The sequence below is a fragment of the Engystomops pustulosus genome, chromosome 4 (genome assembly GCF_040894005.1).
Source record: "Engystomops pustulosus chromosome 4, aEngPut4.maternal, whole genome shotgun sequence".
NCBI lineage: Eukaryota > Metazoa > Chordata > Amphibia > Anura > Leptodactylidae > Engystomops > Engystomops pustulosus.
In genome coordinates, this window is record NC_092414.1 from 109,958,125 (window position 1) to 110,074,934 (window position 116,810).

General features: G+C 41.9%; 3 protein-coding genes across 8 annotated transcripts; 2 read left to right on the forward strand and 1 right to left on the reverse strand.

Annotated features, from left to right (window-relative positions):
* Positions 1-15,152: 15,152 nt before the first annotated feature.
* HDAC10 (histone deacetylase 10) lies at positions 15,153-51,234 on the forward strand. 4 transcript variants are annotated; one of them, XM_072147057.1, is made up of 21 exons: positions 15,153-15,333; positions 16,090-16,156; positions 16,268-16,402; positions 17,722-17,818; positions 18,468-18,565; positions 19,809-19,913; positions 25,695-25,763; positions 26,432-26,558; positions 30,346-30,411; positions 30,559-30,618; positions 30,730-30,819; positions 31,788-31,894; positions 32,848-32,915; positions 41,251-41,485; positions 42,017-42,104; positions 45,259-45,344; positions 46,043-46,099; positions 46,204-46,288; positions 47,764-47,952; positions 48,348-48,507; positions 50,051-51,233. In XM_072147057.1, exons 2-21 carry the CDS (start codon positions 16,092-16,094, stop codon positions 50,056-50,058), a joined length of 1,995 nt encoding a protein of 664 aa, XP_072003158.1. In that variant the 5' UTR covers positions 15,153-15,333; positions 16,090-16,091; the 3' UTR covers positions 50,059-51,233. The 4 variants fall into 4 exon arrangements, with proteins under 4 accessions (XP_072003158.1, XP_072003160.1, XP_072003161.1 ...); XM_072147059.1 differs by lacking the exon at positions 15,153-15,333 and adding an exon at positions 15,393-15,414 and having other exon boundaries at positions 50,051-51,234; XM_072147060.1 differs by lacking the exon at positions 15,153-15,333 and adding an exon at positions 15,861-15,883 and having other exon boundaries at positions 50,051-51,234.
* Positions 51,235-51,828: 594 nt separating this feature from the next.
* On the forward strand, positions 51,829-86,306 carry TUBGCP6 (tubulin gamma complex component 6). Of its 3 annotated transcripts, none has more exons than XM_072147055.1 (26): positions 51,829-51,897; positions 55,755-56,578; positions 58,178-58,341; positions 59,152-59,362; positions 60,286-60,459; positions 61,165-61,286; positions 61,972-62,047; positions 62,851-62,960; positions 63,252-63,343; positions 63,439-63,578; positions 63,970-64,119; positions 65,444-65,525; positions 65,625-65,713; positions 65,898-66,013; positions 69,093-69,231; positions 69,326-69,430; positions 70,459-71,596; positions 72,388-72,449; positions 72,979-73,153; positions 73,616-73,784; positions 74,260-74,401; positions 75,638-75,832; positions 78,670-78,802; positions 83,778-83,991; positions 84,597-84,796; positions 84,990-86,306. In XM_072147055.1, exons 2-26 carry the CDS (start codon positions 55,832-55,834, stop codon positions 85,079-85,081), a joined length of 5,037 nt encoding a protein of 1,678 aa, XP_072003156.1. In that variant the 5' UTR covers positions 51,829-51,897; positions 55,755-55,831; the 3' UTR covers positions 85,082-86,306. The 3 variants fall into 3 exon arrangements, with proteins under 3 accessions (XP_072003156.1, XP_072003154.1, XP_072003155.1); XM_072147053.1 differs by having other exon boundaries at positions 51,892-51,976; XM_072147054.1 differs by having other exon boundaries at positions 51,895-51,948.
* A 3,674-nt stretch (positions 86,307-89,980) lies between these two features.
* Positions 89,981-104,435, reverse strand: SELENOO (selenoprotein O). Its single transcript, XM_072147056.1, has 9 exons — positions 103,774-104,435; positions 102,708-102,911; positions 102,443-102,623; positions 99,508-99,638; positions 97,951-98,231; positions 96,839-96,983; positions 95,537-95,722; positions 94,920-95,073; positions 89,981-93,165 (listed from the first exon to the last, which is right to left on the reverse strand). The coding sequence occupies exons 1-9, from the start codon at positions 104,328-104,330 to the stop codon at positions 92,968-92,970; spliced, it is 2,037 nt and encodes a 678-aa protein (XP_072003157.1). The 5' UTR covers positions 104,331-104,435; the 3' UTR covers positions 89,981-92,967.
* Between the last annotated feature and the right edge of the window lie 12,375 nt (positions 104,436-116,810).

Below are 116,810 nucleotides of genomic sequence, written 5' to 3' on the forward strand. Positions count from 1 at the left end.
AGTCCCCGCCTAAGAGACACATTAGTCTGACTATAGATTTGTTGTCTGTCACAAAGTGAACTCAACAAATTGAGCAGATTTCTGTCAATACTTGGCACCGTAGAACTGGAATTGACCTCATGCTAATGGAGGCACCAGCTCCAGACATGGGAAGGAATAGAGCAAGACCTCACTCAGTCTGCTTTACCTGTCTGCAGATTAATGAGGTGATGCAGAATTCAAGTGCTTGAGTCGGTGGACAGATATTATTTATTAACATGACAATAGACTTTTCACAGAGCACTGCAACTCTCGTATGGCCTTTCTGAACAAAGTTAGTCCTGCAAATTTCCAGCTAAACAGCTGTCATAACAATATTTACAAAAGATGCTTTGGGTTAATTATATGATAAATGCTGAGATTTTGTTTCTAGCATGGGATTGCTTGTTAAAGTTTAAAATGGAAATGTGAGCAACTGCTTACCGGGGTTTAAGATGGATATACTGGATATAGAGTATATATATTTGGATCAGAAGTGAAAACATCGACAGTATCTATTGTATTCCAAGACCATCATTTAGGAACCAAGCCATCATCATAATTAATATCAGGGATGTAAACACAGGGATGGAGAGGTTACTCACAGAACCTGAAATGAACCCAAAACTTGTCTTTGCAGTATGAAGGAGGTTCTGTAACATATTTGCAACCAGGGCCAATAAGCATTAAAGGGAACCAGTCAGCAGATTTTAACTAATAAGCATAATGACATGTTCCCATAGATTTATGCTAACTTCGACCCTCTCATGAGGTGAGAGATACATTGCCACACATGAATGACATGTGGGACTAGCTTCTCCTTCTGGCAGGGTGCATGGTAGGCTTACTCTCTGAGGAAGTTTATTCTCTGAGGATAGGAACTATGCCTGTTTTTAGCCAAGTTAGTATAGTGATATGGCATACCTCCCAATTCTCGTATCAGAGAAACAAAGCAGAGGGACAAAAGATATGGCATAGTATACTTACCACAGATTTTTTTTTTGCCTTTTGCTACCCCCTTTAGACAACCCCTTTATTGCCCTCCATCTCCCTCATCACAATGTGTCCCCAGTTCCCTGTTACATTGTAACCCCTCTGATATTGAGCCCCCAGCTCCCCCTCATATTAAATACCCCTCTTTTTGTAGCCCCCACAGTTCTTCCTCTTTTTGTGACCTCTCCCATCAGCGCCCCCTCTAATTTACTCCCAACCCCCCAAAAGCTCCCTCTTATTCTGTCCCCCACAGTAAAATAATAAACACAGACGCTCATATTTGGCTGTTCCCCCATAGAAGCTCCTCTTTTCTCCTTCTACTGTATGTAGCATTGAAGTCATGTGACATCCGTGCCTGCTGGCTCTGCTACATTCAGTAGTAGGAGAGAAAGCCCAGTGGTGGCGTAAAGATCCCATAGCTCCAGGTGACTTGTTTGTGTTACTTACTCTTCAGATCTTATCTTGGGGGCCAAAATCTGAGGAGTGAGCAGCACAGACAATTCACCTGTTGTTTTTAGAAATGCATCCAAACCGAAGCCCAGCCCCTGTGACTACCCCAGGATTTTGTCAGGGTGCAAGAGTAAGTTATATCACACAATATATTGTAATGCAAGTGCTTATAAAAAGCACAGAGGCATTTTTGCACTGCAGGTGTGACTGGCTTCTCGAACCTGTCTTATGTTTATGTAATATCCCCAAAATATACTCCTACTAGACTAGACTACTATTTGTTTTATACTGTATATTGGGGATATTTATACATTAGGCACCATGTAAATTAAACCATATTATGAATTTCTCTTTCAATCCATTTTGTTAGTATGTATTGTATTTGTATGTATATGTGCTTTGCAAAGTAAAATAATAAAATGGATACATTTTTATTATAAAGTGATGTTTTTGTTTTTCTGTGTTCTGTTCATTACATGTATTTTGCAGGTCCCTAAAGTAGTTGGAAAAGTCAAGCTGGTATTTGCAGCCAGAGGGCTTGGTTGTTATTTTTTTCGGGTCCCCCAAATACATATCTTCATACTGAATAACAGACAAAGAAGTAAATTGCTCCATTCTCTTCCATTGCTTTAAAGTGAATTGGTGCCATACAAAAATGTTAGTAACTGGTATCCAGTTATTACTAACAACAAAACATCACTTTTAGCTCATCTTTCATATATCATCAGACTTGTGGTAAGGATGATGTTTGCAGAGGACTCAGGAGCTGAGCTCAATTCTAACGTGCTGGGTGTTTTCTGCATTATGCAGCAAACATCCACTGTATCATCCGCAATTGGTGCTGACCCCCTTAAAAACATACAGGTCCCAATCTTGGTTGGGATTGTCACCCCATGTGAGGTCATCTGAGATTCCTTTCCATGACATCCTGGATGGGAAAAATATCATAAACATGTTAGGTATCACCATGTCCAGTATCACCATGTTCGAAAATGCCCAATCTATCAAAATAAAAATGAGATTATTCCCATTGGTGAAGCCTGTAAAGAAAAACAGACAAATGCCACATTTTAACCATTTCACTACACATAAAAATTTGAATACCAAAATGGTAGCAATGAAAACATCATTGACATGACAGTGGAGACACCAGAAGTGGAGTCTAGTGGGGGGATAGAGAAGCAATGGGTGTTGTGGTATTATGAAAGGAACCCCATATCCAGTTATTTATGTAGTAAAACTCTTATTATCCTGGAAAATAGTAAATATCTTTTTTCCTCGAATAAAGAAAATTAATAGCCAAAACAGAAAGCTAATAAAAATAGACATATATCCTGTGAAAGGGTGTGAAAATATTACAGCAGTAACTATAGTAACTTAATTGGATGTTCAATCAACTAAGATAACAAGAAAACATACCAGTACCAGTGTGAAAAGAGACAATATAGGCAACAAGAACATTATTATTGCTATACAAACGGAGGAACACTTCTCAAACTATATTTAAAATGAAATAGCCCTTTTTGGTTAGGAAATACTCTTCTGGCTAGGGATTACTATAGAAGCATTAAGGACAGGTGGGTTGCCAGCGTGGTAAAAGATCCAGGGCACGAGCCCCAATGCATATGTATCACACTCAGTAATGCCCACTCTTGTACATAATCCCCCTCACATTTGGTTGTGCTGATAACAACTATACATATATACAGCTACAGAAATCTCTACTCGTTACTTCCAGTGAGTGTAGACGGTGTGGTTATTATCTTCTCCATTAGGCCCAGCATTACCGTGTTCTGTCCATGTTTGTGTGAATTTCCACTGGGTCCTCCACTTTCCTCCCACACTCCAAAACATACTGGTAAGTTAATTATATTATGAGCCCCATGGGGGACAGGGACTGATTAAGCCGTGTAATCGCTATGGAGTTTACCACACAGACATCATATGTTTTTTATTGTCCATACATCTTGATCCCTGACAGTGTTATCCTGCTGCTACCCTTAACACTCTCCCCAAAATACTGTAAGGCTGTTCATACTTTCCCTGCATATAATCAATACAAGACACCAGGTGCTCGTTACCGATCGCACGGAAAAGCATATGTGATAGGGCCGAGGTCCATCCCTGGGTGCTAGGATTGCATTTGTAAATGCAACGCTCTTGCCACGTGTAAACGCGCCCTAAGAAATTTTCCCACATCCCCACTAATGGCCCCCCACAAGGGTGGGGGGGAACTGCTCCTTTCCAGCTCCTCCCAAAAGGCAACTGCCTAGTCACACAGCAGATGCTAATGAAAGGTACAATATAACATATCTTTTTTTCTGTAAAACCAATTTTTTATACAAAAACACTTTGGCAGTGTATGTACTATGCTCTGTGGGGACTGGGGGTGTGCCAAAAATGGGTGTCCTGGTGACAGGTTCCCTTTAAGCCATAAAAGGTATGTCAATTCAGTAAAGGGTCCTATATAAAATAGGTTGTATTGTTGTGGCAGGTGGGCTCTCACATTTAATCAAAAAGTTAAAGAGTTTGTACCAAGTTTTTAAGATATCCCCAATCCACAGCTGCTTGATTGCTGGGACCCTCAACAATCAGGAGAACAAGACCCTTGGTACATTCAATAGTTGGGGAATGTCGAAAAGTGCTGTTATGAAACAGTGAATAGCAGCGCCCTAGGTAGCCCAGTCCTGTGCATTATCATCCTGCCACTCCACCCATTTATGAGAATGGGGCTCCCATTCTCAGGATTGCTGAGGGACCCATTCTCGTGATCAGTGGGGGTCTCAGCAGTCAGGCACTCACTGATTGGGGTGGTTTATCAAAAGTGTTGCACATTACACCAGCGTTAGATTAGACAGTCTTCTGCTGTGTTAGATTTATCACAGTTTGTCTGATGCCGGATGATAAAGTTGCCATGGTCTGAGACTGTCTAGTCGTACTTAGCATTGTCTGTTCGTTGATCTGCACCAAAATGTTGTCGCATTTGCCTAAATTTTGCTGTATATATTTTTTCCCCCATGTAACCACACCTGCTTTTTTTGTCGTTCTATTCGGAAAAGTGCCAAAAAATGGTCTAAAACCCTTAATAAATGTGGTGCTACATATTTAATACAGTTTTTTGGTGCACATGTTGACAGATTTATCACAGGCAGTGTGATAACACTCCTCCAATATGTATTTTAAAAAAGAATGGTGAATGGACTGAGATCCTGCTATACTTTCCATAAACGTCAATAATGTTTTTAACCCCTTAACGCTCTGCGCCGTAGCACTACGGCGCAGAGGTATAGGGAATGTATGAAGAGGGCTCACAGGCTGAGTCCTCTTCATACAGAGGTGGGGGTTGTTGCATATTGCAGCAAACCCCCACCCAGAGGTCGCATTAACGCCTCACCACGCGTCATAGACGCGTGATGAGGCACCATTACCCCCCAAAATAATTGCCATGCGTAAAAGAACGCATGGCAATTATTCCCTGTAGCGCGCAGGCTGAGCGGCCCGGCGCGCGCTGCAAATGATGTACACGGCAGAAGCGTGATCGCAGCACGGGCTGGGCCGCTCAGCAGGACACGTGACACAGTGTCAGGGGCGCGCCAGAGAGACACGAAGTGAGTGCACCGGCCCCAGGGGAGACTTGTGGGCTGCAAAGATGATGCTCTACGTCCTGCTCTACCTGCCCGCAGCTGCCTGCATTTATGTGATCGACGGGACCTAAGAGCAGTGCCGGGTGAGTGTGTGCAGTGTTGTGTGAGTGCAACATTGTGTGTGTTGTGGTTGTGTGTGGTGAGTGTGCAGTGTATGCTGTGTTGTGAGTGGTGAGTGTGTGCTGTGTGGTGAGTGTGTGCAGTGTTGTGAGTGTGTGCAGTGTGTGCTATGTGGTGAGTGTGTGCTGAGTTGTGAGTGTGTGCTGAGTTGTGAGTCCGCCGTGTGTGCCGAGTTGTGAGTCCGCCGTGTGTGCCGTGTTGTGAGTCCGCCGTGTGTGCTGTGTTGTGAGTCCGCCATGTGTGCTGTGTTGTGAGTCCGCCGTGTGTGCAGTGTTGTGAGTCCGCAGTGTGTGCAGTGTTGTGAGTCCGCAGTGTGTGCAGTGTTGTGAGTGAGTGTGTGCAGTGTTGTGAGTTGTGTTGTGAGTCCGCAGTGTGTGCAGTGTTGTGAGTGAGTGTGTGCAGTGTGGTAGGAACGATCTGACTATCTAGATGGTCTAAGACAGTGATGGCGAACCTTTTAGATACAGAGTGCCCAAACTACAACCAAAAACCACTTTTATGTCGCAAAGTGCCAACATGACAATTTGAGCAGTAACCCATTAATCTCTGCAATCACAAGTTTCAATTGTATTGGTGTCCTGAGGACACCAATACAATAGAAAGCAGGAGAAATTTGGATTGTAGCTTCCCTCCAGGGGACCCTAAAGAGGAAGAATCAGGGCACCCAAAGCAGGAGCTCCAATGATAATCTCTGTCCACACCTTCTCTCTCCTCCTGTAGTCCTGGCAGCCAAGTAGGTGTCACTTTAAAATAGCACTGAGCATGGCATGTCCTGGGTTGTCTTGGACTGCAGGAGGAAGCCTTGGTAAATTCTGTGCTGGGTGCCCATAGAAAGGGCTCCAAGTGCCACCTCTGGCACCCGTGCCATAGGTTCGCCACCACTGGTCTAAGATATAGTGAAAAAAAAAAGTTTAAAAAATAAACAAATTAATAAAATATAAAAAATTCTATTCACCCCCCTTTTGCAGACACATTAGGTATCGCCGGTTCCCAAAATGCCCGATCTATCAAAATATAAAAACGGTTACGGCCAGCGGTGACCTCCAAGACGGGAAATGGCGCCCAAATGTCCGAAATGCGACGTTTACACCTTTTTACATCACATAAAAAATTGAATAAAAAATTATCAAAATGTCGCACAGACTTCAAAATGGTAGCAATTAAAACGTTGGCTCATTTCGCAAAAAATGACACCTCAAAAAACTCTGTGCGCCAAAGTATGAAAAAGTTATTAGCTTCAGAATTCGTTTAATTTTTGAAAATGTATTAAAATACAATAAAACCTGTATAAATTTGGTATCACCGCGATTGCACCGAACCAAAGAATAAAGCTGAGGTGTTATTTGGAGCGCACAGTCAAAGTCGTAAAAACTGAGCCCACAAGAACGTGACGCACATGCCGTTTTTTTTTTCAATTTTTCCACATTTTTCAGCTTCGCAGTACATGGTATGTTAAAGTAAATAACATTACGGGAAAGTAAAATTTGTTACGCACAAAATAAGCCCTCAAACAGGTCTGTACACGTAAAAATGAAAAAGTTATGGATTTTTGAAGGTGGAGAGGGAGAAATGAGCGAAAAAACCCTGCGTCCTTAAGGGGTTAAGACATGCGAGGAGAAGGGAGGAGGAATATAGAAAAAAGCAAGTATACATACTACCCCATATAATTTCCCATACAAAAAGATATATCTTCCATCAGGGTCGGTTTCAAATGAGAACAGAATAAAATCCACAGACTGGAACACAAATACATTAACCCCACGGGAGTAAGTTGAAAAAGTAGAATGTAATTCAATAGTGGACCATCTTCTATTAACCAAGTTAAGGAGTCTCCAAAAGACAAACTATGGCAGGTAGATGACGCTGTACAAGGTCGATTACAACACATCTTTTTCCCCTCTCTTCTAGTATAGCAGCATATACCAGCATATCACGTTATAGTCCTTTTGATTCTACACTCTTGATCCTGCTATACTTTCATGAAGTTGCACATGAAAGGGATCCCGATAGCAGATATACTGTATTGTGTTTCTAGATCATTTGTATTCTTTAGCCATTAATGATAGATTATGGATAAGTCATTTAAGATACTATAGGATAATTGCTAAAAATATTCAGCATGATGGTGTATTCACATTTTTATGTTAGTTAATTCACTAACAGAAAAACACCCAAACATCATAATTCAGATGTCAGCATTTGTTGATTACATTTTCAAAGCCTTTCACATTTGCCCTATTAGACTGACAAAAGTTTGATACTGTAGATGAAGAAAGTGCAGGCAATAGCCCCTCCTAGTGGCTGTTAAAATGTATGACCAGACAGTGATTAACACTATTATAACATTTTTTAAATGTAAAGTATCAAATCAAAAACTTCTTCTTTAGCCACAATATTACAGAGACACATCATTCATCTTATCTCTGTTTGTTTTGGCTAGTTTTTCTGTCTGCTTCTTTGGTAATTTATCAATCTCACTTTTTCCTTGTGTTAAAAGTTTTTTTTTTCCAGATAATCTCTTTTTGAGACATTTGTGACAAATGTCGCACAAACGTCTCAAGTAATTGTCATTTGCGACATTTAGCACATCTGGAATAGAAGATAAATTTGTTTTACTGACAAAACACAAATGTCCGCCAGACATTTCAAAGTGTCCCCCAAAAATGGCAAAAATTGCAATTCGCCATAAAAGGTCAGAAAAAAGAGGAAGAAAAATAAAGATAAATGACCCCCCAAAGTGTCAGGAATCAGTGTCAGCTTTTACCTATAGCACACCGGAGGCTTGTAACGTATATACATATGCCCCAAGCCAGAAATTTCCACTGGATCAGGATCCTGCATGTGCTATGTTGTGCCTATCCTCAAAACCTTAAAGTCCAGCCGGCTTAGTAACCGAAGCCAGAGGCAACAAGAAGTTGGCTGCACGCATAGGAATCCCCAAAATATGCCTATAATAGAGTTGTGCCTTAAATATGTGCACAACCATACCTGGTAAGTGGTGTATATATCTATCTATCTCACGGAGTGTGGCAGCACTCAAGATACGGCTGAGAACAACTCAGGTGCACATCCCAGGACCTAGACCAGGGTCCTTCCACATACAAAACCACGAAAAAAATCAGCACTCCGAGATTCAAAATGTGGCAATAAACGTACTCACACATTTGTCAAGGCTACGTTTCGGCTCCTTACACCTGGAGCCTTTCTCAAGCTTTCTCAAGTACGTTTTTTGCCACATTTTGAATCTCGGAGTGCTGCCATTTTTTTGTGATTATATATATTTATTATACAGAGCTTGTTCATCTACCGTATTTTTCGGCCAATAAGGCACACCAGACTATAAGGCGCACCTCTAATAAATGCCTGCTAAGACATCTAGGTTCATATATAAGGCGCACTGGAGTATAAGCCACGCTGAGTGGGTAGCACTTCTGCCTTGCAGCACTGGAGTCCTGGGTTCGAATCCCACCCAGGTCAACATCTGCAAAGAGTTTATATGTTCTCTCCGTGTTTGCGTGGGTTTCCTCCGGGTATTCCGGTTTCCTCCCACACTCCAAAACATACTGTTAGGTTGTTTAGATTGTGAGCCCCATTGGGGACAGTGACCAATTTGACATGCTTTGTGCAGCGCTGCGTAATCTGTGTGCGCTATATAAATAAAGAATTATTATTATTATTATTATAAGGCGCAGGATCAAATGCAGTACCTAAAAATGTGCACAGTTCAAGCCAGCTACACTTCCCGGGAAACTAGTCTTCAGCGTGTCAGAGAGCTCCGATCTCAGAGGTATGGGCTGCTGGGGGTTAATGCAGGGTGATGCAGCAGGGGTTAAGCGGTCTCCCTCTGCCCCTTCTCCTTCCCTCCTCAGCCAGGGTGTTATTCCTGTGGGTTTCCCTGTGGCTCCTTCTCTTTCCCCTGTTACAGGGCTGTCAGGTATGGGGGATTTCTTACTGATGATGATGAGGATTATCTCGTGGTCGGCACTATGGCAGCTCCGGTCTCTCCGTGCTAGGGGAGGGCAGGATGGGCACAATGTTAGTTGTGGTGGCAGGGCACTCCAGGAGCTAGGGACCCTGTGTACTGTGTGGGAAGGTGCAGGAAATTTCTGGGGATGGAGCTATTAAACACTGGTAAATGTACAGTACATCTTGTCTGTAGTACATTTCTGTATAAGTTCATATATAAGGCGCACCGGCCTATAAGGCGCACCTTTGATTTCTGAGACAATTAAAGGATTTTTGGTGCGCCTTATAGGCCGAAAAATACGGTGCTTTTTTACCCTATGAGCGCTCCATTTCTCCCCATTGGTTCTGCTACTTTCCTATAAAACATAAGAAAAATTTTCCAATGCTGGGAAAAGAACACTTATTTGCGATTTTGTCAACCATTAAAATATTTTGTACTATGGAAAAGTCAGTTTATCTGGCCAGTTTGTCTGGCCATATGGTGAAATATGAAAAAGCTTCTGTTGAATAGTATTATAAAGATTTTTTTCAAGGGTTTTATTTTTCATATTTTATAGGTATGCACATAACAAAATGATATAAATTTGGTATCTCTGTGATTGTGCTGATCAAAAGTATAAAGTGGACGTCCCTGTGAAAGCTATAAAAACAAATCAAGCCAGGAAAATATTTCCACTTTTTTTATGTTTTCTAGTACATTGCACAGAATATTATATGGTGCAACTGGAAATACAATTCATCCTTCAAGGGAAAAATTAAAAAGTTATTGCTTTTAGAAGGCAGCAAGAAAAAAAAACTCAAACATGTCACTTATATGGTTCACCAAGTGATCATAAAACATGGGAGACACAATGACTCGTACATCCCCAGGTTCTTACTTGGCAAGCAGACAGGTACATTTAATAACTTTTATTTTCTACTTAAAAGGGTTTTCCCATGAAATAAAATTCTCAAATTTCAATCCCCTAGTGATGTTAACACAATAAAGATAATTTTTAACCCCTTACTTCACAATTTTACTTAGTTTTATTGCTGTTTTAGCTACTATCACTCCCTAGACTGGCCAGGGCAATATTCCAGGGTCTGGAAGGGACTCTCTAAGCAGACACATTATGATCCATCTAGTTCTGTGAGCCGAAAAGGTGGTTAGATTATCAGGGTACAAGGTTTATATACACTTTAATTTAGCATCTGAACATTGTACTGGTATCTGACACATAGAAAAGAGATGAGACAGATGATGAGATCTATGAGAAGCATATTACACACAATGATACAGCACTCCTACATCTCTGCTATCCCACAACACACTTCTGGATCTGCTCTGCCTCCCAAAATAAAGAACTTATCTGTCAGTACCTTGTACTTCTTGTCACACTGCTGCCATCAGAAACTCAGTGTCTGTGCATCACAGCAGGAACTCAGTGTGTCTGTGCTTGTGAGCTCCATCCTGGAATGAGGGGGGGGGGGGAGAGCTACAGTGCAGGGAGCAAAGAGACAGACAAAAATCTCAGCTCCAGGGCCGTCACACAGAAATCCAAGATGGCTTTCCCAAAGCCAAGTCAGAAGTTACAGGGTCGTGTCTAAGGGCAACTGAAATTGTGTACACCAGGATTGATAGAGACAGGTTGGACTTATAGCTGTGGAATGCTGTATTTTTATTAATGCCAATTAATTAGAGAATGTGTTATTTTGTTATCCTAAGTACACTTAAAGAGGACCCGTCACCTGTAAAAACAGCACTAGGAGCTGCTTACTTTAATGCTACAACAGGTGCCGCAGTGTTACACTTCTAGCGTTATCGGAAACCAACTATAATGCTAGCACAATAGAAAACGCGCAAGGCGCTGCTTCATCCCCGGACTGCCCCTCCTACTCCATCAGCCGGCATCCACCGCCCCTAATCCCACCACCTCATGAGTACGCCCGAACGCTTACAGAACAGTCCGGCGTTTGCTATTGTACAGCACAGCAATGTCTGCTAGCGTTATCGGAGGTTTCCAATAACACTAGCAGCGTAACACTGCAGCATCTGTTGTAACACTAGGAGCAGCTTACTTTAGCAGTAAGCAGTATTAGGTCTCAGCATTTCTGATCGGCGTTTGCCTCTCCACTCTTTCTTTGTAGGTTCAGTGTTTCCCATCTGTGTTTGCCGCTCCACTATCTGTGAGCAAGGCTTTGTCTCTGGTGAGGGAAATCGAGGCCTCGGCTGTAGGCAAATGCATATGCACTGTTGATACTGTGTTGGTCCGCTGGAAACAGTAGGTCGAATTACTCCAGTTATTCACCCTTCCACATGGAGGTTTGTATGGAAGGTAGTCGATATCCTAAATGGGAGGACCTTCCTATATTGTTTGAGCGTTGTTTTAAGATAATAGCTTTAGAACAAAGTCTTGCATAATAACTTAATAAAATAAATAAAGTTATAAATAACCAGCATAGACTTGCATATAATGAATGTATGTAAAAGCTGAATGCGTTTCCAAACTCCCGTTCCATCCTCAGCAGCATATTTTTAGCAAGGTATAGTTCCATTTATATACTCCTAGATGGTAATTTGGAAAATCTGGGTCTCTGGATGTTTGGAAAGTCTGGACTGACCTACATCATATTATGGGTCAAGCAAAAGTCACTACAGACGTTTTTTTTTTTTTTTTTAGAAAACAGACGTTTTTTTTTTCCAAAGAGCATCTGTCACCCTCAAAAACAGCACTAGGAGCCGTTTACTAATGTAAGCAGCTCCTAGTGCTAAAACAGACACAGCAGTGTTACATTCCGATAACAAACACTGCTGCACTGTACACTACAAATGGCGGACTGCTCTCAACTCGGTCAGGCGTATTCATGAGGGGGCGGGTTTAGGGTCGGTGACTGCCGCAAGACGGTCACCGCTGGCCTATGGAGTGAGCGGGTGAGCTTTGAGAGCGGTCCGGCGTTTCCAGTGTACAGCGCAGCACAGTTTGTTAGCGTTATTGGGGGTTTCAGTTCCTCTTTAAACATATCTACACTCACCGGCCACTTTATTAGGTACACCTGTCCAACTGCTCGTTAACACTTAATTTAAGGCATGTAGACATGGTCAAGACAATCTCCTGCAGTTCAAACCGAGCATCAGTACAGGGAGGAAAGGTGTTTTGAGTGCCTTTGAACGTGGCATGGTTGTTGGTGCCAGAAGGGCTGGTCTGAGTATTTCAGAAACTGCTGATCTACTGGGATTTTCACGCACAACCATCTCTAGGGTTTACAAAGAATGATCCGAAAAAGAAAAAACATCCAGTGAGCGGCAGTTCTGTGGGCGGAAATGCCTTGTTGATGCCAGAGGTCAGAGGAGAATGGGCAGACTGGTTCGAGCTGATAGAAAGGCAACAGTGACTCAAATCGCCACCCGTTACAACCAAGGTAGGCAGAAGAGCATCTCTGAACGCACAGTACATCGAACTTTGAGGCAGATGGGCTACAGCAGCAGAAGACCACACCGGGTGCCACTCCTTTCAGCTAAGAACAGGAAACTGAGGCTACAATTTGCACAAGCTCATCGAAATTGGACAGTAGAAGATTGGAAAAACGTTGCCTGATCTGATGAGTCTCGATTTCTGCTGCGACATTCGGATGGTAGGGCCAGAATTTGGCGTCAACAACATGAAAGCATGGATCCATCCTGCCTTGTATCAACGGTTCAGGCAGGTGGTGGTGGTGGTGTCATGGTGTGGGGAATATTTTCTTGGCACTCTTTGGGCCCCTTGGTACCAATTGAGCATCGTTGCAACGTCACAGCCTACCTGAGTATTGTTGCTGACCATGTCCATCCCTTTATGACCACAATGTACCCTGTAACATCTGATGGCTACTTTCAGCAGGATAATGCACCATGTCATAAAGCTGGAATCATCTCAGACTGGTTTCTTGAACATGACAATAAGTTCACTGTACTCAAATGGCCTCCACAGTCACCAGATCTCAATCCAATAGAGCATCTTTGGGATGTGGTGGAACGGGAGATTCGCATCATGGATGTGCAGCCGACAAATCTGCGGCAACTGTGTGATGCCATCATGTCAATATGGACCAAAATCTCTGAGGAATGCTTCCAGCACCTTGTTGAATCTATGCCACGAAGAATTGAGGCAGTTCTGAAGGCAAAAGGGGATCCAACCCGTTACTAGCATGGTGTACCTAATAAAGTGGCCGGTGAATGTACATGCGACTTTTGTATATAGCAGTATATTACCTCTTACCTCAAAGAAATTCACTAGATAGAAGTTTACAGATACCTATCTAAGTCTTTCAATTATCAGAACACTATTGTGGTTTTTTATTGTTCTTTACAGCATGAATTATACATTTATATGCTATTACTTATGTGCAATTACATTGCGTGGGCCCACTTTAGAAATGTTATTTTAATTGTGTTTTGTATCTATTTTATTTATTTGCACTTTTATCAATAAATATATATATTGATTGCCTGAAAAAGGATACCTGGTGTTGCATGATATACTATTACATTTCTTCAAGATTTACCCCATGATACCAGGTTTTTATCATAACACCCATTTATCCTCCCATAATGGATTGGTGAGCATCACCACATATTTCCATATAACTTGTCTTCGTTGGAATACCACTTTAACAGTTCAGGGACTTTGATATGGAGAAAAACACATGTGTGCACACTGCTGCTGTACATACTGTGTGTAGGGGGAAATGGGGTTGGCCATTATGTCTTGACAGATGGTTATTTGTGGCAGAATCTGACTTTTACCCCTTGCCACACCATGATGTTCCCCTTAGTCCGGCAGCGAGTGTGTGAATAGGCTGAGCCTTATTCATATACACTGTGTGTTAGCTGCATAATGTAGCAAACACCCAACGCTAACACCTGTGATTGGTGCCAGCAGGTAAAGCCAAGGGTTATATGGGTGCCGTCATCTTAGGCCCCTGTGATTTTGATCATTGCCCCTGCTGTGACAGCAGGGAATCTGTGTGAGACTGCCAGGCATATCATTTGGCACAATCTATAAAAGGGCGACAAACAGTACAAATAATCCCCAGACTTCCTAAGGTTCATGTAGCCTACAGGGTCTAAAAATACAGTAGGACTTTTTTTTTTTTAAATAAAACAAAAAAAAATTATAAAAACCTAAAAACTCTAATCATCTCTTTCCTTACAACTGATAAAAAAATAAATTCATAAACATGTTAGGTATCGCTGTGTGCCAAAATGTTTGAACTTACAAAATATAAACACGGTTACTCCCAACGGTGAACCCCGTAAAGGGAAATAGCCCCAAATGTCCAAATCGCAACTTTTTTGCCATTTTGCAACACATTAATATTGTAAAAAAAAGTGTCAAAAGGTCAAAACAGTTATAAAAAAGATAATGGCCTCAGAATATGGCATGCTGCACACCCCCTCCCCCCCCCCTCCATAGAGGCGAGGTTAGAAAATAGAGTCGCAGGGCTGTTTTTACGGACAAGATAGATCTTATTACGGCCACGGCTCAGAACTGTGAGCACCAGTGCCTGGGTGCCATAGGTTTCTATGGGGGACGTATATCCAGCCACAATTTTGCCACTGTTTATACACGTGTCCCAAATAATAGTGTGATCGCAGCCTATAAGTATTTGACCCCGGCCCATTAAACCCCGCTTCTTATCCATTCCCATGTAAATACAGTACTCGTCACTTCAGCCCCGCTAACATACAGTCCCATGTAAGGTAAACCAAACCATATAAAGTCCATGTCTCTTGTTAGCCGCACAATACATGTGTTCCATGTAAAACACATCAGGCCTCTCCGTTCTGCCTTAGTCTACATTGTCAAGTAAAATACCCTACAAACAGTCCCATGTAAAACACAAGTCTCATTCCCCCCATCACCCAGTCCTGTTCTGCAGAACCTGTAACCTTCTCTCCTACATGTGCACAGAGACTACACTCCTGCTTCCTGTTACGTGCTAAGACATGTGATGTTGACAGCCACGCCCCTTCCCATGACGTCATCTTGGTCACGAGTGACTGCTGCTGCTGCTGGACAGTGAGCTTGGTGTCCACTGCTGAATAGTAAGGAGCCTCACAAGTAACAGCCGCCCAGACTGCTGATCAGTGTAACTCGTGGAGAAGCCTCTGTACTTACCTCAGGTGAACTTCTTAATAAAGTAACAGCAGCCATCACTGTGCTGATCAGTGTAACATGTGGAGAAGCCTCTGTACTTACATCAGGTGAACTTCTTAATAAAGTAACAGCAGCCATCACTGTGCTGATCAGTGTAACATGTGGAGAAGCCTCTAGTTACCTCAGGTGAAGCTCTTCACAAGTAACAGCAGCCATCACTGTGCTGATCAGTGTAACATGTGGAGAAGCCTCTAGTTACCTCAGGTGAAGCTCTTCACAAGTAACAGCAGCCATCACTGTGCTGATCAGTGTAACATGTGGAGAAGCCTCTAGTTACTTCAGGTGAACCTATTCACAAGTAACAGCAGCCATCACTGTGCTGATCAGTGTAACATGTGGAGAAGCCTCTAGTTACTTCAGGTGAACCTATTCACAAGTAACAGCAGCCATCACTGTGCTGATCAGTGTAACATGTGGAGAAGCCTCTAGTTACCTCAGGTGAAGCTCTTCACAAGTAACAGCAGCCATCACTGTGCTGATCAGTGTAACATGTGGAGAAGCCTCTAGTTACCTCAGGTGAAGCTCTTCACAAGTAACAGCAGCCATCACTGTGCTGATCAGTGTAACATGTGGAGAAGCCCCTGTACTTACCTCAGGTGAAGCTCTTCACAAGTGACAGCAGCACATAGTGAAAGCTCTTCCTCTTGTAGAAAGTTAGGCGACCCTTTGATGATAGTTATCCACATACCTGATAAACATTGTAATACTTTGTTATCTTCCAGCAATGGCCTCCGGGACAGCACTGGTGTATGATGAAGAAATGATGAGCTATCAGCTGCTTTGGGATGAGTAAGTGATCTGTGCTTTGGAATATGTTGGAGCTGTAGAAGCATTGAAAAATAATGGAACGGTCATCTAGGATTTCTGTCGCTATATCAATACAGTTGTGTTTTCTGTCAGCCCAGAGTGTGCCATAGAGGTGCCAGAGAGACTGTCTTCTTCCTACAAGAGGCTTCAGGATTATGGACTTGTAAACAGATGCGTGCAGTTACCGATCAGAGAGGCTACGGAGGATGAGATAACACTGGTCCACAGGTCTGTACAATGTATGAGGTTCTTCTATATGATGACCCTGGAACTTATCTAGAAGCCCAGTTCATACACCACAGATTTTTATAATAATATTTGTATTTGTTGTTCTTCTCCAGAGCAGCAGAGAAAGGTAGATGGTTGGATACAATTGACCTCAATTAATTTTAATGGGTACATCTCAAAATGCTGGAAACCGCTTGTATCAGATGAAAGCTGTGCAGAAAAGATATAGTCGCCCCTCTGTACAGCGTCCCTGATTCCAGCAGCATCTCTCCATTCCATGTGCATGTGACATCTGTCCCAATACCTACCATCAGCAGTCATGTGTGAGGCCAGGGATCGGTACAGACATTACATGTGCTTTCCATGTGGGACTGGAAGCACCACAAAACGGATGGTTACTACTTGAGTGGGGGAGCACACGTTTTTTTTTTTTTTTTTTTTTAAACAAATTAGACACATTCAGGGCTTCTCTGCAAGAGCAAGAGGTTCCCTGTTCTTCTGATCACTGGAAAAAAGTCAGAAGAAAGTCAGATACTCAGTCATCAGACATGTACCCCTGTTAGAACCTTAAAGGTCTCTAACATATACTATGTAGTGTAGCATAAGATGATGATTTTTTTTTTCAAAGTGGGTTATCTCCTACCACTGATCTCCTCATATTATCCCAGAAAAGAAAAACAGGAAAGTAGGGAGGAACATATCTGGGTATACATGGGCCAAATCAGTTGCAGTTCTTCCTACAGTGTGTGGAGGAGAATTTATGCCACAATCAGACTGAAACCAAGCAAGCAACAGTATCTTCTGATAGCAGATCTGTTCACAATGAACCACTTGTGATTGGGGACGAGGACCATGGGGCAGATTTATCAAGCGGTCAGAAAGTCCTTTAAAATATTCATGTGCACTGGTAAAATGAAAGCTGAGCTGTGATTGGTTGCCATGGGTAACTATAAATATTCAGAATTTCTGACAGCTTGATAAATCTGCCCCACGTGTTTTGCATTGTTTACAATAACAATAATTTAATTGAATCCCTGGAAGAAAGACTTGTTTTCTCAAAATATTAACACATAGGGGTTCTCCCATGTTTGAATGTCTTCTCTTATCCACATAATAAAGATTATCATTCTTATTGGAGGGGACCAGCTGCTTGGGTCCCCGATGACCAGGAGAACAGTGTGGAACTTGCTGTCTGCCACTGTATTCAATATCTATGGGACCAGTTGAAATGGCTGAGCAAAGCAGACCCCATTAGTATGGGATAACACCTTACATTTGTATGTAACCTCATTAATAATGGCTTCCCAATTTATTTTCAGTCCGGAATACCTCGAAGTAGTGAAAAAAACTCAGACTATGGATGTGGATGAATTGAAAGAAACATCTAAGAAGTTTATTGCTGCATACTTTCATCAGGTGGGATCTGTCTTCCAATGCTGCTATGATATTTCTGTGAATGGAAAATACTTGAGCCTTAAAAATTGAAAGTTCTTTAGAGCCACAGTACTTTACTACTTTCTACTTGTCAGAGGAAATTCTGTTAGTGGTAAAAAGAATTATCTTTAAGAGAAGATGGAGAGAGCAGTGACGGAAAATAGAAACAGCCGGTGGTTATATTATAACATAATTCCTTAATGAACATCTAACACCAAAATCAAGGATTGTAAACCAATCCTTCTGGCAAGATCTGCTCTTACTTTAGCTTCTTATGCCTTGTTTTTTACAAAAAAAGGCTTTCACAAATATGCAAATGAGCCTGAGGGGCTCTGGGCTCCATTGCTGTTAAAGCTGCCTGAAGCCCATACGGCTAATTTTCATAATCTTTAAAGCCTTTTATCCTAAGACAAAAGCATAAGAAGCTTAAAGAAGAGCATGTCCTGCCAAAGGGGGGCACACACCAGTATATCAGAGTTCTTGGTTTACAATCCTTCATCTTGGTTGAAGATGTCCTTTAAATTAAATACAACAATTTTAAAAACAATATTCTTCCGCCTATACACTTTTAACTGACCACATTGAGTTTGAGTTGCCTGTATAGTAAATATAACTTTTTTTTTTCCTCCAGAAATCTTACCGTTGTGCTAAGCTATCACTTGGTGGTACACTGCAGCTAGTTGATGCGGTGATGTCAGGAGATGTTCAGAATGGAATGGCTCTTATAAGGTAATGAAAGGCTACAAATGAGAGAATGATCTGACATATTTTCCGCCCTTTGGATAAGTAAGGACATTTCACCAAAAGAGAACCCCAGAACGTGTATAAGGAATATTTTCGTAGAAAAACTGCAGCTTTTTACAGTAGCTGTTAGGAATTCCAACCTACTCACTTACACACTGAAATTGTATCCCTGATTCTGTGACTTCTGGTATAGATAACACAAATGTAATGGTGATTTTTATTGTACTTAAAAAAAAAAAAAAAAAAAAGAAAAAAAATCAAACATAATCAACATAACTATGCTAATAATCATGAAGGCCTCTGGGGGGTATTTCCAGAGCCCGTCAGTGCTGTAGCTTCACAGCCAGTTACAAAGAGCAGAGAAGTTTGCCCCTGCCCTTCCTACTGTAGTTAAATTACACAGGCCGAGGGAGAAGCAAGAGAGTATGGGGGTTCGGTGAGACAAGTTCTGCTCATTGTAACAGCCTGTGAATCTACAACATTGAGGGGCTCTGGAAACAGCCCAGTAGCCCTTCTGGCTCATTAGCCTCATTTTTAAAGTTGATTTGAGGGAAGGAATCCATGGATAAGAAATATAAGAAGATTACTATATTCACGGTGCCTGGAACTACAAGTCAACACCCATGGTTTATCATGCTTGATTTTGATGGTAGATTTCCTTTAAAGGACATCCACTATCAGCATTTGGCCAATGCATTTTCTAGTATCAGGAACAGGTTTTCTAAACTCCAAGAATTGCAGGATGCGCATGAAAAAGAACATGTATAAATATGCTAATCAGACGGAAGCACCTACGCCTACGTCACTGTAGCGCCTCTTGGCTCTAAAGAGTAATTAAATACTCATGACCCTACTCTCTCAAGTTGAGCTTGGTCCCGCCCGCTGATCTGCACACAGCCAACGATGTAGGCTGGAGTGCCAGCGCCTCATTAGTATATTTTATATATGTTCTTTTTCAGGTGCATCCTGCAGTTCCTGGGGATTAGAAAACCTGTCCCTGCTGCTAGAAATTGAATTGTCCAAATAAGTCTGGGCAGTCTACCATCAGAAATTCTCATAGTTCTGTTTTCTACATAATTGTAATGCTGTGTGACCACTATAGAAATCAAGTGTCTTATAGCCCCTCTAAATTCTGTAAACCACTTCTTAATTTATATGCATATATGCTATCCTAATTTAAAAAGGTGTGTGTATATTCTGCCAATTTAAATTAATATTTGTCTTTCAGACCACCAGGGCATCATAGTCAGCGAAGTGAAAGTAATGGATTTTGTGTCTTTAATAATGTTGCTGTTGCTGCAGAATATGCCAAAAGCAAGTACAATGTTCAAAGGTTAGTGATCAAACATCAGTCATGTGTTTTGTTACATAAAGCTGCACCTTAAGGGACACCTATAATACAAAAGTATGCTGTAAACAAATTGGTGACCCTCAAATAAAAAGAAACTAATCGGACAATTTCATAAGAGAATATGATGTGAAATCTGAGCATTTACTGTTCTTTCCACTTCGTCCCCCATGACGGCCCACCTGGAGGAGGATGCCCCTTGACCTCTGTAGGGACAGGAAGAAGAGAGGTTAAATTCCCCTCCCGCATCCTCCCGCCAGTGTTCTTCCTGTCCCTACCGAGGCAGGTCAAAGAGAGGTGCCCTCTCTCCTCCAGGTGGGGGAGCGTTACTCACGGGTGATGCCGTCCACGGCGAAATCCCGGCGGCCCCGGCTCTCGGTCGATCCGTGGGTCCTCCTTGTAGCCGTCCAGGGGTCCGTTTGGCTGGCCGCCGCGCTGAAATATTGATTACACGCTTGCGCGGCCGAAGAAAGCTACACTTCCCAGCAGCCCGTGGTCTGGTGACGACTTCCGGCCGCGACCGGAAGTGACGCGGGAAACCCGCAAAGCATCACTGGGAGCCGAGGGATGCGGACCGCAGCCACTTCTAAGGGGGATGGGCTCCCCAGTAAGGTATTTAAAGCAGGTAGATCACTATGATCTGAGGTCTAGTTGCTCTGTGACGACGGCTCCAGTATCTGCGACCAAAATCTTCTACTGTCTACTATGACTGACGAAGTTAACCCTATCTTCCTGCACCCTCCAGTATCTGTAAGTGCGGTTAATTTGCAGGGGATATATTGCCACTGTGTATGCAATGTTAGTGGGTTACTAGTCTCCTGTATTTGCCTTTTAGGAAAAAGACCTGGGGTCTAGGGGGAAAGGCAAAGAGGAGAAGGGGGATAAGGCTAGCAGGCCTGAAAGACCCGAGAAATCGGATAAAACCAGAACCAAGAAATGTAACATGTGTAACCACTCTATGCCAGATTCGTATAAAAAGCCGATCTGTAAAGTGTGTATTGACAACTTTATGCGAGAGGAGAAAACATCCTTTCTGGACGAGCTTAAAGGTTTCATAGAAGAGAAAGTGGTCTCATCTATTGCTGCAGCTACATCTAGGGCTCCCCCATGTAAAAAGCCCAGATTAGAACCCGGGTCATCACCATCTGAGGCAGGAAGTGATTCGGAGACTCCTTCTTGTTCTATAATAGAGACAGAAGACTCCTTAAACCCTCAGGATTTTGTAAAATCTGGTGAATCCAGACATCTATTCCAAATAGATGAATTAGATAACTTACTGAAGGCCATCAGACAAACCTTAGAAATTGAGGACGTGGTTGTACCCCAGTCTAAAGAAGACGAGCTGTTTGGGGGGTTAAAAGCAAAGCGCCAGAGGGTGTTCCCCTTAAATGACACTCTCAAAGAATTAGTATCCGAAGAATGGAAGGAACCAGAAAAAAGGATCCTTATATCAAAAAACTTCAGGAAGAGATTAGTCTTTGAGCCTGAAGACTCTAAATTATGGGATTCCTGCCCTAAGGTGGACGTGCAGGTTACTAAAATAGTAAGGAAAACAGACCTGCCGTTTGAGGACGCAGCGCAGCTTAGAGACCCCATGGACAGAAAATCCGATTCTCTGCTAAAAAAAGCTTGGGAGACATCCATGTGGGGCTTAAAATCAAATTTAACAGCTACTTCAGTTGCGAGGAATCTTCTGTACTGGCTGAACGAGCTTGAATCTCATATTCAAGGAGGGAACTCCCAGAACAACAATCTTAAAAAATGTCCCCCTACTAAAATCAGCAAGGGCTTTCTTAGCAGACGCGGCAGCTGAAGGTGTACGTTTCTCTTCAAAAGAAGGGGCTCTGACAAATGCTTCAAGAAGGGCACTGTGGCTGAAGCAGTGGAGCGGGGATATCCGTTCAAAAACAAAGTTGTGCGGTCTTCCCTTTTCAGGAGAATTTGTCTTTGGCCCAGAACTTGATACCATCTTGGAAAGGGCATCAGATAAGAGAAAGGGTTTCCCGGAGAATAAGCCAGTACCCAGAAAACAGCCCTTTCGGGACTTTAAAGGCCAAAGGGAGGAATACAAAGATAAAGGAAAAAGGGGTCGCTGGAGCTACCCGAAAGGGGGAAAAGATAAAGGGTTTCTTTTCTCAGCATCATCTGATCCCAATAGAAACAAGAAGCAATGACGCCATAGTAGGAGGAAGATTATTGAAGTTCAGAGAGGAATGGCTAAAAATTACCTCAAATCCCTGGGTTCTAGACATCCTTCTTCAGGGATACAAGATAGATTTCAAAAAACTTCCTCCTACAAATTACCTATCACCCTCTCCCCATATGTCGGAAATGTCCCACTTTCTTATCTGGCAAGAAATATCCTCCTTATTGTCTTCCGGAGTTATTACCCAGGTTCCTTCTTGTAAAGAAGCCGAACGGATCGAACAGGCTGATAATCAACCTAAAGCGACTCAACGACTTCATCGTCTACAACAAGTTCAGGATGGAGTCGGTAAGGTCTGCCACCCACATTATCCACCAGAATGCTTTAATGTGCACCATAGACCTAAAGGACGCATATTATCACGTCCCCATTCACCCGTCTTCACAAAAGTTCCTAAGATTCTCTGTCCTATCTCCGGGGGGTTCCACGTTACATTTTCAGTTTTGTGCACTCCCCTTTGGCATATCTTCAGCCCCCAGAACCTTCACCAAGGTGATGATAGAGGTGGTGGCGTTTCTAAGACAGCAGGACATACTGATTGTACCATATGTAGACAACCTGCTGGTTATTGGACGGGACAAACAGAACCTAATTTCCTCAAGGGATATTACAATAGGAACTTTAGAAAGACTGGGCTGGATCATAAATTACCAAAAATCAGATTTATCACCAGCCACAGTAAAGAAATTCCTGGGAGTGAATTTAAACTCATGTCTGCAAATGTCATTCCTTCCACAGGAAAAGAGGGCTCACATCAGGGAGGAGTTAAGAAGATTCCGAAGAAGGTCTCTTATCTCCATCAGGGGCGCTATGAAGGTCCTAGGACTATTAACAGCCTGCATCTCCTCAGTGGCTTGGTGCCAAGCCCATACTCGAGCTCTCCAGAAATGGGTCCTAAGATCCTGGAACAGGAGTTCGGAAGGGCTGGACAAAAAAGTATCAATCCCCTCTTCAGTCAAGGAAGATCTCAAGTGGTGGCTGATAGACGCAAATCTAGACAGGGGAATCTTCTGGAGGAACAGTCCGTATATCACCATACAGACAGATGCAAGCAAGAGTGGTTGGGGAGCAGTGCTTCCTCAAAAATTGACGCAGGGTTCCTGGACAGAGGAGATCTCCAGAAGGTCGTCCAACTACCGGGAGCTGAGAGTGGTCTGGGAGGTACTCAGCTCAAACACTGCTCAACTAGCTCGGCACCACCTGTTGATACTGTCCGACAATACCACGACAGTATCCTACCTGAAGAGGCAAGGGGGAACCAGATCCCCATTATTGATGTCCCTAACACGACAAATATTTTTGTGGGCAGAGGACCATGTCCTATCAATCTCAGCTACCCATCTAAAGGGAACAGAGAACACAAGGGCGGATTTCCTCAGCCGAAGGAAAATACTTCCAAACGAGTGGTGCCTAAAAGAAGAGATATTCCAGTACCTGTCTTCTCTTTGGGGGAAACCTCAGATTTATTTGCAACAAGAGGAAACACCAAGTGTCAACACTTTTTTTCCTTGGAAAAAGGGGAGACCGGAAGTCATCTGGATGCATTCTCCCACTCTTGGAACACCACTCTCGCCTACGCCTCCCCCCCCCTATTCCTGATCGCCAGAGTACTAGAGAAAACTTTTCTAGAGAAGACGCAGACCATATTTGTGTGCCCAAATTGGCCCAAAAAGAGCTGGTACCCAATTCTGAAGCGAATGACCACTCAGGATCCAGTCATTCTACCAGTATCAGAAGATCTCCTGGTACAGGGTCCAATATCTCATCCAAATCCAGAAAAACTCCAGTTATCAGCGTGGATCCTGAATCGGATTATATGAAGTCCCAAGGACTCTCCTCTGCTGGTATAAACACCCTAAAGGCAAGTAGAAAACCTGTCACTTTTGCCATTTACCACAAGATTTGGAAAAAATTTTCTTCTTTTTGTGCAGATAAACCACCATGTCAATCTAACCCAAATATTTTGCAGGTTCTTGACTTTCTTCAAAAGGGTCTGGAGTTGGGACTTTCCACAAGTACTTTAAAAGTCCAGGTATCAGCCCTAAGTGCCTTCTTCGATCAACCCCTCATCGAGCACAGGTGGGGGAAAAGATTCATTCTAGCAGCCTCTAGATTAAAACCCCAGGTCCTTAAAAGGACTTCTTCATGGGATCTTTCTTTGGTCTTAAATGCTTTAATTAAGAAACCATTTGAACCAATTTCTTCCGCTAGTGTAAAAAAACCTGACACTAAAAACGGTATTCCTGATAGCAATCACCTCTGCAAGGAGACTGGGTGAACTTCAGGCAATTTCTATTAAGGAACCCTATATGAAGGTTCTTGATGATAGAATTATTCTTATGCTGGACCCAAATTTCATCCCAAAGGTGGTCTCAGAATTCCACAGAAGTCAGGAGATCATACTACCTTCTTTCTGCAAGAATCCGGCTTCCGAGAGAGAACGCGAATGGCACACTCTAGGCGTAAGACGTTCTGTTGTGAAATACTTGGAAATAACTGAATCCTGGCGTATCGATTCTAACCTCTTTCTCCAATTTCAGGGGAAAAATAAGGGGAGGAAGGCATCCAAGGCAACCATCGCTAGATGGCTAAGGATGGCGATATCTTCTTGTTATGACATCCAAGAGATCCCAGTACCATCAGGAATAAGGGCACATTCCACAAGAGCTGTATCTACCTCCTGGGCAGAGAAAAGAGGGGCCTCCCTAGAGCAAATCTGCAAAGCGGCAACTTGGACTTCCTCCTCTACTTTCTCTAAACACTATAGACTTGACTTGCCCTCCTCGAAGGATCTGTCCTTCGGGAGAAAGGTGCTTCAAGCAGTAATCCCTCCCTAAAAGACTACTTATATTGTAAGTCTCCAGGTGGGCCGTCATGGGGGACGAAGTGGAAAGAATGAATTAGTTACTCACCGGTAATTCTATTTCCATTAGTCCACCATGACACCCTATAGATTCCCTCCCTTGATTGTTTAAGATTACGTTGTATTCACAATGATAAAACTGTATGTGATCAAAACATATAAATAAATCATTGTTGCATCTTCCTCAGCGTGTTTATTTTGAAGTCACTGGCGGGAGGATGCGGGGAGGGGAATTTAACCTCTCTTCTTCCTGTCCCTACAGAGGTCAAGGGGCATCCTCCTCCAGGTGGGCCGTCATGGTGGACTAATGGAAATAGGATTACCGGTGAGTAACTAAATCATTCTTTATGCATTTTCCAAAAAATTAAAGTAGACATGTCATTTGGCGTGCACAGGGAAAACCGTAAAACCCAAGCCCACAAGAAAATGGCGCAAATGCATTTTTCTTCCCACTTCTCAGTACACTGCATGGAATATTAAACACTGTCTTCTTTAAAGTACAATTTGTTACGCCGAAAACGAGCCCACACACAGCTCTGGAAAAATGAAAGTTTTATAGATTTTTGAAACTGGGTAAAGAAAAGCGGAAAGCCATTATAAGGGATTAATGGATTACAATATATTTGACTTATAATTCCTCTTTTGTTTGTGGTTGTTTTTTTTTTGTCCTAATATGTCTTTTACAATTATGGTACAGAATACTAATTGTTGACTGGGATGTTCACCATGGGCAAGGAATACAGTACATCTTTGAAGATGATCCAAGGTTTGTACATTTAATTATTGGCATAAAGATGTATTATAGATTTGTATATATTTATATATTTTACTACGAGTCTGTCACCACGTATGTCATTTTTAGCTGGCGACAGGTTCAAATGGGTTATGTGGGTTTTAAAAATGCATATGTCAGCATTCTTAATCATTTCCGTACTTTGTAAAATTTTATTTCACATTATCTGGCACCCTGCTAGCAGTGTGTGGTGAGTCGCTTCAAGTGTGTGTATGTACATATATTTATAGAATTATTTTGGGACATTCTTGCTGATTACGTTAGGTGTCAATTAATAAAAATCTAAATAGAAATAGAATTCCACATTTTAAAGAGGGAATGAAGTATCACGACCTTGTAAATGTTGCGTCTTATTCCTCTTCTCTCTGTAGGAGTCTGGTACAGGTGCACATCAGCTAGGTGTCTGTAGGGTGCACGCCAGCTAAGGCTCTTTTCATGCCAGAATTACAGCATTTAGCAGATTTTGTTGAAGAAAGTTTAATTGGATAGTATTCACTATTCCCATTATCTCTGTATTTCCTTTTAAATATAACATGAGTATGTGTGTACGTGAATGAAGATGGCAACATAAAAGTAAATCAAAATCTATTTCTGTGCAGGAATGTCCTTTTTTAATTTGATTTATTTTTTTAACCTCCTAGTGTTTTGTATTTTTCCTGGCATCGCTATGAACATGGATCATTTTGGCCAAATCTAAGTGAATCAGACTATGATTCCATTGGAAAAGGCAGAGGAACTGGCTTCAACGTAAACTTACCCTGGAACCAGGTACATGAATATCTTGAGTACTAGGGTAATTTTTGGCTTACAATTTTCTAAGAACCTTTTTATATTTCTGTCAAAATTGAAAAATGAGCCTTTTTTGCAAGGCATGTTGCATACTGATTACATTTTAATCCGTTACATAAGGGTACCGGCAGTCTCCGACTTAAGGACACCCGACTTAGGCGAGCCCCAGTTATATACCGGGGGGAAGGATGCAGGCACTGGCTATGTACTGTGGGGTTACTGGGTTCATACTAGGGGGCAGGGGTTGGGTATTTACTGTGGGGCTGCTGGCTATATACTGGGGGAGGCTGTTTCCCACCCTCAGCTTATACTCGAGTTAATAGGTTTTTGGAGTTTTTTGTGTTAAATTTAGGGGCCTCAACTTCTGCCTCGGGTAGACTTATACTCTAGTATACAGACAGTCCCCGGGTTACGTAGAAGATTTGTTCTTAAGTTGAATTTGTATGCAAGTCGGAACTGTATATTTTATAATTGTAACCCCAGCCAGAATTTTTTTGGACTCTGTAACACTTGGATTTTAAAAATGTTGGGTTGTCATAAAAACCAGGATTAACAATAAAGCTTAATTGCAGACACCTATGATAACTGTTACCGCTTATCATTGAAGTCTAGGGCTAAAGAATAGTAAATTACCAACATCCAGTTGTCCGTTTGTAACTAGGGGTCGGGTGTTCTTAAGTAGGGGACCGCCTGTATATGGTAGTTTGCTCCAGAGCTCCCTCCATAGATATCTGTATTCCAGCTTGTATGGTTTGTACTTTGTTTGAATTTGTAGGAGGAACTGTATATTTTATTGTAACCCCAGCCAGAATTGTTTTGGTCTCTGTGACAATTGGATTTTAAAAATGCTAGGTTGTCATAAGAACCAGCATTAACTCCTTCACGCTATGAATGGTGTATGAAGAGAGCTCACGGGCTGAGCCTTCTTCATACAGAGATGGGCTTTGCTGCATATCCTAGCAAAGACCCATCGCTAACACCCGCGGTCGGTGATAACCTGTTCACGGGTGTTAACCTGTTGTTTGCCGCCGGCAAAGTCGCCAGCATCATGGGCGCCGCCATCTTACCTCCGATCGCTGTTCCCCAAAATGTCATCAAGCTCATCAAAATGTTGCACAGTCCTCAAAATGGTAGCGATGAAAACGTTGGCTCATTTCGCAAAAAATGACACCACCCACAGCTCCGTACACCAAAATATGAAAAAGTTATTAACATCTGAAGATGGCGAATTTTTTTTTTCTTTTTTTGTACACATTCGTTTAATTTTTGAAAATGTATGAAAACGCAATAAAACCTGTATAAATTTGGTATTACCGCGATGGTACTGAACCAAAGAATAAAGTAGAGGTGTTATTTGGAGCCAAGAGTGAAAGTCTTAAAAACTGAGCCCACAAGAACGTGACGCACATGCGTTTTTTTCAATTTTTCCACATTTGGAAATTTTTCTGGCTTCCCAGTACACGCCATGGAATAATAAATAACATCACGGGAAAGTAAAATTTGTTACGCACAAAATAAGCCCATACAAAGCTCTGTACACGGAGAAATGCAAAAGTTATGGATTTTTGAAGATGGAGAGCGAGAAATGAGTGAAAATACCCTGCGTCCTTGAGGGGTTAACAATAAATCTAATTACAGACTCCTGTGCTGACTTTTACAGCTGTTTATTGTAGCCTAAGGCTGGTGGCACACGTGCGGCTTTGCAAACGCAGACAAAGCGGCACGTCTGACATCACCCTTAGGCTAAATTACCAACATCTAGTAATGAAGACAGATTAGCACAACCAAAAAATAAATAAATGATAGTAAGAACAGCCTGTGCAAACAAACACATATACTAGTTCAAGCAAGGCAAAGGATTGCACAAAAGTGGCTCAGTTTGATTAATCCAAACAGGGTATGGGTCAGCGCTAAAGACCACTGTCCAGACACTGAGTGATGTCTGTAATCCTCCCTAAGGGTGAAGACACACATGGCGTTTTTGGGCCGTTTTTTTTTACAATGTGCAATACAATAATGAAAGCTGGGAAAACTTAAATAATCAATTATACAGGCTATGATGAACAAAGTGCAAGTGCCAAAAACGTGTAACAGGTACACATAAGTAGAAAAAGTGCTAAGTGCTAAATCATATGGCATTTTGTACCATATGATTTAGCACTTAGCACTTTTTCTACTTATGTGTACCTGTTACACGTTTTTGGCACTTGCACTTTGTTCATCATAGCCTGTATAATTGATTATTTAAGTTTTCCCAGCTTTCATTATTGTATTGCACATTGTACATATGGGGATAGGCAACATGGTCTAATTTTCTTTACTCAGGTCTACTTTGGAGATTTTGTATCTTTAGGGAGGATTACAGACATCACTCAGTGTCTGGACAGTGGTATTTAGCGCTGACCCATACACGGGTCTCCGCCTGAACGTTGATTGTATATACATTTTTAAATGTCCGTCTGATTTTTCTGGTTTGATGCCTAATAAAATGTACAATGTTTGGATTAACCTAATTGAGCCACATTTGTGCAATCCTTTGCCTTGCTTGAACTAAATTGCCAACATCCAGAGGTCTGTTTATAACTAGTGGTTGTCTGTAAGTCGGGGAACGCTTGTCATGTGTGTCCATGGAGCTGACTATGAGTACCAAAAAGAGAAATGTATACCAGCCAAATATCAATGTTTAAAAATACTTTGTTAGTCACATATTAAAGATCCATATATTTCTAAGCAAAACAAGAAAATCTCATCCAGGTGTACCCTGACACAGACACTGGTGGCAAGCAAGAGTAACTGCACATAAAATTGATCAGGTTAAAGTGCAATAATTCTTAATGTAAACACAGGCGAAACTGCATAATAAAAAAAATACAAGGATTCCAATGAACCTACAAATTCACAAATAATCAATACAAACTAGTACCATATATCAAAAGTGTAAATTGTATGTAGCCCTGACCCATGTATTCAGATCTGCCTGCCATCACATCTGATCTCCTGTTCATAACACCCTCCACCCCAACAATATTACAAATGGTATGCATGCCATCATGCCAGCACTCTGGTGTCCTCATTGTCATATGCATCTGACTTACTGAGGTCTATGGGGAGTTTTCTAGGCATGCTCTACTGATAGAAGGTGTAAATAGGCTGTTAAATCAGTTTTTTTTATTTAATTTTTTTTTTTTGTAATCCTGTCTGTGATCAAAATGAGATGACTGCTGCATAGAAAACAACTACAGAATTGTCTTATTTCCATCTTTTTAAAAATTGCAGGATAAAAAAAACTTGATGAGAAAAATTTTACTTTCTATAATTTAAAAATTTTCTGCCCTTGGTAGTTGACTTGCCTTTATTCTCGTTTGTAAAGTTACTGCATATGGTCCCTGGACCTCTTATCTGTTTTGTATCCCGAACTACCCAACTACCTCATTTTTACCCTATGTTAGGAAAGCTCTTGGTGTACATGCCCAATATGTGCATAGACTGATATCACTGTATGGATGGTTACATCACTCTGGACATATGCAGCAGCAAATCGCCACCTGCTACTGATGTGCGTTCCTCCTGCTTTCAGAGGGCAGGAGCTGAACTGCAGGTTGCATTGCGCTGTATTAACAAATACTGCTGCCCTTCATTGTAAAGAATCCTCCCAATGTATCATTACAATGGACATAAACGAGAAGTGAATATACCTTTACTGTACATCAGTTCTTTGTATGTGAACAAAATTCAAATAAATATATATTTTTATGTTTTCTTTTAGATTGGCATGGGTAATGCAGATTATGTTGCAGCTTTCTTTCATGTGCTCCTCCCTTTGGCCTTTGAGGTAACTGTTATGGGACTATCATTTTATGGTTTAGTACATGAAATGATACATTATGTTGCCTGTGTTTTGGTACTTTCATGTAATGGCTAGTATGCTGCTTTTTGTAAAATGAATTAGACTTTCTTTTACAGATTTTTCTATTTTCAGTTTAATCCTCAACTAGTTTTGGTCTCTGCTGGATATGATTCAGGAATTGGAGACCCTGAGGTACTAAACATTTTTATTTTCAAGCTTAACATTGTTGTGTTTAATCATTTCTGTTTTTTAAATTTTTAGTGTGCATTGGATGAGTAAAATTCTGCTTTAATCATTTTGTAGGGGCGTATGTGTGCTACCCCAGAGTGCTTCTCCCATCTCACACACATGCTTATGCATCTTGCTGGTGGCAGAATATGCATAATCCTTGAGGTAAATAATTCTGCTTTCTTAATTATTTTCTAGATCTGTTTAACACATAGGTGCTAATTTTTTTATACCACTTTACAGGTATACTTTGCCATCTATCTATCTATCATATGATACCACCTTCTTAGTAAACAACTCTTCACTTCATATATTAGCTCAGTGCAGTGTCAGACAGAATAGCAAGATGTCTGCCAATCTTAAAGATAAAGGGTCAGGTCCAGGGGCAACCAAAATTGTGTGCACCAGGACTGATAGAGACAGGATGTAATTATATCTGTGAAATGCTGTATTTTTGTTAATAACATTGAATTGGAGAAGGTGCTATTTCGTTATCCTGAGTACATATAAGAAAGAAACTTGTCTTCGTGGGACAACCCCTTTTTAAGCTTCATCTGACAAATTTCACACCCCACAAAATGGCTCCTGGTGAGATCTATCCATTTTCTAAAACTTTGTAAAACTATGTGTGTGCTGACATATACCTTTGATCGTGTTTGATATAAATGTTGATTCTATTAACCCATGTATGATAGACAGATGTTTTAAATAGTCACAGTAAAAGTTTTATTGATCTCTTTGCTTTATGAAATAGTTTGATACAAGAGATCCAATTGGTTGGCAGCTCAAATCACCTGGTACTTTTCTATTTTTATATGTATTAAAGATATTCAAATGATTACTGTTATACTCGAGTATATACAGTATATAAAGTTCTAAGTCGACCTGATTATAAGCCAAGGCCCCTAATTTTGCCAGAAATAACTGTGAAACCTTATTGAATAGAGTATAAGCCTGGGGTGGGAAATGCATTGCTTGAATTGGCTTTTCTTGGTTGTATATACAAAATGTAAAACTATTGATGTAGTTCAGCTTTAGACTTTATAATTTAGACAGAGGTGTCTTTTTAGAACATATTATATAAATACTAGTTTTATTAAAGATTTTGTAGTTACAAGCATTTCTATTAACAGGGTGGATACCACCTACGCTCTCTGTCAGAATCTGTTTCCATGACACTAAGAACATTGCTCAAAGATCCAATACCAAGATTATCTGGAGAAATGATACCATGTTACAGGTATACTTTGTCACCTATCTATCTTATGATACCACCTTCTTAAAGGGAACCTGTCACCAGAAGACCCATTTTTAGCACTCCCCAGTCCCCACGGAGCATAGTACATACACTGCCAACGTGTTTTTGTGTAAAAAATAGGTTTTAAATAAAAAAAAGATGTTAGATAGTACCTTTCAATGCCATGTGCTGTGTGTCTAGGCACTCTTCCTCTGGAAGTGGCTGGAAAGGAGCAGTTTCCACCGCGCCCCCGCTGCCCCCCCCCCTTGGTAAACAGCTTCTCCTTGTGTCCTTTTCATATAAATGAATAACTCCCATCACTCGGGATTGGCTGTAGAGGAGCAGGGGAGTTGCTAAGCAAAGTGATGGGTGTTTTCGTATATATTTGAAAAGGACACATGGAGAAGCAGTTTCTCCTGCTGCATTCACACGATTGCAAGCTTGCGGCCGTAAATGCGTTCCCCATATACCGCCAATGGCCGCACGGAGCGATACGGTGCCGCACGGGGAAAAGATGGGACATGTCCTATCTTTCCCCATCTAACAGCGCCGTGGATCGCTATGGAGAAGGGAGGGGTCACCCCTCCTCCTCTCCATTGCGGATGACGTATGCTCACCCATCATTGATTTAGCTGCATCATATAACAGCCACAATTGATGTCTATGGCACCGGGTCACGGTGCATTGTGCACTTTGTCTTAGCACAGTGTGACCTGGTGGGGCAATGGATTTTGACACGTCCAATCTTTCTTTTGCCGGATTGCAGACGCTCGTCTTTTTATGGGGAAGGACCTCTCCCACTCCACATTTCTGCACCCAGCCATGTCATTGCCCTGGGTACATCCCTGGCGAGCACACGGTTGTGTGCATGTAGCCTAAGATTGCAAAGCTGTCTGCCGTTTATGTATAAGTGAATAGTAATGTGTGTGTGTTTTTTTTTTTTTGTTTCTAAATAGTGCTTTAGAATCCATACAGAATGCAAGGCATGTACATGCCCCATACTGGAAGTGTTTATTATATGATGGTAATTATGTTTTTTTTTTTTATACTGGTTTTTGTTACTTTTATTTACCTGTTATATTTTATTCACCTCCCCCCCCTGCCCCCGATCAGTAGAATAATTATATTCATTTCCTCTCAAATTCAAGAATACCTGGACTAAGGCCCAGTTGACACCTGTATAACTCTCTCCATTTTAGAACGTTCACCTGCAATAACGCTCTGTTGCCTTCTTATATTCTTGTTAAACTGCAAAAAAAGCTAGTTTGTAAACCTAACCTTACATTGAAATGCATTGAAGGCAGAAAAAAACAGCTGCAGCCGTCCAACACAAAAGTTCTTAAAGGAAATCAAAATCAAGCATGATAAATCAGGAGCACTTGCTCCTGAGCCCTTCAGAGCCCTTCAGGCTTGTTAAAATAATTTTAAGTTGTTCCATGGATGACAAATATGGTTCAATAAGAGTTTATTGAGTAAAAACACAGTTGTGAAAAAAGTGACAGTAATATGAACAGTAAAAACAAAGTACAAGTGCCCAGAGACCTACATAGCGGTCTAAATATTCGGGACGCAGCCCCAAGGTGTAGCTTTGTATATTGACAAATAACGCAGGCGTAGGCACTTAAGGTACCTTATTACAAAAACAAGTAGTAAGAACAACTGGAGGAAAGGGAGATTAGGGGAGGATGTAAGGGGGAGGAAGGGAAGTTGGGGGAGGGGGGGTAAGGAAGCCCCCCTGGCTCAGCGGGGTCTTTGAAAGAGATATACGTGTATCAGGAGAGTGATGATATGGAAGATACTTCAACTATCAAGGGTTACCCGTAAGCCATGTGGCACATAAGTCTGAGTTCCTCCACTGTGTCCATTTCGACCAGGTGGAGAAGTAGGCCTCCATCCGGTTGCCGTCCGACGCGCGGAGTTGTTCCATGCGACAGATACGGTCTACTTCCTCAACCCACATCAAGCGGGTAGGGGGGATTGTAGATTTCCATAGTCTGGGGATCACTAACCTGAATGCCACCAAGAGATGCCTTAAGATACCTTTCTTAATGTCGCGTAGGCGACCTGGTAGCATTGAGAGTAGCGCCATTGCGGGTGAGAGATCCCCAGAGGCTCCACACATATCCTTATAAAGATCCCAAACGGCCGACCAGATGGAGGCCACAACCTTACAATCCCACCAAACGTGGCGCATAGTTCCCAGGGCGGAGAGGCAACGCCAGCAGGTTGGCGAGGCTGATGGGAACATGTTGTGGAGGCGAACTGGGGTCCTATACCAACGGGTAAGGATCTTGTAGTTTGTTTCTTGAATTTTACCAGACACAGACATTTTGTGGGTGAGAATAAGGGATTTCTCCCAAGATTCCTTGGCAAAATTCTCCCCCAGCTCCTTTTCCCAGGTCGACATGTAAGATAGGAGATGGTCCTCAGTATCAGATAAAAGCCTATATAGAAAAGACACACCATGGGGAGGTACAATTTGTTTAGAGCATAGGTTCTCGAACGTGGTTAGGTCCTGGATAAAACACTCTGTGGGGTTCAGGGAAGCTAAAAAGCTCCTCAATTGGAGGTAATGGAGCCAAGCCCCTGGGTAGCTTCCCTTTTCACCTAAAATGTCAGAGAGGGGACGAAGTCCTGTATCAGATAGAAGGTCAGCAATTTTTCGGGGTTTCCCGTCAATAGGTTCCAGGAGTGGGGAGGATAATAGCACCTGGGGTAGGCCTGGGAATTCCCTGGCAGGAGAAAGGGGGCCAGGGATGCTGGTTATATTAGAAGCGGGTGCGAATTTGCTCCATGATTTCAATACCCCTGACATTAGAGGAGAAACTTTGAAGATCTCCCAGTTGGTTTTGGGGGGTAGCCAGAATAGGCCAGGTAGGTTACTAGGGTTGGGGAAGGCACTCTCAATACTAACCCATAGTTTGTTTTTGTTCTGTGAAGCGATGTCAAGGACTATTTTACAAATGGATGCTCTGTAGTAGCGGGTAAAGTCCGGTAATCCTGCCCCCCCGTCCTCTTTATGTCTAGTCAGGAGGCTGTATTTTATTCTGGGGGAAGATTCCTTCCAGATGAATTTAGTGGCAATTTTACGTAAGCTTTGAAGAAAGGATCTCGGGAGGTCTAATGGGAGCGTCTGGAAGAAGTAGAGGATTTTAGGTAGCGAGTCCATTTTAAGAGAGTTTATTCTGCCAAACCAAGAGAGTGAGAGTGAGCTCCAGGATTTGAGGTCTGTCTCTAGAGATCTAAGAAGGGGAGCGTAGTTGAGGTCAAATAGTCGTCCAATGTCCGATGGGATCCGGACTCCTAAATATTTTATATGGCCATTAGCCCAAGAGAAGGGAAGGGAAGAGCGCAGTGAAGGGATCATCGATTCAGGTAGGGAGATGTTAAGGATGTCAGATTTTTGTATATTAACCTTAAAATTACTGACTTTACTGTATAGTTCGAATTCCTTCAAAATGTTGGGGAAACTGTTGACAGGGTCTGTGACATACATAAGTAGGTCGTCGGCGAAGAGTGATAGCTTGTGGTTTCTACCTCCTATCCTGACCCCCCCAATCGCCGGGTTTTTCCTCAGAGCGTGCGCCAGAGGTTCCATAACTAGAGTATATAGAAAGGGAGAGAGAGGACAGCCCTGACGGGTGCCATTACAGATGGGGAAAGGAGCTGACAGGGAGCCATTGACCCTAACCCTAGCAGATGGGCCTCTATATAGAGCCATGATCCTCTCTCTCATGCGGCAGCCCAGGCCCACCCCTCTGAGCGCAGCCTCGAGAAACCCCCAGTGGACCCTGTCGAAGGCCTTTTCGGCATCTACTGTCAATAAACAAAGGGGTATCCCCGAACGCCTCGCCCAGGAGGAAATGGCTAAAGTTTTTATCGTGTTGTCTCTCGCCTCACGTCCGGGAACAAAACCGACTTGGTCTGGGTGTATAAGATCGGGGATGAGAGGGGAGAGACGGGTCGCTATAATTTTGGCGTACATTTTGACATCGATATTAATTAACGAAATAGGCCTGTAGTTGCTACATATTTTGTGATCCTTATCGGGTTTCGGAATTACTGAAATATGAGCTCTTAGGGTTTGGGGTGAGAAGGGACAGCCGCGCGAGACAGAGTTGAAGAACTTGGTTAGGGTCGGGGTCAAGACCTCGCCGAAAACTTTATAAAACCTGGGGGTGAACCCGTCTGGTCCCGGACTCTTACCTATTTTAAGGTTTTTAATTGCGGACATAGTCTCATCTTCAGTGAAATCGCTGTCCAATGAGGAAGCCGAGTTCAAAGGGATCTTCTTAAGTGGGTGATTGTCTAGGTAAGACGAAATCTCCCTATTTGTCGTGATCTGGGATTCTGGGTCTGGGGTTGGGTTTAAGTCATAGAGAGATGCGTAGTAGTTCCTAAACTCCTGCAGGATCCCGGCTGGGGAGTTGATGGCTTCACCCTGGGGAGAGTTGAGGGAGAGGATTGGGGGTTGGGAGGATCGTGGGTGGAGCGCCTTGGCAAGGAGCTTTCCGCATTTGTCACCGTATTCATAATAATCTTTCTTGATTTTGTCCCTGAAGCAGAGACTTTTCTGATCTAGAATCTGGAGAATCTGGTGGCGAATAGCGGAAATCTCAGCCCGGGTGACATCTAGAGGGGAGGTTTTGTTCGAGGATTCTTTCGAACATAACTCTGAGAACAGGGAGAGCAGTTTGGCAGAATTGTCCCTCTTGAGACGAGCTCCGTGTGACATGAAGGTACCCCTAATGTTTCCTTTCAGAGTCTCCCATAAAACTGGAGGGGGCACCGGAGAGGAGGCGTGGTCAGACAGGAACTTAGCTATCGTATCTCTAACCTCCGTTGTACAGAGAGCATCGTTTAGGAGATTGTCGTTAAGTCGCCACGAGAATTCCCTCGAGCGTCTGCCTATGTTGCCCAACCAGCCGTACACAGGGGCGTGATCGGACCATAGGATATTGTCGATGGAGCTCTTAGGCCCTCTGTCTAACAGAGAGTGGGAAACAAATAAGTAGTCCAGTCGACCGTAGCTATTGTGTGCATAGGAGTGGTGGCTGTAGTCCCTAACACCAGGATGTAGTGTCCTCCACAGATCTATCAGTTTTAGTTGGAGCATGGTGTGTCTTAATCTACGAATTGCAGTGTGTGATACCGAGGACCTACCTGTGGATGAGTCGAGCGAGGGTTCAAACGGGATATTGAAGTCGCCACCCAGGATTATTGCTGATCCTTCAGCAAAGTCAGTTAACCTCTTCAAAATTCGTAAGCCAAAGTGGACCTGGCCCTGGTTTGGAAAATAAACATTAGCAAAGGTGAGAACATTACCAAGGAAATCAGTTTTAAGGAAAATAAATCTGCCCTCTGGGTCGACCTCTGAACTTAACACCTTGGGCTGGAAGGACTTGTGGAAAGCTATAGAAACTCCGCATATTTTTTGTGAGGGATGGGGGCCATGATACCAAGATGGATAAAATTTGCTAACACATCTCGGGATATTGTCAGCTTTAAAGTGGGTCTCTTGGAACATGGCCACCATGACTCTCTTCTTGTGAAGTCTATAGAGAATCTGGCTTCTCTTCTCGGGTTTGTTAAGACCTCTAGTGTTGTATGTACAAAACGTTAGGACTTTCATGAGGAGTCAAGTGTGGAGCTAGGTTTGAATAGTGACCCGTAAACCTGAGAGAGCCAGGAGGGGAGGGGAGGCATGGGAAGGAAAGGGAAGAAGGAGGGGGGGGAAAGGGGGGAGGGGAGGTGTGTAAGATATAACATAAGCAAAAACATAAACATACAAATATACATATACAGCCCGGGTGCCATGTGGTACCCGGTCAGACTAAATTGTGGCTATATGAGCCTTCTGTGGCGACTAGCACCACCGCCCTAGTTGTGGGGAACGCGGTAGGTGGGAGGACAGAGCCCCCGGCCTTGTTAACAACATGGTGACCTATGATAGGTCTCAATTGTAGGGCATCCAACGCGGAAAGTTTTAGCTAGAGGATAGCTAACATTTGTAAAACATAGAACAGTGCAACATATTACGAGATACTTATAGTAGACACGACAGTCCATCTAGTGGTCCGGCAGTCAGGTTTCGGAGGACCGGTCAGCAGGCTTGTTAGGACTTTTCCTGGTGGGTGTCACCCATTTCTCTCTTGGAGGGGGTACTGGAGCCGAGTTGACAGTTGGCCAGTCCGGAAGTGAAATTAGTGGGAGCTCAAAGGTACCCAGGAATTTGGGCAGGTCGCCCAGAGATCTAAATACGGCAGATTTACCGTTTTTCTTAGCTATGAGCTGGAAGGGGTAACCCCAACGATAAGGAATATCCTTTGCTTTCAATTCAGCCAAGAGAGGACGTAGAGCCTTACGGAGTTGGAGAGTTCTTCTGGCCAGGTCTGGGAGTACAATCACCTTGGAGCCCCGGAAAGAGATCTCGTTCAGGTCCCTCGCTCTGCGAAGGATAGTTTCTTTCTCCTTGTAGAAGTGGATTCGGCAGATGATGTCGCGGGAACGACTCGGGTCGGATGGTTTGGGCCCAAGGGTACGGTGAATGCGGTCAATTTCTAGTGGAGATGAGGACGGGTTGCCTGTTAGTTCTGAGAAGAACGCTTGAGCCCATTCTTCCAATTGAGAGGGTTCGACCGATTCACTTACTCCTCTTATTCTCAGATTGTTTCGGCGGTGCCGGTTCTCAATATCTTCTAAGTGAGATAGAATGTCAGTAATATGAGCAGCGTGTTCTTGTAGAACTTGTGAGTGAGAATCTAGCTGTTCCAGAATTTTCTCCTGGACTGTTTCAGATTCTGCCACCCTGTGGCCAATATGTAGAATTTCTTGCTTTAAGCCAGCAATGTCCCTCTTATGTGATTCTTCCAGCCTCAATAAAAGCCCATCCATTTCAAGCTTGGTGGGGATAGCTCTGATATGAGCTTTCCAGTCCCAGTCATCATCTGGTGCAGCACCCATGGGGGTAGGGGCATCTCGGGAGGCTTGTGGGGAGCTAGATGGAGCTCTGTATATGGAGGGAGGCCACGAGGTGGGGGAGCACATGGAGGAAGAGCCAGGGCCTATATCGGAGCCCCTGGAAGGTAAGGGGGGGAATGGCTCCGAAGTAGCAGATAACGGGGGCCCCCCTGATGATTTGGGGGGACTTACTGCTTTGGCCCGTTCCTGCTCTGCACCTGCGGCAGCCGCTGCGGGGGATGAGGTGGCCGGCGCCATCTTGGACGCCATGCGGTCCGGCGTGTCTGGGTCTTCAGCGGAGCGGAGGAAGCGCTGTATACCTCCCGGAGGCTGCTCGGGGACTGCAGGGGCTTTTCTGGCTCTCCTCTTGCTGACCATGCCAGGAGGGGATGGATGTGGATGCCCGCGGATGATGTTATATCGCGGTCAGCCGGGAGCTCTGGAGATGTGCGTCCTACTCCTCCATCGGCTGGCCACGCCCCCCCATGGATGACAAATATAAGAAGATTACCATAGTCACAGTGCCTGAATCTGAGTAATTGTCCCTGGTTTATCATGTTTGATTTTTATGGTAGATTTCATTTAAAGAAAATATCAATAGGGTTTGAAAAAGAGAGTACAAAATCTGCTTTCAATACTTGCTACAAACTTTGTTCCCCTAAAATTCTAACATAAACAAATGGCTTATAAATAAAGTATTTTACTATTTACACAGTGTTAGTCCACCTGCACATGACCAGGTGCCTTTCACGGGCATCAGGCAACGATCCCTTAGGCCAGTGGTGGCGAACCTATGGCACTGGTGCCAGAGGTGGCACTCAGAGCACTCTCTATGGGCACCCACGCCATCACCCGAGCACAGAGTTCGGCAGACAGGACTCAAGGCCTCTTGTAGTCCCAGGCAGCCCAGGAGCCTTGAAAGAGCTACAATGATAATTCAAAACGTCTTCTCCTTCTTTCTAATGTATTGGCGTCCTCAGGTGCTATTACAATTTAAACCTGTGACAGAGCAGGGAGTCATAAGTTACTGCTTGGGCAGGAACAGGACCTGCTCCATCATTTGCAGCCCGGGTAGTCAGCTCATCCTTATGGCTAGATAAACTACAGCCATGAGGATGATACCATTGAATGTAATGTGGTGTGTGAAAAAATAAACTGCTTCCAAAACCAATGGTCATATGCAGGTAGGCTTACACAGATTTAGAATTGCCCTGCTAAACACTGGCTGCCAATCAGCCTTTTCATTAAACTGCTGGAGCCAGAAGCAGATGAGCAGCGTCTTGTCATTGAAAACCAAAGGCAGACAAATCCAACCCATATCCTGGCAGTATGGTTATTAAAACGTCTCTTTTACAAGTACAGCTTGTGTGCACCAGGCGAGGAAAGTCATTTAAAAGCACAGTATGAACCCCACTGATGGGCATCACGGTATTCAATGTCAAATGGAAAATTATTTAGGAATTAGACGTGTAGAATTACAACTACTGTCACTCAAGGGTCAATGGGACAGCAAACTATTCAATGCTCAGATTGGCAAGTTTGCTGTTCCATTGACCCTTGAGTAGAAGTAGTTCCATGATCAGACCTATGAGGCCAGGGTAAGGAAAATAAAACACTTACTTACCTTGTTCTGGCTCATCCTGTCAATCCAGGACTTCTGATTTTGGTCTTTGCACCTGACCAGAGATTCTGGGGAGTAAGGTTACGGGACCTGCCTCATCCAATTAGAGGATTCCTTGTCCAAGGGTGATGCTTACATTTTCCAGGAGATTTCACTTCCTGTGTTGTCTTCTGGTTTAAAGGAAACCTACCACTGCTAATGGTAGGTATTAGCTGTAAACACCGGGCACCAGCTCAGGGTGAGCTGGTGCCGGAGCTTACCTTTGCTAGTGTTTTAAACCGCTATATCGCGGTTTAAATACATTTTGATGAACAGACCCGAAGCAGCTTCGGCGCTGCGAGCGTCCGTGCACGCGCACGCCTCCATAGGAAGTGCCAGAGGCGACACGCTCGCACGGCCGCGCGCAGCGCCGAAGCTACCTCGGGGCTGTTCATCAAAATGTGTTTAAACCGCGATATAGCGTTTTAATACACTATCAAAGGTAAGCTCCGGCACCAGCTCACCCTGAGCTGGTGCCCGGTGTTTACAGCTAATACCTACCATTAGCAGTGGTAGGTTTCCTTTAAGGAGGTTGGTCAATGGATGAAATGGGACATGGGAGTCTGGGCCGGGTAAATATGTGTGTTTTTATATATGTTCTTTAAATGTACTGTTGTCCTATGCTTCAACAAGTATAGTTTTAATATTTTTAGCAATATTAAGTAAGCTTAATTTTGTTGTTTGAACAAAAAATTAATAGGTTATTAATATGTTAGTTATTTTTATTTTCTATTTAAAGAAACAAGTTTGGTACAAGAAATAAGTACAAAGGGCTTGTCCACACCTGAGCCTATTGATGCAGATGCATTAGATGTGGATGACTTCTTGGAGAACCATATGAAAAAGATCCTGCACCCAACGCCTCCAGTAACAACCCTTGTTGTAGCCCCTGCAGAGAACAAGCTCAATCTGCCGGAAGGTGTGCAGTTACAAGAAGGTGCATTAACTTCTCAGAAAGCAATTGATGCAATCAGGTAGAATGTCTGAATGTTATTACTCTAAGCGTACTAAAATTTGGGGGTAACACTTATGCTTAAGAGAAGGCCATACAAAGTTTTCATGTTCACTTTTTCCAAATAAAGTCTGTGTGCAAATGAGGAAGAATAGCTGTTGCACCTTTTATTAGCTTTCTCTGGTTGATTCAAGAACATACTAAGGGTCATTTATATTTGCAACTTTTCTACTCATCTAGCAAAGCTCACTGCAGAGTTTGTCTTGCGGTGTATCTTTTAAAATCCAGATGTGGATGTATAAAAAAAAAAGTCACAATTTTGGTGCAAATTGTGGTAAAAACAAATAATCTACACTACTGAGCAGGCATAGGAAAAAGTTTAGAATGGGTTGTAGAAGTCCAATCTTGGCACAAATGTCTGGACTAAAGATAAATGACCCCTCCTTAAGTTTAGGTGCCTTGTTCATGTGAGAGCATATTTCTTTTTTCTGTTTAAATTCTCTTTCTATAGTTTTAGGAATGTTTGCTAAACTGTTTTGACTTTCATTTTCAGTGTATTCAATCAAGATGAGTTGAATGATAATCTTTTAAATTCTGTGGGTAAGATGCTGCTTTCCATAGAAAAACTTGTGAACAGAAAGGTGAGTTTCTATTGACTATACAGCGGGTAAATTAAGTTGCCAGCAAATCAGCAATAAAGCAAATTTCTAGGTGCTATTGACTTGAAATTATCACCAGATGTCAGAAACCATCCATCGAATCCACAGTGGTAGCAGCATCTAGTCCTATACAAAAATGTATATCGGCTCCTGGGAGGCTATGAAAACAAGCCAAGCCCGTTTACTAAGGCAGACATTCTCGTTCCTCCTCTGCCTCGTGCCTGATACAGGAGAAGGGTGGGGGGATATAAGGCCAGTGTCTCACTCATGACCCATTTGTTAATGGCATGACATCTATTTGACTTAACAGGGGCTTAACATAATAGTATGTCACGCGTTGGCTGTGGGTGAATGGAGAGGGCTCACAGGTGGAGCCCTCTCCATAGCCGCTAAGTATTTGCTGCATATTGCAGCAAACACTTACCAGTAACACCCACATCTGCTTTGCCGGCGGCTTCAAAAAGAAGGCGCCGCCAACTTGGTGAAAATCCTCGCTCCCTTTGACGTCGTCATGACAGCCTCGGGTCTTTGGGTCTCGTTTTAACACATTCATTACAATGTGCGAATTGCACATTGTAATGAATGAGGAGGAAAATCTCCATATATTGTTATACTGTAGTATGGCAGTATATGGTAGGATCAAAGTACCCTAGGGGGTCTGAAATTATAGCAAAAAAAAAAAATTATATTAAATAAAACTAAAAATTAAAATCGCCCCCATTTCCCAGGATATAATATAAAAATAAATAAACAGTAAAAATCCTAAACACATTAGATATCGCTGCATCCGAAAATACCCGATCTGTCAAAATATAATAACTGTTTCTCAATGCGTTTAACCCCCGTAACAGAAAATGGCACTTTTTTGCCATTTTGAAAAATAAAAAAAAGTTGTCAAAAGGCCTAACAGTTCTAAAACTAGAAGCATTGAAAACTTCATCAAAAGTCGCAAAAAATGACACCACCCACAGCTCCGTACACCGAATTATGAAATAGTTATTTGCGCCAAAAGATGGCAAATTTAGAATAAAGTAGACATGTAATTTGGGGAGCACCGTGAAAGCCGTAAAATCCAAGCCCACAAGAAAATGGTGCAAATGCGTTTTTTCACCAATGTCATGCATTTGGATTTTCTTTTCCGCTTCCCCGTACATGTCATGGAATATTCAATACCATCACTATGAAGAGCAATTTGTTACACAATTTTATCACCTTTTTAACTAGCTCTATGTGTTCCGAAAAAAACTGCAAAAAAACTTAAGGTAGCTTGTAAAAAAAATTATGGCCCTTAAACCGGCGGATACAAAAATTTGCTAAAAATTCCCGGTCACTAGAGCCTTTTTAGGCTGCGTCACTAAGGGGGACCCCCAACTCTTCTAGTTACACCTTTGTCTCCGGCTTTATATGATAATACCTAAAAGTGAAGCAAACCTGTCTTCTACATAACATCATACAATTGATTTTAGTGGCTTAGTAGTTGACAAATGTTTCTTAAAGAGGACCTGTCACCAAGAAATTCGGCACTAGGAGCTGCTTACTAAAGTGCTACTACAGTCATGGCCAAAAGTTTTAAGAATGATACAAATGTTAATTTTTACAAAGTCTACTTCATCAGTTGGCATCATTGTTTCTCTTCTGTCAACCATGGTTATCTCTAATGAAACACGTGCAGTCCTCATTGCACTGCACAAAACTGGCCTAACAGGGAAGAGTATCACAGTTAAGAAGATTGCACCTCAGTCAACAATCTATGGCATCATCAAGAAATTCAAGGAGAGAGATTCCATTGTTGCCAACAAGGCTCCAGGGTGCCCAAGAAGGACCAGCAAGCGCCCGGACCGTCTCTTAAGTGTTTCAGTTTCGGGCTACCAGCAGTGCAGAGCTTGCTCAGGAATGGCAGCAGGCAGGTGTGAGTGCATCTGCACGCACTGTGAGGCAGAGACTCTTGGAGCAAGGCCTGGTGTCAAGGAGGGCAGCAAAGAAGCCACTTCTCTCCAGAAAAAAACATGGACTGCTGAGGACTGGGGGTAAAGTAATTTTCTCTGAATCCCTTTTCCAATTGTTTGGAACATCTGGAAATCAGCTTGTTCGGAGAAGACAACGTGAGCCATACCACCAGTCTTGTCTCATGCCAACTGTAAAGCATCCTGCAACCATTCATGTGTGGGGTTGCTTCTCAGCCAAGGGATTCGCCTCTCTTACAGTCTTGCCTAAAAACACATCCATGAATAAAGAATGGGACCAGAATGTCCTCCAAGAGCAACTTCTCCCAACCGTCCAAGAGCAGTTTGGTGATCAACAATGCCTTTCCCAGCATGATGGAGCACTTGCCATAAAGCAAAGGTGATAAATAAATGGCTCAGGGAACTCCCCAGATCTTAATCCCATTGAGAACTTGTGGTCAATCATCAAGAGACGGGTGGACAAACAAAAACCAACAAATTGTGACAAAATGCAAGCATTGATTGTGTACGAATGGACTGCTATCAGTCAGGATTTGTTACAGAAGTTGATTTAGGGCGTGCCCTAGGGAGAATTGCAGAGGTCCTGAAGAAGGGTCAACACTGCAAATACTGACTGATTGCATTAACTCATTCTAACTGTCAATAAAAGCTTTTGTTTCTCATAATATTACACTTGTATTTCTGTATGTGATAAAAACATCTGACAAACACATATAAAAACCAGAGGGCAACAGATCATGTGAAAATATAATATTTGTGTCATTCTCAAAACTTTTGGCCATGACTGTAGTGCTAAAACAAACGCTGCAGTGTTAGAATGATAGCGCTCCGGTACAATGTAAATGCCAGACCGATCTCAAAGCTCGCTCCATAGGCCAGGGGTGACTTCCGAGCGTCATGTGCCAGACCGCTTTGAGAGCTGTCCGGCGATTACATTGTACTTCGCCGTAAGTTTCCAATAACACTATCATTCTAACACTGGCGAGGTTTGTTTTAGCACTAGGAGATGCTTACTTTAGTAATCAGCTCCTAGTGCCAAATTTCTGGGTGACAGGTCCTCTTTAAATATGCATTCATTCAATTTATTTTTACTAAGAGTGCAGTTAAGTAACTTTATAAGTACATGTTTCTTAGTAAAAGTTATAGCATTATTGGTTTTTATTTTTCTTTAGACAAGGAATTGTATTGCCTTATCTCCAAATGTTGCTCTTTCCGCTGCAGTTGCAATTAAAGAGGCTTCACTTTTGGGCTCAAAAAGGTACCCGAAAAAACATTCAGATTGCTTGATATGTTAGCTACGTATTTGGTGTCAAAGATGGAATTCATACCAGTGCCTGTGCTCCTTTTAAACGTTGCTATGAATCTTGCTATTGCTGTATTTATTATAAAATAGGATTAGGATTAAAGTACAGTATAGCTAAACTTTTAACAAAATTACCAAAAAAAACAAAGAGCAAATAATAACAGGAATCTTAATCTTGAATTAAGTATATTTGAAAGTTTGCCATGTTCTTCTTTTTGTTCTGCATTTTTTCCTTATTTTATCAGTGCGTGTAAATTGGATACCTCCCTTACACCGCTAACCACTGAGAGATAAAAAAAAGTGTTTGATAAAGTGTCTAATGACTTAACTCTTCACTGAACTGTGTAATATCCAGAGCTTAATGAAAATTTGCAGGCTGTGGCACAATAGTATGCCCGCATAGCTGCCCTGCCAAATACATCAGAATTCCAGAGCCTCTTGATGTAGCCAGAGGGCCAAGAACTTTATCATACACCTGTCCACAAGCTACCTACCAATGAGAGAGATGTTTGTAGGATATCCAAAACATTTGACCCAAGCCGTACAGTTTAAGAGCAATGGTACCAAAAAGTAATGAAATGTATGTTAGCTTTGCAGAAATTAATAAAAAGTGCCTTAAAAAGCCTTCATAGATATACTATCTGTATTTACAGGGTATTCTTTGTCACTGTTGGGAATATGGATATTGAACCTGAAATGACAAATGACGGGTAAGTGGGCATCTTTTGTAATGTGATAAGGATTTGATTGTGTTATGAAATGTTTAAAAATCTTCATTTAAATTAAATTTTGCTGAATTGCTTTACACTTGCAGGAAAACAATGTGCCTTACAATTTTCGGAGAGAAAGAAGTTGAGAGGACTCCTTCACAGTATCACACTTTTTTCAAGTGGAATGAAGTAAGTAAAAGTCATTGTCCACTTTAGAGATGTTAATGACCTATCCATAGCATTGGTGGGGTTTAGGTAAATTATTATGTTAAAGCGTAACTGTAAAGCTATAGTGATTTTCTGACAAAAATCTTTCTCACTAGAGGTGAGGTGGGCGGTGACTAAATATCTGCCAGTCTATGCCCTCAAGCTATTGCTAGATAGTTTGCCCACAGATCCCACGATGCCTTCTGTTCTCTCTCAAAGTAATTTAGCATTGAATCCATTTAGTTTCCCCACAAGCAAATCCACTGAACACTGCATAGTGCACATATAGGATGTATATGGTGACCAGCCTAGCAGCTTCCATCACATGGAGGAGCAAGGAACATGATATAAGTGGAAGAAATTATTAGTACACAAGTTACATGCAGTCTATAGCCTATAGCAAGGGTTAATAGCTGATACTGCTGATGACCAGGTGGGAGAAGGAAGCAGCGAGAAGAGCAGAGACAGACAGATACATTTCTGTAGAATCGCAGACTGGGATGGAAGGACTGATGGGGAATAGGGAGATGTTGGTCCTCACTGTGTACATCTGCATTCACTGTTCTGTACACTTACAGCCCTGCTACATTCACTGTCACATGACCTCCTACCCTCCCATGAATCTCACCAGAAGTGTAAACAAGATAGTCTCATAGGGCTTATCAGCATATGGAGAGAAAGCAGCCTTTGCAGCACTGAGATAATCTGAGGGGGATAGCAAAGAAACTACTGAATACAGGTACCAAAGATAATTTACATCCCAAGAGCTATTGATTTGTGGGGAAAAAAACGCCTTTACTCTTTAAAACATTAGCAGAGAAGCATGAGCAATGCCTAAAACTTTGTGCATGGAGGAGAGATGCCAGGGGACAGACTGGAGTATTGTCTGCCTACTGTTCTGAGTATGCAGAAGTCAGAAATGAGGCTGCCCGACGACTGTGTGTTTAGGGGGAGGGGAAGGACAAGTCTGACATAATTTACTTAAGATTGTTTGTTGAGAGGGGGAATAATATATGTACATGGACCTTAATTATAGGGGGCTGAAATAAGAGAACTGATGCACCGATTTGGCAAGCTCTGTGTGAGCTATATAAAGAAAGGAATTATTATTTATTATTATTATGTACAGTACATTGATCTGTGCCTTTTTGGTCCCAGACTACATGTAAAAAGCAAGGATCTACTTGTTATTATTTATTTATGTATTATGTATTTTATATTGGAGGAGAACTCATCCTCATATAACCCATTGACTTCTTCAGCAAGAAATAGCTTTTGGTTAATTTCAACACATAAGTATGGACCTTTAATAAAAAGTGTAGTACAGTAATGTTTTTTTTTAAATTATTATTACACCCAGTGCGACCATTGGTGTATATTTCTACTGGCTTGTTTTTTTTAAATATAATATAAGTATTGATGCATTTTATATTTTTTACTCTGCTTGTGTGTTACAGGGTCCAAGAGATTGTAGCAGCTTCTTCTATGCACTGCTTCGATTTCTACTTCCACTGGCTTATTCCTACCAACCTGACCTTATTATGATAGCTATTGGAAGCAAGAAAAGTATTGGTACAAAGGATATTGCTCTACTTACCAGTCTACTGCAGGGTCTAGCTGATGGAGCAGTACTTGCTATTGTGAAGGTAAGATGAGACCTAAATCTAGTTGTTGTGTGGGATTAAACAATAATTAAATAGGGGTCTGATTTATAACATCCTGAGAAATGCCATACTGATTCGAACACCTTTCAAATTTTTGCACCCCAGTCTTCCATAATATGGCAGGGCCAAATTGCACTCTACGTAATATTCTTCATGGAATGTAAACCTGTAGCCAAATCATTGTACAATTATAACACAGTGCCCATACACCCTTATGGATGACATGTAACTTAATGGCTGGTAATCTGTAACCATCATGTAACATTGTGGGTAGTCTGCATCCTGCTGAAATGGTATTGTAACCTGCTGTGACATCAGTAAGTATGGCCATATTTAGTGATCTCGTTGACTACAATTTTTTCCTTGTTTACTAATAGGAAACAGAAAAAGAAATCATCAGTGCTTTGTCTAATGTCCTAGTTAACTGTTCTTCAATGTTCTTTGGACCTTACAAACCTCCTACCAAAGAATATATTCAAAACCTAAAACAAGAGCTTTCTGTCCTACAAACAAAGTGGAGAATGCTGCAGTGTTTTGGTATGTCTCTATATATAACAATTTCATTTTATTTCTACTTCTTCTGTAAGGAAACTATTGATTTAGAAAAGAGCCCAATATATGATATGTCATTGTTCCCGTGAAATCAAGAAATTGGGCTTGGCATTAAATGTGAAATTTATACTTTAAAATGTAAAATTGCCTTCTGAGATCAAGGAAGAGTAAAAATCCATTCTTCTAAGCTAAACATCCAAGGAAACATGTGGTAATGGGAGTTAATCGGGTACCTTACTCTCCCGCCCCCCAACCCCCTAAGTAATATTACCAATGTGTAGGACACTTTAAACCCTTCATGTTTTCAATTGATCCATTGGCACATATACCCATCATGTTTTCCATTGATCTGCGATTTCCATTGGACTGCCTGTACTGCAATACTACAGTATTGCAGCATATTGTTAAATTACTGGAACTGTAAAACAGCCTGCACATACGACATGGCTCAGGAGTAAAAGAGCAGTATGGCCATTTGAGAGCTAATTTAGTGATTTGCACTGGATTGCCTGACGATATCAGAGGCTCTGAATTTTCTAATCCCAATTTGTTATTGTAATAACACACCTCAAATAATTTACCAATGGGAATATAGTGACCATTTTGACTTTGACCTTTTCACTGTATAATATGCTGTACTGACTCCACGCTAATGTGAGATTTCAGCTCTCCAGTTATTAGTCAACATTTCTGGAAGGACTTATGTGGCCTCATTGATGATTTACACCAATTGGTTGAAATTTCCAACACTTTGAGATTAAATGAAAATATGAAACCCTTGAGATATTGTCTAATTTTAGAAAATATACCCCTCCAGGGAATTTTTCAAGGAATATAATTGCTTTGACTTTATAGGTCCATTCCAGAAGGTAAAGCTAGCAGAGGTGCAAATTCAATGTTGGCTCAATAGTGGAACTGCAAAAACTGTTAAGACCCTTTCACACAACTTTATATGGTGGCCATATGCTAGCTGGATGAATGGCAGCTACAATATGGCCGCTCTATAAGCTTATTGTGCATGGTACGGTGCGCACACGTGTCACAATATCATGCAGTCACTGTAAAAATTATGCACTTTTTCGCTGTACGTACAGCCCAGTTGCACGTCTCTCCAGCCAAATGTATACTACGCCCAGGTCCTGTGCCCTTAATTGGGGTTTTCTGGGTAAACACTTTAAAGTGTTTATAGTGTAGCACAAGCTGCACCCAACTTATTGTGCTCTTAAATGGCAGTTCAAAATAAAACACAGGAGACAAAAGCTGTGGGAAATAGCTGGGTGTGGGTTATCCTTGTAATGCCATGGAAACAGTCATACACCAGCATCACATATGTGTATGAAGAGATTGTCCAAGTAGGAATTCGCCTCTGCTCGAAGACTACTGATAATTTTTCAAAAGTCTAAGAAAATCATTATTTGACTTTACCTAGAAAAATTCATTTTGTGGTCTACTTCAACTCATCTTTACTTGTTTGTGTCTCAAGTGTATAAACTTTGTCAGTGACTGTATTTTCTGTTTTTGTTATTAGCAAAGTAGACGAAAAAACAACTAAACACAGAAGACGGATTTGGTCAGAAGTGAAATCTTGAGTGAACCATTTTCATATGGTTAAAGGGAAATGAAAACGCGTAATTCATCTAACATAAAGCAGCCTTACAGATTTTGTATTTAGTTTTTTACAATATAAAAACATGTATGCATTTTGTATTTTTGTATGTAATTTTCAAGTTACTTGCTGGGTTAAGAAAAACATTCTTTTTGTTAGGAAGGTCATCAGTACACACACAAAAGTGTTTGACTTATGGGCACAGAGCTATTTGCAGAGTAGAGTACAGTGTACTTGATGCTAGGGGTTCATCTACCAGCCAAACAGCAACGCCGGGACTTTAACAAAGATATTTGTTTAATAAGAACTATTGTGCATATCTTTTTTTACTGTGAATAAAGCTACTTCCAACTGTAGAATGGTATTTCAGACAATTGTATTATGTTTAGAAGGAAGGAGGGGGGAGTATATTTCTGAAGTCAAGCTCTCCCCTGCCTCTGAACACCTCCTCCCATGTGACATCATTTGTTGGACTTCCTGAGACTTGATTTTAATGTCACTGGGTGCATGATCTTATAATCGGGCCACCCCTGATAGGATAACACAAATCCCTGGGTTTCTGTATTTTACGCCCCTCATTCCAGTAGTGATAACTTTGCTGTATGAGGGCCTGTTATCTGCAGGACAATGTACTTTTTGGTGCCACCAGTTAATATTCCATGCAATATACTGGATTGGAAAAAAAATACCAAGTGCGGTGAGACTAAAAAAAACCCCACATTTGCTGCGTTTTCTTGTGGGCTCTGTTTTTACTCCTTTCATTCTATTCTTCAAATGACGCCTCCTCTTTATTCTAAGTCAATGCAATCACAGTGACACCAAATTTATACAGACCTGTATATTATTTTGTGGTACATACTGGCATACTGGTGTTTAAATTAATATCAATTTGGGACCTATATGACTGTTTGATCACTTATTCAAATATTCATGGATGGAAAAATGTCGAAAAAGTGGCGATTCGAGCAGCTGGGTACTATTTTCCGTTACGGTGTTCGTGTTTAGGATTATTCTATTTTTTATATTTTGATAGAATGGGCATTTTGGGAGGTGACGATACCCAACGTGTATTATTTTTACTGTTTATATGTGATCTAGGGAAAGGGGGGTGATTTACACTTTTTTACATTTTATTTTTAACTATTTCAGACCCTCAAGGGTACTTTAACCATAAAGGGTCTGATTGCTCATACTATATACTGCAATACTACTGTATTGCAGTATATAGGAATTTTGGTTAAATGTAATGGCCTGCCATCTACCGATGGCACTTTTATCAGCCATCCAAGATGGTGGTGCCCATCAGAAGGCAAGTTAGGCGGATGTCAGCTGTGTTTTACAGCTGACACCTGCTGTGAATGGAGAAAGATCAGCCAGTGAGCTCTCTCCATACACCTCCCGCAGCACCAGGACGAAATAGAACATCCTGGTGCGCGAAGGGGTTAACACAGCTTAGACCTAAAAACACCAGCAGGCAATGCAGAAACACCAGGTTCCAAATACAGAGCTACTGCCCCTCCCCCCATACGTAAGTGACAGACTACAACCCAGAGACATACAGCATGACACTGCTCTGTATGTGTCACATGACTGAGCCCTGCACCTCCTCCGCACGCTGGGTCACATGACTTCTAAGGACACGTGACCGGTGATATGACACCTTCCTCTGGTAACTATACTAACTTCTATCAAAATATGATTGGTCGAGTGGGCTCAGTTACCGAGCAACCAGCAGCTGCTCCCGGAAGTGCCTTGCAGTTTAGTGACAGGTACCGGAAGTAGAATGAAATAGAGCGCGGCGGCTCAATTAGCAGAAGCGGGTATGCGGCTGTACTGTGTACATTGCAGGTATCGCTCATACTTCTATAGGCCCTAGTGCGGCGCACATGAGCAGCTCTCCTGGGTCGCTCGTCTGCTTTCTCTTTATTCCAATGTGACAAATCTTTGCAGGATTCTGTCGGTTTCCAGATGCTGCAGCCTGTGCTAGTCCGCAGCGTCTGTAAACCAACAGACGGACTGTGACAGGTGCTGGGGGTGGGGGGTACAGAGGTTCCTTAGACATTTTTGGTCAAAAGTGGGTAAGAATCCGTGATCCAACACTTTTAAGAAGACACCGCAGATTAACATGCGTTTACAGCTACATGGAGGTTATTTCAGTAATTTTTGGCTTATTCTATTTTTCAGTTTTATACTGGAGAACTTAAAGGGGTATTCTCTCGTCTGGGCATTCACATTCAGTTTCACTAATCTTCCATTTATAAACATTTCTTCAATTAGCTGTTATTAAAAAATATGTTTCTGTGTGAAGATAATTTCTCATAAATGTAGTCATTTTGTCCCTTAGAAACGAGATGGCTTCCTGTGATACGGCCACGTCTGCTTGAGGGATTGCACAAAGAAACAAAATGTTTTTGTATATGAAATGTCCGGGATTTACTACATGACCCACAGCAGTCCTGTGGTAATTATCGCTGAATCCAGGAGGTCAGACAGGACTCAATAGCTCATGTCTGGCCACCGCTGCCAGAGTGTGACGTGGTCGTAACCGAGGAAGCCATCTCGTTTCTAAGGGACAACATGACTACATTTATGAGAAATTATCTTCACACAGGAACATTTTTTTTAATAACATCCAATTGAAGAAATGTTTATAAATGGAAGATTAGTGAAACTGAATGTGAATGCCCAGGCGAGAATACCCCTTTAATTCAGCTTTCTCTCAGTACATGCAGTACAGATCAAAAGTATAGACACACCTCCGCATTCAATGAGTTTTCTGTGTTTTCAGGATTATAAATATTCTAGATTCACACTGAAGGCATCAACACTATGAATTAACACATGTGGAATTATATAACAAAAGTGTCAAACAACTGAAAATATGTCTTATATTGTAGGTTCTACAAAGTAGCCACCTTTTGCTGTGATTACTGCTTTGCACACTCTTGGCATTTTCTTGATGAGCTTCAAGATGGGCTTCCAACAGTCTTGAAGCAGTTACCAGAGATGTTTAGCACTTGTTGACCCTTTTGCCTTTACTCTGCTCACCCCAAGCCATCATGATTGGGGTCAGGGCTGGTCCAGCACCCCATCACTTTCCTTCTTGGTCAAATAGCCCTTACACAGGCTGGAGGTGTTTGGGGTCATTTTCCTGTTGAGAAATAAATGATTGTCGAACTAAATGCAAACCAGATGGAATAGCATGCCACTGCAAGATGTTGTGAAATGTTCAGTATACCTTCAATATTGAATAAATCCCCAACAGTGTCACCAGAAAAGCACCCCCACACCATCACACCTCCTCCTCCATGCTTCTCGGTGGGAACCTGGCATGTAGAGTCCATTTATTCACCTTTTCTGCGTCGCACAAAGACACGGTGGTTGTAACCAATTATCTCAAATTTGGACTCATCAGACAATAGTACCGTTTTCCACTTGTATAATGTCCATTCCTTGTGTTCTTTAGCCCAAACCGATCTCTTCTGCTTGTTTCCTGTCCTTTAGCACTGGTTTCCTAGCAGCTATTTTACCATGAAGCCTACTGCATACAGTCTCCTCTTAAAAGTTGTTGTAGAGATGTGTCACCTGCTAGAACTTTGTGTGACATTGACCTGGTCTCTAATCTGAGGGGCTGTTAACCTGAGATTTCTGAGGCTGGTGACTTGAATGAATTTATCCTCCACAGCAGAGGTGACTCTTGGTCTTCCTTTCCTGGGGAGGTCCTCATGTGACCCAGTTTCTTTGTAGCGCTTTATGGTTTTTGCAACCGCATTTGGGGACACTTTAAAAGTTTTCTCAATTTTTGGGACTGACTAACCTTCATTTCTTAAAGTAATGATGGCCACTCATGTTTCTTTGCTTAGCTGCTTTTTTCTAACCATAATGCTAATTATGCAAGAAATCCCACTTATTAAACCTGACATGTGAAAACCTTTTTCTGGTGACTAACTCTTGAAGCTTATCAAGAGAATGCCAAGAGTGTGCAAAGCAGTAATCAAAGCAAAAGGAACCTAGAATATAAGGCATATTTTCAGTTGTTTTACACTTTCTTTGTTAAGTAGATAATTCCACATGTGTTACCGTATATACTTGTGTATAAGCCAAGTTTTTCAGCACTACTGGGGGCAGGCTGGGGTGGCTGTATACTACTGGGGGCAGGCTGTATATTATAGGGGGTTGGCTGGCTATGTATTTGGCTGGGTCTGTGACCAATGCATTTCCCACCCTCGGCTTATACTCGAGTCAATAGGTTTTCCCAGTTTTTGGTGGTAAAATTATGGGTCTCGGCTTATACTCGAGTATATACGGTAATTCATAGTTTTGATGCCTTCAGTGTGAATCTACAATATTTATAGCCATGAAAATAAAGAAAACTCTTTGAATGCGGAGGTGTGTCCAAACTTTTAGTCTGTACTGTGTTATCACGGAAGCCACTTATTTTAATGGACAGCCTTATCCTTCAGACATCTGATTTATAGAATAGCATTGATAATTGTATGCACACAAGAAAAAATTTCCTTAGATACCCCCAGCAAATAATAGTGGCATGATTGTCACTTGGGATTGCACTCCATGTTCCAGAAAATTTTAAAATTTTTTGGGATCTTGACAGCTAAGTACAGTGCACCATCAGGTATAAGGAGACTTGCTTGTTACTCCTAAGGGTGCCTTCCCACGTGGCGTTTTTCTCGTGTTTTTAAACACATCCAAAACAAAGGTGGCCAAAACGCATTTGTTTGGCCAAAACGCATATGCATTTGCCATGAAATGCATGTGTTTCATTGGAAATGCATGCGTTTCAGGCAGACCCCCCCCCTACTTTAGTTTTGGATGGGTTTAAAAACGCAGGAAAGATGCCGTTTGGGAAGGCACCCTAAGGCAGCTAAGCAGAGCTCTGTACAGCCTACACAGAAAATCATTGGGCAAATGGTTTAAAGGAAATTGTTGAGATTAAGCATGATAAACTTACTCGTACATCCAGGCACTGAGACTGTGGTAATATTATATTTGTCATCCACAGTCTCCATCCCTTCTTAAATAAACGTTTTCAATGATTCTAATGAGCAAGAAGGGCATTGGGGGTACTACTAGAGCCGCTCTGTGCTCTGGCTTCACAGGCTGTTACACTTTTCATGAGCATGTCTCACCCTCCATTATGCTCCGAACTTCCCACATCCCTCTGCCTATCCTCTCACACAGTGGGAGGGAGAAGTGCTCCTGCACAGTGTAACTGCCTGTAAAGCAACAGCACCTAAGGGCACTGGTAACGCCCCTAGGCCCCTGACTCATTAGCATAATTTATAAAGGTTTATTTTAGAAGATAGGACAGCATGGACAACAAATATAAGGAGATTTCCACAGTCACAGTGCCTGGATCTATGAACTAGTGTACCTGGTTTATCATGATTGATTTTAATGGTAGATATCCCTTGGGGTTTTTCTGACCTTTCATTACATTGGTTGAGGATCAAAGTTTTCTTTAATTACTGTAACACCTCAATGAGAAGTAGTTTTTTGCAGATTACTCTTGTGGTGACATTTTCTTCTTAACATGAACAAGTGATGTGTTTTTGTATACATGGTTACTCCTTACTTACAACCTATATATCATTCTCCTTTGTTTCAGATGTAACAGTTCACTCTGACCATTGATATGAGGCTCTGCAATGTCTGTTCCTGAGAACTAACAGTGAAGCCTTCAAGATGAATAGCATCACTCAGCTCTTTGGTGACCTGTGTGAATCCCACTTGAAAGGATTTCCATGGAAAACAAGTCTGGGAATTAGAAGCCAGAGCAAGAAGAGAAACAAAAAATTGCTGAAGAGGCTGGCGTATGACACTCTCTTTATCCACTTGTACCAAGAAGAGACTAGAAAAAAGCACTTTAAAGAGACCAAGTTGCCTGTGAAAAATAAAATGTTGATGTTGTCCTTTAATTTCCGCATTGGCGGAATGAATTCAGAGGCAGATCGTCTAGAGGAGCTTCTGGAACATGTGGAAAATTCTAGTGGTGAACATTTCACTGACTTGTGTGCTGTACTAGATCTTCTAGTAGATCTTGCAGGAACAGGTCCACCACAAGTTCTTCCACCAAAACGAGACCTTTTTCAGAACAACAAGTATGTGGACAGAAAGCCGCAGTATCAAGGCTATGATTATTATGATGTGGGTGTATTTGAAGCTGACATTGGGACATTCTTGGCTTACCAGGAGTGTGACTTGAGTAACACTATAAACAGTACTCTTCAAATAATGGAGGCTGCTCCTGGCACTGGGCTTCCAGGTATAGGCCGGTTTTCCAAGAACTTTTCCACAAGTGACAGGTTTGAGAAGGAAACTCGTGTATCACTTTTTGGAGCCCTTGTTCACACTAGAACAAATGATATGGATATTAAGCTTGATCTGCCACCCGTCCCTGACAGTGCTGACTTGTCTGGATTGGCTATAAAAGTATGTATTATGTGTGTAACATTTTAACCTTGGGTGTAATCATTAAAGGGGTTTTCCTATGAAGAAAAGTTAGGTCCTATCCACGGGATAGGGCCTAACCTGCTGATCAGTGGGGGTCTCAGTGCTGAGTCCCCACAGATCGCGAAAACAAGGGGTCCGTCATACCCTTTATGGAGACGGCCGCCCATGACCGCTCTGCTCTATTTCTATGGAGCTGACGGATATTGCCGAGCTCACCGATCTCCATCAGCTCTACAGAGATTACTGGAGCAGAACGGTCCAATGGACCCTTCGTTTTCACGATGTGCGGGGGTCTCAACACTGAGACCCCCACTGATCAGCAATTTAGGCCCTATCCCGTGGGCCTAATTTTTTTTGTGGGAACACCCCTTTAAGAACAAAGACACTTACAGACACTCTAAATATGTTTTACAACCCTGAGGTAAGGCTTGAGCTTAGTGTCCCAGCAGTTCAAATTGTCTGATACTGGATGTCTTTTATTTTCCTTGATTGATTCATATGACTAATTATGGATTTCCTTTGAAAGGAAATTTACTATCAAAATAAAGAACAAAAACCTAGGGATGGTTACTCATAGATCCAGGCACCTCCTTTTGTCTAAAATCATCATTTAAACTTGCACTAATGAGCCAGAAAGGCTGTGGGGGTGTCACCAGAAGCCCTCCATTCTGTAGTTTTACAGTTTACGTTTCACCCTCCCCCTGCTTACGGTTGGAGGATGGGGGAGGAAATAGTGTAACAGCCTGTCAAGCTACAGCACTGATGGACCCTGGCCCTATAGAGCCCTTCTGGCTCATTAGCATATTTTTAGAATGAAGGAGGCCATGTATAAAAAAAAAAAATAAGAAAATTTGCACTGAGTGATATCGTAGGTCTTTTATCCCGTTCACTTTATAACAAGGAACTTGCTGGCTGTTTAACATTATTGAATATCATCTTGAGATTGATATGCTTTTTATGTGGTGGTGTTTTTATTGTATGTCTTGAGTGTATATTTTTACAAGTTGTGCGTATGACTGAAGCAAAAGAATAATATGGAGTATGCCATTCCTCAGGTTGAGCATTACTAGCCCCGATTCCCCTGAGGACGCCACGACATGTGGCGAAACGTGTCGGGGGGGGGGGGGCTACTTTGTTAGTTTTTAGATCAGCGGCGGTAGTGTTGACAAGTGTGTGGAGAATACAGTAAGACAGCTAATTTTATTTAGTGCAGAGATTGTCCCATGCTACCTATCTGAAGGAGTCCCCCAGACGTAGGGGGGCGTGAGGTAGTTCTCACAATACCCCCTTATATGCTGTTGCTTAGGTCAACTAAAAAATGACGAAGGACACAACATTAGTATTGACAAATAAGACTGTAATTGACAAAATCTCGGTATCCCCTACTACCCTAGACATAAAAAACAGTCATTCACTGTCTGTTATTTAAAAAAACATTATTGGATGAATAATTAACCATCTTTTAAGAGTAAAAAAATAAAGGTGATATTTTAGTGACCGGCGTTCGTGTGTCCCAATTGGACAATTTTTTTCCTTGTTTACACCATTCTTGAGGTGTCACAATTCTCTTGCCTTTAGGTCCCACAGAGTATTGATCAGTCTGAAGATGAAGGGTTCCAGTCTGCATCAAATATGACTCCAGATTCTCAGTCAGAACCAAGTGCCACACCTGATATTGATCTGTGGGAGGCCATCCTTTCATATGGTCCGAGTAAACGTCGCTGTTGGGAAAGAATAGGATTGTAAGTTATACGTACACACATTGGAATTAGTGTCATTTATAGCACGCGCTGCATGGGTCTGTTGTAAAATTGGTAACCTACCTAGCTTTTTTTTATTATTGATTAACTTAATGAAAGCAATAACATTATTTTTATTTAAACGTCGCCAATCACAATGAATATTGTTTTTACAGGGAAGTTGCATTGTATGCTCTGGCAATAGGATGACTTGTGCCTCCCTGGTTTTTTTTCTGCTTAAAAAGGACCTGTCACCCATAAAAAGGCACTAAGAGCTGCTTACCAAAGTAAGCAGGTCTTAGTGCTACAACAGAGTTGTAGCAGTGTTACACTGGTAAAGTTATTGGAAGCCTCCTATAAAGCGTGCAGATACTGCCGCGCTGTATTATAGAAACGCACGACTATAACCGGTCGGGTGTATTCATGAGAGAGCAGTCCGAGGCGCTGCTTCACCCCCAGACCGCCCCTCCTATTTTATAGGCAGGATGTGACTACCGCATAAAGCTCCTCGTCCCGCCCCCTCATGAATTCCCCCGACCGCTTACAGTGTGGTCCGGCATTTCCGTTGTACAGGGCGTCAGTTTCTGCTAGCTTTATTGGAGGGTTCTGATAACACTAGCAGTGTAACACTGATACATCTGTTGTAGCACTAGGAGCTGCTTACTTCACTTGCTTTCAGTTGTAGGTTGTTGAGAAATTTCTGGAGTAGAAAAATTGGCCCCAAAAAACCATGTGTTCACTTACTGTGTAATGAAATGTATTGAGATGCGTGCACTATTACAGTGGACTGATGCACTCACTCCTTGGCTGCAGTCCCCCAGGTAAAAGAGAAGACCCCTACTTCACTGAGGCAGGCCGGGAGGCTTTCGATAAGATGTATAAAATCTATGAAGGAAATCTACAAATGCTCAGTAATACAATAATGCAGTCCCCAGCACATGTGATGCTTAAGGAATCAGAGCTGGTGAAAGACGTTCTCAATGTTCTCATTGGAGTTGTATCTACTACATTCTCCTTCAACCAGGTAAGTCACGTTTTCTGTGAACTATTTTCAACCATAAAGCCATTTCTACATGTGGCAGATTTGCTGCAATATGTTTTAAGGAGTTTAGTTTTCCATGTCCTTTCTTTTCAAGCTCAATGCTTTGCATATAAACAGAGCTTTGAGGCCAGTTGTACAGTGCAAATTAATTGTGGATTTTCTTAGAGAAATTTCACACTGTGATACAGTAACATTCCAGTAAATGCGATTTTGCCTAAATAGAATCCGGCAACTTTATATTGATGCAGATTTATTCTGGAAATGATGCTAGATCACAGGTTAAAAAAAAAAAGACAAAAACCTGCACTTTGAAAAGTCTTATAAAAACCACTATATAGGTATCCTTATGCAGAATAAGCACATATTTTGTGCAGATTGCGCAAAGATTTTACGCATAACAATCCAGACCATGTTGGTCTGCCTTTATGTTCAATTTTGTACTATTTTAATCCCAAAAAGGGTTTTACCATGACAGTATTTATTGGATGTCCACGTAACTGCATGTTTCCGGTATCACATCTATCTCTAAAGTCTTTGGATTTGACTATCAACAGTTGTGATTTCTTTTCGAGAAAAGCAATAGAACAATAATCTTTGCTGTTTGTAGAACTCTGAATTACTTCTGAGTTACATTAAGACTATAGCTGAGCTCTACATTGTTTCCATAAAGACTGTCTTCATGTGACTGTCTGCAGGGATGGGGAGCAATGTGGCGGGGTGCATTTTAGGCCCTTCAAAGCTCTATTCTTATACAAAGGATTGTTATATGTTTGCCTTGAAAAGAAAATAGTGTGTGTGAACTGCAAGATATTAAGTACAGTCAAAACCTTCCCAACATTGTTGCATTTCCCTTTTTGACTTGTGATGTCTGAGCTTTTACCATCAATTTGTTATTTTATTGGCAGTCAAGTCAGACCTTCGTGGTTAAGCAGGGTGTCTATATCTCTGGAACATCTCCTGAAAACATAGGCAACCTATTGGCACAAGTGGGAGACTATGGCTCATACTACACCAGGCTGAGCAATTTCTCTCTGCAGACTAGTCTTGACTCATCACAAAATAAAGGCCTTGTATTTCAGGTAATAAATACAGTCACTAAGTATTTCTTCCCCCAGCCTATGTATGTATTAATTATGTCTTAAAGAGAACCTGCCACCAGGTTTTACCCCACTAAACCTTAAGCACCTTTAGGTAGGGTATGAAATGTCCTTTCTAGAATTCCCTGTTTCATTTACATATAAAAAAAAATTCCCCCTAAAGTCAGGCAGATATGACTCTTATCTAAAGTTGACTATATACTGGGGATTATGGGCTGGCTGGCTATATACCTAAGGGCATGGGCTGGCTATATACTGTGTGGAGGCTGTGACCAATGCATTTCCCACCATAGGCTTATACTTGAATCAATAGATTTTCCCAGTTTTTTGTGGCAAAGTTAGGAACCTCGAGTATATACTGTAGTTGGAAATGTATGCTGCAGGTAAAGGTCCATTTCCTGCCTACTTTATAACTGCCTGTATGTCCAATTTTTCAGCCCACAGTACCATAAGCCTGGTGGGATCTGAAAGATGAGATCCTTAGATTTATTGTGACCACTAACCCCACAACCACTAAAAGTGACTCGTCATGTGAAAATGGGATGACAAGAGTCATATTTGCCTGACTTTGGGGGAGATTTTTTATAGGTAAACTTGTGAGATTTCACATAAGGGGGAATTTAGAAAGGACATTTCATACCCACGGAGGCTAGGTGAATTAAATAATATCTAAATTTCTATTTTCAGGCGTTTAAAAGTGGCCTTAGAAAATACCTGCAGTATTACCGTGCCTGTGTTTTATCGACTCCGAGTACACTGTCACTTCTTACCATCAGCTTCCTTTTCAGAAAACTAGGACGACAATTAAGGTGATTATTAATGTGTTTAATGGAAGATTGCAGACATTGTTTTGAACATGGTTAGACATTTATTGCTTATGAATTGTTATCACTTGCAGAGTTGAACAGAATAGAGAATAGTTGTCTTATCGCTCAAGTCTGAGCTTCTTTTGGACATCTCATGCAAGCCATATGAATAAAGCTAAGGCCTTATACACATGGACATAGTTTGGGGACACGCGCTGGTCATTATTAAGAAGCTTGCCACATTTCCATGTATTTCTATGGCCACACAAAGAAGGCTGTGGTTTCTACCATCCTATATATGACCCACTGATCTTTTTTCTTTTTCTCCCATCATTGGTGTGTGAACAGACTTCAGATACATATGACCCACAAGTCCATTGTTTGCGGCCTGTAATATGTAACATTCATGTGCATGTGGCCTCACTCTTATTTTTGTAGAAGTAAATGTAATCATTCCATTAAAACCATGTGGAAATATATGCTCTGCAGTAGCCCTCCAGGTTTTGTATAGATATTGTTGTTTACTTGCCTGACACATACCCACGGAGGGCTATCCCAAAAATCTGGATTGTAGTCTGGAGCTGCACTTATAGGGTATCCAAATCCTTCCTCAACATTTTATTTGCACTTTTCTTATGTTATCTCACTGTTCTGTCCAGCTGGTTAAGCATCATTTATATTTTCACAGGTATTTGGCAGAACTATGCTGCATAGGGGCAGTGGTCCCTGGATCCAATAGGGGGAACAACTATTCCTTTCCTACAGTGAGTTACCCAAGCTAAGCAGTAGGATCTTGGTAATAATGTTTATGCTGACAATGCTTACTTACTTGCATTTAAAAAGTAAGGTATATGGTTCTGGACCTGTCAGCACAAATTGACCAAATAAACCACTACCAATATGTCAACAAGATGCTAGATCATGTCTATTTTATGGCCCAGCACTGTGGCATCTTACAGAAAATCAACTTTGAAGTGACGTGTAATTTGGTTGTCAAGGAGGTGGAGAGTTTAACCCTGAAGTCAAGCTTTGCGCACGTCAGAATGCCCTCTTTTCTGTAATTGATGGTCCTGCATCCAGGCACATTACTAACCAGATCTCCTTCATTTTGAGGTGAGGAGAGCTTGACTTCAATGCTGAGCTCTCCAGCTCCATTACTGTATACAACTTATTTACATCTCACTTCCAAGTTGATTTTCTGGATACTGCCATCACACTGAGCCATGAAAGAAACATGATCTGGAAGGCACTTATCTGCTTGACAACATACTGTTAATGGTTAATTAGGTCAATTTCTGATGACAGGTTCCCTTTAACCTCTCTTAATTGTTAACGTGTGCTATTGAACACTTCTTATTCACTGAATTAGAAATGCATTTCGATAATTACATGAAGAATAAGGGGATGATCGTAATGTTTTTGTGGTGCAGATTTCATGAAGATACTAAGAACATCATGTGTCAGTCGATGATTTACTTGTACTTTGATTTTCCATATTTGTAGGTTCTTTCCTTTTTAGTTTATTGTACATGTTTTATGTACATTTCTCTCTTCTTTTTTTCTTCAGGGTGTTAAATTGTTATCTTACCTTTACAAAGAGGCTCTTGAAAACAGCAGCAATGAAAACTACCCTGTCTTGTTATCCCTTCTAAAATCCAGCTGTGAACCATACACAAGGTGAGAACACCTCAAATTTACTGATTGTTTGCAACCCAGCATTCCTGTTGATGTGTTTTCTATATACACTGTATAAAAAGATGTTGCATGAATCACTCGCCTGTATAGTACCAGTTAGACGGGTTGTCCAGTGTAAATAGTTCTTTTGTCTGAACAGAAATATACTAATGGTCTTGGAATCTGGACTTGATATTTTACTTTTTATTTATTTATACACTAGAAGTAAGAATTAAAAATCTATATGCAGTCTTTGTTACTTGGTATAATATACAAATTTCTGGATACTTTCAGATTTATCTATGACTGGGTCTACACTGGGGTCTTACAAGATCCTTGTAAAGAATTTATGATCCAGGTGAATGAAGACTTTCTTGGGTTTAGAGGTACAGTATATTATTATATCCTTAAGAATTTGTTTTTCATTCCGATTTTGCGTTCAGCTTTTAACTGTTTTATTACCTTTCCTTGTTTCTTTTAGATAAACGCTTCTGGACTCATGGATATGTTTTGATCTCAAAAGATGTAGAGGATTGTGTGCCAGTCTTTTTAAAGCATCTAGCAAATGAAATATACATGTGTGGGAAAACTATTAATTTATTGAAACTCTGCTGCCCAAAGGTTGGTACAAATGTTCAAATTACCTACATTACTCTCTACCAAAATGTGTCAGACACTGCCCCACCCTCCAAACATTTACACGTAACCTGGAAACCCATCTTTTTATCACTGATCATTTAACAACACGCTATGCTTCATCACCTGGGGTCTCCTTCTACCCACCCATATAGATTGTGAGCCCTCATGGCAGGGTTTTCCTTTAACTTGTATCAGTTCAATGTAGTTTTGTGTCCATTTTTTCTCATCTTATACAAAAGTATGTGAACTCCTTCTTTGATCTACAGCACCATGGAATTAATGACATTATATAATTAATAATAACCTGTCAGAAATAGAAATGGTAAATAGATTGTGAAGCATCTTACATGCCTATTCATCTTTTTTTTTCAAGCATTACATTTGCTGGTCTGATGTCCCAGTGCCACGAATATCTGTTACATTTTCCTTGGAAGAGTTAAAGGAGATTCGAAAAGATTGTGCTGTCTATGTAGCCAGAATAGATCGAATTGCCCGGCAGAGCAGCATCAGCAAAGAGGAGAAGGTAAGTAACAGTGTGTGTACTTTTCTGGCTATTAACTTTGGGATTGTAAGTGAAACTCAGTAAAGCAACAATAAATAACGTGCTTAGAACTGACAATAGCACAATGTGAAAAAATAAACCTTCTATAATTGATGGTTTGTGTAAGGAAAAGTTGTACAATTTTCCAATATATTTTCTGCATCGATTCCTCACTGTTTTCTAGATGTTTGCTTGCAGTCCTGCTATAGGAAGTCTCTGTTTACTTCCAGCAGACATAAATCTGTCCCTGGTCACGTGATGTCACACTGTGAGCGGTGTATTGTAAGGAGCCGTGCAGCTATGTAACTGTGGACATAGACTTCTTCTATAGAAGGACCGCAAGCATCTACTAAACCTTTTCTCTTTTTTCTTCTTTTTTTTAAGTTTTTATTTATGCATTTTTCAATTTTTATAGCAATACAGTAAAACCAGAAATGAACCAGGCTACAGCGTATTAGGGCACATTTCCTAATAACAGGTCGAACTGCAGTTTGCTTGTGTAGTGTGCAGGGTGTGCCAGATTCAGGAATTCTGGTGCGTGTTCTTCATGAATCTGACGCTCCCTGCACAGTTCCAACAGACTGCATCAACTTTTTTTCTGGTGCACCTTTAACATAGGGCATGCTATACATTTCTGCCGAACTTTACATGATAAATCTGGCACATGGTCCGACTGAGCACGAGAATGCCCCCTAATTTGTGTTGCATGATTGCCTAGTGCAGCTGCGCCACAAAAGGTCACGTGCGACACATTTGTGGCGCAGGCACTTCTTAAATACCTGCACAAGCAGTCTGCACCTAAAAGAACATGGAAAGCCCACTACAAAACTGGCGCACGGCCCTTAGTAAATGTGCACTGTTATGTTCAGCAATGTGATAATAGTGGATACAAGTGTGTATAGACCAAAATCCAGAGGTACTGTAGTCAGCCCACACAGAGCAGGCACAAAACTCAGTGACACAAGACTAGCAGGCACTCGCATATTCATACCTTTACCAACATTCTCACTACGCCTTGGTTAAATTGAGCTGGATTGTGTGTCTTACTTTTCATGTCTGCGGCATGCTTTATTTCCCAGTGATTTGGTGACTGATTTCCCTGTGGGATTTAACCCTTCCTAGCTTAACCAGGTCTAAGTTCTAGGTCTTTGCAAAAGGAGTATTCCCTTGACCAAAAACTTATTGGTACCTTAGTTTCCACTTGACAACAAGATTATAGATGCCTGTCTGTATACGTTTTGTTTTCTGATGGATTTGATGTTTAGATGAACAGCATTTCCTGCTAATGGATTATGTTGTATTTTAGGAGTTACAAGCAGAAATTGCAAAGCAGGACTTAATTATTCAGGCTCGTGAAACATCAGAAAAACTTCTAGAGAGATTTAAAGGTTTGATTTTTTTTTTCTTTGACCATCAAAGATTGTCTTTTTTTACATTTTCTTTTTTTTTCCTCATTTCTTTCTTCTTTTTCTTTTGCCTTTCTTCAGATCAGCAGCTGTCAGACAGAATGTCTTCTGATGCAAGAAAGAGAGAACTGTTTCTAAAGCTGAAAGAACAATATGAGAGAGACCAAGAGGTAGGATAATGATATGGGAGTGTTTGTAGAAGAATAGTTTATATAATATTCTGCCCACTAGTTAATTACTTGTTGGCAGGCAGTCTTTCAGACAACTTTTCTAGGGAATGCTGCTAGGGTATTGGGATTAACATTATTTCTAAGATTTAATATCACTTTTTTTTTAATATATAATATAACATAGAGACGAGTTGCAGCCAAACAGGAGGAGGCTGATGATGACTTCAGCTATGCTCGGGAGCTACGTGACCGAGAAAAAAGGTTGAAGGCATTGGAGCAGGAACTGGAATTGAAAGCGAGGTAAACCAGTTCAATGAACTATTGTGTCTAATAAAAGCAATCTGTATGAGTCCATAAGTCGAAAAGGCTTTAGTGAACTATCACTCATGTGGAAAACCGCCAGTGTGAATCTGCCCGAACGTAAGAAAACAGCCGTATATACAGATACGATACTGCCCCATTCATTTTAATGGACAATACGGCCATCCATTTACATGACCGCATTGCCCAATGTTGGTACGGTAAGTGAGCTGTATAAAAAAAAAAAAATAGAGCTATTTTACACTTTATTTCCCATCCATACGGCCCGTAGAAGTCAATGGGAACGTATTAAATACGTGCTGCATGTAGTTTTTCACCACATGCTGCCGTATAGAAGTACAGTATCCAGAACCAGTGGGAGGTGCATTCTGTCAGCCATCCATCATCTGCCAGCCCATCGTATTTTATACGGATACGGTGACATACGTGCACATACAGATGAAATTCGACACGCATATACGGATTCATACAGAACGGAAATAAATGACTGGACAAATCACATGTTCATGTAGCCTAAGGCCCCATACACATGACCGTATAAAAATGGCCGTATATACAGCTGGACTACGACCGCATCCATTCCAATGGGCAATACCGCCATCCATGTACATGGCCGTATTGTGCACCGTACCGTAAGCAAGACGTATAAAAAAATATAGAGCATGTCCTATTTTCCATCGTAAGTCCGTTCCGTTTGGCCCCTAGAAGTCAATGGGAACATATAAAATACGTGCTAAATGCGTACTTCATATGGTTGTTCACCATATGCTGCCGTGTAAAAGTACAGTATCCTGAACCAGTGGGAGGTGCCTTCTGTCAGCCATCCATCATTTGCCAGGCCACTGTATATAATACTGATACGGCACAGATAAGGTGCAATACGGTGCCATACTGTTGCAGTACTTCCCATATTATGGCCAGAATACAGCCGTGTATACAGAACAGAAGAAAAGGGCATACAGTCGTGTGCATGAGACCAGTCATGGTCTAACCAGTGGTAGCTGTACTGAATAGTTTACATGAAAAGTCTATATGATGAATTCTGTCTGGAGTTGGATAATAACCACAGTACCACCATACAGTCGGCTTTGCATGGAAATGGGAATTCAGTGAAAAACTCCTGCACTGAAAGGTATATATGATATAGAGGTGTACAATACTCGCAGTATTACCATACAGTATATACCAGGACCATCATACTATTTTACAAAGTTATTCGCCCTGACGATGTAAATAACAGGAATAAAAAGGAGAGGGGCAGATATTGCACTGAAAATAGGGGACCTCCCTTGTGTTTTTACCAGTCACCAGGTGGAATATAACCGCAACCTACAGTGGTCACTATAATAAATTTTAAGTGGCAAAAAACACTACAATGTAACATATTTGAATCAGTACATTCCTTTTAATATATACTTAGATATAAAAGGTAATATATTCCCAACGTTCCCCCTTTATTTATTTTTTTCCTTCCCCTTTTTGTTACATTATATGCTGGTGCACATTAGTGATAGATCATTTGTTATTCTTTTCCTTTGTTCTAATCAACCCCTGATGCATAGCTCTACCCACCCACAAGCCCAAATTGCTACACAATAGGGAACAGTGTGGGGTCATTGGCCACAGGTAGACACCCTTATCTTTAGAAATAATACGTGGATTATACAACAAGTATCAGATGTCTACCTCTGACCATTGTAACTGACAAGTGAAGTGTGGGCTGACTAAAGACTAAAAAGGCTTTCAAAAATTATGGACAATTTGCATAATTTTTTGCCTGTTTTTTTTCTTAAAAAAGGTAGAGAAAGCTTAAAGAAGAGCAGATCCTGCCAGAGGAGGTACACACCAGTATGTGGGTGGACTAGGTTTACAATCTTTGATCCTAGTGGTAGATGTCCTTTAAAATCGGTTTTGTCTGTATGAACCTACTCAAGTATGTCAGGAACATTTACCATCTCATTCTGGTACATCAAAATTAACATATCTTTTAGCATTTAACAAAATTTGGTTCAATATTTCCCCATTTTCAAAGCATTTAAAGTGGTTGGCCACTTTACCTCATGTTTTTGTAATGCATGTGTGGGGCAGAATATTGAGTCATTTACAAAAACATATACTGTATAATAGTTCTGCGCTGCTTTCTTGATATATAAAGTGAAGCCTTCTGTCTTTTACCTCATCAGCCAGACATTCCTGTCCATATAATGGCTGCAGATGGAGGGTCCTGTGATCTCTAACCCTCCTTGAACAATCGCCCTGACAAAACCTTATCATAGTATTCATGAATATAAAATTAAGGTCCTGGCAGGGCCAATGTTCATGGTCAGATAGAGATCACATGACTCTCCATCTGCAGCTATTTTATAGACAGGAATATCTGGCTGATGAGGAAAAATACAGAAGTCTTGTCTGTCAGGGGAGTGGAGAAGAACTATTAATAGATGTATATAGGTAAAATACCCAACATTCTGCCCCCCCCCTCGCCCCCCTCCCCCCCCCCCCCACACACACATTACAAAACAGAAGATTCTTGCTAACAATCAGTCAACATAAAATCAGCATGTCTTTAACTTTCTCTCAGCTGAAAGGTGAAAACCATTGTACCCAGTCTAGACAATGCTCTGTGAGTTAAATAGAGTGATTTGCTCTTACCTGACAGAGATTATGGGGGAAATTAATTGCTGCTTCTACACCAGTTTTTTGGCATAGAAGCAGTGAAATAATAGCACATTCTTGTTCAATGCAAGAATTTGCAATTATTATGTGACTACTTACTCACTATGTGGGTGTACAGGTGCATGTCCTCCAGTTTCTGCCCTGTGACTGTGTACTTTTTAGAAACCAGCTAACTTTTGTTTGCAAGTTTTTACACAAAACTACGCTAGATCAGGCCTGGCATAGCTTTGCTTGGTGGCTGCGCCGCCTGACAGTTGCATCAAGGATACCTTGAATGGAAACTTGACCTTTCTTAGTCACTGGCAGTAACATTTCACAATTTGTATGGCTTATATGTGTGGTAAATAAACCTTTTTATTTTTATTTTTTTTTATTGTAATAGACAAGAACTCATTGAACATTACAGTCGATTATCTGAGGAGGCCACTCGTAAAGAACAGAAGGCTCTCTGGAAGCTTCAGCGACATAAATTGGAGACTGCCCGCTTGAGATTTTTTCTGGATGATGAAAATCACTTGCAGGTATTTCTAATACCTGTTGGCATTGAATATCAGTGGGATGTAGACTTATCTGACTTCATAGTGTCCTGAGAGTGATATGTACCCTTTCATTTAGAAATTACTTGAAGAAAATCCAGTGGGTTCATCCAAACAAGAATTATACACCGAAACCAGTCCAGCATCTGCAGTATATATTCCAGAGGAGGATCAAATAAATAAGGTTTGTCTTGTGATTCATTATAAACTGCATAAACCTCACATAAATATAAACTTACCTCTATAATAGCATAAACAACAAAGACAAAAGCTTTGATTTTATGTATCAATTTTGGGATGTAAAAAAATAGCTTCAGATTACTTAATCTCCTGGCCCTAAACACTTATTACTGTGGTAGTTTCCTTTAATAGAAGCTACAGTCAGTGAGGTGTAAATCTATGGATCACATGAATTCTTACCTGTGACACGATGACAAACTAGAGATTGGAGCAGGATTAATGCAGAGTAGTCCTGATGCATGTGCTGCTTGAAACCAAGCTTTGTCAGTGGTTATATATATTTGAGTGAGAGTATGGCATCCTATCTGAGACATTCACATTGTCACTGTTTGTCTAACAAAAAAATCAGGAATAAAAAAAGTTTAAAGTTAATGCCTTTTTCTGTGACATATGATTTAACTGATTTACATGCTTCTGATGAAAACCACAATATGGGCCTCAACTAGGGGGGAATATGAATAAAAATATACACCCCCCCCCACTAGAGGGGATTTTTTGCCCCATGGACCTTCTGCTTTTGACATCAGGGTTGGCGCCGGCATTGGGCATACCTGGGCAAGTACCCGGGCCCAGAGCTGCTTGGGGGCCCACATATGACTGTACATAATGAATCCATAGGGGCTTTATAAAATAACCATGGGCGGATATTTGGGATGAGAAACAAGGGAATATTTTGGGGAACAGGAGACTTTTTCATTTTCTGAATTTTTAAAGCCATCAAGTGAGTTCACTGCAAAGGGGCCCACTGAGGCTGTGTCGCCAAGGGCTATAATGAAACCTGGAGCCGACCCTGCTTGATGTGGAACATCTTGGCCATTCCCTGGCCTAAAATTTGATTAATTCAAGTGCAAACAAAAAAAAGTCCCATCCTAGATACCCTGTAGGCAGAAGATGCTCGCTACAAAGAGGTAACTTTAACTTTTTATTTAGAAGTGGAAAACCCATTTAATTATCTCTATTTCTTTTTTCTAGAAACTTGATGAGAATGTCTCTTCAGGTATACAGAACAATTTAACATTGGTAACAGAGAAAGAACTCGATCCTTTAAATTCACCAGACCAGGCAAAAGATGGCGCAAATATAGAAACTCCTGCTTTGGAATTTGCAGATTTTCTCCCTGTACATCCCATAGAAAAACAGGATACATTGCCAGCTCTAGATCAGTCTTACATTGATGACGCTTTGCAAGGTATTGGTTCTGATCTTCTAAAAACTACAGAAATCAAAGATTCCTCAAATACATTGAGTGTTATTCCTGCTGGCGAGTATGACTTCAACACAGTTTTAAAGCCAATGGCCTTTACACAGGTCTCTCACATGCAGATTGGGGAATATGTGTCTAGTGAACAACCTAGAAGGCCACGTTGGAATATACATGGGCATGCTTCAGATGGCAGCATTAAAGTTGGAGAATATGTTCCTAATACTGTTGTACCCAAGCCACAGCCTAGCCATCACGGCCATGCTACTGATTCCCACATAAAAATTGGTGACTATGTGTCTGAAGTGCAGGCTGTCCGACCTCAATGGAATGTACATGGCCATATATCTGAAGGCCATATAAAGATTGGAGAGTATGCTTCTGATATAGAAGCTTCAAAACCAAGGAAAAGCATTCATGGCCATGCATCCCAGGCTAATATCAAAATAGGTGAGAATGTATCAGATGTAAAGCCTTCTAGACCGCGGTGGAGTGTCCATGGACATGCATCTGATGCCAGTATCAAGATTGGAGAGAATGTGTCTGATGTTTTACCCCCACAACCTAAATGGAATATCCATGGGCATGCTTCACAGTCTCATATACAGCTAGGAGAGCTTGTCTCCGACACTGAGCAGTCAAAGCTACGCTGGAGTCCCTTTGGCCATGCTTCTCAGTCAAGTTTTAAAGTTGGAGATTGGTCTCCGTTAGTAGACCCCATTGGGTCTCTTCAGCCAAAACCAGGGCTTGGACATTCATCTGACTCTACAGTCCAAAATGTATTGTATGGTGAACGACCCGATTCCACTGTTGCTACTGATAATTCAGAAACAAATGATCTTCCTTCTGACACTGTAACTGTATTATCTCCACCAAGTGTGAAGGAAAATGAAGAAGGCATTAAAGGCGGTAAGTAGTACATACATGCCTAACTTAGTATACCAATATACCAAAATGATTTAGCTAAAATGTTAAAAGCTTATCAACAAATTTTATGATTTTTTTTTTTTAATGCGTTTTAAAGGGGTTGTTTCAGCTCAATTCTGAGAAAAGATGGCAGTGCTCAGAGAAATGCCGTGCTCGGTATTACAGCCCCCTTGAGTGAGACTGAGCTGCATTTATACAAGTCACTGGACAGTTGGCACTGACTCCGCTCCAGGAATCCAATATTGGACCCCTGGCAATATAAAATTGATTGCTTTTCTTAAGAATTTTTAAAACCAGAAGTACCCCTTTAATTATTTTAGAAAACTTTAAACTGTTTTTATCCTTTTCCTTATTGTAAGCAGAATGTTGGTTGCCCATATGGAGAAGTAAATAGGAAATTCAGGAACACACAAGCAAGCACACTTGCAGCAAAATATGTCTCAGAAGTCTCAGGTCTATTGACCCCTCTTATGGCCTTTTTGCCCATTAATCTAACGTTCCCTTATTCACACAGCTCTCCAGGGAAATGCCTCACACTGTCTGAATCTTTGTATGGTCAGAACTGCCGGTAATCTTCCTTTAATACATTATAAATCTGAATAAGCAGAGATCTTTGTATAATTTACTAGTGGAAGCTTTACACGGAGCATCATATTTAGTTACAGACCATGCATTAGACATATAAGACTTCCACATAGTAATGCAGGGGTATCTTTATGTATAATATTGCTGTCAAATCTTACTGTTCAGTGAGATTTTAGCTTTGTTTCTAGGAAATGACAACTTGCCAGAAGACGACGAGCTGGCACCTCCACAAGAATTAACTGATGCACAGGTGAGACACTGTATTCTAAGAACCAAATGTTCTTCAATGGGCTTGATTTCCATGTCCCCCAGTGCTATCAGAAAGTTTGCTGCAGCTTCTGGATACTTCCAGTTTCATATTCGGTGTTCACCTGTATTGGCCACCACAACTGTGAAAGGTGGATAAGTAGGGAAACCCTGCTTGTGGCACTGCCCCAAATATGCACCATCGGTGCTCTTAGATGTGTAACCCAATAAGCTATTTGGCTTTCCTACAGTCAGTTGGGAGGTTATGTGCTGGAGCATGCAGTCTGAGACCCCACCCACCTGAATTGGCATATAAGATTCTGTGACTAACTGCTCTGATTGGTCAGTAATGGTAAAGGTAAAAGAAAAAAAACTCCAGCTGCCCCTGACTTGGTGGAGCAGCATCTTTTATAGGATGGAAAGAGTTGGGAGGCAGTGGAGATGCTGAGAGGGTCTCCAAAAACAGTAATGACATTTCATCACAATTTGCAATAAACATTTGCAATTTATTTCCTTTCTTTCCTCCATTTAAGTACATGCAAGGAGAATCAGATGAGAATACAGAGAATAAAGTGGGTCCTTGTGATAACCCCCCGGAAGAAGAGGACAGAATTAATGACGATGCCTGGAGGAAGCAGCAGCTGTATATACAGACACTTGCAGACAGCTATTGCCTTGAGAAATATCAGGACACCTATGACATGATGTGTAAGCGGCTTCACAATATAAGACCTCCATGCCATACACCAGACATAGAGGGCTTTTCTGGTCTCATACTGATGACTTATCCTGAGGATAAGTCATCAATATGTGATCAGAGGAGGTATGAAACCCTGACCCGGATACGATGAAGTACTTATGCACATGAATGTTGTTCTTGTCTGCATGCTATAGTTTTTGTTTGTTTGTTTGTTTGTTTTGTTTTTTTTCCAATGACAAACTGACAAAAATTCCATTGGACCCACACACAGATCATCTAGAGGTGGCTGAACACTCAGAACAGCTCCTTTTCCTTATCTTTTTTTTTTTAACCAAGAACTATCCAACATACTCTTCACTTGTTGTTATTTCTTACTCCTCTCTTCTTGGCTCACACTTCTCTTTTCATAGCTTACTGTGCTTGATATCCTGATATTGTACTTATATTTTCTTTTGGTTTCTGGTCTGCAGCTAAGCCTCCAGTTCTTCGTATGCTCGGTTGTGTAATGCCTCGCGAGTTCTCCTTTCCTGTAGACCCTGACATAAAGTCAGCTACTGATGAGACGGCGGTGCAGCTCATTGAGCTTCTCTCTCTCCCCGTGCTCATGAAGTATTCTGTCACTGCTCCTGTTGTATCCAGGTGAGTTCTACAACTTGTATATTTGTGGTACCTTTTTTCTCCTTTTATTTACAAAAAACAAATCCCCCAAAACCTTATTCCGTAATAAAGCCTTTCTTGCTGAGTGCTTAGATTCATTCCTATTATGTAAATGTATGTATGTAAATATGTGTGTGTGTGTGTGTGTGTCATATATATAATATTCTCCTGCAGTAGCTGAGATACTGGCTCGAAAGGGAGTTATGGGTAGGAGGGCAACCACTATATCATACTATATTATCATTGTAATATAGAGAGAGGGGTATGTCCCAATTGGACAGACATATGGATGTAATAGAGAGGCCGCCCCCTCCTGTCACTATCTGTAAGGCTCTGAAACCCATGGTCAGGAGAATTACCCTTGTTTTACAAGAACTGCCATTCTCTTTGTTCATAGAAGCTCCTGAGTGTCCTGTACCTTATAAGAAAATGACACCTCACTGCTTTAACTTTTTAGTGTTTCTCTTGTGAACAAGGCCGTAGTGGATTACTACTTTGTGGAACTGAATATGGAAAAGCATTTTGAAGCAATAAGACATTTTTTGCTAATGGAAGATGGAGAATTTGCTCAATCTCTTAGCGATCTACTCTTTGAAAAGGTGAAGTATTTGAATCGCTACAGCTTTCTGTCACATATAAAGTGTTTGTGTAAATGTTAGCAATGTCTTCCTTGCTAGAATGTATACAACTCTCGGCTCTAGTTTTCTGCAAAAATATATTGATTGGTCTCCTATTGCTGCAATTTTTGGGAGAGTAAATTGCATTGGAAATGTAATCTCTCCACGTCTTCATCCAGTAACTCAGTGAAATGTTCCTAGCAAATGCAGTATATAAGTCATGTTATAGCCAGAAATAGTGTAAAGGTCCAGTAAAAGTGTAGTTAAGTTAAAAACACAGTATTGCAATAATAGCTGGGGAAAAAAACATTGCAACTGGATTTAGTGGAAAAAAAATCTGTATTTAGGAATTGGGTCCCCCTTACCTGCTTCCCAGGAGAGACCCAGTGATAATCTTCTACTTTTTGTTGGAAAAGTAACTTTCTATTACTTGCATAACAATGATGAGGAGGTGCTCTCTAGAACAGTCCCTCGAAACATTCCCTTTCCTGCCGTATTGGCATCCAGCAGGCCAGATACATCATCAGGATCTCCGAAGTATCCAGTTTCTGTGCAGTGTTCAGATGACACACAAGCCAGTACATGGGAATGCATGGATGTGGTTTGTGGTGATGTAACCAGCCTGAGGATGAAAGGGCATCCAGCCAGGATGACTTCTATGACTGCCCTGCACAATGCCACATTCCCAGAGTGTAGAACCACATGTCACCATAGTGTGCAATAGCTGATGATTGTTTCAATGAAAAAGTCAGGTAACAACTTTCAGGATTGAAGGCAGGAATTCGGTCCACTATCCTGCTATAAATAATGGATGCGTTATGGAAGATACATGAAAGTCTATAGTGAACAGTCCACCTTCTGTTTTTAGTTATGGCTGTGCTCTCCTAGAACAGAGTGTGTCAACCCAACAAAGCCCCAACATATGATTGAATTTGGCTTTAGTATCATACAGTTCAATTTACATGAAGTTTCTGTGGCTGAGCTCATACAATTAAGCTGCACTCTAGCCCTGACCTATGATTTATGATTATGCCTATGGGTGATTTGTCGTCTCCTGTGGCAAAGTTTTATTGTAATATATTGCAGTGTAGCAGACTTACTTGTATATTTATTGTCTTAAATATGTCTAGGATGATAAAGGGTAGATGATTATTACACTACCCCTATAGCAGGCAGAGATGGCAGTGGCCCTTTATGTTTCTCCCTTTTGTTTTCCAGCTTGTGTCGGGTCAGGCGCTCGGTGAGCTCTTCACTCCCTTGGTTCTGAATTCTATATTGAACAAAGCTCTGCAGTATAGTCTACATGGAGACTCTCATCTTGCCTCAAATCTTTCTTTTGCACTTAAGTACATCCCAGAAGTGTTCACACCTACATCCCCTGATACATTAAACTCCTTGGAATTACGATACAAGGTAAAGAAATGTACTCTTTATACAATGTGAATCCCTGTTCCTATGTAGGTATTAATGGTAGAAAAACATAGGCAAGCTCTGTGCAGCGCTGCGTAATCTGTGTGCGGTATATAAACAAAGAATTATTATTATTATACAAACCAGTCCCTTAGGTTCCACAGGAATATCGGCAAAAACATTTTTTTTCCTGGCTCACTGGTATACCCCAATTAGTTTGCCGGCATATAATAACCCCTGCGGCTACACTGGCCCAGTCAGATACATCAAGAGGCTCCGGCCTCATATCACATATCACACAGAATCGCAAAAGTCCTGATAAATATCCCCCTTTCTATTGTCTTTTACCGAACCAGTCATGTAACACAGCACTTTCACACAGCGCGGACGGTTTTTACTTGAAATTTCTGTACTTTTAGTAATTATACTCAGAAAGTTAATGTTAAAAAGAACTTCAGTATAAAATCAGAAGAGCGTGCCAAACTTGTATCCCCTCTTTTAACCCCTCACCGACATATGACGTAATACTACGTCACATGCCGGGTGCGGGTGCATGGAGAGGGTTCACGGGCTCCATAGCCGGTAAGTCTTTGCTGCATATTGCAGGGTGCTTTCCCGCTGAATGGCGCCGACGAATCAGAGGATTGTCGCTCCCCGTGACAGTCTTGGGTCTTCCGAAGACCTGAGGCTACTTTGTGTTAACCTATTCATTAAAATGTGCTATCAGCACATTGTAATGAATGAGGAGTAAAATCCCCAAATACTGCCATACTGTAGTATGGCAGTATATGATAGGATCGTATGGACAACCTTGGGTTAAAGTACTCCAGGGAGTCTGAAAAATAGTAAAAATTAAAAAAAAAAAGTTAAAAAATAATAATAAAAAAACATAAAAATTCAAATCATCCCCCTTTCCCCAGAACTGATCTAAATATAAATAAACAGTAAAAATCACAAACACAGTGGGTAATTTTAAAATACAGTTTTTGCCCTCTATTGCTTTAAAACATATGTTTGGGTGAAAGAAATAGTGGGAATTATTTAAAAAGAGCAAGCTGATCTGGAGTGTCCTAGAAATATGAATGGGAATAGCAAATAGGCATATAGTTGTAAATTTTAGCATTCTATATATCTGTTCTCCTATTGGTGAAAAAAGAATAATTTTTAAAAATGTACATTTTTTTTTTCCAATGTGTGTATTTGGGAAAAGAAGTCTTAGATATGGTTAAAATGAAATATTTTGAGAGAATAATAAAAATACAAAAGAAAAAGTTAAAAATGTTTCAATAAATAAATATTGAAAGATATATTGGGGCAAATTTACTTAACTGCTCCTGTCGCGGTCCCCAATCCGGGCGGTCCGACGAAGATGAAGTACGGCGCTATTCACGAAGCTCGTGCACCCGATTTCCTCCATCCGTCGCTTCCCTGACGAGGTCCGCCGGAGTTCATCTTCTTCCGCTGCTTGTAAATGCGTGTCTTGCTACACAATTTGAAATGTTAAATCCCGCGCATAGTCCGAATCCGTCGGGTTGTCTGAAGGCCCACCCCCCCAATTTGTGTCTCGTGCAAGCCGGTGCGGCAAAGTCCCCTGTTAAATGCGGCGCAAAACAGAAATCGCCGGGAAACTCGACGAAAATGAGCTCCGCGGACCCTTAGTAAATGAGCCCTATTGTGTCTATGGTTAGAACACAATGCTAATGGTGGAGTTCTGAAAAATGTTTTCCCATCAAAATGGGATTTTTCTTTGTATGCTTTCATATGTAAATTGTGATTTAATTTTTGAAGGGGTTAATGATAAAGCAGAGGGGCCAGTGGCGTAACTAGAAGCTGTCGGATCCCAGTGCAAAGTCTGTGCCAGGCGCCCGACTATAATGTATGGTTTATGGTAATAGTCTTCTCATGTGGGAAAGTGACACCATAAGGGCCCCCTAAACCTCTTGGGCCCAGGTGCGATCGCAACCTCTGCACCCCCTAAAGTTACGCCCCTGAGAGGGGCATACCTGACACTACCTGATACCTGACATATGCTCCCATAGAAACAAGACTGTGTCCTTGGATACGGCCACCTCTGCTGGACGGATTGCACAAAGAAACAAAGTTTTTGTATATGAAATGTCTGGGAGTTACTACATGTCCCACAGCCGTCCTGTGGTAATGATTTCTGAAGCCAGGAGGTCAGAATGGGGTCAGTAGCACATATCTGGCCACCACTGCCAGAGGGTGAGGTGGTCGTATCTGAGAAAGCTATCTCGTTTCTAAGGGACAACATGACTACATTTATGAGAAATTATCTTCACACAGGAACATTTTTTTTAATAACCTCCAATTAAAGAAATGTTTACATATTGCAAATGAATGTAATTTAAAGTGAATTCCCAGATACGAATACCCCTTTAATATTAAAAAGTACAAATAGATTTGAAATGAAAACGTTTGCATTAGGTGCCTTCTGTTATCTTTGGACAGAACGACTGGGAGAGACTGCTGTGTTCTTCAATGCGTCTTTTACCAAAGCGTTTGTATAAGTATTGTCTGTTTGGAAAAGAATCAATTTTCCACAGTTAATTCTTACTCCTGAATATTGTGCTGATCCTTTGCGTTGGGTTATACCAATGAGCAGGAATAAATTGTGATGATATCCATGTATTATGGGGTATTGATGTTATACTGGTCATAATCACTCTTTTTACAATCCGAAATGAAGAAGGTGCCTTGTGGCCTTGATACAATTAGTGATGAGGTGTATAAGAAATGTCTGATCCCTTGTGTCATGACTACAGTATGAAATTATATTATGCGTTGATAATTGTACATGATCTGTGTCTGCTCTTCTGCAGGTGGATTGGCCACTAAACATTGTCATAACTGATGCCTGCATTAACAAGTACAACAAGATCTTCTCTTTTCTCCTCCAATTGAAACACATGGTTTGGACCCTGAGAGATGTTTGGTTTCATTTAAAACGAACAGGTAACAATTTGCCCAATTTGACTATTTTTTAATTAACCTTGTAAAGTCATAATGATGGGAGTTTCCCAGATGGGAGGAAAGATGGATTGGAAAGATAAAGCTCACCTGAGGCAAGTAGATTCAAAGATCAGAAGTATCACAACATAGCACAGGTACTATAGCGGGAACACCTAAGAAACTTTATGGAAACTGTCAGCTGAAATGGGCATTGATTGGGGGAGGATCCTGGGAGGAAGTACAATTCCTTTCCATAAATATAGAATAAACATTTATAATAATAGAATGGATTAATGGAATATCAGGGGTTTTGAAAAAAAATGGACATGTTGTACAATTAATGTCCCATATATAACGCAGCAAAGGCTAATCTGATTCTTTTATGTTCTGGGTAACTACTGGGAACGAGGAACTGATCTGATAACTAAAGTGTATGCAATTTTAGACCCTGTGAAATCAGAAGTGTGTATAATGTAATGTGGGGGAGGCAGTTCCCTATGGTGGTAATAAAGAAGAGAGCAATTGGCAAGAATTTTTATTTTTTTGGATTCTCTGTAAAATAACTAAATACTAGCAAAATAACCCCCCTAAACTAAATTTATTTTCATAAACTGCCATTAGAAAGCATTGCCTCTATCCCTTCATTGTCCCTCTACATGCCTCTAAACCTAAGCAATGAGGTCCTAAAGCTGTATGCAAATGACCTGTAAAATGTCCAATGAGTCATCTGATGTCTGTGTCTCTCACATGTGTATAGGAGGATGCAGCATGTCAGCAGATGCAGCACACTATGCTTTACTATACATTACACACAGACATGAGCAGGGGGGGATGAGAGGGGAGGGGGGACAGGGGTGACATCACTGCCTCTGACCATGTGACCAGCCTTATTTACATAATAAAGAGTAGATGATTTTATAATGATTAATGTATGAATTGACTAGATAAAGGCTGGGGTGGATCCTTGTGAGCTGCTCCAAAAGGTAGTAGTGACAGGACAAGTGACAAAGACCTGATGACAGGTGTCCTTTAAGAGCTACCCCGGGGGGCGTGGCTTAGCCAGCGATGTGAGTGGACGCACCTCACCACAGCTCCTGCAGCAGATCCTGGTCTTATCATCCTTGCCTGCTCCTCGGCTCACAAAAACTACTGAGCACCTCCGGATCAAGTCCCCAGACATCCCCAGCATATCTAGTATGATGGGCACCCGGAAAACAGAGCGGGAGAAGGGCGCGAGACCTGCTGGTCCGCCTGTCCCCGCAAAAAAACCATGGCGCCATGGTGGGAAACCAGCAGCAGGAGGTGGCCGTGCGCCTGGAGAAATAGGCCAGCTCGGATCTGACAGTGAGTCCCTCAGCCCTGGCACCCCAAATATCGGAGGATGCGATAAAGGGCGATGCCCCATTGCCCCGAACTTTTGATACCCCATTGGGGAACCCCACCGATATCCCAAGTGCAGCCAACACTAGTAGGCCACAGCCTTGTATACCAGTGGCCCCCCTTGATGGCACTCAGTTTGCTGCTCTACAAGGCCTTATTGACGCACCAGAAGAACCTACTCTAAAGGATCTATTCTCTGCAATTTCACACTGCGGCTCAGCTCTGCTAACCATGAACACCCATTTTAGAGGGCTGAAAGAGGAGGATGTGAAAATCATCCGTCATGACATCCGTAAAGTTAAGGAAAGAATACATGCGGTGGAAGACGGTGTAAGCGTATTGGAGGATAATCTGCCCCCTGTAAAACGGAACTTACAAAGAATGATAAACAATGGGGCAGATTTATCAAGCTGTCTGAAAGTCAGAATATTTCCAGTTGCCCATGGCAACCAATCACAGCTCCCCTTTAAAATATTCATGAGCACTGGTAAAATGAAAGCTGAGCTGCGATTGGTTGCCATGGGCAACTAGAAATATTCTGACTTTCAGACAGCTTGATAAATCTGCCCCAATGTGTCCATGTTGCTAGACAAATCTGAGGACATTGAAAACAGGCTGCGAAGAAACAATCTGCTTTTCGTGGGGGTGCCGGAAAAGGCTGAGGGCATGCATGAAGTGGACTTTTCTGAATCTTGGATGAGAGAAAAATTCAGTGACAACGCACTTACACCGTTATTTGCAATAGAACGCGCTCTCAGAGTGCCTACAAGAGCTCCGCCGCCAGGGAGCGCTCCAAGGCCGGTGCTAATGAGGATACATTTCCGTGACAGGGTTAACATTCTACGGCAAGCTAGAAATCAGGACAACCTCATCATTGGAGGTCAGAAGATTTTTTTTTTCCCTGACTTTTCTGCAGGAATGCAGAAATGAAGAGCACACTTTTAAGACATAAAGCGACGACTTCGTCGTTGGTCTCTTGGTCTGGTGCCTCAACAGGGTGAAAGTCCTGTATATGTCTCCTGTTGGTTAGTTTGCTCGCTCATAGCTATATGTTTTCTAGATATCCATGGCGGGTCAAGTTAGAGCATCAGCGTGGAACGTAAGGGGCCTGGGATACGCAAATAAAAGATATGCGCTCTTCTCCACAATACAAGCGCAGGCTCCAGTAGTGGCCTGTTTGCTTGAAACCCACCTAACTTCAGACAGCACCACCCTATTAAACAGGGCTTGGAAAGCCACTTCTTATCATTCCACTTACTCCACTCACGCAAGAGGGTTGAGCATACTCATACCCAGGAATATCCCTTATGAATGTTACTCCACTCAGGTGGATTCTGAGGGCTGTTTCGGATGTCAATACTGCTCTATTTACAGGATACCCGTTATCATTGTAGCAATCTATATTCCACCACCATGTAATTGTGAGGTTCTGAAGAACGTGTTTGTGTCTTCATCTCCCCAGTTCCCTGTTCTTGCAGTAGGGGATTATAACAACTCTCTCTCACCAGATTTGGACAAATTTAGTGCCAGAGGGACAACATCGACACAGCAAACAACCTCACTGGCTATATTTTTAGAGGAGGTGGGCTGGTGCGACATATGGCGCTTGCGCCACCCTCAGGACAGGCAATATTCATGCTACTCCAGCTCCCACGGCTCTCTGTCACGATTAGACCTTCCCTTAGGTACACACACCGTTCTCCCATATGTTACTGATGTTACATACTTGCCTAGATTCATATCAGACCATTCACCACTTCTGGTCACTCTGCTCCTTGATCAAAGTAGAAGACACTCGGGGGATTGAGAAAATTAATCCATTTTGGATACATTTACTAAATTGTGGGGGTGCTTACGCCACATATATCCAGGACTTTCTCATAACGAGGGATCAGCATCTACGTCAGCAGTCTGGGAGGTTCTTAACCCCTTAATGACCGCCCTATCGGCTTTTTACGGCGGTCATTAAGGGTACTTCTTCTGACGCGACGCCTTTCTACGGCGCCGCGTCAGAAGAAGTTTTCGGGACACCGGGTTATTAAAGTGCCGGTGTCGGGCTGTGAAATCACAGCCCAGACCCGGCACTAACACCCGGGATCGGAAAAACTCGTATCCAATGATTCAATAGGACGCCTGGCCACTGTTGTCGAAGTGCAGCAATGGTCGTATCCAATGACTACCATCTCGGACAACATGGCTACATTTATAGGACATTCTCTTCACACAGGTACATTTTTTTAATAACACGCAACTGATGAAATATTTATACATAGCAGATGTAGTAGATGTAAAATGATAAAGGCAGAATCTGCAATCATCTGCAATGGCAGAAGGCCGTCCACGGAAAGCGTGGAAATGAAGGATGAGAGGCAGGCTGGTCAAGAGCCCCACACATATCGCCCCTGTGCTTGTTTAATCAAGTGTCTAGCTACAGTCACAATTGTGCTAGTGATCATCCTAATTCTCTACTAATGGATCCATGCTCTTTTGATGGCTGTATCTGGCTCTCAGACAAATCCTTGTTTAATAATGGTCGTCAGTCTGTACATCTAAGACACACATCGATGATCACTGGATGCAGTGTTACCACTGCCTGCGTCCTTTGTGTGACCAAGGTGCCATCGCTGCACCATTGCTTAGGTGACTGCACCTGTGTCATGGAGTAGAGCCGCATCCACTCTTCTCTATGACCCAAGCAACAATGGCAGTGGTGTCTGGGTCATAGAGAAGAGCGCGGGAGTTATGAGAAGACGCTGAAGGGAAAGCAGGTAGGTGAGTATTCCCTTTTTTTTTTCCTTTTTGCTGTGACTACCTATCTGATGGTGGCAAGTATGTGCTGGCACTAGCTATCTACTGGGGAAGCATGTGCTGTGGATACCTATCTAATGGAGCCTGGGGGCATGTGATGGGGATAACGGTCTACAAGGAGGTATTTGCTGTGGCTTCCTATCTACTGTGCATATTGTATGGCTCTTGCAGAATTACACTTCAAAAGATGTGGTGTTCATGGCTCTCTCAGCCAAAAAGGTTCCTGACCCCTGCTCTAATACATCCTGGGTATTTGCAGGATAAAAGAGGGGTACGAGAGTAAGGTCATTTTAATCAAATACATTGTAACTACCATTATAGATCTATAATATAGATGTATCACAGTATCTGTCCATTTTCTATGTGGAATAAGACTAAATCAGTGCCATCATATTCCATTTTCAGAATTGCACCACAATGTGTCAGAAATTAGACTGGCCCCTTAAAGGACATCTACCACCATCAGATCTATTGATGGTAGATGTCCCAAACTTACTTGCTCATTACGTCCATCAGGGGCTTATCTCGCTTTTGTTATATCTAGGCATATAGTCATTCTTTTAAAAGACACTTTATAAAAATTATTCGGATAAGTCAGAGGTGCTCCAGCCTATGTTACCTGAGCGTCTCTTGGCTCCACCGCCTGCTTATACACACCTGGAATGCAAAAACAAAAGCGAGGTCACCCCCTGATGGACGCAACAAGCAAGTAAATTAGGGACCTCCACCCTCAGTAAATATGAGTTAATTCCATTGTTTCATTAATTGTATATTTTTTCATTGTATACAGCTCTAGTGAATCAAGCCTCTAGCTCCGTCCAATATCGGCAACTTCAGCTCTATCGCCATGAAATGCAGCACTTTGTGAAGGTCATTCAAGGTTACATTGCTAACCAAATTCTGCACGTCACTTGGAGTGAATTCAGAAACAAACTTGGAACGGTCAGCAACCTGGAGGAGATCCGCAAGACACACTCTGAATACCTAAATAAGGCACTTTTTAGGTAGTATCCAAACAATCTCATTTGAGTTTTTAATTTAAATTCACCATATTCAGGAGAAGTTTTCTTGATGAAAGACAAACATTACACAATATACAAGGTGGTTTTCTGACCACAAGAAAACATTTTGCCATAAATTCCCTGCATTCTACGGTCCACCGTTTGGAGAGCCCAAGTTTTCTAAAAACCCTTTCACTTTTCTTGTAATTTTCTTAGTTACTATTTGTTTGGTACAGACATATATCAGAGGAAAATAATGAAACTCCAACTCTCCTCTGTAGCCAGATGTGTAGGTACACTGTCAACAATGCAAAACCAGAGAATCTAGCATCTTCTACAAAATGTATGCTTCTTTATTGATTCTTCATAGCATTACTAAAAGCTACTTAGACCTGAAACACATTGGTCAGGTATTGTACTGTACAGCTGGTATCTGACAGAATCTTAGTATGAGGATTCAGCTACAGAAGAATATTATTTTATACCCGGTGTGTTGTCTATTTACAGATATTTAGGGTACAGTCCATATAGCAAATATACAACAAAAACCCATGTGAAGGTTGTCCGAGTGTTTTCTGCAGCCTACTTATCATTTGTTTGTCCTCCAGAGGACTGCTGACGGAGAAAGCTTCCCCATTAATGAACGTCATCCACAGCATCTTTAGTCTCATTCTGAAATTCCGGACACAGTTAATCTCACAGTCATGGATATGTGACAAGGAAAAGCAGATGGCGAGCCATCCCAACTATGGGCTGATGCAGCAGTCCTATGACACCTTTAAGTATTACTCCGATTTTCTATTTGAAGGTAAGTCTATATTTATACTTTATTCCCATTGTGTCAACGGGATTTGGGGAAGTTGTTTAGCCTGTCACATAGATTCTGTTCAATTTATGTTTGAAAGTCTGGCATGCAGGATCTGTTATTGTGATACTACTTGACAGTTTCTAAACAGAAATGCATTTCTATGGATAATTCAACTATTTACCATTTGTTACAGTGGTAACCAAGCTTGTAAATCGAGGATATCAACCACATCTGGAAGATTTCTTACTGCGGATTAACTTCAATAGTTACTACAAAGAGAACTGAACAAAGAGGCTTCCCTGTAATTTGTGCATAATAGATGTATAAAATAAAGTTGTTTTTTTAAATATAAAAACAGGGGGTTTTTTTCCAAAAGTTTTTGTATGATTTATTACTAGATTTGCTTGGCTCTCAAGTCTGTCATGGCAGTGTTAACATTAAAGAAAGGCTTGGCACACCTTATGTTGAAATGCAATGTAAAGATAATTGGTGAAATCAATTACTTTTACATGACCTGCCTTATGTTGAAATGCAAAGTCTGTCTTTAATATTATGACTTTTGTATGGATTGGTTATCCTACTTGAGCACCCTACCTACTCTGATTGGAGTGCCGTGCAGTCCTACAAAAAATGTCATGGCAGGTTGTATTAGGGAATCATTGTAGTGTAAATAATAACAGTTGTAAGGTTCCCAAAATGGTTTAAGAAAAAAAATCTGCTCTAGCAGAAATGACTCTTCATTACATAAAAAAGGATGTTTAAAATGTGAACACTTGATATTCTGCAAAAATGAATAATGTTTAGACACGGACCCCATTTTCTCCAAATTATATGCAGTCTTATTTTATTATGTAAATTATAAGAAACTTTGTGTATAATTTATAAGCCACTTGCACGAAAAGGATGCTCAGGAGTATCCTAGTAAGACACAGAGCTCCTTGCAGGGAGGTGCGCCTGAAGAGGACTTACTGGACCTTGATCCCTGGATACAGGTGTGGATTGATGGACCAAATGTTAAAAACTTAAAATCGAGCATAAATATTTACACTAAAATCCTCAATCAATTTTCCGTTATGGGGTTAAAAGCCTTTAAAATCCGGCATTATATTTTGATTGATCAGGCATTTTGGGATGTGGTGATACCTATTTTGTTTATGATTTTTACGGTTTATTTATATTTACATGCTCAGAAATTGCCGAGCGCTGCGCTTGGCAATCTCTGGCAGCCCCATAGAGATTAATGGAGCAAAACGGTCATGTGCCGTCTGCGCCATTAATCTGATGGAACGACGAGGGGTGGATAGGGCCTAATTTTTTTATTTTATTTACCATTTTTTCATACCCCCTAGGGTACTTTTTACCCTTGGTTGTCCGATTGATCCTAGAGCAGTTCTGCTCTGACACTTCTGATAAATCTCTACATAGACAAAGTTTCATTAGGAGACAGTCAAAAAGCTTATACAAATGGGACGGTCAGTGACCGTCACTGGAATGAGAATGCCAGAGACTGAAACTGTCACTTTTTTTTTTTTTTTTAACAGACTGTTATTGACAGTCTATAGATACATATAAAAAATATTTTTTGTTAAACCATTCTATTTTGTTATAGTCAAGAACAGTTATGTCGGGAGCTACATCTAGTCTGCTATATAAATAAAGATGATTATATCTATACTTTTTCTTTGTGCAGGCTAATGGACTTCTATAAAAATACTTGGGCCACAGATGAGGAAATAAATTTGCAGGTCAGGGGCATGTGAATAGACACATAGAAAGCATGCAAAAATCATGGATAGCATAATGATGTGAAAAATGGTAGTGTGCCATTGTGGTCTTCAGCTGTTTATATATTTCATCTGTAATCCCTTAAGGATGCAGCCAGTTTGCATTAATCCCTTAACGACCTGGCCCTTTTTAGTTTTTTCACTTCCATTTTTCACTCCCCACCTTCAAAAATCTATAACTTTTTTATTTTTCCATGTAAAGAGCTGTGTGATGGCTTGTTTTCTGCATCACAAATTGCACTTCATAGTTATGGTATTTAAATTTTCCATGTCATGTACTGGGAAGTGGGATGAAAAAAAATTCCAAATACAGTGAAAATGGTAAAAAAAAAACGCATTTGCCCCGTTTTATTGTGTGCTTGGATTTTACGGCTTTTACTGTGCGCCACAAATGACATGTCTACTTTATTCTTTGGGTCCGTACGATCATGGGGATACAGATCCAACAGGCCAATGCAAGTAAACAATAGATGTATGTACAGTAGTAAGATTGTTTTGCTTTAGTACCTAGACTTTACTAGCTGATAAGCCACCTGTGTCCTTTCATTCATTATATATATTGCTAGTTATGTAAACACTTCAAGAGTTTAAAAAAATTGTGAAAAAATCATAATTCACACAATCTGTATACCTTAGCAGATAAACTGTATACTGGAATCATAACTCCATTATAAGATTGTATAAATTCTGACAGATTCCCTTTAATGTCTGAAGAATAATTCTGTGACAAAACAGATCAATGTTTGCATATGATACCAAGATGTATAAAGAAATAGAAAGTCTCCATTATTTACTACAGGATCCTAGCTGGAAATCAATCATGATGTGGGACATTTACTCATAAATCCAGATACTGTGATAGTTACCAGAGCCCCTCCGTGCTGCAGGTTCAAATGCTGTTACACTGTGTAGGAAAACTCCCCCTCCCACTGTGTAAGATTATAAGTAGGGAGGGGAAAGACGGGTGTAAAATCAGGTGAAGACAGCACAGTGGGGCTCTGGAAATGTGTCCACAGTTCCCTTCTGGCTCATTAGCAAGGAGGCCATGGATAACAGATACAAACATTTTCTATTAAAACTATATATTTATTATATACTGACATCCATTTATATATAATACACTGTGTATATACACAATTTGCATATAAAATAGATTTTCTCCCAGCTTGTACAAGAAAAAAAAAAAGTCCACAGTGACATCACTGGGGGAACGTCACACTCAGCAGCAGCAGCCGCCAATCACACGCTGCTGCCGATGTACACTCCCCCCATTCAGAGGGCCAAAGGGGGGACCCCGGGTGACATGTCCCACTATATAAGCATACAGTTGGATACATCTGTGCCATACATTGTAAGGACATGTCGGAATCCTTCTGACATGTCCTTACAACATTTGACACAAAACATGAGGTGAACCCATCCTAACAAATTTCAATATAATTCTGCTACAAGCAGTGAACAACTTTCACATTTCAAGCCTTGAACACCAGCCTCAGCTGTTTATTTTTATTTTTAAACATCTCTCATCTTCCCAATAAATATGCAACAGTAGTCAGTACACTAAGTATGATGAGTTAGGTAGAGCACTTAGCAAAAGTTGAGCGGGTAAGGCTCAGTACATATAACGCAGTGTGTGAAACATTCACAGCAAGTCTGGACACTGATGATCTCAAAACATTAAACATAGAAAGTTCATAATTCTATCTTGTATTATATTGCAATTAATTAGTCTGATATTGAGCCATGCCCAGCCTAGTGTTCACCAACCCCACATTATTTGCATCTTTTCATAGGTGCCCCTACGCTGATTATGGCATAGTTACAATTTTTTTTTTCCACTCCTGTCAGATGAGTGGAGCAAGACTGTCTGGAACACCCACATCTGATGGTAGAAAGCATAACTTGCACAGTTTTAGTAACCAATATGAGAATTAGGCTCTCTAGTCCTAGATGGGCGGTCTTGGGCAGAAGGAGACTGCCTGGCACTGTTCATCTAGCAAAGAGCTGAAAATAATAACATTGGTTATACCAGAATGGTGGGGCGTGAGTTCAGTCCAACTGCACCAGAAGCAGAACAATGCCTCTTAGTAGTTAGAATCGCTGGAGACAGTGAAAGTCCCTCTTTAAGGACTGCCAATAAAACATCAACACCTTAATACCTTTGTTCTTCTAAATATTGTTACAAAACTGTGCAAGGAACATGTAGAAAATGGCACAGAGTGATATTTTACATTGGATGTACAATGGGATAAAATTAGGAATCAGGTCACATTATCAGCCTGTTTATTCTGGTAGATGGATGGACAGAAAGACATACCAATGTTTTTTTTTAAAGGAAACCTACCACTGCTTGCATGATAAAATCATGCGAGCAGACCACCTGGTAGGCTATTTAACACTGATGCCGGCACATATTTTAGTTAGGCACGGCGATCGTTAGTTTAGCTAAAAAAAAAATGTTTTACTTACATATGAAAATAGCCCTCCGGTGCTACCCTACGTCATCTTCGGAAGGGAGATGCCTTCCGATCTTTAATTGTTCCCGCCTCCTTCATTGTAGCCATCCTCCTTCAGGTGCCGAGAGCCGTGACATCACCAAGCTCTCGCCACCTATCGCCGTCCGGCTGTGAGAGAGTTAGTATCTGCGCATGCACGATAGGTGGCGAGAGCTTGGTGACGTCACGGCTCTCGGCACCTGAAGGAGGATGGCTACAATAAAGGAGGCGGGAATAAAGATTGAAAGGCATCTCCCTTCCGAAGATGACATAGGGTAGCACCGGAGGGCTATTTACATATGTAAGTAAAACGTTTTTTTTAAGCAAAACTAAAGTTCGCCGAGTCTAACTAAACTATGTGCCGGCATCAGTATTAAATAGCCTACCAGGTGGTCTGCTCGCATGATTTTATCATGCAAGCAGTGGTTGGTTTCCTTTAAGGAAGTCTACCAGCTACCACATTGTAAAACAGTATTGTGTAGGGCATTTAACAGTTTCCTAACAATCATCTGTCTTTAGGAAAAATTTCAATTAGCTTCTCCAATGTGTGAGAGCATTGCTGTTCCTACTTTTCATTTTCTTGTGTTAACCCTTGTACAAACATCATAGACATCTGTACAGGAAGTTTTATTCATTTAAAAAAGTCCCATGTGGATAAATCTGCATGGGAGTTTTCTCTACTCTGTCATGGCTCCATTGCTGCAGCTTGTGACTACTACCAGTCATGTGACCAGAGCTTAACAGTGACTAATTCTGCTACGGTCACATGACCTTCTATCGGGACTGCAGCTCAAGGCCCTGCAGAAGGTCATGTGACCGTAGCAGAGTTACTCACTGCCGACCACCGAAGCTCTGGTCACACGACTGGTAGATACCACAAGATGCAGCACTGCCTTTTTAATGTGAAGACATGACACAGGTGTGCACATTGCAGTCGGCATTATCTGCCTGTCACATGGACAGCCTGATCCTGTATTGTGACAGGGGCTGATATAATCGGTGGCATTGGTCATTGTCTGATCTGTAGGTTAAAAGAAGGTGTAAAAAGCTTGGGCACCCCTTAAAAGATTACTAGAATTGTTTAAACTATGTAAGCTTAAATGATGATTGTCTGCCATAAATATCTGTCTTATATTTTAATATAACAGGTAGACTTCTTCAACTATAAAGTAAATATATTGCACACAGAAGGTTGCTACAAATGCACACATTTCCTGCCTTACAGTTGCCTTTACAGGTACAGATATCTGCAACATCTTAAATTGGAAAGTACACTAATAGTTAGCAACGATTGTAAAAAGACACATTCATGAGGCGATATAAAGAAGAACCTTAATTTCAGTTGCTATAGTACTTACTATACCCATAGAAACAAGGGTTTGTGCGTGTATATATCAGAGGTTGCTAAAATCATTTCATAAAATGTATCCATCACATAAATAATTCCCACACATTCCTGTAAACTAGACAAAACTTAAAAGGAGCTGCTCAGGCACACACACTCCTGCTTGTCTAAACTTTGTACTTGATAAAAGCGTCAAGAGTAAGTGCACCCGATTGTGGAAGGTCTGAGATTTACAGTGGCAGTAATCCCACAGCCATTCAGCAAGCATCACAATCCAGATGTAATCCAATCTCTAATACTACAAAATAAAAAATGTGTGTATATATTGAACGGGAACTAGCAGGGAAAAAAACTGTATGCACTCCTCCTAACAGGTACCAAAGGTGATTATCGGTCTGCAATGTTGAACCATGCACAAAATCGTAGTGCTAAGCAGGCACAAGGATTTACGATTGTTTGGACCTCGTGGAAATCTCATGGCCTATGGACATAAAATAAAGCTAAGGCTACATTCACACGATGTATGCCCGCCGTACCGTAGTACGGCGGGCATACATCGGCGCTGCGGAGAGGAGCAGGGGATGAGCTGCTCCATAGGGAAATACCGTACCGCTCCCGTACAGGGCCGTGAGCCCATAGGAGTGTATGGGGGACGTATATCGGCCGTATATACGTCCCCCATACATGTGTGTGAATGTAGCCTAACACTTCCATCTGTAAGTACAAGCTTACAAATTTAAAAGCTATTCGAGTCCCAGGCCTCTGTGTGGAGTAAATGGAACTTTCCAGAGATCAAGGTTATTTTGTACAAATCTCTGAGGAGACTGACGACTTTCAGCGTCTGAGTCTACCTATATTTCAAACAATGCAGCATAGCATTCCCTCCTGAGGAGTATTATAGATATAATATCTATTGCACATACTATTTTTCTATAGTTATATTTTATACTTGGTATTTTTTAATAATGTCATATTGCTATTAAATATATTAAATGGTATTAAACACAGAATTTTTTTCTGCTAGTGCCAGCTCAATATACAGGCAATCCCTATGTATGTATGTATGTATGTATGTATATATTTCCACACCATGTGCAGTTACCCCAAATGGTTTCAGGCAAGCTTATTCCCATAGATAACCGCCTTTAGTTATAATGATTAAGTATTCAGTTTGTTATCATGTTACACCATGACATAAAACATAGAAATTCTGGAAGGGAAAATATCACAGGGCAACTACTGAATTGCAAAGTACATTTTCCCTCACATCCCTAAGGCCCGTTCCACACTTCCACTCCGTTCCACTCCGATGAACTCGCATCACACTTGCAACGCATACTGCCCGTACGCTGCACCGTGGGAGTGAACTGACATGGTGAGTTCACTCCTGCGGTGCAGCGTTCGGGCCGTGCGTTCCCGGCAGCATGCGTTGCGAGTGTGATGCGAGTTCATCGCATCACACTCGCAAGGGTGGAACGGGCCTAAGGCTTTATTCACACAATCATCAATTTTTCATAGCTACTCAAACTATACGAGGCAGATTAACATATTTTAACTGTTTGCGACAAAATCCAATCACAATGGTGGAGATTTATCAATGTGTCTGACATTAGAGCAGACTAGTGGAGTGCTCTGCAGCAATATTAGTTGGTCTAGTTGACTGCACCAAAATACTGATTAATTTAGCGCGCACACTGGGTTTTTTTGCCCCTTGTCTGTAGCAATTGGGAAAGTCCCTTCAATGGTCTAAAACCCTAAATAAATGTGACATTTTTTTACTCTATAATTCTGGTGCAGACAGCTTGATACATCTCCCCTACGAGTGGTAGCATTCATTTTTCCATTTAAAAGTACTGCATTTAGTGTAGCTGTTTATAGACAAAGAAAGCAGCTGCACTGCCTTGGTTGCTCTGACAAAGTGGTGTCCTTTACTCACGAAACAAAGCCATGTTTTGACATAAAAATATTTTACAAGCATAAAAAAAAGACTTCTGTCAAAGCATCACATTGTTTTGTGAATAAAGGACACCAATTTTATTTCACTGCAACCAAAGGAGTGGTGCTGCTTTTCTATTCTATGGGCATTAGCATGGATTGTGGCAAGTAGGATTGACAGCTGCAGGTACCTGAATACAGGGTATAGCAGTCTTACCTCTTGTTCACATTTAGTCATGTGAATAAGGCCTTTTTTGGTTACCTTCTAGATTTAAGAAGAGCAATTTCCATTGAGGATTGAACCTGAATCATAAGTATCATTCTTATGGTTATAAATGCTTAAGTACTTTTTGGTTATTTCAGGCAAAAATAGGTCAGAAATCTGAATTTATATTTTTGCCGTCATGTGCAACTTACATTTGGGTATCAAAACCTGCAAACAGCTGTTTATATGTAGTTCCTATATAATAACCTACATATCAGGTTTACTATATGTTCATAATCCAAATGTAATGTTAAGAACCTATGAGTAGTTGGCAAGTCCTTGTTGGCCTTACTTAGTGCCCGAGAACAATGCTCTTCTCTGGCTTCAGGTAAAGGAACAACAAGGACTTATGAAGATCAGGTGACACACAGTTCTGAAGCCCAAAGTGGAGGTTTGCTGTTGTAAGGGATCTTGAAATCTGTGTTGGGTTTACAGGAGGCAGCTGCAGCAGCTTCTAGTGGTTCTTCTGGTAAAGCTTCTGAAACTGCACAGAATGATCCGTCCTCCTCATATGGGTTTTCCAACATCTTTAGCACTCTCCTGACCTAATGAATCATTTAAAAAAAAAGTTAAGGGCTATGTAAGGATCTGAAAAGGTTAAGGTTAAGTCCAATAAAAATATGAAGTCCTCCACTTATCATAAAAATGGGGTTTACAGTGAATGGACGTATAGCAACACATACAAAGCTATCTACATTCAGTTTCATGAAAATTCTAAAAAAGAATATAGCTGTGAAAAAGCTGCAGTCTACAGGAATGTGCTTCCCTATCCCTGCAAAAATACTAATTTTACAAATACATATTTCCTGTCAGGAAAGGATACCTTATTGAAGTCAGCTTAAAGAGAACCTGTCATGCAAAATAACCCCCTAATCTAAATATATTTTCATAAACTGCCATTAGAGAGCATTGCCTCTATCTCTTCATTGTCCCTCTACATGCCTGTAAACCTAAGCAATGAGGTCCCAAAGCTGTATGCAAACGACCTGTGAAATGTCCAATAAGTCATTAGCATGTTCAAGCTGTCCAGCTTATTCATGAGTGGGAGGCACAGCCACACCCCCAGTGCATGACTGACAGCCTGTATAATGGAGTGAGGCTGTATAATGGTGTAACGGCTCCTCCATGTGCTTCCTGGTGCTGGCGCTCCCTGCAGCCTGTGTGTGTATGTGAAAGATACAACAGCTCCAGGATGCAGCCATGTTATAGCAGAACATGTCAGAGAATGTATGAAATAACTAGATAAAGGCTGGGATGGATTGTCAGCTGCTCCAACAGGTAGTAGTGACAGAAATAGTGACAGAGACCTGATGACAGGTGTCCTTTAATTTTTAGTAAAAGATCTAGCTTCACCAATTCCCAACTGTTATGTTAGGGAAATGTTCATTTACTGCATGGGCCTGCCAGTTCCAGCAGAAAAAAAGTTCTATTAGAAGCTTCTGGGTTATGTACGCCCATCCTAGCTAGTCCATATGCAGTCATAGGATATATGGAAAGGTTCTGTCCTTCTAAGACCCCTTTGAATTATACAATGATTTATAACGCCTTGTATGGTTAATTGTTTCTGTATCAAATCCTCACGGTTTTCTAGATCTCCGCTTGCTGTCCTTCAATAGAAAGCTTCTGTGTTTACTTCCAGTGGATAGAGATCTGTCTATGGTCTTGTGATGGACATGCCAGTGCACAAACTGTTAGTATCATAGAAAGTAATCAGAGATAATGGGGGATATTTATCATACGCTGGCGCTCGTGCGATAGCCCTGCCGCTGCAAATTCGCAGCCCGATACATCAAGAGGCTTCTGCCTCTTGATGTATCGGGCTGCCAGCAGCGCAGCGTTTAACCTTTTCACGTATGAAAAGTCGCCGGCAGCAGCGAGTGCACAGGAGCGGGGACAGTAACGCCCTGCGCCGGCCCACTCCCATCTGGCCGCACCCCCCCCCCCCTTCACGCCCCACTGGCGTGAAGGTGGCGGATTGGGGAAAATAATCGCAAAAGCTAGCAATAAGCTAGCATTTGCGATTATTTCAGGGCCACTGTGCCACTGGCGGTGCGCAGAGTTCCTGATAAATATGCCCCAATGGCTCCTGCAACCGCGTGTCCATCACATGACCATGGATAGATTTCTTTCCACTGGAAGTAAACATAAAAGCTTTCTATAGAAGGTGAGGAAGCAGAGAACTGTGAGGATTTGGTACAGAAAGTTTATTGGAAAATTGGAAACTTTCCATTAAACAAACAATATCAATTATTTGCTGAATGTGGAAAATCCCTTAAAGTTTTTGAACAGTTAATGTTACCTCTGTGAAATCTCCCTTCTCAGCTGCATCAATGGCATTTTGGGCAATGTAATTTCTCAAAATGTGCATTGGGTTGCTAGAATTCATAATCTTCTCCTTCTCATTAAAAAAACTAGCATCTCCAGCATTAACTTGTTCCTTCTCCAAGCGGGCACTGAAATGATTAAAAAAATAAACACAAAAATCTTAACATATCTCATGCAGTTCTGCAGTTACAATCATGGGTGAAAGTAGGGGTTCATATGCTAGATCATTAAAAAAAAGATAAAAGAAATAATAAGGGTTTATTTTTCATTTTTTAAGTATTAACAAAAAAAATCTACCATTCACGCAAAACATGTGGCCAGGGTTTCACTGGCCAGTAACATAATGTATAAACCATAGTCGCAGATGCCTCCAACCTACTAGGCCAATTCTTTTCATATGTGTGAACACAGTCTATGCTTAATCAAGATTAGGTAGACAGGTACTCAGTTTTCATGACCTGTAGCCAATGGCCCACATTTATCATAAACAGTGCAAACTGCACTATGTGTAGTGTGCAAGCTGCACCTGATTCATGAATTGTGGTGCACGGTCCAACTAAGCAGTAACACAGCCCTTTTTTTGAACATTACCTGTATTTAAGAAGCCATTCTTTCCAGTGCTTTTTATTGTCATTCATTAGGTCCTCAGGAGTGGTCTGCTCAAGCTTTTCATATTTTTCCATACGTTCCAGCTCTTGGCTTATGTTGGCTTTTGATCCAATTAATGCAAATAACTGAGGATTGCTCTGTGCCAACATCAGCATCATTGTAAGTTGCCTTGAAAAATCACAATATATATTGGTAAACAGGTTTGTATAACTTGATCAAATCTAAGATAAACTTGCATAACATTGCTCTGTTACTTTACAAAACGCTATGCACACCCACATGTGCAAATAAATAAACATATCATATAGCAATATATCACAGTGAACACAATAATCATTCAATAAATAAGTTGTTCCTTCCTAAGTTAAAGTGAAAATCCACACAAAAGTTGTTTCCAAGTGTACAGTTTCCAAGTGGAACTCTGTGCGGCCATCACCTGTTCTTTTCTTTCCGAATCTGTAAACGCTTACCCTTAGGACAAGTTAGATATAGGCTATTAAATTACCCTTCGTGTACCCATTCCCTACCTTTGCCAAGATAGATGCTGGAACACAGAATGATGTGTGTGAGGGAGCGTTCCCAAGTTACTTCAATCTCATAATTTAAGTGCATCTCTACAGTTAAAGACTCAGTGTTGGACTGCAAAAGCACACAGCGCCAGAACAAATTTTGGTTATGAAAGCAAATTGTGTGGGTGTAGGCAGCCCCAGCTGACGCTCACCAAGCAAACATGCATCTATAAAGTGTACAGTAACCACACACCACTCCTATTGCGCATCTCTGAACCCGAAGCAGTGTTGGGACCATGCTGTCTCTCGTCTGCCCTGTCACCTCTTTCCTGACCCCATCACAAAATCTGCCCCATGCTAGCCCTCACCAAGCCCACTCATGATCACTGCACCATGTAACCCCTAACCAGGCTATACTAGCCCTCATCTGGCCCAATAACTGCACTAAATTACCCTATCATGATTGTTGAGCTGGGTAGATTATGCCATATCAGGAGGAATTTTTTAATTTGGGGACAAACCAATGTGAACATACCCTATAAGATCATTCTGGTCTTAACAACAACAAGGCCTCCACTGTCTTTTTGTGCATCATGGGCCCCAGCTACCCCACCGTGCAGGGTGACTTTGTTACAGGTTCACTTTAGTAAAACAGGGAGATATTGAATCAATGTTGCAGGCACAATGGGAGTTATAGAGGTCAAATCCCAACCAAAAACAAAGTAATGGCATATGCAGTAATAGGAACTCTTACGAGCAATGATGCATAGCATACCTTGGATCCATTTTTGGTTTAAAGGCCACTTTCAGTTCTTCCACACTAGCACACTGCTCACCGATTACATTCAAGAATCCATCTATGTCACAAGCTCTTCCTGAAAACTTGCTGAGGACCCGGAAAGTATTTGTGAAATCTGAGCCTAAAAAGAAGAAAAAGGATTTATTATGTGCAAAAAACATCGATGAACTGTTGACAACAGGGGTCATGTGAGCAACTTGGGGATTATATCAATGACAGTCTGTAATATAGATTATGCCATCCACGCAACCCCCACAGATTTCCTAAACACTTATCCTCAGAGATAAAAGAGGCACAGGCAATGCTGCTGTTCCTATCTTGCCCCAAGAGATTTATTCACATCCATACAGGTCAGCACCTTTCTATAATATCCTTTATGACCCCGTTGATAACTTGAGTGATAGCATTAGGTAACAGGGTCTCCTTTACTTTTAATGTGCAGCTAGTCTGCACCGCCATGAGCACACACTATGATGTCAGCGAGCGGCTGATATCATGGTATATGCAACGGCAGCACGCGGGGAGCCGAGCTGGAGCTTAAGAAGCTATAAAATGACCTGTGGGGGGCGTAAGGTGAGAACAGATATATATATATTTTTTTAGGCTGAGTAGGTGGCTGTTGGCTATATACTGGGGGTGGGGGGGGTTTGCAAGCACTGGCTATATACTGGGGGTGGGGGGCAGGCACTGACTATATACAAGGGTGCTGCTGCTATATACTGGTTGTATACTAGGAGGCTGCTGGCTATATACTGGGGGAAGGGTGTGCTGGCCATATACAAAGGTGAAGGGGCTGGTTGTATACTAGGAGGCTGCTGGCTATATACTGGGTGGCATGTGGTTGCTGGCTATATACTGCGGAGGCTGTCACCAATGCATTTCCCATCCTAGGCTTATCCCAGAGTTTTTGGTGTTAAAATTAGGTTATATACTCAAGTACATACGGTAATTCTATAGCATTGAATATTGCTGAGATTTACAATTAGACAAAGACAGCTGTTCTGTAATACTTTACAGCTTTTCTATTTATAGATTAAACTCATTGACCAGTCTGAAACTTAATGGGTGTAATATCTGATAAATGTTACCTGTAAGGTTCATGGTGTCTAAGAAGTCAGAGATTAGCTTATCATCCTCTTCAAGCTCCAGTTGAATAAGCCCCAGTTTCTTTCTCATCTTTTGCAGGTAATGCCTCCGATATTCCCCATCATATTCCTCTTCAAGGATTTTCTGACTAGTGTCTAAAGATAACTCTGGTACCAAAGCTTCTGCCAGCTTTTCTAAATTCCATTTACAGATCTCTGGCTGCTTGTTGTATGCATAGCGACCCATATTATCAGAGCCATTGCAGATGTGATCAGGATCATACCTGAAAGGTAGACATTACTGCTATTATCAGTAGTGAGGCACCTGAAAGACTAATGACTTTTGAATGTGATATATAATGCATACTTGGGGTACATTCACATGACACATGTTCGCCAAACATAGAGCTGCATGCTAAAGAGGAGTAGGGCTGAGCGATGTTCACCCCTGCCCTCTCCATTTAGAAGCGCGCAGCAGGCACCATAACACGACACAATATTGGACATGTCCAATAATTTTGTCATGCACGGTTACGTTGCGGTAAGACCAGGCACTATAGACATCAATGGGGACCGATATGCGGCCACATATCGGCCTCCATTACGTTTGTCTGAATGAGCCCTTAATACATGTAGATAAAAATCAAATTTACATTTTTATAAAAGAATTACTGAATCATTTATTAATATTCACCAACTAGAGGAAGGACAATCTGTGAACTATATCAAAGGCCCACACATTTTTTGGCCAAAGAAAAAAACCAGGATCATTTATGCAGTCATTATTGGAAAGGCGTATGTGTCCTGCTCTTTGTCTTCTGTTTCAGGATTTGAAAACAGAGCATACTGTGCATGAAATTCTGCTGTACATTAGTACAGATTTAGCTGTATATGAAACACTGCATCCGCCATCACTTCTCAAACATGACATCATCAAGATCCTGTTAGTGGAAGACCCTTCCTTTGTAACTGATCAGAAGCATGCTTGGCCTTCTTACTGCAATCATATTCATCCTTGGCCATTCCCACAGACAACGAAGATTTAACATGTTGGTGCAGAGTTAGATGGCACAGCTGTATTCTGCACCCATCATGCTGGGTGATCAGTGGTAGTTTAGAACTGTGGAGCTCTCTTAGTTTTCCGAAGGTCAGACATGTCTACCTTCCTGTTCTCTGTGTACAGAGCCAGTGCCTGGCCACGACAAGAGAGTGCACGCTCCTGGATCCTGTGCACGCTCATTTCATTAGTGCACATTCTTCACACTTGTAACATACTGCTGCTCCTGCTTGATGTCAGTGACAGAGGAGGGTCTACTTGAAAGTGTGTGATGATTGATGCATTTTAAAAGAGCTCACTCCTGAGTGCATCATGAGAACTAAGAGCAGTTCTGTGATGCTCTATGTCCTGGAAGATGTAACTCTTACTTTCCCTACCCCTGGTTTTTGTAAATCGAGATGTTACAGAAGAGGTCAAAGTAGATGTTGCCATGGGGCCAAACAGGTAGGTAAACCTGCTGTATAAACCACCAAAGCCCACAAAATATTCACTTTATTACTAACCTGTCCATGAAACCAAAGGGTCCATAGTCAATCGTAACGCCAACAATACTCATGTTATCAGTATTTAATACACCATGGCAAAATCCAGCACATTGCCATTCAGCAACCAGTCTTGCAGTCCTCTTTGTTATCTGGAATAAAAAAAATTAGTAGTGATAGCACTACAAATGCACTTGATTTCGTGCTAGGCCTGGCACAATATGTTTGAAATGGGTTTTCCAGCTCAATTGTATTGAAAATTGAATAAAGAAAAAAAACTTCTCACATAACAATTAAATTCCATACTGGTGCCGTACCAATATTTATCCGGTCCGCATTATAAAATAAATGTTTAAAATGTAAAAAATCTATGAGCACAACAAGTTAAGAAATTGTGATCACAAAAAAGGCAGGTAACGCATTTTGGAAATAAAAGTAACTATCCCTATTTATACCTAATGGGTAAGGGAGAAGACACACATGGGCCGTTTTTACTAAGTGCGTTTTCAGATCGTTAAAAACGCATCCGTTTTTTAAAAACGCATCCGTTTTTTAAAAACGCACTAACTAAAAACAGCCTAAAAACGCCATGTGTGTCTTCACCCTAAGGTGCACACGTCAGACATTTATTGAGTTAGGCTTACAGAGGAAGTATATATTTTCAGAACTAGAAGAGGCACTTTTTTTGCTATATATTTTACCATGGATCCAGACAAACTGCTTGTCACTCCAGCACAGCACCTAATGATTAGATGGGCAAGTTAATTTTTTTGGTTTTGCTTAGTTGTGTTTATCAGGTTCCCTACGCTCTACTCCCCTATCAACAAGAAAACTCATCCAAGCATTTGATGAGGTGGGTCACAGCTGCAACCAGGGACTATCAGAATAGTCATTTTTATGTACATCAATAGGTAGTAGAGAGCAGCAGAGAGAAGATTAGCTAAGCCTGTGTGGACCACATGTATCATACTGAGAATACGATGCAGTAAGCTCCCCAACACACTGGTTAAAGTATTAGTATTGTAAAGCCTTAGGTGTAAACATGTTTGGTTGATCTGAAGAATGCAACTTGTGTTTTTGTGACACTGAAACCAGTCTTACCCTATCACTATATGGATGTTTACGTAAGACTTGGGTAAGGCAAGGTTAATACCTTTAAAGAGAACCCGTCATGCAAAATAACCCCCCTAAACTAAATATATTTTCATAAACTGCCATTAGAGAGCATTGCCTCTATCCCTTCATTGTCCCTCTACATGTCTGTAAACCTAAGCAATGAGGTCCTAAAGCTGTATGCAAATGACCTGTGAAATGTCCAATGAAGCATTAGCATATTCAAGCTGTCCACTCTATTCATGAGTATAATGTATAATGATGTGCTTCCTGGTGCTGGTGGCCACGCCCCCTGCAGCCTGTGTGTATATGTGTGTGTGTTTAGGAGAGATACAGCAGCTCCATGCAGCCATGTTATAGCAGAACATGTCAGATTCCTGTGTAGCTGATGTCTGTGTCTCTCACCTGTATATTAGGAGGATGCAGCATGTCAGCAGATGCAGCACACACACTAGCCATGCTTTACTATACATTACACACAGACATGAGCAGGGGAGGAGAGGGGGGCGGGGGGGGGGGGGTAACAGGGGTGACATCACTGCATCTGACCATGTGACCAGCCTCATTTACATGATAAAGAATAGATGATTTTACAATGAATAATGTATGAAATAACTAGATAAAGGCTGGGATGGGATCCTTGTGAGCTGCTCCAACAGGTAGTAGTGACAGGACAAGTGACACAGACCTGATGACAGGTGTCCTTTAAAGGGAACCTACCACCACGAATCTACCTATAAAGGTAGATCGGGTGGTAGGTGGATGTAAGGGACGTGAGGATAGCTCTTTTTAGAGCTAATCCTCACGTCCCCGCTAACTTTATGTAGACTTTATTCCCCTAATATGTAAATTTCGTTATGCGGCTACTGGGGCGTGGAGTAGCCGGCACGAGGCTACACAGCGCGGCTACTCCACGCCCCAGTAGCCACATTACTCCTCCTACCCGGTTGCTTGCGGCGCGCAGCTCCTCGTAGCTGCGCGCCCTCGTCCGACAAGCCGGCTACTGCGCATGCGCAGTAGCTCCGGCCTCGGAGCTGGGACTGCTCAGCCGTCGGCCGGCGTTCTGCGCATGCGCAGAACGCCATCATGACGGACGAGGGCGCGCAGCTACGAGGAGCTGCGCGCCGCACGCAACCGGGTAGGAGGAGTAATGTGGCTACTGGGGCGTGGAGTAGCCGCGCTGTGTAGCCTCGTGCCGGCTACTCCACGCCCCAGTAGCCGCATAACGAAATTTACATATTAGGGGAATAAAGTCTACATAAAGTTAGCGGGGACGTGAGGATTAGCTCTAAAAAGAGCTATCCTCACGTCCCTTACATCCACCTACCACCCGATCTACCTTTATAGGTAGATTCGTGGTGGTAGGTTCTCTTTAAAGAGTTCCTGCCCTGCAACATTTCAGAGATCAGAAGGAAAATATTGCTATTTAACAGATCAGAGATTGTGTAACTTTCCCTTTGTATTTGTGTTGCAAACACTTGTGATCGAAGCCAATATTTACACAAAGCTATCATCTACAGTTTACAGTACAGACTTTCACCCCCTTATATAATCTGTGCTTTATCTTTATTTCACAGTTTAGCTACAGGTGTTTGGTGTATGAGGGTGCCGTTAGTAGCAGAATCAAAGCCACAGGGCATGCCAGTGCCAATCCCATATGCATTTTTATGCAATCGGTCTTGTATTTTCTAAATACTTTTTAAATACTTTTTACACCTTATAAGAGAGAAGATGAATTTGATAGTAATGGCCTATTCCAAGATGCTGATTTCACCCAATGGTCCACATACAACAGCACACAATATATTTAGAAGAAATAAATCTGTAGATTTGTCAAAGGTACCTCTCTATAAAATGCAGCATTTCTTTCCAATTTGCTTTCTCCATACTTCTCCTGAACGTCCGGATAAAATGTACTGATCACATAATCCAGCATTTGGATCCGGATATCGTTTCTATTAACACTAGGACCATGGCGTCCAGTAAATTCATCAGTTGGCTTAAAAATCTCAAATGATCCAAACCTGATAAGATAAATTTATTTTTTTTTTAATTTACGTCAAACAACTACAAACTATTTGCCAATATTAGCATAGAATAAAAATCACCTTAGAAATGTGGGAGCAACACGTAAGACAATGGAGCATCTTTCATTCCTGGGGTGCCCATCGTAAAAGATGTCCCTGATGACAGTGGAGTCTGAGGTGACACAAGATGCCGCCCTTGTAGTTGGTATGCCAAGGTGGAACATTGCTTCACTACACAGGAACTCTCTTATGCTGGAACGAAGCACTTTTCTGCCATCTGCTTGTCTGCAATACGAGCAGATTAATAGAGACATACACCTCTGATCACTTGCACATCTTTTATGTGTCTAGAAAGCTTAGACTACGTTCACACATGTGTTCAAACGGTTCTGTTCACCTTTCCATTATCAAATAGTAGAAATATAGTTCAGTTATTATCAGGATTATTATTATTTTGTACTTAACCAGGCATTAGCACATTGCAATATATGATCCTGCATTAAACCGGCCGTGGCTATTGTAATATGGAATGTACCATGGAATCATTGTATAAGGACTAGTGATGTATTTTTTGTCCACCATGTGTTGTTTTTATGGGTTGATTTTATGTCATAGTGACCATATAAGTAAGTGGTATTGCATGCCTCTTGGATTTAGTACATAGTCTGAGTATAGGTATATTATATAGGGCTATGCCCACACATGGCAGTTTCCAAATTCAGGCTGCTGTATCTGTGCCAAAAGTAAACTTTAGCAATATGCAAATGAAACTGAAGGGCGTCACAGCACCCATGAGACATTACACCCAGTCTACACCCAGGTATCAATATTCACCGAAGCCCGGAATGACGAGGTAGTGGTGGGACAGAGGAGGCCAAGCCCTGAAGTGCTCTGCAAACACCACCCCAAAACACCTCAGTCTTACTTGACTATTTCTAAAGTGACATTTTGCCTCAGGTAAAGGAACCAAGGTATAAGAAGTATAGTATGGGTGCCATTTTTGGGCACATCCCTACACAACACAGCAGTTAGGGAGCCAAACATGGAAAATTCCAACATATATGTCACACTACCACTTCCTACTAGTTTCTGAGAGCCCTTCCTGTCAGGCTCAGCCCCTCACAGCATGGATGCAGGGAGCGCTCACCTGGAGTAGGGGGTGAGGCCGGCTCCCTTCAGCTGCATCTCCCAGCGCTCCCCGGCCGGGTTGATGACCTCCCCGAGGTACATGGCCGCCCCGTCCCCCAGCTGCCCCGCGAAGCTCCCGAACTGGTGGCCACAGTAGCAGTGGGCTGCGGGCTGGGAGCCTGGAAGCAGACGGTTCCCACTGAAGTACAAGGCCGCGTCCTCCTCCTCGTCCTCCCCTAGTTGTAGCCCGAGCAGAGCCAGAGCGGGCCGGGAGAGCGCCACTACCCGGGGGTTCTGCACCGGGGTGGGGTGTACGGGGGAGAAGCAGACCCCGGGGACTTGCCGGGACCGCACAGCGTCCTCGTCCTGACCATCCTCGGGCTCCACCGGCAGACAGCGCAACGCCCGGTTATCAAAGCGCAGCGCCCGCAGACTGGAGGCCGGGGTGACGGCGGAGGAGGTGAGCACTGCCCGCTTCATCATGCCAGCCGCGCCCGCGATCAACGCGTCCATCCTGGAGCGCGTCACAGCCGCCCGTGCCCAGTACACTCCGCCACAGAGCAGGCGGCGTGCCATCCGCGTGCCCCGACAACATCAACACCCGAGTCACGTGTCCCCAGACAGCCGGCGCCACCGGGTCCTAAACACCGGCACACAACACGTCCTGGAAAGTGTCAAGAGCAAATGCACACGTTTCCAGATACTGAGAAGGAAGACGACCAGATTACTTCCAGCTCTGCTTCCTTCACACCAGCGTTTTCCTGCTGCGAGTGGAGATTGATTTGTAATCGATTTCATCTCTCGTTTTCAGACATCAGGTTTTTTTCACTGACTATTTCTGGGCTGTAATAAAACGCACATTTATCACAGTTTTCTTTAGTCCGGCGCTTATTTGCGCCTGCTTGTGTAATGTATCAAGCTACTGCAAAATGTCACAAAGAATATGCTAGCACTAGGAGCCACTTTAGGGCTTCCGGACCAAGCACGATTTTTTTAATAATAATTCTTTATTTATATAGCGCACACAGATTACGCAGCGCTGCACAAAGCTTGTCAAATTGGTCCCTGTCCCCATGGGGCTCACAATCTAAACAACCTAACAGTATGTTTTGAATTGTGGGAGGAAACCGGAGTACCCGGAGGAAACCCACGCAAACACGGAGAGAACATAGAGAACAACTTTGCAGATGTTGACCTGGGTGGGATTCGAACCCAGGACCCCAGTGCTGCAAGGCAGAAGTGCTAACCACTCAGCCACCGTGCCGCCCATTTAAAATGACTATAAGTGGTAATAACCTTCAAATGCTTTAACATACCCAGGTAATTTTGAGATTGTTTTCTCCTCACACATTGTGCTTCAAATTAGTGGAAATATTTGGATGATATCTTTTGAGTTTAAGGAGGACCTGTCACCCAGAAATTTGGCACTAGGAGTTGCTTACTACAGGAAGTGCTGAGGAAGTCTCCAGTGATAGACGTAACGTGTGGGGAGCCCTCCACCTCCTGATCATTGTACCAACCTGTATTTTAGATGCTGTCACCATGCTGCCTGGCTCATGGCCAGATAACTTGTAATGTATACTGGGTATTTGCCTCGCATCTTTTCACCATCTTTGACCTATATCTTTGGGGACAATTGATCTAGGTGCCAGTTTACTTGCTTAGTACTTTTATGGCAGCTGGTCATATGCACTTTCAACTTGTTTACATTTCTCTGGGTTGGTCTTGGTTTACGCTACCCATTCAGGAGGGGTCTTGTTATTGTACCCATCATAGTACTAATAAAATGGTATTGCTTTGTATGTACTCTTATAGATTTATATCTGGGGCTCAAACCCCTAATCATTGTAAGGTGACGTTCAAATTAAATGAGTCTGTGTCCAGCGCTGGAATTGACTAACTTGAATGAAAAGACAAGACCTGTCCTTGCAGGAAGTTAGCAACAAGACTGATAAGTTTATTGAGGGACGGACATTTATAGAAAACCATAAGGCACTTTACATAAGGCGTGTAATTAGGAAAGCAACAACTATAATTGGGTGTTCTCACCCAGGAAATGTAACACTATTGGATGTAAGCACACAAAGGAGTCTAATACTATTGGCTGCATGCAAATACTGAAACTTCCCAGGTGCTTGCCTGGATACCTTCCTCTAGGTGGTGCTAGTGAGCACTAAGCCTTTGTTTGCAGAGGGAAACACCCAAACTTAGTTGTCACTACACAAAGTTATGTGAAATAATGCTGAATCTTTAAAATGTCCGACAATATGTAAGATGGCGTCTGAGTCCAGTGTAATATCTTTAACATTTCCCCCCTTTTGAGCTTTGCATGGCCTGTAACTGTTGTCCAGAGTGACCTCCTCAAACTCCAGGTACCCACAGGTAGGCTAAGCCCTTACCTGCTGGACTTGTTAACTTTTCACCAGATCCCCTGGAGGCCAGTCACTCGGGGGTTACAGGCCTGCATACTCAAATTACATAATTGTGTTTCCATAGTTTATGGGTTTATTAACAGGCTGGTTCTTCAACAAGACGGTATCCTCCACACCAGGACTTCTCCTGTCATGGTTCTTACCACCTGGACGGCCATCTGGGACATGGTGGACTTGATAAGGGGGACCACACAACACGCAATAAGTGACGAGAGCAAAATCACAATCCCCAATATCCCCCCCACAAAAAGGAAACCCTTCCAATCCCCCAACCACAAAATGAAGGACAAAGTGTCCACCCCAGAGTTTCTCTTGAGTTTCCTGGACAGTCCTTCAATCTCTTCAAGTGCATGGGTAATGGATCCATAGGGGCCGATGTCATCTGGGATGTATATGCAACAAGCCACTCCCACAATCTTACAGACTCCTCCCTTCTCAGCAAGGATCATGTCCAAAGCTGTGCGGGTCTGGGAAGCATCTCGGATACAATCACAAATCTCTGTTGATTACAATACAACCAGTTAACCCAATCAACATCTTTGCTCGTAACTATCTGGGGAATAATGGACTCTAAACCTGCCCATATCTGATTGTGGGCCTTGTACTCATCTGGAACCCCCTTGGTGCTCCCACTGTATCTATATAAACGTTGTCATCTAGGTGTTCCTCTCAGACCTCCAGAATCCTTTGGGATTCTCTACCTTTTCTTTATGTGTCTGATCAACCTTATCCCTGGGGATCACGAGGAAGGAATGCACAAGAGTTATCACCGTACACTCACCTTCCCAGCCTCTAGGCCTGACCTGACTCTCCTATCCCCACAAATCCTGTACACATCAGACACTGCTACTACAGGGTTACCTGTGCTGTCAGTGTTATAGAAGGTCTTGTTGCACCAACCGTAGGTAGTCTCCTACCCTGGGGGCATCCTGGTCACCCCTATAGATACAGTGATAGTCATGGTTGGGGTGTCCCTGAGCATACAGTCAGTCAGAAGAAACCAGCTAGCAAGAAGAATAAGTTTGCAATAGTAAGTGTTGGAAGCGTGCTGACCTTCCTCTAGCTTCACAGCCGTGGCACTGGTCAGCAGGACTTGGAAAGGACCGTCGTAGTGAGGCTCAAGACTGTCTCTCTGGTGTGTCTTTACCACCACGTAGTCTCCGGGCTTCAGGTTATGCGTCCTGAGGTCTCTGTCTGGATCTGAAAAAGTAATCAGAAACACTTTTGCGGACCTTTTCCAAGGCCTGGCTCAACTGTATGGCATGTTCCACCTGGTTTCCTGCCATCAGGTATAGGGTCTATGGGAAGTAGGGGCCTAGTCTGGGTGCATAGCCAAAAAATACTTCAAAGGGGAACAATCCCATCTTTCTGTTGGGGGTGTTCCTAACTGTATGGTGGGCAGCAGGAAAGCACTCGCGCCATGGTTTCCCTGTTACTTCCATGGCCTCCCGTATCTCTAACTTAAGAGTGCCATTTATTCTCTCAAACCCACAACTAATTCGGGAAGGGTAAGGGGTGTGCAGGGCCTGTTCTACACCCAGGAGGGACAAAGCTTTCAGTCTTTACCTGTCCAGAGAAGTTGGTTCTGCGACCGGACTCTATGGTCTCTGGAAGTCCAAACCTGCAGAAAAATCTCACTCACCAACTTCTTGGCTGCAGCTCTGGCAGTAGCCTTGGTCATGAGAAAAGCTTCTGGCCACCCTGGAAAGAGATCAATGCACACAGGCACGTATTCCTACGTACCACTTTTTGGTAGCTGGATAAAATCCATCTGCAGTCTTTGGAAGGGATACAGCGGCTTGGGTGTCACCTTATGTGGGGTCTTTACCACCTTACCCGGGTTGTGGCGGGCACAGACTATACAGGCTTTCACTAGTCTAGTGACAGGGGTAGTAATGCCCGGGGCAAACCACTTAAGGTTTATGAGCACTAGCATGGCCATTTTGGATGTGTATGTGTCCGTAGGCTACTTGACTTACTGTCGGGTGCAGGGCTCCGGGCAGGCACACCCTCTCTCCCAGCATCCAGGTCCAAACAGCATCTGGGCTCCAGCTTTCCTCCACACTTCTGATGACCCTCGGGCCACCAGGGACTGGAACACCTGTGGTCATAACTCACCACTGAGACTTCAGGACGGTCTCCGGGCTCCATCTGTGCAGCTGCCTTTGCCATCCCGTCAGCCACATACTTGCCCTTGGCTTGTGGAGTTACCAAATTGTGTGTGCTTTAACTTTTACTATCCTCACCTCTTGTGGAAGTAGGAGAGCATCCATGAGCTCTTTAACCAGCGTGCCATGCTTAAAGGGGTTCCCTGCAGAGGTGAGGAAATCTCTAGCCTTCCATATGGGTTCATAGTCGTGTTTAGACCCCAGAACTATACCTTGAGTATAGGTGTTTGCCCTTTTACCTTCCACCAGCTGTAGCACTTCCCTGAGTGCCGTCACTTCACCTCCTGCGCTGACCTGTGTGGAGGGAGTGGTTCTGCTTGTACTACCTCATGGGCGCCACTGACCACTGTATATCCAGTGTAGAACCGTCTGTCTTCTCCTACAGACCTGGAGCCATCTATGAGAAAAAAACTCAACATCTGCATTACTCACCCTTCTCTCCCCCCTCTCTGAATCCTGGAAGACTGGCGATAGAACGAAGGATTCAGAGCTGTGCACCTTATCAGTGTGTCCTGGGGCATCAGGAGTGCGCACTGGAGTCTGAGCTGTCTGGCCCTGGCTCACATGCTTGGGCTGTACTTGAGTGAGGACACCGTGCAAGGTATGTGGGGTTTGCACTGTAACTGAGTGATCTAGGGTCTAGGATCAACTCACTGGTCTTGCTGAGCAGATTGCTGGCTGCAGCTACTGACACATGAGGGGCTCCCCTCACGACTGAGTCTAACCGGGCCTAATAGTGGGCCACTGGTAAGGCCACCACGTTCCTGGACTAGACACCAGTGGCGTGACCTAGATACTCAGTGCAAAATAAAACATACGTTTTATCCAGTGGGATGTGCCTAGGGCCGGGGAAGACAGGATTTGCCACCTTAAGGCTATAGAAGGCATCAATTGCCTCTTGACTATGGGCAAATGGAGAAGAGGCAATTCAATTTTCAAGGGGCAACATCAGGCTGGAGGCAGCAGACCTTATCCCAGGCCTGCAGGAGCTGGCCAGTCCTAGAATCATGTGCAGAGGCTTAGGGCCTCAGGACAGGGGCATATTCTGGACTGGCAGCTTTCTTTCCTCTGTCAGGTGTCTGCCTGTGGCTGAGGAGCAGTGGCCTAGGAAGACCACCTTCTCCTGGCAGTACTGGAGCTTGTCTCCGGAAACTTTACAACCCTTCTGGAACAGAAAACACATAAGGTCAATAAATGCATCCTGGAAGACAAAAACAGTAGGTCCTCCGCATACTGATAAGGAGAACATCCAGTAAGGGGCTAGTCTGCCAGTCTACTCCCTGTAGGGCCGTGTAGTATGGAGTACTGGCTGGGGGAGTTTTACCCCCCTTGTGGGAGTCTACATCAGATATACTGAAATACTGAACTGGTAAAGGCAAATAGGTCCTGGTAATCCTCATGTAGGGGCACAGAGAGGAAAACATTTGCCAACAGGTAAGAGTTCTACAATGAAATGCACTAACTCTTTTTGGGGGCGGGGGCTTTCAGAAGAGGGGGACTGTTCTTGCTGACATCCTTGTCCATTACCACCCCCCTTGTCCCGCCCTGTTGGGGCCGTCTACGTTTCCTAGAGTGTGTCTCTTTGTCCTTTAAGTCTTTTAGATTGTCAGCTCTGTTTCCCCCACTCAACACAGATGCTTTCTGTGTGCTTCAAGGCCACTTCTCACAGACATAGATAAGACAAAACAAAGCCCAGCTGCACAGAGATCTCCCCCTGATTAACTCTTTCAACTCCAGAAAGCAGGTACCAGAGACATTGCAACACTTTTTCTACTAATTTTTCTGCAATTGTCAGAATCAAATAAGTTTTAAAATAAAATAAACAAACAAACAGCGTTGCACACTTAAGACCCTTAGCAAATGTTTGAAATTGGTGAAAATATTCACCTGCCGGCATTTATTTCAAACATCCGCCAGGATGCCTCAAGGGTGAAGCTGCTGTTATCCTAGAACCAGCCTACAGTATAGAGTTATAGGCAATTAACTTTCAGGGACTTGAAAAGAATATACTGGTCTTAAGATGGCCACCACTAAAAGATGGTAGGGCGTGTCATCTTCTCTAACCCCCCAGATACGGGGGTGGAGTCTAAGAGGGTGCTGGTCTGCATTCCAAACGATTTTTTTTTTTTTTTAATGAGCACTCTCTAGGATTCCTGTCCCTCTGTCCTGGTCCGTCCGTAGTCACTGGTCTAAGTCTCCAGTAATCAACCCCATCCACTTTCCTTTGTCATTAACTCTCTACTTACATCAAAACAACCTTCTGCCTGGGTGTGCCACTTTTTGTCTTTGAGCCAGCCACCATTTACATCAAGTGCTGTCTCCTACCTCTGCACACTCAGGGGATCATCTAACATACCCAAAACCTTCAATACCTCATAACTTCCTTTTACCCACTCTTTACTTTTCCTGTGTTACACTATGTCAGTTGCCTTTTTAGGTCTGCAGTGTCCAGCTACAGTCTTACTTTGCTCACTACCCATTTTGTGGAATCTGTGGAATACCTGATTTTGTTCAAGGGCTATAGATATCCTCCGTACATACAGCTCCAGACTACCCCGCTAACTATCAGTAAGTACAAATTAGAGACCTTCACACAATATTTCAGAAATCAAGGAGTTAACGCTCAACTGTAAAATTCCCGTCAGTGTCCCTCTTGTCTCTACTGTCCTTTCCGCATCAAGGGGCCGCATCAATCCCGAAGGAACGATACGTAAATTTGGCCAGAATTTGTCTCTGCAAACTTCCAGATTCTATCCGCGCTTACATGAACAAAATCTCAACACCATCACAAACTTTCTGAACTATCTCAACAATTCACAAGAGGGCACTGCAGACCTTTTTCTACAACATACATTGTCACGTCCAGTTTCTGTCGGTCACCGTACAAGTGATCCTTTGCCGAAATCATCGTGAACATACTATTGTATATGGACATATAAGGCAAAGTACATATTATCACACAAGGAGATGACCTTACCCAGTCCCTTTCAGCCAGTGAAACAGAACTACAGTCAAGGTAGAGAAAAATAGACTTGACTTACCCCGACGAGCGCTCATTGCCAGTTCTGGTCACTGGCCGCCTGGACTCTTGCGGAGGTCACCTCGATGGTTAGATGTCCATAAAAGTATGCCCAACCAGGAGACGCCAATTCTTATAGATTTATATCTGGGGCTCAAACCCCTAATCATTGTAAGGTGACTTTCAAATTAAATGAGTCTGTGGAATTGACTAACTTGAATGAAAAGACAAGACCTGTCCTTGCAGGAAGTTAGCAACAAGACTGATAAGTTTATTGAGGGACGGACATTTATAGAAAACCATAAGGCACTTTACATAAGGCGTGTAATCAGGAAAGCAGCAACTATAATTGGGTGTTCTCACCCAGGAAATGTAACACTATTGGATGTAAGCACACAAAGGAGTCAAATACTATTGGCTGCATGCAAATACTGAAACTTCCCAGGTGCTTGCCTGGATACCTTCCTCTAGGTGGTGCTAGTGAGCACTAAGCCTTTGTTTGCAGAGGGAAACACCCAAACTTAGTTATCACTACACAAAGTTATGTGAAATAATGCTGAATCTTTAAAATGTCCGACAATATGTAAGATGGCGTCTGAGTCCAGTGTAATATCTTTAACAGTACTTTGGTACTATTTAAATTGTTTTTATGGTATTGTCTGTGTTTGGGTGTGTTTTTCTAATAAAATTCATGTTTTTGTACAAATTTAAGAGTGGCACACCACTTTTCTTTTGTTTGATGGATTTATCTTAGTGTGTCATTTATACCTTGAACTGGTGTATACCGTTGTTGTGCAGGGTTCTACCTTTTGATTGTGTAGATGTCCAAAACTTACATGCTTGTTATGTCTGCCAGAACGCCTCTCAGATCCGTCGCCTGATAATATATGCATGCCCCATCTATGTTCATTGCAATCTGGTCCTGCCTGAAATCCGCAGACGTCATGATCAGTGGGCAAAATTAGGATGCTATAAACACAGAGGGGAGATGCATATATTATCAGGCGGCAGAGCTGAGAGGCACTCAACAACGTAGGCCAGAGTGCCTCCGGCTCATTGTTTTTGTAAGAGTATCTGTCCATTCTTGGATATACAAAAAGTGATGTCATCCCCTGACAGACATAACACGCAAGCAAGTTTGACATTTACTATCAGTATATCTGATATACCTTTAAAGGAAATATTCTCTAGGTATGGACGTCTGAGGTGGTGGGGGCCTCTGAATGCTTTCAAATACACTGATCACCATATGAGAAATAACAGAAAAAAAGGCACAGAGAAGCTGCACTTGTTAGTGTAGTATATTACACAATTTACAACCATCACCTGCACTATTTATTTCTGAAATAAAAGTGTGTACCACATAGTTTGATGTCAAGAGAAGAGGCACTTTTGCTGAAATTCTTTATTTGAATAATAGAAAATCACAATGTTCCCCTAAAACCTTAAAAAAGGCACGCTTCGATTGCAAAGATTTATACAAATGCTACAAAGCAGATGTACACTTTTTAGAAGATTTAGACAAAACAATATGGCTTTACACTTGCAAGACAAGGAGGGTTGATGTAGCTACAGGCTTTTTTTTTTTATGTGTTACCAGTCAATTCAGCCATATAAAATGAAACTTCTAAAGATACGCAAGCTCCCAAATATTCATAGCAGAAAGCCTAGTTTAGGCTTGCAAACTCTTCCCAAGTGTTGGGGGGATTTACCCCGCCCCAAGCCCAGTATCTCTGAACTATACACAGCAGGCAATTCCAGTTCTGCTGGAATTAATTTGGATGGAGTGGGACTGAACCCAGCCCTGTGCAGTGGACCTCAGTACCATTCCAATATATGAAACTTTATGCATTTCTATCAATAAGGCAATAGAGAACCAGAGAGAAAAATGAAGCTTAAATATAACAGGTGCCCATATATGTATATTTCTGTCATGCAATATTAAACATGAAATGCACTATCTTTGCAATGGTTTTTAGGCATACAATTTGCATGGACGAAGCACATTTAAACCGTGTGCTTTGCTTGTTCAAGTCATGTATTCTATAAATCACACTAAACAATTCACAATAAAAAGTACATCTATATGTAAGGGTTCTCCAAACTACCCCTATGTACTCCCCCATTAACAAAACTTTCAAAAAAAGTAAAAGTTATTGCTTGTTAAAAAGGAAGCGGTCAAAACATAGTTGATGATTGTAAATTAACATTATGTTTAATCTGATGTTAATTTCAGCATTCTGTATAGGCTTCAGATAAGCAAATAGTTTACAAGATATGTTAGTCATTAAAATCTATATAGTTTGTCGACTGAACCCGATTGCTGGTAAATCAGCAAAACTTGAAGAAGTTACCAATATATTGCCAAAAGAAGAAAAAAAATTGAGGTTAAGCCAGAATATAAATCACAATTACTGACTAGGCTTTATGTACTTATTTAAATTGGAATGGATAGAAAATATGACATGTCAATGAGCATCCCTTAATAATTGGCAGCATATGAAATTTTACATGAAAGTGGTAAGTAAGCTTCAGTTTTGGTATAGAGCAGTAATGAAAAACCTTTTAGAGAGTGCCCAAACTGCAACCCAAACCCACTTATTTATCCCAAAGTGCCAACGCAGCAATTCAGACAGTAACTTATTGCAATCTTCTTGCTCTGTGCCGTGTCACAGCTTTGAAAGTTACTGAGGAAACCATTATTGTTGACAGGAGGGAAAATTCAAATTGCCTTTGGAGCTTCTTCTCTCCCTGCAGTCTCAGGTAGACACGGATGTTTCATTTTAAAATAATGCTCAGCGTGTCACATCCTGGGCTACCTGAGCCTGCAGGAGGATCCCTTTATCTCCTTAGTCTGGTGAATTCTGTTCTGAGAGGGCTATGAGCGCCAGCTCTGGCACCCATGCCATAGGTTCTCCACCACTGGTATAGAGTTTGAATCATACAAACATCAAGTAGAAATCCTGATTTTTAGCTCCTTCTTTAACCAAGACAGGTATCTTTTTGGGGGTTCCTCCCAACTTCACATAAATCAACAGTCTCAAATACAAATAACATCATGTGTACATTTGAATTATGAGCGCTCCTTTACTCCAATGTCATATGTAGACATAATCCATGCACCATTGGGACCCAGACAGTGTTTCAGCTTGCCTCTAATGTTTTGAGGGGCCGCCCCTTTTGCAAACATGCCAATTTGTAAGCAAGCTGACTAGCTGTCTAGGTCCCAATCAGGGTCTCATGCTGCATGTGTTTTTAGAAAAAAATAATACTTGAACTCATGGACTTTTTCTATATTTTTAGGTTTAAGGATATTGAAGCAGTAAAGGATTTTTCCTCTTTACAGTCAAATACCGGTAGATGATGGCAGTGTCTGCTGTAGTCTAGGACTGCCCATCTTACTGTAGATAGATAATGTAATTAGCATAGTTTACAGGCAGTTTCCGTACCATATATACTAATTAGGTTCTCTACAGTCAAAAAAATTGTTCCTGAGCTAGACTTGATAGCCTGGCAGTGCCCATCTAGCAGTAAAGAAATGAAAATAATGACACTGAATGCTTAGGAATGGTCAGAATCCAACTACACCAACATCAGTTGGTGCAAAGAGTTAAAAGATGAAGGTTAAGAGAGGCCTGCTTTAATTGTTAGTCATGCCCTACAAAATCCAATGAAGCCAAGTAGCCTATAAAAGAAAGAATACTTGCCAGGTTTGCAGATTACTCTAAAGGCATGTTTTGGAGCATATAGCTGTAAAACCCCAAAATACTTTGATTACAAAAAAAAAAAAAAAGGAGCACAACCCCCCCAAGGCACCCTACATTAACACAGTGTTAAGAAATTCCTGAGACAGAAAATGCACATTTTGAAAGGTTAAAGATTGCCCACATAAGCATACACAGCCCAAAAATGTAAAAGACAAAATTTTGGTCTGTGACACAAACCATTGTCATAACACAGACAAAACCAAAACACATTGTCTCCCATACAGATAAAAATAGAATTTGCTGGTTAAAAAAAGAAACTAAAAAAAGTGACATGCTTAAACTCATGATTTTACACAGATCAGTAACAAATACTGCCACATGGTACGGATAGCTGAAGAAGAACACCACCTGAACAAAATGATGCGCTTCTTCATGTTCCTTTTTGATGCAGTTATGCCATTTTGTACCAGCAGGAGGAGAAAGGACTTGACTTCTGTTTGTGGACCAAGATAAGCACTGAAGCAATTTTTGAGTTTCTTACTCTGTTATATGGATGCGAACTGACCCCATCCAATTTATGTTGAAAAGGTGGCAACTTATTTAAAGGGAACCTACCACCACGAATCTACCTATAAAGGTAGATCGGGTGGTAGGTGGATGTATGGGACGTGAGGATAGCCCTTTTTAGAGCTAATCCTCACGTCCCCGCTAGCCTAGCATAAACTTTATTGCCCTAATATGTTAATTTAATTAAGCGGCTACCGGGGCGTGGAGTAGCCGGACACGAGGCTACACGGCGCGGCTACTCTACGCCCCAGTAGCTGCTTTCACCCGCCTACCCTGTGATCTTCGGCGCGCAGCTCCTGGCAGCTGCGCGCCCTCGCCCGAGAAGCCGGAGTTCTGCGCATGCGCAGTAACTCCGGCCAAGATGCGCGATCTCGGGAACGAGGCCGGAGTTACTGCGCATGTGCAGAACTCCGGCTTCTCGGACGAGGGCGCGCAGCTGCCAGGAGCTGCGCGCCGAAGATCACAGGGTAGGCGGGGGAAAGCAGCTACTGGGGCGTGGAGTAGCCGCGCCGTGTAGCCTCGTGTCCGGCTACTCCACGCCCTGGTAGCCGCTTAATTAAATTAACATATTAGGGCAATAAAGTTTATGCTAGGCTAGCGGGGACGTGAGGATTAGCTCTAAAAAGGGCTATCCTCACGTCCCATACATCCACCTACCACCCGATCTACCTTTATAGGTAGATTCGGGGTGGTAGGTGCCCTTTAAGAGTTCATATACCTAGTCTAAAATACAATAAATGTTAAAACATTCCATCTATGTCCTCAATTTCAGGTGTCAAGTAACTGAATCAGTTATCCATAATTACATTGATAATGTATATTGCAGATCTTGCAATAGAATTTAAAAGGCTCTTATTACACAGCAAAAAAATAATTCAAATTTTTAGCAAAAAAGCATCAGAAAGAATAGCATTAACTAAAAATCTACCATCAAAATAAAGTATGATAAACCAGGGGCACTTACTCATAGATCCAGACACTGTGGCTGTGGTAATCTTATATTTGTTATCCTCCTCCTTTTAAAAGCAATTTTTAGGATTATGCCAATGAGCCAGAAAGGCTATGGGTGTATTACCAAAGTTCCTCCATGCTCACATTCTGTGAGAGCACCTCCGCCCTCCCACTTAAAAGTACAGCAGCACATTTAATCCTCCCTTCTGCAC

Coding starts and splice junctions, on each gene's coding strand:
- HDAC10 (XM_072147057.1), top strand. CDS start 16,092: ATGGCCTCCGGGACAGCACTGGTGTATGATGAAGAAATGATGAGCTAT. Junction 16,157..16,267: donor TATCAGCTGCTTTGGGATGA/GTAAGTGATCTG, acceptor GTTTTCTGTCAG/CCCAGAGTGTGCCATAGAGG. Junction 18,566..19,808: donor AATGGAATGGCTCTTATAAG/GTAATGAAAGGC, acceptor TTTGTCTTTCAG/ACCACCAGGGCATCATAGTC.
- TUBGCP6 (XM_072147055.1), top strand. CDS start 55,832: ATGAATAGCATCACTCAGCTCTTTGGTGACCTGTGTGAATCCCACTTG. Junction 63,579..63,969: donor TGAAACTCTGCTGCCCAAAG/GTTGGTACAAAT, acceptor TTTTTTTTCAAG/CATTACATTTGCTGGTCTGA. Junction 72,450..72,978: donor AAGAATTAACTGATGCACAG/GTGAGACACTGT, acceptor CCTCCATTTAAG/TACATGCAAGGAGAATCAGA.